The sequence below is a fragment of the Phacochoerus africanus genome, chromosome 4 (assembly GCF_016906955.1).
Source record: "Phacochoerus africanus isolate WHEZ1 chromosome 4, ROS_Pafr_v1, whole genome shotgun sequence".
In the NCBI taxonomy this organism is placed as follows: Eukaryota; Metazoa; Chordata; class Mammalia; order Artiodactyla; family Suidae; genus Phacochoerus; species Phacochoerus africanus.
Window position 1 is genome coordinate 36,200,062 of NC_062547.1, and position 144,179 is coordinate 36,344,240.

Genomic DNA, 144,179 nt, shown 5'->3' on the forward strand with positions numbered 1-144,179 from the left:
TGGGATGCAATTCTGTAGAACATTATTTTTTGAAAGAATTGTGCTTCCATCACTGAATGTATATTAACCCCTTCTATGTTCCAAGCATCAGGACCCCAGAGTAAGGTGAAAATTCCTCCTATAAGAGGAACGATCTAGTAGAAGAGGCTGACAGAAAAAGCCCCAGCTCCAAAAGAGATAGGCATAGAATAGGATTCCACATCAAACCAACATATGTTTAGCTGAAAATTTGGGTGTGTGGAGATATCTGTTAGATAAGGAGAAATGGAGAAAAAAAATTAGAATGTGCAAAAGCCCCATAATAAGGTCATTGTGGATATATGTGTGAAGGGAACTTTGTCTGGAATGACTGAGACATGACCTGAGGACCTCCATCTTCACTACTGAACTTGTGCTAAACACTCTAAAATTAAATCACTGAATAATTGAAATGTGCTCCATAGCCCAGTCTGATGTGTAGAACAAATTTATCCTCCAATCCAAATTCTTGGTAAACAACTCACATAAGCCTGTATGAACTTCTCCCTGTTTTCCTCATGTCTGGTGAGAGACTATTTTGAGGTTCTCCAGAATCTCCAATCCCCAAATTGTATTTCAAAGACCCCTAATAAACTGCCTTTTTGCCTCTGTATAGTCCATGGCCCTTTCATTTGACATATTGGAGGGGGTGGTGAGAGAGATGAGTGGTAAACTGAAGAGGTAGCCTGGTGGGTGAGCTCTGTACCAGATGAAGGCAAATCTGTGAAATTATGTAAAGGAAATTGTGCCATCCTGTTTATTTAGAAAGATAAGTACTCTGGATCTAAATTAATTTATATATCCAATATTTCCCTTTCTATGGGTTCTGTCAATCAATCTATGCATAGTATTTACAGATAGGGAATAAAATTTGTTTGTTTATTTATTTATTCTTTCCTTCCTTCCTTTGGGACAGGTTGTGGTAGATTAAATACAAATATGCTCCCAATTCTTCCCATGTGTATTGATAGGCTTTACAAACCCTTTTAAGAAGAAGAGTCAGTTTCTCCACACCTCAAATCTGAGTTGCTTCCACTTGATTTGACCAGGAATAGCTGTATGCTAGTTCCAAGCCTAGGGCTCAAGAATCTTGCACATTTCCTCTCTTAATCATGGACTCCATATCTCCTTCCAGCTCCATCATCAATTTATATGCTAATATATACCAGTTAGCATACTGAAATGCTGGACAATGAGATCATATGGAATAAAGATAGTTTACCCCAGCTAATAGCCTTTAAAAACAGATAGTCCCTCCCCAACTCACCAACTGACCACGTGCTCCTCAGGAAACCCAGCTGAGGTCAACTGAGTGTAGCAGAGATGAAAAGACCCTTCAGCAGACAAATAAACTTATAAGCATATGAAAATATTTCTTGTTACAAGCCATTGAAATTTGGTATATATAGATGTACATCATTAAGGCAATGGGTAACTTGATATGTAGACACTCCACAGTGTTTTACTGTTTGTTTTTTTATTTAATGCTATCTATCTTTCAAGGCAAATATTAGTATTTAGACTAAAACTCTGAGGCTCATAAAGTTAATTTTCTTTCCTCATTGTCACTCTGGATAACTGCTTCTAAAACTCAGGATCTTCTCAAGTTGACTACATGGTCTTTTTAAATTATCTCTTGAGAGAAAAGAAGGAAGTTAAGTATTTTAGATTTACATTGTGACTCATGGAGAAATGAGCTGAAATCACAATGAACAAATGAAATCACATTGATTTCAGCATTAATGGGTTTTTGTTTTTTCATTTGCTTTGTTTTTTGGGGAGTTGTACCTGTGGCATATGGAAGTTCCCAAGCTAGGGGTCAAATCAGAGCTGCGACTGCCAGCCCACACCACAGCCACAGCAACACAGGATCCAAGCTGCATCTTCAACCTACACCACAACTCAATGCCGGATCCCTAACCCACTGAGCGAGGTCAGGGATTGAACCTGCGTCCTCATGGATACTAGTCAGGTTTGTTATTGCTGAGCCACAGCAGGTACTCCCAAAATTAATGGGTTTTTATTCCAAGACAACTATAGGTTTCACTCGATAATCCAGCCCCTTGGAGAAACATTTATTTAAGCTTAAAAAAGGATCAATCCTTGCCCCTAGAATAGAAATTATGACAAATAAATATGATTGATGTCACTAAAATGGATAAGTTCATCAGAATCACTTTTGTGAGTATTCTCACCCCAACCTACCTAATTAAACAGCATAATGAGTGACCACTGTGAAGAAAAAAAAAATTTCTCTCCTCTTGATTTATGAGAAAAGCATTATTTTTAAAAATGTTATTGATATTATCATTTTATTTTTCTCAGGATTAGAACATGAAAGTATGCTACATATTTCCACATCCACAGGAAAAATCTGTTAGCTGCCTAAGCCACTTTAATGCCATCTATTTAAATATTGTTACAGTCAACCACTGCTAGCCAATAAACATGATATATCAACATCATCAGAGTTAAATAAGAGTTAACTTATATTCACACCTGGTTTACTATTTTTGCATTAATTGAAACTTGCCAATATTTCTGCTATGAATACATACTTATTTTTTGCTAGTATAATATTTTTCTTGATTTATTAAAAATGTCATCCCTGCTTTTCTGTACTACACAGAGAGGATTCTGTGCAGAGTTGTTCTGAGATCATCTCGTAAGTTAAAGGAAAATTTTCACAATGTCCAAATCCCTTGATGTCCTGCAAATGAAAGAGAAGGATGTCTTCAACTTTCTTGCAGCAAGAACCCTAGATAGCATCAGTCTTGACTACCAAACAGTACATCTACAAAAGGAAAAGTGATGGCATTAAACTTACACACCTAAAGAGGACTGGGAGAAGCCTCTGCTGACAGCTCTTGCCATTGTTGCCTCTGAAAACAGGCCAACATCAGTGTCGTATCCCCCAAGATTACTGGCCAGTGCACTGTGCTGAGATTTGCTGCTGCCACTGGAGCCACTCCTATCGCTGGCTGCTTCACTCCTGGAACCCTCCCTAACGAGTTCCAAGCAACCTTCTGGGAGCCGAGACTTCTCTTGTTCCTGATCCAGGACTGACCACAGAGGCATCTTCTGTTAACCTGCCTACCATCACTGTGTCATACAGACTGGCTGCTGTACTGTGTGGACCTCACTATCCCCCAGCAACAGTAAGGGAGTTCACGTGATAGGTCTGCTGTGGTGGATGCCGGAGGCCAGGAAGTTCTGTGCCTGTGTGGCCTCATCTCTGTGAATACTGGGGGAGGAGGAAAAGGTCAGCCTGATCTATACTTCTGCAGAGATGCTCTGCTGGAAAGACTGTGACCCAGGAGGAATTACTTTATGGGTGAATGGACTGCTCCAGCTCTCAGATTTATTGCTACTGTATCTGAGGTTGCAAACAGGTCTGCAGCTACCCTCTGGGCCCATCCAGCAATTCATTACTGAAGACTACGGCCGCTCAGCCCACCACTGGGGACTGAGCTGCAGCTCCCACTGCTCAGGCCACTGAACAGGTAGGAAATGACCACTGAGTGGTCTTAAGTTGTTCTTAAACAGACTCTTAAATGGAAATTGAAAGTAAAATTAACAGAAAGTAAAGTTTCTTAGAAATAACATCACTGAATTAGATTTGGTAGGATATTTTGTATGTATGTATATATGCACTTTTATGTTAAGGGATCTGTCTATCTCCAAATACTTATGAATATGTTCTAATAATAGAGAGACATCTGTGGTTATATTACCTTTTATTCACTCACACACTTAAAACCAAAGGTATGTATCCTATTAAATGACTAGATATGATCAAATGAATAACCACAATCACACATTTTCACCATGCTAAAGCTTTCTTTTTAAAAAATGCTTTTGACTAAGTTTCTTTTTAACATATGTTTTATTTCTAATTAAAATATAATATTATAGTTCAAATTAGCTGATAAAACCTGTTAAAAGTTCCATAAGTAAAATGCTGTCATACTTGTGATTTATTTTTTATTTCCCCAGGATTGTTTGAATGCAGATTCTGGGAGAATATGAAAATTCTTCAATACATTCTTTATTGTTTTATTCCAAAATATTAGACCTGATAATGCTTTTGCATATGGCATTGTTTAGGGAGCTTTTAAGATAAACGTGTTTTTTTGCCTGATACCGTAAATATGACATTAATAGAGAAGTTCTTTGAAGATGGTTATCAAGAGACTATATGCACATGTTTGTTTTTCTGTAGGTTGTTCTTAATGAATTCTTTGTTATTTTTCTCCATGATGTGATTTATCTTTTTAATCACATAGCCATACAAAAATTCATCTCATTTATAATTTTATTTTATATTATTTTAATAACCATACTTTCTTCAAGTTTTGGAGCTGTTTTTATAGGACCTACTTTTAATGCTTTTTTCACTCTGAAAATATTTCATGTTTATCAACCTTTTATTTTAAATGTTATTATTTCATTGGCATCTTTGAGTTTCCTAAATATCATCTTGAAATCTTGTTACCCTGTTTCATAAGCTTGATTTTTCTTGCAGTGTCTCTGTGGTCTGATTTGGATTTTATTTTCTTTCTTAGAAATCAATTTCTTACATGTCTTAGAATATGGGTTTGAAGATTTATTTGGGGGGGGGGAATTTTAGTTTTCTGTTTGATCCTTTAACTTTGCTTCTCTTTTCTCCTCTGCTCAATTATACCTGTTGATTACCTATACCTGATTTCGGTTTCTCCAGTCAGGAATCAGATCCTACATGGGTTTTAGGGACCTTTCTACAGGGAAATAATGTGGACATTAAAGGTCCATTCACCAACTAGCTAGTAGCTCATTTCAACCACAAGCTACATGCTGCATCTTTATCACAAGTATGAGGTGTTCCTCGGTACACTTGGAACTCCTTTTATAACTAAGGAAATCCTAACCCGGTCCTAACTTCCGCCTGATTTTGGCTCTAGTACCATCCTGTTTTGGTAAATTGTTATCCCTATAGTTAAACAAAGCAAGAATGCAGGCTAATCCTTCATTTTATAAAATTCAGAGAACAAACTTCTGCTCTTACTCTCTCCTTCTTCTGACCCAAGACCATGCTAATCTTTTCTTTTTTTGTATTTTTTTTAAACAAGAGAAATTTACTTTGCCACTATTCTGAAGGCAAGAAGTTAGAGATCAGAGTGTCAGCAGAATTGGTTTCTTCTTTTTTTGTCATTGAAGTATAGTTTAAAGTTTTTCATGTGTATAGCACAATGATTCAGTTATACATATATACACATGTATTATTTTTCAGATTCTTTTTCCATTATAGGATATTATAAGATATATAATATAGTCCCTATGCTATACTGTAGGTCCTAGTTATTTATTTATGTATAACATAGAGCACACTGTGGAAAATAGAGTGAGCTTTATAGTTAAATTCACTTCATCTGAAACCTGGCTCCATAGTTTACTAGCTATTTAATGTGACCACTGTGGCCTAAGGCCCTGATAATAGAAATGGAAATAATAGTAGTAACTATCTCATAGAGTTGATGAAGATGTTGAGATAAGAAGTAATGCACCTAACCAAGCATTTTGGAAGAAAAATATGTTGTCAATAAATATTAGCTGCCCTTATTTATAATTATCAATATAATTCTCAGTAGGTTACTCTTTTCTCTCTGCATTTATTCGCATATTTCACTATGGACCAACCTAGAGTATCTATTTTCTATCCCATAACTTTTCCAAGTTGAATGTGACTTTTGAGCTCCAGACACAAATTCACCTCCTCTCGAAACTTTTTTACTGAATAGCTTCCCATCATTGAATTCTCTCCTCAATTCTATATTCTTATATTTGTTTTCTTCTTGGTGTTGCACTTTGCCCATTTGGTTTTAGAATCTAGAATATTTAAAGACATTAAAAGTCTTAAGAAAAATTATAGATATCATTAAATAAAAAATATATTTTTTCTCAATACCAGATGTAATGTTCTTCACAAAGAATGTACTTAATAAAATTGTAATTTAATACCTACTATAATCATACCAGAAAGTATGCACTAGTGGAATATATAAACTATGCATTTATCCATTTTTAAATAGATAATTCTCAATTTATTTTTACCTCTGTGCTGTCATATTCTGTAGTGCAGTACAGAATCTTAGGCTAGTAAAAAATATGTATTCGAACTTCTTAATGGAGATTTTGTTTGGCAGGAACTCTGGAGTGAAATACTGCTCTCAGAAAATAAGGATGAAATTTCATTTAAGCGACCTGAAAATAAATTACCAGCCCAATAATTTCTTGAGGTTTAACCTACTATGGAGTGAAAGCTAAATTAATTGTTTTTACACATATGTGATTTTAATGCTATTGGAATGGGAAGAAAATTTATAGTAGCAAGGAACTCCCATGATTAATGTTAGCCCAAGGGATGAATAAATTTAGTAAAGGAAGTTTTACTTTTTGTTCCTTCTCAGAGAGATAGGCCTATTTCATAGGCTGGTTCCATGGGCAGGCCATGTTTATATAGATCGAAAGTCTGGTTCTTCATCAGAAAACAGATTGTTATGATTAATATCACTCCCTTTCCTGGGACAATTATATGTCATTTATTGCAGAGCCATTTGGATCTAGTTAAGATGAAGAATAGAACAAATCGAGTTGTGTTGTCTTTACCACTGGTTGGACTTCAGCTTGAGGTCTGTTCAAATCATTCTGGAGCCTGAAGAGGGCTGACAGGTTTAAGATAAATTCCTTAGCATTTTCCAGTACACAAAATTAGTCCAAGAATTTGGATAAGAAATGTTGAAGGCAGTTTGACGCTAAAATCAAGATACCCTGACCTAGCTTCACACTTTTCTGCTACAGCCATCATCCAAAGTATGCTTGCTTATTTTTGTTTGCATGCTATTTTTCCCAACTTTAAATCATGAATATATCACCAGTATGTCATTCCTTTTCTTGATCTTTATTAGAAGAACTGAATAATAATATAACACTAATTGCATGAAGAATGATCCAATATGTTGCAAGGGGAATAGAGGCTGCTTGTAGGAAACGTTGTGTTATAGGGATTTTCTCATTTGAAAGTCAGTTATATCAATGTGAGCTTTATGCATGGGAATTAATATTTCAATTTTTCAGGCAATATTGTGTGTCTACACAATGTGTCTGCCTACAGCATGATAGAAGTTGAATCCATTTATGATGATATTTGAAGCTCAAGAGTACCTCTGTTTGTATCTACTCTGGCCTCTAATAGCACATAAAATATCTTCAGTAGAGTCATAAATAAAAAAGCCTTTATAAGTGCTTCACCCTATAGTTGTGCATCTTTCAAGCATTCATTGAATATTTGAAGCAGATATAAAGTCATATAGTAAGATACTTGACACAAAAGTCCTCTCTGTTTATTGGAAAATAGATGTACATGGGACGATAAACTGTAATAAAAGGCAAAATATCACTATTTAAAATAAAGCTCATTGGACCTTCACACAAAATGCATATTTCCTAGGAAATATCAAAAAATATTTGGGAGATAATAGTAGTAATTAATGGTTAATATAATGTCATTAAATGTATATCACCATCATTTTTATAAAGCACACTTTTATAAGTTTTTTTGGAGCAGCTATCTTGAGATTAGTTTACATAGCATTCCACACAATTCAATGTTATTAGTATATCCACAGAGTCGTACAGCTATCAGAACAATCTTCCTTAAAATATTTTCATAATCTTTAAAAGAAATCTCATATTCCTGGGGCACAAGTTAGTAGTCCAGTTACTTAAAAAATATCACTGCTGTTGCATGTGCTAGGTTATAAGAAACAAGTAGCCTAGCTAGTGTGCTGTATCAGTATTCAAGACGTGAAAGATTTGAAGCTCTAAGATCAATGAGATTCAATGGCTATTGCAAAGTACCATTTACATACACAAAAAGATAATAAACAGATCAGGGCGCATACCAGACAATTAAAATCAAAGTTTTAAATCTGGAAGCCCTCTTTGGTGAGTTCTTATCATCCATTGCAGGAAGATGGGGGAAGTCAAAGACTCAGCACAGGCTTCGATGGTTAGAGAGACTGAACATTAAGGACAGGTAAAGAATAAACTGAGATAGGTCTGTTTTAACAAGACCAAGGCTCAGGTTGGGAAAACCCTAACCAGTATGATGGAGGCATCTGAGTGGATGCCTGTGAAGATTTTTACCGTCTTGAATACTCTGAACCTTGGCTCAGAGTACATGGCTCACCCCTCTCTCTTAAATGGTATTATTATTCTCTTCCAGGAAGGGGGAAAACATAGAGGCCTCTATTCCGCAAAACAAGACCTGCTTCCCTAGGACCTGACCCTCTTCCCCTCCTGTTTTACTAGGTCTATAACCCAAGTGAGTTAAGTCACAAGATAACACAGCATGACATATGCTGAACCTGATAGTGGAGGAAAATGTCTAATATTCCAAAGGGCTGCAAGACATAACCAGCATTTATAACTTTGGATTCTCCACCAGGACCCAACCATATGGAACACCTTGTCTGTAGATTCAAATCTATATTACAGCCAGTTCAGGGTACATCATACTGTGCTAATAACAAATGAGTCTATGACCTCAGATCCATTCGATTTACCACAATCACACTGATTTATTTGTTACTCATCTAAGAAGGGAGAGCTGTCATTCAGCTCCGTAAGCTGTCCCCGTGGGACTCAGTCTGATAGAGCTGTCCCTCTTTGGGAAATCATTCCCTTTTTTGACAACACGAAAGAAGGATGCCCCGGCTCTTAAATCTTCACCTTGGAAGCTACCCTCTTCACCGCTGCTCATGTTTCAGCGGTAAGACAAGACTTACAACCAAGTCTTCCCTCAGCTGGGCAAGTATTTTAGAACAGGCAGGTAAGATTACAAACATTAATACAATCTGTCACATCTAGCTATTTATTTTGATGGCCAAATAGTATTCCATAGTGTGAATGCATTCTGATTCACCATTTTCCTATGGACTGCTTTGTCTCACACGTGTCACCATCACAAACCATGATAAACAGAACATGTATCAAAACATACACACTTGCTCCCATATTATTTTTTAGATTAGGTTGAGAAAATACAAAGAATATAGAATTATTTTCAGATCTGAAAACCGTCAGATCAGCCTTTCTATACCTTTATATACCTCTGCATTTCTCTCACTTTATTTTTTCCTTTTCTCATTTTTGTAAGAAGCTTTATTCTTCCAAAAGTATCTGATATAATTTTTTCTAAAAAATGCACAATTACAGTGATAAAGCAGAGTATAGAACCATCTTTACCTTTGGTCATTAAAAAGTAAACATTTTTGTTTCAAGCAAGGGCTCTCCTGCCATGGAGGGGGAGGACAGACAGTCTACCCTGCTCTGACACTGATTTGCTCACCTCTATTTTATGTCTTTCCTCCTCACAGACACAGGTTACATAAGAAGTCAATTATTTATAAGTTTGGGGACTATACTGGGCCTCATACTGACTTCTGATCAACTCTGGGGTGACTTCTATTCCTGCTTGTCCATCCCAAGCCCTAACACAGAACTGACATTTCCCGCCTAAATTTGATAGTGTCAGCCCTTTCCAATTTTCAAACCCATAGGCTTATTTGTGGTTGTAACAGTCTTTGCAACATGAATTAATCACACCCAGCACAAAGTGTGAAATCACAGTTTAGATGTTCAAAATTAAATGTTTCATGTTGCTCCAGAAAGAATGTTTGACAATTGTTGATTAGAGGCATATAAGTCTTCAGTTGTTATTCCTCTATTAGTCATGAAAATGATGTTAAAAACTATTTAAGACCTTAAGTTATAGACAATATTTGGTTGAGGGTTTCTGAAAATGGGAAAGAATGAGATGGATATGGGCCCTTAAGCACAAGTGGAAGAATTGTTCTCATGGCAAAGTTGGAAAACTTCTCTGCTGTAGCAAGACAAAGACAAGAAAATATGTGTGTGAATGCTGCTAGATTTTTAAGCTTTGATAAAAGTTTTCAGAACTGATAGGTTGAAAGTGACAGATCCTAATGGTTATGAATTAAGCTGTAAAAGGGGGATAACAATAGCATCTATGTGCTTTAAGATAGACTTGAATCCCAGAACCACAATTTACTTGCAACATTACTTTGTGGATTTGACACATATACTTTCCTCCTAGATTCCTAATGTTAAAGTGGGCTTAATAATTTCAGTTAATTCTTTGGCTTGTTATGAGAACAAAATAAATACTGCAAGTAAATTATCATTGACATTCGATACATGTGCTTTCTTCTTTGTTTTATCTTAGATATTAAACTACTTTAGAATTTTCTATTATGTTATTACTTAGTAACAACTTTTGTTTCTTTTGCATCATAAAAGCAATTATCAGAACTGAGAGGAGATTGAGAATACCAACGTAATATGGTATTGGAAAGATACAAATATTCCCTGTACATCTAATATTAGTGAACGGTCTAGAAATGTCTCCTCTGAAAATAAGTCTCTGGTCTTTATGGTTTACATATTTAGAAAGTCATTAAATCTACTTCACTGAAAAATTTAAACCTGAGACTTAAAATGTAATTCAGGCAGATGCTCTAAAATATTATCTGAATGTTAAACAATGACGTGACAAAATACATTGTTCATGGTTCAGTTCTTCTCTCCTGATTTCATGAATTAGTTTTTTGTTTGTTTCTTTGTTTTTGTTTTTGCTTTCATTTTTAGGGCTGTACCCACTGCACATGGAAGTTCCCAGACTAGGTAGGGGTCGAATTGGAACTGTAGCTGCCAGCCTATGCCACAGTCACAGCAATGCCACATCCAAGCTCCATCTGCAACCTACACCACAGCTCACGGCAACACTGGACCCTTAACCCGCTAACCGAGGCCAGGGATTGAACCTGCATCTTCATGGATACTAGTCGGGTTCTTTACTGCCGAGTCACACTGAGAACTCTGTGAATTAGTTCTTAACCTAAAATCAGCTACTGGTGTTCATCAGACTTCCCAGTGGGCCTCTTTAGACCTGGACAAGAAGTAGGGTTCTGTAATCATCTCAAACTATGACGCCTTCTTTCCCATGGTGGAGTGTATAGAATGGCCTTTCATTTCATAAAAATCTGATATTAAGTCACCAGGAAATAGTGATTACTGTCTTCTGATTCATGGGAAATACCTCAGGCATTTCCCTGGGAAGCCTGGTCACAAAATGGACATATCAATTTCTTGGTATTTTGGCCTGTAGAATTATTTTTTCCTTAAATGGATTGCAAATAACAAAAGACACTGATGCAAGTAAATAATGGTACAAGTGGAAACTAAGATACAGAACATTTCATAAAACAGGATGAACAAGGGAAGAGACTTTAAGTCAGAAAATCCAATGGTCTGCCTCTACTCCCTATCTGCTACAAGGTAGAATAGAAGCAGAAACATTTGCGTTAGAGTTATGCTTTTTTATTATTTAATTTTTTTTAATTTTTAAATTTATTTTTATTTATTTATTTATTTATTTATTTTGCTTTTTAGGGCCACACTTGCAGTATATGGAAGTTCCCAGGCTAGGAGTCAAATTGGATCTGTAGTCGCCAACCTATAAAGCCACATCTGTGACCTACACCACAGCTCACGGCAGTGGCAGATCCTTAACCCACAGAGCGATGCCAGGTATCGAACCTGTGTCCGCATGGATACTAGTCAGGTTCATTATCATTGAGCCACGACAGGAACTCCAGAGATATGCTTTTCGAATTAAAATCACTGGAAGTCTCTAGCAAATGTCTTAAATCTTTAAGATCATAGAGTACAAATCCTTATTGTCTCTATGAGGAAACTAAGCCTCTGCGGGAAATAAACAGAAAGGTACTCCTCCTAGTGGTTGAATGAATTGGTACACCATTGACTAGGAGTGATCCCTCCTCCTAATTATTGCTTATCTCTTTGACCTTCTCTCTCTGAGATCCTCTCTGTTCCTATTTCTGTCCTTTTTTGTGATCTCATTTATTTCCGATGTGTGGCAAAACATGGGCTTTTTGGTCAGAGAGACATAGGTTCTGTTAACAGAAAAATAACAATCATGCTAAGATGAAAGAAAAGAGAAATTTATGCAAGCCAAACTGAGAATTATAACCCAGGAAACAGACTTTCAGAAGCTCTGAGAACTGTTCCACTGGTCAGGGGTTAGAGATACAGTTTTATACATTCTTGAGATAAAGAATTTATGTATCACACTGACTGATTAGCATTGTACATAGCATTCATCAGTGATGTTTTGTCAGTCATGTATGTACAGAGTGAGCCTTTGTCAATGCCACCCCCTGTAAAGGATTAAAAAAAAAAAAAAAGAAAGATTAATCTTAAAATCACAATGTTGACATTGAAGAAAGGGACTGTTTTTGTCAAAGTTTGGTAATATCCTCCTGCTTTCCGGAAGTCTGGTTAATGTATAATACAGATGCACATTGCACTTTGGGAAAGGCTCATGCAAAAATAGCCATGTTATATGGTTTTAAAAAAAATTCTGACTTGTTTGTTTTGCCATAAATATATGTATATATATATATATTTTTTTCCCCTTACTAGTTCATTTTCTTTTTCAGCATTGGTCCCATCTAAGACTTTGAATAATTCACCTGATCCTATAAACCTTTTTTTCTTTTTTTTTTCCAAATGAAGATAGTGATAACTGCCTCACGAGAATGAGTGTCTTACAGGATAATGCATGTAATCCTATCTATCATAATTTCTGTGCAATTTTTCTATTGTGTACAGTAGAAACACAATACTAATTTTCCATCTCTGTTCCCTTTTTTCTGCTTTTGCAGTCTACTGTGATTTACAACAGGTATGTGACATCACTTGACCACTTTTACATTAATTTTTGATGATTATTGAATAGATGCATATTATTTTTAAACGGACACTAAAACTGAGTGAAATACATTATCACTATGCATATTTCCATCATCACCATCATTATCTACAGCCTTTATTAAACAATATGTCACATCATTTTTTAGGGGTATTATCTCATTTTTTCTTTAAAATGTTTATTTCACTGAGTGTTCTTATCCTGAAGGTAGAAGATGTATAAAAATATAGAGCAATTTAATTCAAGGCATAAGACTAGTAACTGATGGAGGCAGAAGTTGAATCCATGTTGATCACACTCTGAAGCTATGTTTTTAACCACTAACCAGTAGTAATTCTCAACAATTAAAGCTGGTTCTGCCACTGAATGGACTTTATCTTTGAGTAAGAATTTAATTTTCTGAGCTTTAGGTTCCCATCTGTAAACTATAGATGCTTAACATTCTCATAATATGTTATGGGACCATTGTGAAGATCAAAGTTATATAAGTGAAAGCTCTTTGAACGTTTTGATAAATATATAGGGCAAGCTCATTTATTCCTTATTAATGACTGCATTATCACTGAATACACAAAGGGGATTTTTTTCTTTATAATGCTGAACCACCATTCTGTTGGTAGTTGGCTACTGGAAGAGTGTTAAAAGAAAATAAAAAGTCTGTTCCACTGAGACCTAACCTCTATTTTGACTGATGACATTGCTGCCAGATCATGAAGTTCAACAGGGAAGAAATTTCATCTAAAAACACAATGCTTCCCACAAAGACACACGAGTTACATTTACAGAGTAGATTAGGAAATAAATTGAAATAGTAGCTATCCTAAACCCTGCATCTTGGAAACTTGGGTGGTCTGTCCCCAGTGCTTTCTGTCTTATTTTTCTTGTGAGTGTTAGATTCATGAATGGATAGAGCTCAGGGATGTGAAATAAAATTCATGTTTGTGTCAACTGTAATCTTATCTTTGGGGATCATTTATCATACATACATGTTCAAGTATCTGCTTTTTCATTGCTGATGACTATGGATTCTCATTGCTTTTCATGCTAACATATTAGTTTAATAATAGCATAAAAGAGTATTCTTTAGTTTCTTTCCCCCAAGAATATATTAGTGCCTGATGGGCACGTTTTACAAAATGTAACTTAAAACCTCTTTTTCTTTTTAAGACTCCTTTGTTTTAAAGACCAGTTTCTTAAGGCCTGGTCACAAAACTCACAGTCTTACTTCCTCAGCATTTTTTTGGCCAAAGCAGCTAGAGAATTTGCTCAACCAAAAGGAAGGAAGTAGATCAGAACTGTGAATATTAGATGTGTCAAAGACTATATAAAACCTTTAACTCAGTAAAACTTTACATAGATCTGAGAGTAACACCAGCAGTACATAGTTAGGAAGCTGACCATTAGAGCCTGTAACAAGGTGGCCATTGGCACTAGTTCTTTGGGGAGGTGTAACACTAAATAAAGTTTTCAAGGGTTAAGGGTCGTTGCCGTTGTCCACAAGACATGCTCTGCAGAGCCATGGAGTGAGTCTAAATGAGAAAGTTAGCTGCTTATAGCAGGGCTTGACTGAGGCAAATCATTAATGCAGTTCAGCCCAGGGCTCTGCTGACCACTCTAGCATGACCCAGCGCTACAAGGATGCTTTTTTGTCTTAGTCATTTCAACTTCCCTAAAATCTTACAAACCTACAGTCAAAATGTATTTTCCTAAGCCTCTATGGCTATGCAGACCTCTCAGCATTCATTTTTAAACAGCTCCATCCAGTTGACATTTTAAAGTCAAAATAAGAGTAACTTATTTTTGTGATTCTCGTACTGGTTTAATCCTTGTTTTTCTGAGCTTCAGTAGTGCACAAAGCATATCTCTCTTAATTTTTAATGTGTATTGAAATTGATGTTGTAATTCCAGTCTCTTCTATTTGCCTCTAAGAAATAGTGGCCCACAGAGATTAGATTCTATTTTTTTTTTCTTTTTTTTTTTCTTTCTTAGCACATTACTCATACTGATAGAAGTTCTCAATGAATGTTTGTTGATTGGTGTGTAATTAAACAAATGAGGTGTGTTTACTCTCTGCTTTTATCCTTAACTACAAAATATCTATTACTATTTAGTCATTTATCCTCTTCTGCCCAAGAGCAAGTAGCTTTCTTTCAGCCCGTTTTTTTTTAATTTGTTTGTTTGTTTGTTTTGTTTTGTTTACCCACTGCTTTATCACTGTTCTCTTTCTATCTTTTGTTCCCACTCTCACCACACCATCATGCAGAAATAATAAAGAGCCCCATCAGAGACCCAGGTTCAAACCGGAAACCACAGCCCTGGCTCCAGTATCATTACCTCCTCCTTCAGGGATGAGAGGGGCTTCTTACTGTTAACAATCACTAGCTTGTCTCTCCATCCCTTGTTTGCCTTGTCAGCTCTTCCATAACTAATTTCCTAAACTAAATTCCCTCTGACTTTAAAAACTTGGAGATGTTTTTATTTCCTATCTGTACCTTGGAAAATATAGTCTCTATGAAAATAGAATTTAGAGACATGAATTGAGGGAGGATCAAAATATTTAAGGTCAGAATATGATTTTCCTGATACATTTTCAAGTAAAAGTTACATATTTTCTTAAAGACTGTCTAGATTTCACATAATTCATTTCAATCATATGACAGCAATTATTATAAGTAATCCATGTATAAATTTAAATAAGAACAAATGGACAGGGACATAATGGATGGACAAGGTGGTTATAATTGGACACACATAATCACTAGTGTAGCTGCTCACTATGTCAATTTGCCACCAGCTTTTGACTTCAGAGCTGATATTATTAGTTCATAAATCTAGAAGCCTAGTTTCAGGTGTTAAATGGGACTTGATGGCCATTATTTAAATGTTATTTTCCATATTTATAAATATATTTTACATACCTGACCGTGTTTAATAGTGAATGCATTTTTAAAAGCCCATGGAATTTCCTGGTTTCTCAGTGAGTTAAGGATCCAGTGTTGTCACTGCTATGGTTCTGGTCACTGCTGTGGCATGTGTTTGATCCCTGGCCCCATAACTTGTGAAGCTATGGGCACAGCAGGGAAAAAAAAAATCTGGAAACTGAAAAAAAAAGCCCACGCTATTAAAAACAAAAAAAAAAAGACAGTTACTAAAGTGTTATCTTGTTACAAACTCTGTAACTTTGAATTATTCTCAAGTCTTAAGAACTAAAGACACAAATGACAGCTTCATCAGAATTTCAACTACCAATGATATCAGTAATAATTAGCCAAGAAAACATATATTTTTATATTAGGTGACATCAACAATTAAATTTATTTTTCTTTCAATGTTGGTCCTTTGACATATTGTGGCTGAGAATGTCTGTATAAAATATATACTTCTCATTAAGTCTGTAGTCTACAGTGAATATGACATGATCAGTATTACTAATTTCTTAGTAATAACTAGCAATGTATTGTTTTTGACTCCACATAGCGTTTCTAAAAGCATATCATACATCCACATACATTTATTTAAATATGTCTATATGTACAGTTTTGCTTTTGGTTTCTTAACATGTTGTGACAGACTTTTAGTTATTACAGAAAATATGTTTAAAAAATTGAAATTTACCAGCAAAAGGAATATAATTATTTTTTCATGTCTACACATTAATCATCAATATGAATTTACATAAATATTAATATATACATATACTTGTACATTATTCTTTGAATAATCATTTATTGAGACACTACCATATATAAAGAACTGAGTGTGTAGATGAAAAGAGACACAGCTCTGCAGTGATTCATAGATAAAAATAGAGAAACTTTGCTGGATTTTTGTTTAAGTGTGTTTTATATTTGACATTGCCATATAATCTTCAAAAGAATCCTTTGAAATTCTGTATATTACCTATGCTATTAAATCATTTTATTAATCTAGACTTCTATTGTTGATGGTTTCATAAATATTTCCATTTGTTCTATTATATATAGATATGTTAAGTATAAAATTATAATTCATATTCTGTAATATAAAATATGGAAGTTATCAAATGCTTATTTCATGACACATGCTATATAGAAAATATTATGTATATATGCATGTGTATATATAAATATATGTATATCATATATATAGGATTTTACATTTATTAATTTTTCATGCAATAATTTCATGAATATTGTTTTTTGTCAAAAAGAAAAATCTATGAGCATGTTAGCTGGGCCAAAAGATGATCATTCAAGGACTCAATGACCTTTGAAGAGGGACCTAAAGAATTTGAGGAGGTAAACCATATGGGTGATGAAAGAAAAGCATTCCAGGTGGAGGGGATCTCAAGTGCAAAGGTCCTGAGTCAGAGGTGGCCTCACATGTCACAAAAATCATAGGAAAGCAATGTGTAGGGGCTGAGCAGTGAGGAGGACTAATAGAAAGATGAGGCTGAGATGTAACTAGGAAGCAAATCATGTCAGGAGTCTTTTAAGCCACTCTAAGCACTTTGTTCTTAACTTTGAGAAGAGAAGCCACTTGAGGGTTTGGAGCAGAGGAGTGGTATGATCTCGATTACATTTGAACAAAATCCCTTGGGATCTTTTGTTAAGTGTATATTGAGTGTGTGCGTAGAGAGAATGAATTAGTCAGAAAGCTAGCACAGTAATCCAGGTTGAAGGTGAAGACTTGACATGGGCTGAAGTAGTAAAGATGGCAAAAGTATCCAATAATTTTGGACTCTGATTATATTTATATTGTTGATATAAAAAAAATAGGCTGCCGGGTATTTCTCAGGAAAGATGGGTTTATTTGGAATTACAGTTGGGGGTCTGAAAATAGGGATCAAAAAAACAGGTAAAAAGAAAATTTAATAAGAAAGGTTTTAGGAAATAGATGGGCACAAACGAAAAATGGAAATGCACGAACTAATATATTGGTCTTATCCCCCCATACCAAGAAAAATCACGTGTGCGCCCACACACACACCCATATGTGAGAAATCTTAACAAATGTGACAAACCATTATTCATTATCATTAAAATAACTAAATTTAATATTATTCTTTGAAATATTGGGAGATCTACAATATTTTTAAAAATATTGTGCACTTAAATAATGCATAAATGAAATCAATAAAGTAGGTTTTAGTACTATTTCCAAGATATAAAACTAGAAGAATTAACCCTGCACTGAACAGGAATGCGACTTAAGTATCACTCTTACTTGAATGAGTGAAATGATCATAAAGTTTGTTAGTGAATCATTGTAAGAAAAATCTTGCTCACATTTTCAAACCAATGCCCTCAGCTGAAAGTTTAGCACCATACTGCCTTAGCAAAAAGAGCATTTCCAGATAAAGGCTCCCCTGCTGAAAGATGAAACAATAATGACCAGCAAGAAGATGTTAGTATACCAGATATGATATGAAGGATTTCTATTTTCATACAGTCTAGGAATCTGACTTTTATACCATTTGGAAGAATACTTGTGATTATTGTTCTTATAATAATGACATTTTTCTTTCTTTGGAGAAAGTATGTATCTGTGGTAGCACTGGCACTGCTGGTGAACAAAGAGGGAAAAAAGAGAAAGAGTGAGGGAAAGAAAAAAAAAGAAAATTGACAGGGGAGTTTCTTCTCTCTCTTGAACTTGGTTATGTACCAATTGGGACATTCATTTTCATGCTGGTTTGTATTTCTCTTCCTAGAATATCTATTTCTTCCTTTCGAATTGGCCAAATCTTAGGTTTATTTTTGCAGTTTACTCTAGTGCACCCTCTAGGACACCTTTCTTGATCTTGTCCAACTACATGAATCTGAATTAAGTAGCCTTAATTTATTAAGGGACTGGGGTGTTTGGCAGCATTGATAGTTTTTACCAACCTATGTAGTAATCACACACACGCACGCACACACACACACACACACACACACCTACTTCATTAAACTGAGAGCTTCCTGACCACAGAGGCAGTCTTACCCTTTTCTTATCATGGACACCTAGCCTGGCCCATTGTATTATTAACATTAACTTTATGCATTAAATCAACAAGAAAACTGACCACCTATTACAGTTGACCTTTGAACAATAACAGAGGGGTTGGTGGTTAGGGGGTCCAATATAAAAATACAGTTAGGAGTTCCTGCTGTGGCTCGGTGTGTTCAGAACCTGACAGAATGTCTGTGAGGATTCAGGTTCAATCCCCGGCCTCATTCAGTGGGTTAAGGATCCAGTGTTGCTGCAAGCTGCAGCGTAGGTCACAGAGGAGGCTCACATCTCATTTGGCTGTGGCTGTGGCGTAGGCTGGGAGCTACAGCTCTGATTCAGCCCCTAGCTGGGAACTTCCATGTGCTGCAGGTGCAGTGTGGGAAGCAGTAGAAAACCCACATATCACCTATACCAGCAACACCACCAATCACAACCATGAAAGCCATCTTTTGTTGGCTGCCTTAGCCATGCAGGAAGGACAGCACTAAAAAGTCCGATGTTCTGTTATTGGGGCAAAAGTTTCCTTTCATCTTAGGGGTTCTTAATACGACCAATGATAGCGACCCCAAACTGGAGCATTGTAGTGAATCCACCATCCTGAATTATAAAGCTCTCTCTCAGGGCACAAGTGAAGAGAATGCATTCACATAGGGTGAATTTTCTCCCATAGTCACACACGCTAACTTATAAGAAAGAAAAAGATGAAGATTTACATTTCAGAAGTGGCCAGTGATAAAGGAAGCAAATGCCAACAAAACGTTAAAACAATTATAACAAAGTAGTATATTTTGACAGCTTCACAAGGAAGGGAGAAGTCACCTGTTACTATGAGCTCCTCTTTACCAGAATCTGCCAAGGGCATGAGAGAGATGTTTCAAAGATATTTCCTTCTTCTCATCTCCTGGATGATATTCTTGACCTCATGCAGTCTTAGAACCACATGTTTACTCTGGGACGTGCAAAACCCCTCTATGAATTTTCTGGGAAGGTCTCCCAAGTCTAACGTTGTCATGTCCCTCAATTTTAGAAACAAAATATTTTCAAAGTTGCTTAGACTAAGGTGTCATCCCTTTTGAATGTTCTCCCTTTCTCTCTCTCCTTCCCCAGAACTCTATTTCCAATATTTCCTTCCCCAGAACTCTGTTTCAAATATTTGGGTATTTATTACTTTCAAAGCACTTATTGATATATTTACACATTATCTATTTACTTAATTTAGGCCACACCTGTGGCATATGGAAGTTCCCACGTGGGGTCAAATCAGAACTTCAGCTGCTAGCCTACACCACAGCCACAGCAATGCCAGGATGGAGCCATATCTGTGACCTACACCACAGCTCACGGCAACACCAGATCCTTAACCCCTGGGTGAGGCCAGGGATCGAACCTGCAACCTGATGGATACTAGTCGGGTTTTCACCATTGAGCCACAACAGGAACTCCATACACAGTATTTACTGACCACCTACTCTACACTATTTTCTTCTGGACACAGACTACACTGAACAAAACAGATTATATTCCTTCTCAAATGGAGCTTGTATTATGACAGTGAAACATTTATCTTGATATCAAATGTGATTTTTTTAAGGACTAAATCACTGCTTACTATTATGGTATGTTTTAAAAAGTTGACTTTGGAGTTCCTGTCATGGCACAGTGGAGATGAGTCTGACTGGGAACCATGAGATTGTGGGTTCAAGCCCTGGCCTCGCTCAGTGGGTTAAGGATCCGGCATTGCGTGAACCATGGTGTAGGTCGCAGACATGGCTTGGATCTGGCATGGCTGTGGCTGTGGCTATGGTGTAGGCCAGGAGCTATAGCTTTGATTAGACTCCTAGCCTGGGAACCTCCATATGCCGTGGGTGCGGCCCTAAAAAGCAAAAATAATTTGACTTTCACATCCATAAAAGTTAAGATGAAGACAGATAGAGAAATAAACAAGAAACAATGTGCAATGTGACAAACCCATGATATATTACCAATAACTCAAAAATCTTTCTGTTTTATAGTACTAATGAGCAAGGGCAGAGGTAACATACTAAAAATACTTATGTTGCCCCAAACCTCACATCATAATGTTACCATTAGTAATTAGGTCATGTAGAGTTCCTGCTGTGGATCAGTGGTAACAAACCCAACCAGTATCCATGAGGATGCAAATTTGATCCCTGGACACGCTCAGTGGGTTAAGGATCTGGCATTGCCGTGAGCTGCAGTGTAGGTCACAGATGTGGCTTGGATCTGGTGTTGCTGTGGCTGTGTTGTAAGCTGAAGGCTACAGCTCTGATTCAACCCCTAGCCTGGGAATCAACATATGCAGTGGGTGGGGCCCTAGAAAGAAAAAAAAAAAAAAGAAATTGTGTGTTTACTGTTACAACTAGATCTTATATTTATGGAAAGTTTATGTTAAGAAATCCTTATATTTCAGCATGAATATTGTGAAAACTATAACCTTAAAAGGTTATTTATCTGTTTTCTCAATATTCTTTATTCTGCCTTTAGTATATCAGGTAATTTTACAAGCAAACTTTTTTTTTCCGCATGTGTTTTCTAACCATTTTAAAAGTATTGCAGTCAGGTGAGAGGGTATGAAAGATTTATTGGGTATAGTCATTATAACTCTCCATAATGTTATCGTATTCCTTTAAAAATAAAGAGCAGAAATCTAATTTCAACAGTAAGCAGTAGTTGGGTCAGATCTTTTGTTTAGGTAGACACTGGATGAATGTAGGCATTTTCTCACTTTTCCTTCTGCTACCTCAAACAGTCCTTTAGTGTATCTTTACACACGTTTGTCCAAACATTCTACCAGGGAAAATATCTTGAGAGCTCAAGTTCCCACTTACCCCAGTTGTCTCACCTGGATTGTGTGTGTGTGTGTGTTTTATTTGACTCTTTTATTTATAATTTATCTTTGAGTACTTGATGCCTAATCGATAACATGGTAAAATGGAAAATAGAATAGAAACTATTTTGAGACTCAAAAAAAAGCATTTGTGAGGGACTAAGAGCTCAGTAAACCAATGCAGTTCAAATATGATGGAGAGGATTCACTGATGGATGAAGAAAAGATCCAGAATCTTAGGAAAACATCTTAAATTTTGGGAAAGGACTAACATTACAGAGTACCTATTCTGTGTCCATCACTGCCTTATGCAGGAAAATATTTAATTGAATTGTACTCATTCCTTGCAAAAAAAAAAAAAGAAGGGAAGGGAGGAAGGAAGGAAGGGAAGGAAGGAAGGAAGAAAAAAATGAAAGAAAGACGAAAGAAAGGAAAGGAAGGAAGGAAGGAAGGAAGGAAGGAAGGAAGGAAGGAAGGAAGGAAGGAAGGAAGAAGAAGAAGAAAGAAAGAAAGAAAGAAAGAAAGAAAGAAAGAAAGAAAGAAAGAAAGAAAGAAAAGGAAAGGAAAGGAAAGGAATGAAAAGCCATAACACCTCTGTAAAGGTTATTTGACTTTTATTTTTTAAAGGGAAGAAACTGAAATCAAGATTACATAACAATTCATCTTGAGGCAGAAGATAGATGGACCCCAGGCTGAGCAGCTAGAATCTTTCCCCCATGGACTGATACCTTAGGATAATGGCAGGAACAAGGAGAGGCCAAGTCCTGCTCAGGTAAAAAATAAAGAAACCACTTATTTCTAATTCTTGAGGTCAAGGGGACCTCCCCAAACTACACATGCACAAGAAGTTTCCTCAGAGGTCAGAGAAGGGAAGGCCAGACCTTAATAGGTGATGTCAGCTTGCCGGCAACCCTTCGCCTAGAATCCATCATGGCTAGAAGATGTCCACACACATAGGGGAGGACCCTGAGTTAGACCAAATGTGGACTCAAGACCAGACAAAGCAAGATAATTCCAAGAGGAATCTCAGAAGAACTGTCCCATATAAGTGATTTAATCTCCCTCCCCAGAACCAAGCCATGTCTCTCTCTGAGCCTGCTATGTTTCTGTCCACAGGTACTTTTTTCTCCTAACAAATACTTTATCTGTTTCAGTGCTTTCTGATTCTTTGCTGAATTCATTCTTCAAAGCAGACAAAGATTCAGGGCCCTACTCCTGGCTTGCCCTCGCTGTCTGGTAGCTAGGATTCTGTGCTCTCACCATTACGACCACTTCACGGCCACCAGTGATCAATCCAAAGTTACCCAGCAAGGGGTTACACACAGAGCTGGAATTTGAAAAAGCTATCTCTGACTCTAAAAGGAGCTTATTTGCTTTCCTTTTCTACTTATTGAAAGATGTAGTGGCAGTGCTTCATCTCTTAAAATTCGAACTGAGAAAGATTCCTATGGAAAGTTGGCCTTAGAAAGCGTTAATTATCCTTAGGTCAATTTATATTTGAAAACAGTAAACAACAAACACAATATCTCATGCAAGATATTTTTGGTGTTGATTTGTTGTTTCTGCTATTTTTAAAAGTAATAGCTAAGTTTTATTGAATAGTATTATAAAGGTTCCTAGAATGTGACAGTATAATGGTTCCTGGAATACATAATAGTATGTATTCAGTATGCTCTTATAACAGTATAATTGTTCCTAGGAACACATGTGTGTGCATGTGTGTGTCTACACACGCATATATATGCCATTAGTCCAAAAATATACAGTCCTGCAAGACAGCAAGTTATATATTATCTCTCTTTGATATATGAGCAAACCAAAGCTCAAAGTATGAAATGTTTTATCCAAGGTCACACAGCTGATGACTAGAAAAGCCAGGCGCTTTGCATTTTATCCTGCTGACTTTTTTTTTTTTACATTAAAGAAAATTTTATTATTCAAATATAATACCAAAAATACAACTGCAAAATTATTCTTAGTTTAGATTTTAGGGCAAATTCACTAAAAGAGAATAGACAGGAGTGCATGACCTTACATAAGCTAAATTTAACCTGCTGTTTTTATAACAAAAACACAATTCTGTAAGATCTGGCAGCCCTAAAGTTGTACACATCTTTAGATGTACAACAGACAACATTTTGCCATTTGTTCAATCCTTGATAAAGTTTTGTGCTTTTTTTTTGTAATTCTAATCATACTAATTTTTTTTATATAATTTTTTTTATTTTCCCACTGTACAGCAAGGGGGTCAGGTTATCCTTACATGTATACATTACAATTACATTTTTTCCCCCACCCTTTCTTCTGTTGCAACATGAGTATCTAGACAAAGTTCTCAATGCTATCCAGCAGGATCTCCTTGTAAATCTATTCTAAGTTGTGTCTGATAAGCCCAAGCTCCTGATCCCTCCCACTCCCTCCCCTCCCATCAGGCAGCCACAAGTCTCTTCTCCAAGTCCATGATTTTCTTTTCTAAGGAGGTGTTCATTTGTGCTGGATATTAGATTCCAGTTATAAGTGATATCCTATGGTATTTGTCTTTGTCTTTCTGGCTCATTTCACTCAGGATGAGAGTCTCTAGCTCCATCCATGTTGCTGCAAATGGCATTATGTCATTCTTTTTATGGCTGAGTAGTATTCCATTGTGTATATGTACCACCTCTTCCGAATCCAATCATCTGTCGATGGACATTTGGGTTGTTTCCATGTCCTGGCTGTTGTGAATAGTGCTGCAATGAACATGCGGGTGCACGTGTCTCTTTTAAGTAGAGTTTTGTCCGGATAGATGCCCAAGAGTGGGATTGCGGGGTCATATGGAAGTTCTATGTATAGATTTCTAAGGTATCTCCAAACTGTTCTCCATAGTGGCTGTACCAGTTTACATTCCCACCAACAGTGCAGGAGGGTGGCCTTTTCTCCACAGCCCCTCCAGCACTTGTGATTTGTGGATTTATTAATGATGGCCATTCTGACTGGTGTGAGGTGGTATCTCATGGTAGTTTTGATTTGCATTTCTCTTATAACCAGCGATGTTGAGCATTTTTTCATGTGTTTGTTGGCCATCTGCATATCTTCTTTGGAGAAATGTCTATTCAGGTCTTTTGCCCATTTTTCCATTGATTGATTGGCTTTTTTGCTGCTGGGTTGTATAAGTTGTTTATATATTCTAGAGATTAAGCCCTTGTCGGTTGCATCATTTGAAACTGTTTTCTCCCACTGTGTAAGTTGTCTTTTTGTTTTCTTCTGGGTTTCCTTTGCTGTGCAAAAGCTTTTCAGTTTGATGAGGTCCCATGGGTTTAGTTTTGCTCTAATTTCTATTGCTTTGGGAAACTGACCTGAGAAAATATTCATGATGTTGATGACCGAGAGTGTTTTGCCTATGTTTTCTTCTAGGAGTTTGATGGTGTCCTGTCGTATATTTAAGTCTTTCAGCCATTTGGAGTGTATTTTGGTGCATGGTGTGAGGGTGTGTTCTAGTTTCATTGCTTTGCATGCAGCTGTCCAGGTTTCCCAGCAATGCTTGCTGAAGAGACTTTCTTTTTCCCACTTTAGGTTCTTGCCTCCCTTGTCAAAGATTAATTGACCATAGGTGTCCGGGTTTATTTCCGGGTTCTCTCTTCTGTTCCATGGGTCTGTCTGTCTGTTTTGATACCAGTACCACACTGTGTTGATGACTGTGGCTTTGTAGTATTTCTTGAAGCCTGGGAGAGTGATGCCTCCTGCTTGGTTTGTGTTTCTCAGGATTGCTTTGGCGATTCTGGGTCTTTTGTGGTTCCATATAAATGTTTGGATTGTTTGTTCTAGTTCTGTGAAAAATGTCCTGGGTAATCTGATAGGGATTGCATTGAATCTGTAGATTGCTTTGGGTAGTATGGCCATTTTTACAATATTGATTTTCCCAATCCAGGAACATGGAATATCTTTCCATTTCTTTACATCTCTTCTTTGATTTCTTTGATTAAAGTTTTATAGTTCTCGGCATATAGGTCCTTTACCTCCTTGGTCAGGTGTATTCCGAGGTATTTGATTTTGGGAGGTGCAATTTTAAAAGGTATCGTGTTTTTGTATTCCTTTTCTAATATTTCCTTGCTGGTATACAGAAATGCAACTGACTTCCAAATGTTAATCTTATATCCTGCTACTTTGCTGAATTTATTAATCAGTTCAAGCAGTTTTGGGGTTGAGTCCTTCAGGTTTTCTATGTATAGCATCATGTCATCTGCATACAGTGACACTTTTACCTCTTCTCTTCCTATATGAATGCCTTTTATTTCTTTGGTTTGTCTAATAGCTGTGGCTAGGACTTCCAAAACGATGTTGAAGAGCAGTGGTGAGAGTGGGCATCCCTGTCTTCTTCCAGATTGGAGTGAGAAGGCTTTCAGTTTTTCCCCATTGAGGATTATATGTGCTGTGGGTTTGTCATAAATGGCTTTGACTTTATTCAGGAATGTTCCCTCTATACCCACTTTGGCGAGGGTCGTGATCATGAATGGATGTTGGACTTTGTCAAATGCTTTTTCTGCATCTATTGAGATGATCATATGATTTTTGACTTTTTTTTTTGTTAATGTGGTGTATGATGCTGATTGATTTGCGTATGTTGAACCATCCTTGTGAACCTGGGATGAACCCAACCTGGTCATGGTGTATAATTTTTTTGGTATGTTGTTGGATTCGGTTGGCTAAGATTTTGTTGAGAATTTTTGCATCTGTATTCATCAATGATATTGGGCGATAGTTTTCTTTTTTGGTGTTATCTCTCTGTCTGGTTTTGGAATGAGGGTGATGGTGGCATCATAGAATGTCTTTGGGAGTATTCCTTCTTCTTCAACCTTTTGAAAGAGTTTCAGGAGGATGGGCACCAATGCCTCTTGATATGTTTGATAGAATTCACCTGTGAGGCCATCTGGTCCTGGACTTTTATTTGTAGGGAGTGATTTTATGACCTCTTCAACTTCATTTCTAGTGATAGGTCTGTTCAGTTGGTCTCTTTCTACTTGATTCAGTTTTGGCAGGCTGTAAGATTCTAGAAAATTGTCCATTTATTCCAGATTGTCAAACTTGTTGCTGTATAGTTGTTCATAGTATTCTCTTATGGTTTTTTGTATTTCTGCTGTGTCCGTTGTGATTTCTCCTTTTTCATTTCTAATTTTGGTTATTTGGGTTCTTCCTCTCCTCTTCTTAGTGAGTCTGGCCAGGGGTTTGTCAATTTTGTTCACCTTGTCAAAGAACCAGCTCTTGGTTTCATTAATTTTCTCTATTGTTTTTTGAGTCTCTATTTGATGGATTTCTTCTTTGATCTTTATAATGTCCTTCCTTCTGCTGACTTGAGGCCTTTTTTGTTCTTCTTTTTCTAATTCATTTAGGTGGAGGGTTAAGTTGTCCATTTGGGATCTTTCTTCTTTTTTGAGAAAGGCCTGTATTGCTACAAATTTCCCTCTGAGCACTGCTTTCGCAGCCTCCCATAGATTTTGCGTGGTTGTGTCTTCATTATCATTTGTTTCAAGGTAGTTTTTAATTTCCTTCTTGATTTCCTCATTGACCCATTGGTTTTTTTAGTAGCATGTTGTTTCGTCTCCAGGCAGTAGGTTTTTTCTCTTTCCTTTTCCCATGGTTGGTTTCTAATTTCATGGCATTGTGGGCAGAGAAGATACTTGAGATAATTTCTATGCTCCTAAATTTATTGAGATTCGCTTTGTGTCCCAAGATGTGGTCGATTCTTGAGAATGTTCCATGAGCATTTGAGAAGAAGGTGTATTCTGCTCTTTTTGGATGTAGGGTCCTGAAGATATCCATGAAGTCTAACTTTTCTATTGTTTCCTTTAGGATCTCTGTTGCTTTATTGGTTTTCTGTCTAGAGGATCTGTCCATTGATGTGAGGGGGGTATTAAGGTCTCCGACTATGATTGTATTCTCATCAATATCTCCCTTTCTGTCTGTTAATATTTGTTGTATGTATCTGGGTGCTCCTGTATTTGGGGCCTATATGTTGACGATAGTAACATCCTCTCCTTGGATGGATCCCTTAATCATTAAGTAGTGTCCTTCTTTGTCTTTCTTTATGTCTTTTGTGTTAAAGTCTATTTTGTCTGATATGAGTGTTGCGACTCCTGCTTTTCTGTCATGTCTATTGGCGTGAAATATTTTTCCCCACCCTTTCCCTTTCCATCTCTATGTATCTTTTGTCCTAAGGTGAGTTTCTTGTAGGCAGCATATTGAAGGTTTTTGCCTTTTTATCCACTCAGCCACTCTGTGTCTTTTGATGGGGGCATTCAGTCCATTGACATTGAAGGTGGTAATTGATAGATGATTATTTATTGCCATTTGAACCTCGTGTTCCAGTTGATTCTATGGTTCTCCATTCTTCCTTTCTGTTTTTTTTTTTTTTTTTTTGGTTGGATGGTCTCCTGTTATTATGTGCTTGAGTGTATTTTTTTTTTCATTTTTTGCAAATGCAATATTTGGGTTTGGCTTGTGGTTGCCCTGTTTTTTAAGTATGCTAACCCCTTCCCATAATTGTGTGTTTTAGCCTGATGGTCCTGTAAGTTCAAACCCTTCATTACTATATTAAAATTAAGAAGAGAAACATACAAACAAACAAACAAAAAGGGTTATTTACTTCCTGACATCCCTTGCCCACATTTGATGGTTTTGATGACTCTTTTTTCTTTTTTTCTCTTTAATTTTATTTTGTTTGAGGCCTGTTCATGATTAAATCTGTATGCTGGCTTATTTGAGGGACTGCTCTCTGATTGTGCTTTCCTCAGTCCTAGTTCTTCCTCTTCTTCTTTTTTTTTTTCTTTTCTTTTTTCTTCCCTTTCCTTCCTTTCTTTTTGGTCTAGAGAAGCCCTTTCAATATTTCCTTTAACCTGGGTTTTGTGTTGCTGTATTCTTTAAGTTTTTGTTCGTTGGAAAACATTTTTATTTCCCCTTCTATTTTAAATGATATTCTTGCTGCATAGAGTATTCTAGGTTGCATATTATTTCCTTTGAGCACTTTAAATATCTCTTGCCATTCCTTCCTGGCCTGTAGTGTTTCTGTAGACAAGTCAGCTGATATTCTTATGGGGGTTCCCTTGTAGGTAACATTCTGTTTTTCTCTTGCTGCCTTTAGGATCCTCTCTTTATCACTAACTTTGGCCATTTTTATGATGATGTGTCTTGCTGTGGGTCTGTTTGGGGCCCTCTGTGCTTCTTGTATCTTGAACCCAGTATCCTTTAGGTTTGGGAAGTTTCCAGCGATAATTTCTTCAAATATATTTTCCATCCCTTTACCTTTTTCTACTCCTTCTGGTATTCCTATTATGCGTAGATTGGCCCGCTTTATATTATCCCATAGGTCTCTTATATTGCTTTCCAGTTTTTGGATTCGGTTTTCTGTCTGTTGACCGGATTGAGTGATTTCCATTATTCTATCTTCCATATCACTGATTCATTCTTCTGCATTCTTCATTCTGGTTTTTACTGCCCTTAGTTCCGTTTGCATCTCTGCAAGTGAATGTTCTAGTTTTTCTTGGCTCCTCCTTATATTTTCTAGTTCCTTTCTGAGGGTATCTGCATTACTGTTCATATCTTCTCTTCATTCCTTCAGTATTTTCACTATGTCTCTTTTGAACTCCAGGTCTGTCAGACTGCAGAGATCTGTTTCATTGTTGACTGTTTTAGGTGAGTTCTCCTGTTGGTTTGACTGGGGGTGGTTTCTCAGCTTCTTCATCTTGCTTGTTGTTTTCTTTCTCCTGAGGGAGTTGTACTCTCCGTTATGGGGCAGTGTTTGCCTTGTCACTGCCGTGGAATATTTCCTGAGGGCTGGCATTGTTGGTCAATCTATTTTGAGGCAGTGTGGCTTTTCTGGAGTGTTGATGGGGCTAACAGGGTTTCTTTGAAGCAAAGGAGGACTTCCTGAGGGCAGACAGGACTGGGAGGTCCACACCACGATGGTAGCAGATTTCCCTTGGTCATGCAGAGCTTGCTCTGGTATTTTTAGGTTGTGAGGTTCTTGCAGGGGTTTGGCGGTATTGGGCAGGTGTTCCTCAGGAGTGCAGCACCCCCGGGGGCTGGAGCAGCTATCTGGGTTACTGAGAACCTAAAAGGCTCTTCTCTAGGGCAGCCCAACTCAGAAGGACGGCCTGAGAATGTAGGCAGATCTTTTCACAATCTGGCCAAACTTGTTGCAGCTTTTCTGGGCTGCAGGGGGCCCTCCAGGGGGCTGGTGGTGCTGAGCAGCTATTCCACGGGAGTGGGGCACCCCCTGGGGGCTTGGGCGGGTCCTGCTGACTTTTTAAAGATGGTTTGCAAGTTGAATCAGCCCTCCACATCATCAGGTTCTATATCTGCAGGTTCAATCAATAATCAAAAGTATTTTTAAATATTTTGAAAACATCAGGGAAAAAATTCATAAAATTCTCAAAAGCACACATTGACTTTGCTGCACACTGGCAGCTACTTAATGGCATTTACAGCTATTTGTATACACCTTTACATTGTATTAGGTATTGTAATTTAGAGAATATTTAAAATATATGGGAGGATGTGCCTAAGTTATATGTAAATACTATGCCGTTTTCTATAAGGGGCTTGAGCATCCAAGTCCCTTAATATCTGCAGGCTTCACAGTTCAGAGCTAAGTGTCATTATGACCCCTTATAAGATCAGGAAGGAATGTTACCTTTTAAGGAGTTGTTTTCTGATGCTTGCTCATTGAGGTTGTATCTCTTTATGCTTGAGCAGATATTTCCAGCCATGGGGAAGTTTTGGTGTATGCACAATGCAGATATGCAGTGCAGAGTAGGGGAGAACGGGGAGGCCAAAGAGCAGAGAAAATTTTTGCGTTCACATTTTTTCTTGCCTTTCTGTTAGTTATGAATTTTATTTCACAGTGGCAAAGTATATTTTGTAGGTTGTATGGGGTGTTCTTTCTGTTTTTCCATAAGTTGTAAAGTTTTTATAATAAATATTAGGGGATTGACAGAGTGGTAAAAATATTTGAATAAAATACATATTTCAAGGCACCCAGTAACCTGTATATTTGGTTAACATGAAGTCCTAGAGTAACTCTTTTTATAATGAATATTTTATCCTCTAGTATTACTTCGAATCAGAATCTCAAAGACAAGTACACTTGACCCTTGAACAACTCAGGGACTGTACAGTCTAAAATTCTTGCATACGTTAATAGTAAGCACTCCATGTTCATGGTTCCACATCCATGGATTCAACAACTGCAATCACATAGTACTGTAACACATATTTATTGAAAAAATGCTGCATCTACGAGTGGATCCTCAAAGTTCAAATCTCTGCTGTTCTAGAATCAACTGGAACATCTGAGTTATCAAAGGAGATATCAGAGGTTAGGACTATAGTGTAACCCCCAACAGTTGTTGTTTTCTGCTTTATGATGCAAATGTTTGAGTTTAAACTTTGATTGCTGAGACATCCATTTCAAAAAAGCTTTCACTTCTAGAGGACTATCTCAAATAAAGTCATAGAACTAGATAAATAGCCAGGCTTCCTCCCCACCCTGAATCTCCATCATTTTAGAGATCTGGGTGGTTGATTTTGATCAACTGCTCCTTTAGGCCATTGATTTAAATACCACTCTTTTGTTTTGAATTCACCAATAAAGAGAGCCCATGAGTCCCTAGATACCCACCCCTGACCCCAATAAAAGCAGAACTCCAGGTATTCTCTCTCTCTCTTTTTCTCTGCATCTTTTTGATTTCCCTATGTGGCCCTAAGTGTGCCATGTAATTTTTAGTTCTTGTAAATAATAAACCTTTATTTTTTCCAAAGTATCCTGATGGTTATCACTGAAGGGAGTCTTACAATCTTAATATAAACCACAAGGGTTGGTCTACCCACAACATTGGTTACTGTAGTGTAAAATATTAATAAACAGAAATGTCAATACAGTTGGGATACCACAAGGGGGAGCTCTCACACCCTGAGACATAGCGGAGCCCAAAGAAAGACTGTTCTTTCCCGTCAAGGACTCAGCCAATGAAAAAACCATGACCCTTTGTTTACTATAGTCCTTGCAACTGCATTTTCCCATCTATAAAAGTGTTCTTCTTCCCTTGTTGTGCAGAGACTTGCATGTGGCTCCCCATTACTGGGGATTCAGAAATGCAATTCTCTTCTGATCCCAGAAAAACCCATCTTTGCTGGATTAGTATCTGGCAGTCTGTTTCTTTCAGGCCAACAATAGACTGAAGCTGGAACAAAACAAGGATGAATCTGGTTTTATGAACACAGAACCTCTTCATACACTGTGCAAATAACAAGGCTCCTCATTTTGCATCTTTAAATAGATATGTCAGAAATATTCAAGGACACATACTGTTTCCTAGGGAGAAGAAAAGCTATACAGTGTAACTCAAGAATATTTTAGGAATTTTCTTTGCATGGCACTTATTTAAAATAAGATTTATTTAAAATAAGATTTCTCTTGCTATCTTTTAGTTTAAACATTATAGAATGTCCAGGACACAATTTTCTCATTGAAAGGGAATTCATTTTAGACATTTAGTCTATGCTTCCAGGGGATTATTAATTCTGACCTATGAAGACAAGACAAAACTCTCTTTAGAATTTTATAAATACAAAATATAAGACTTAGAAAAAATTTTTAAGATCATCTAGATCATTGGTCTTTAAATTGTTTTCCTTGGACCTCTAAACAGGGATTAAGGGGCCCCAAGTTTGCCCTAGGAAATTCAGGCCCCATTTCAATTAGAGAAAATTCTCTTTTATCTGTTCTACTTGAAAAACAGATATTGCTGCAGGAAAAAATGCCTGTCTGGAAAGCTCTTCATATAATAACTTCCTCCAAAGATTAGGTTAAACGACCAGAGGCAAAACAGCCAGTTAGTAACAGAACTGAAAGCAGAATGTCCTTGTGCCCTTTAATTCAGTGCTCTGCCTCTGATACTTCCCATCATAACATTGAACTTTTTTTGTTGTCTGTATTTACTGGATAGTATCATCTCCTCTGAGCACTGAGATAAATTAAGCTTCTCCATAAAAGCACACGTGCATATACACAGATATAACACCAAAAATATTGAACTAATTGTTAAATAACACAATTTCTACTATAAGCAGTGCTGAAATTCTCAAACTTGGCATTCATTAGAATCACCAGAAAAATTTATTTAAATCTGTAGTCCTGGGCTTCCATATCTTGAGATCTTACTAGGGTAGTGTCAGGAAAGAACTTAAGAATCTGTGTTTTTTATATACATTTTAGTACATGGGGTCATTAGTTATATTTTGAGGTTATTGGTTTAAGAAACACTTTCAATGGTGGCCATTTCCCAAAACTGACTGATTATAGACTCATCTTAAAAGGTTTTAAAAATTGTAGATTTCTCTGATAAGATTTCTCACTTAGACTATTCAAGACTCGACATTAGTGTTTTAAAAATTTTAAGGAAGCAGAATAAGTAAGCAAATAAAACTGATCTCTGTGGAATTTTGATTTGGGAATGTGTTAGTTGACAATATTGTGTACCTCATGGACATTCCTGGTAGTTTTCTATTAGACAGTGTATCTAAGTTCTCTAAGAGTTAAACATCTCGAGTCACTTTAAATTGAGTTTTCAAGACAAAGCCAGTTTTTGTCTTTAAAAATTAGAGTTTACATTTGTTTGGATCACTAACTTAAACTTTGCTTTCACAATTACTGTGTGGATTTATTATTACCCTGCTATTTTTGTAATATTCTTGTAATTTTTGATAGATCAAACAAATAACCATGAGTAACTTTGCATTGGCAAGATACATATAAACTAGGCAGATATTGTTAAGAAAAATCAAAAAGTTTTTTTTGCTTTCTAAAGTTAGATTGGAGATGAAAGAAAACTTTTAAAATTTATATATATATATATATATATATATATATATATGTACGCAATATATGGCTGGATAAATATGCCACTTTTCTAGTTGAGCGTTTCATTAGTTAATGTAAACCGTATACTAGCTCATAATTTATTCCTCAAAATATGGTCGGTGCTTCCTTTGCACTAGAATCAACTGGATGCATTTTAGAAGTGAAGATTGCTGTATGGCAGTGGGGTGTGCTGGGGATAGTGTGAATATGTGATGGAGGTTGTATGGCACAGAGCTGGCAAGAGGAACAGCAAGTAATTTAGGGTATAAAGGGTTAGAGTAGCATAAAATAGGATTAGACACTTAGATTGGGGGTCAACCAGTTGTGTCTGAAATGCCGGTATAATTAATTGTTACTTTATTCATGGAGCAGGAGGTACGGTATAGATTTAAGGCTTTGAATCTAGTTATTTCCTACTATACTCTGGGGAAAAGCAGTACATCCAGAGGTTACCATGTGCTGTCTTAGCCTCTCTATTCTCAAAGGCAAGTGTAACTCTGGTACCTCTGCTGATGATTTTGTTTGATGCCTTCCCTTTGAATGAAATGTTCCTCTAATTATCCTTCTGGAAACCCCTATGCATCTTAAAATCCAGTTCAAATGCCACATACATTTTGTTGTTGTTTTCCTTGAAACCTCTCTACTTTCTTTTGAATGAGTAATTCAGCCTTTCATTTTTCTGTTATACGATTGTATTGTCAAGGAGGGGGAAATTTCCCCCTCTACCTCCCTTGAGCTCATGTGTCTGGACCAGTAATACAATTGATAAATAGGATTAGTAGATTCATATGAAATAAATAAATGTTAATTTGTATATATGAAGGTCTTGTAGAGATGGGACCAGGCAGTGGTCAAAGCAGGCAGCTTTTGTTAGACAAAGCAATGATAAATTTGTGAGGTAGTGATCAGACAATGAAACTTTTTTGGTACTTAGAACAGCATTAAAACAACGTTTGCATTCTACCTGTAAATTAGTGTAGAAGTAACAAGATTTGTTTATATAGGCTTCTCAACACTGAATTCCCTGACCCTAGTGATCAGTGTCCTACTCTGCAGAGCAAGTATGGCAAGAGCACATTTTCACACAGGAGAGACTTATTTAGCTTTCAGGAAGAGAATGATCATGGTCAAAATGTCCTGCTTGCATTGGATCTTTCTTATGTCACTTTAATTCAAAATAATTAATATGGTATTGAGACATATTTTGGGGTAGCTTGCCCAGGGCCCCAACAATATTAACTCTTGATTTTAGCATGTTAATTAAGTCAATGGGTATGAAATTCCTCATTTGTAATATGAGATTTTTTTAACCATATCCATGTCATGCAAGTCTTGGGAGAATTAATTGAAATAACCTCTGCAAAGTGTTAGAAGTGTGTCTGGCAAGTGTTCTGCAAATACTAGCCATTAACTGCTACTCTATGGCACTTGTTACCTTGAATACATCAAGTATTGGCCTACATCTATTTTGCTAGTTAAACAACAAATTTTTAAAAAAAGGAAATGTGGAGTTCCCGTCGTGGTGCAGTGGTTAATGAATCCGACTAGGAACCATGAGGTTGCGGGTTCGGTCCCTGCCCTTGCTCAGTGGGTTAACGATCCAGCGTTGCTGTGAGCTGTGATGTAGGTTGCAGACGCGGCTTGGATCCTGCGTTGCTGTGGCTCTGGCGTAGGCCAGTGGCTACAGCTCCAATTCAACCCCTAGCCTGGGAGCCTCCATATGCCGTGGGAGCGGCCCAAGAAATAGCTAAAAAGACAAAAAAAAAAAAAAAGAAATGTGCTTATGTACAAATGGAGAATGCATCCAGAACAGGAATGTATGTAGTTGTTAGTGAATGTCAACGAGATTTGATAGAAATAGAAAAGTAAAAATTCTAGGGCAGTGCTTTATAGTCCAGAATTAATTAGTGGTATGAGAAATCAGGCATGATAAGGACAAAGTGTTCTGTGAGGGGGTCTTTCTAGGACCTATGCTACATAGACTGCTTTTCTGTCTAAGATGAGAAGGGTTTGCCAAGTCTATATTTTGTATGTATTTTATTAGGATACTGTATTTATTTGTTAGGGTTGCTGTAACAGAGAAACTTTTTGTCTCACAGTTCTGGAAGCAAGACATAAAAAATCAAGGTGTCAGCAGAGCTGGTTTCTTCTGAGGCTGTGAGAAATGGTGTGTTCTTCCCCCTCCCCTAGCTTCTGACAGTTGTTGGCAGTCTGATACTCCTTGGCTTGTAGAAGCATTACCTGAATCTGTCTTCATTTTTACATGGTGTTTTCCCTATAGTGTCTGTGTGTCCATGTCCAAATTTCCCCTTTTCATAAGGACACCAGTCATATTAGATTAGGGCCTATTCTAACAGCCTCATATTAATTGATTGTATCTGCAACAATACAATTTCAAATAAGGTTACGTTTTGGATGCTGGGCATTCATCTATGAATTTTGGTGGGGGGAGGGACACAAATGAACCTGCAACAAGGCAGATTGAAAATCTCAACACAGGTTTTCCTATGTAAATAATTCTCTGCTCATAAAATGTTACATTTAAAAAATTCGTCTACTCCCAAGGCCATTTTACCCAAGGGACATTGAAATTTCTCAGACCTAAGAAGGATATACCCAATTTATCTGATGCTTTTCTTCTTTTATTTATTTATTTATTTATTTATTTATTTATTTATTTATTTATTTATTTATTTTGCTTTTTAGGGCCACACCCGTGGCATATGGAAGCTCCCAGGCTAGGGTCCAGCCACAGCCATAGCAATGCAGGATCCGAGCTGAGTCTGCACCTACACCACAGCTCATGGCAACACCAGATCCTTAACCCATTGAGTGAGACCAGGGATTGAACCCACAACCTCATGGTTCCTAGTAGGATTTGTTTCCTCTGCACCAGGATGGGAACTCCCTGCCTGATGCATTTTCTTCTGAATCTTTCATATTTTTCATAATAGCTTTGACTCCAATGCCTGCTTTTATAAGAAGATTTAGTGGACACATTTTAGTTCCAAGGAATTCTGCACAAGTATAATGAAAATAGATATTCAGGTATAATGAAAATATTTATTTTCATAAAGTTTATTTAGCCTTATAAAGAACTTTTATTTTGGGAGTTCCCTTTGTGGCTCAGCGGTTGACAAAACCGACTAGGATCATGAGGATGCAGGTCCGATCCCTGGCCTCGCTCAGAGAATTAAGGATCTGGCATTGCCGTGAGCTGTGGTGTAGGTCATAGAGGTGGCTCTGATTCTGCGTTGCTGTGGCTGTGGCTCCAGTTTGACCCCCGGCTTGGAAACTTCCATATGCTGCGGGTGCAACCCTAAAAAATAAAAAGCAAACAAAAAAGCAAAAAGAAGAACTACTTATGTTTTAATATAACTTCTGCTGAATGACTAGGCCAAGGGAATCATTAAGCTACTATCACATAACATGTATAGGTAAAATATAACTCATATAATTTATCCAGGCAGTAAAAAAATATTTTTCTTAAAGTTAGATTAAATAATGGAAAGTACATTGAAAGTTTATGTTGTAGTAAACCTTGATTTTGACATTGGGTGTCTAGGGACATAGGGTAGAACTCAGGAATATTAGATCAAAGTGCCCTGCGGAACTCTAGTTAATTTCCAGCGAACACATGGATCCATAGCCATATAATTTGTAGCTTTGGTATGACCTATCTGTATGCTTTCTTCCCTTTTTTTTTTTTTTTTCCCCCTGTAAGCACCCACCTTAATGAGTCTGTGGAAACAGTTCTATCATACAAGACAAGAAGACAAGGGTGATTTGGTTGAAGATTTGAGCAATTGTGTTGTATTTGTCTTGTGTCCTTTTTATACTATTCAGAGGTGCAGTCACAAAGATGCACTTTAAGGTAGATAAAATTTAAGGTGAATGTTAAAAAACATTCCTATTTTACAAATAAAGAAATGGAGGCAGAAAGAACTTATGCAAGTTCCTCAAACATGTATGTTTAACTAGTGACAAAGCCAGAACTTGGACTTCTGAATCCATTTTCATAACAACTAAAGTATACCATTTTTCGCTTGTACCAAGAGTTAATTTATTTAATTCCATTTACTCTTGAATTGAATTCAACTAACATTTAAAAGCTGTTAACATAGGAGTTCCCACTGTGGCTCAGTGGGTTAAGAACCTGACATAGTGAAGATGTGGGTTAGATCCCCGGCCTTTCTCAGAGGGCTAAGAACCTGGCCTTGTTGCAAACTGTGGTGTAGGTCACAGATGTAGCTCTGATCCAGTGTTGCTGTGGCCAGAGTGTAGGCCTGCATCCGCAGTTTCAATTGGACCCCTAGCCTGGGAACTTCCATATGCTATAAGTGTGATCATAAAAGGAAAAATAAGTTTATCCTGAAATTTTAACCATGAACAATTAGAGGAGTTCAGCAATTACTCAACAAATGTTTATTGAGCATTTACTTTCTGCCAGGCCCTCTGCTACACCTGGGGTTATAGCTGCGAATGAGACAGATTCAGCACTAAAAAGGGAAGTAAAGGAGATAATATGAGCCAAAGTGCCTTGGCAGGAAGATTGTTTTAAATACAGTGGGTGAAATTTCTCTTTGAGAAGGTGATATTTGGGATGTAACTTCAGTTATAAAACTTTGGTTTTATACATACCTAGTGTAAGAGTGCTGTGGGCAGTGAGAAAAGCAAATGAATAAGTAACTTGCCTGGTGTTTGAAATATTAGAGAACTGTACATTGCACTCAAGTCTCAGGGTCAATTTCAGGAGACTTTATGGTTGAGGACAGAGGTTATTTCTACTTGTTCTTCTGATGCCATGACACAACTCCTAACAAGCATAATGGGAAGTCACCAGCTTGTGGTTCCATATTAATTAAATTTGGGGCTCTTAAGCCTCCAAGCCAGGAGAGGTCAAACTCTCCTTGAAAACCAATTAAGATGATTTCTATAAGTAATCAATAGAGGGTGATTTTTCTTATGGAAAAATGTTTCAGAGTTTTTTTTTCCCACCTGTAGCAATTTATCATCATGTATAGTTACAGTCTCTTTATGCATATATGAATATCTAAAATAATTTTACGTTACATAAATTGACATCCGCACTTTTAATCTTCCACTCTCTGCCCTACTTATTCTTTTCCTTATAACTTTCCAACACTCAATATAATGTGCATATTTGACCACTATTGTTTAGGGAGTTCCACCATCTACAGAATATGAATTCTTGAAGTACAGAAATTATTATCGTGTTTTGCTCAGTAATGTAGGGTCCAGAAAAATGCTTAATATATGACAAGCATTTTATAGATATTGTTTACGTTCACAAGTTAATGAATAAATGAATTAAAATGGCATTTAGAGACTGGCTACAGATTCAAAGATTTACATATACATATTAAATATAAATATATTTTTTCAGGACCATGGAAGGTGTGAATATTTTAGAAAGATCCCTATGATTGAACCAGGTCATCTCTTAAACTCTCTTGAGCCTTAACAATCTATGATTCTACGTCACAACCATTTAGTTTAGCATCTACCTCTAAACACACTAAATATATACATCCATAAACATGTGTAATATACTAAGTAAATATTCTGTTAAGTATTTTTTAGTTTTACATTAAAATTTTATCTTTTTCTCTTCATGAATCTCTAAAAGGTATACAGGCAAAATGAATGTGCTTCCCATTTTTGGTAGCAACCTCTTTGATATTTAGAAAGTCCTCTAGGAATTTAAACTTCAAAAAAATAGTTTAATTAGGTTGAATCTATTTGCTTTGTGAATGTGCAAATATATACTAAGACATCAAACACTTAACTTTATGAGAGGCTTGTCCTATGGAGGAAGAAGCAAGCCTGTTAGTGTGCTTAAACTTGAAAACGTTAGTTTATAAGGTTTATGCCCAGTCTGTGTATCTGTCCACATAAAACAGGACAGATCTGATCTTGTCCTCCCATACAATTCACAAAATAAATTTTATTTTAGAATTAAAACTACTTCTACTAATACCCCTACTAATAATTCACACTTTTGTTTAAACTGGGCAGATTTTTGTTAAGTAAAGATAAATCATCTACAGTCAGTGTGCTAAAGCATTAACTATTCAGTGCAGCATAGAAATAGGAACTGAAATCTAAATCTCCATTTATACTGTTGGCATTTTTTTTCCTTTCTTAATTTTTCTGTTTACAGTGATAACAAATGTATCTTAAAAAAAATCTTTCATACTATGCTTTACCCTCAGAATAAGCATTACCCCTAGAAACACACATTACCATAAATGTAGATATGACTCATGCTACTTTGAAAGGAAAACCTGTTTATAATTGAGGATATACTTTAGAAAACTCCTTTCTAAAATAAGAATTTGGTTAAGATTTATTTATTATGATTGTGGCCATCCTTGTTTATAGAGAGAAATTTTGACAAAAAACTATTTAAATGAAATCCTATTAATATTAGCAAGTAAAAAATATAACTGTGACTGAATTGATGAAAGTATAAATGAATATCATTGATAACATAAAAACATGCATGTTTATCTCAAACTGCAGTCATATCTGTATCATCCAAATGATATGAAGAACGAATTAGCGTATATTAACCTTTATGCAAGTTCAATCCTATATTCAGATTTTATGGGGGATATTAACTTTACTTGAGTCAGTCCACTCAATCCTTAAAATAGCCAGTAAAGTACAAAAAATTCAATCTTTTTAGTGACAAAATTGAGACTCAGAGAGAATGAACAAATTGCCTGTAGCTACAAAGTGATGAACATGAGGTGCAAATTGAGTTTTGACTGGCTTAAAATTATTAATCCTGCAGGCATTCTCCATTTGTGTTATAAGGGCTGAGAGGATGGCCAGGAGAGAAGGAAGAGAAATCTGGTTAAATATAATTTTTGATTAAGAGCATCTTTGACCAAAAATGTCCTTTTTTCTACAAACTTGTAAGTCTTTTGGAAACATCTATATCCTTGTTGCTGACTCAATCAAGTTCAGAAAGTAAATTTATGTGATACATATCATATTTATTTGATGGCTGGGGAGAGCCTTAAGTGATAGTTTGAGACTATCAAATTTCATGTGTCAACATGAGAAACTACCACAGTATTTCTGTGTAAAATGTCTTTATTCTGTTTATATGTTTAGAGTACTTAAAGGCAAACAAGCAAACATATTCTGCCAGAAATGACCATGGGCAATCTTACTCATTTTAACACAGATAGATTTTTATATTGGTTTCTTGGTTCCAAGACCCAAAACCTAAATGGTAATGAGTAAAATCACAGTAGTACAACATAGTGGCTAAAACATGGGTTCTGGGGCCTGATTCTCTCAATTTTAATATTGGAGCACCAAGTTAGTAGCTACATAATTTTAGGGAACTTAGTATTCATCTCAGTTTCCCCATCTATAAAATGGGGTTAACAATAGTACCCACTTTATGGTGTTTTGTTGAAGATTAAACAAATGAAAGAACGCTTTATCTGGAAACATATCTGGGTTTTTATTATCACTATGCAGATGTAGAGAAAGGTGGTTAGTACATTTCTGCAACTCCAGACAAGGCCTCAGTTCTCTGCCTCTGATGTTCTTTGTCTGCAAAAAAGAGAAGAGTAGGCTGGAATCCTCTCTTGGAAGAATGAACAGATTCTCTATCAATCAAAGCTTTCAGAGTTCAAGTTCTTATGCATTCAAAGAGATTTGGGCCAAAATTGGAATTGATGAAACAAACAAACAAAAAAATATATATAGGAGCTCCATCAAGGATCAGGGGGTTAAGGACATGAGGTAATCTGCATGAGGATGCAGTTTCAATCCCTGGCCTCACTCAGTGGGTTAAGGATCCAGAGCTGCTGCAAGCTGCAGTATAGGTCACAGATGTGACTTGGATCCAGAGTTGCAGAGGCTATGCTGTTGGTCTCACGACTCAACCCCTAGCTCAGGAACTTCTGTATACCATAGGTGCACGTGTAAAAAAAAAAGGAAAAAAAATGTGTGTGAATATGTATATATATATAAATCATATATAATACAAAATATTTATTAAAACTATAGATACTACTGTGATATTTTAGAAACTTCAGAAAGACAACATTAAAAAAACCAAAAACAAACAAAAAAAGTGTCTTGATGTCAAAGATAGGTATTCCTATCTTAAAGAAACTCACCAAGGCTGTGAACACTGTCACAATTACCAATTTAACTTACCTAAAAAGTAGAAAACATGGTTTATAGAATGGAGGGATTGGTAAGGCATGTGCTTCAAGCTGTTTTATTTTATACCAGCCAGAATATAAGACACAGCTAAGCATGTTTTGACCTATTCAGAAAAGTGGATTCTCAAATAAGAATGACTCAGCATTTTTTGAGATCTCATTTTTCTCCTTCTCTATTAATCTGAATGCTTATTACTCAGGAAGGCTGGCCGCAATGACTCTTTTGTGAAATACCTGTGCCAGAATAGAAAATTCCTTTCCCTAAAGATGCAGTGGAGATGTATATAGTTAGTGATGGAAGTACAACAAATACTCTGCAGAAAGAAACAATGCCCACACCCAAGTGAATGTGGGGAGAGTACATCAGGCAAAATTAAGCAGGTTTTCTTACTGAAAGTTTATCAGGATCTTCAATACATGCATGGCAGCTATGATACGCAGTGCACTCTGTATTTATGGAATATGTCTCATAGAAGTGATCACATTATGGAAAAAGACTATAGTCAAAAGCTATTTGGCGTTTTTAGAATCTGCCCAATGTGGACTGAAGTTCTGCTTCTCTCTCTTAGAACCTTGGAAAACTGACTTAACACTCTGAACCTCCATTCTCTCATCTATAAATAAGAGATATGGGTATATAGCTTGCAGTCCTGGGTCATCATTTTCTTTTATATCTTACATGCAAGTGATTCATAAAAATATTATTACTCTTCAAAACAGACTTATAGAAGATATTTTATGAAATTTACTAACACTGCACCTGAATATACAGTCTCAGATGAGGTTTTTAAATTTTAATCTAAGTTCTCTCCTTTCTGTGTTTCTTGACTTTACTCACAGTTTCTGCCAGAAATCAATTCACTCCATTTTGACTATTATTATGCCTCTGCAGATGACTTAGAAATCTATGTCTAGAACGTTATTCAGATCTAACCTCATATTTCTAGCAGCCTATTCAACATCTCTTCCTGGATGTTTAGCTAAATCACAACATCATGTCAACATTTTATTTGGTTTTTTTTTGTCTTTTTGTCTTTTGAGGGCCACACCTGTGGCATATGGAGGTTCTCAGGCTAGGGGTCGAATCAGAGCTGCAACTGCCAGTTTACACCACAGCCACAACAATGCCAGATCCGAGCCACACCTGCAACCTACAGAACAGCTCAAGGCAACACCGGATCATTAACCCATTGAGCGAGGCCAGGGATGGAACCCACAACCTCATGGTTCCTAGTCGGATTCATTAACCACTGAGCCATGATGGGAACTCCCTATTTGTTGATATTTTATAGCCTTCTATATATTGTAGTTACCTTGAATATATAATAACTACCCAGATATTTATTCATTTATTTATTTAAAACATATTTGCTGAAAACCATGTTCAACCACTCAAAAAAAATTAAAAACCTATCATAAATAAGGTAATTTTAGTTAAATTGGCTAAAAAGATATAAAACAAAAATACATGCCCATGTAAAAGGCATAGCAGGGTTGTGAAGATACAAAAATCAATAAACTGATATAAATCAATTAACATCAGTAATAAATATATAAAGGCAATTAAAATTATTAGTGATTATTAGTTATTAGTATAGAATATAAGTATTAATTGTAGTTATACTTGTGATTTATTAATATAAATTCTGTAGAACTTTCAATAGAGAAATTTAACATGGTCTCACCATCTAGTTGAACTGTTTCTACTCTTTTCTATCTCTAGTATCTTAAACATGCACAAACATAGAAAAATCATCATTTAAAGAATCTATATCTAGGAGTTCTCTTGTTGTTCAGTGGGTTAAGGATCTGGTGTTGTCACTGCAGCAACTTGGGTTACTGCTGTGGCACATGTTCATTCCCTGGCCAGGGAATATCAGCATGCCATGGGTACAGCCAAAAAAAATAAAAAAATAAAATTGTTCTGTTCTATCCTCACTAATTAAAACTTTTTATTTCAAATGCATAGTCTATTACAAGAATATTTATAGGTTTATAGCCTGAATTATGCATATCTCTTGAATCCATGTTATGTGTATCTTTAATGGATTTTTAAACTCCAGCCACACTAGAATTTTTTTTTCTTTTTTTTTTGTAATTTTTTTATTTTCCCAATGTACAGCAAGGCGGTCAGGTTATCCTTACATGTATACATTACAATTACATTTTTCCCCCACCCTTTCTTCTGTTGCAACATGAGTATCTAGACAAAGTTCTCAATGCTATCCAGCAGGATCTCCTTGTAAATCTATTCTAAGTTGTGTCTGATAAGCCCAAGTGCTGATCGCTCCCACTCTCTCCCTCTCCCATCAGGCAGCCACAAGTCTATTTTCCAAGTCCATGATTTTCTTTTCTGAGGAGATGTTCATTTGTGCTGGATATTAGATTCCAGTTATAAGTGATATCATATGGTATTTGTCTTTGTCTTTCTGGCTCATTTCACTCAGGATGAGATTCTCTAGCTCCATCCATGTTGCTGCAAATGGCATTATGTCATTCTTTTTTATGGCTGAGTAGTATTCCATTGTGTATATATACCACTTCTTCCGAATCCAATCCTCTGTCGGTGGACATTTGGGTTGTTTCCATGTCCTGGCTATTGTGAATAGTGTTGCAATGAACATGCGGGTGCACGTGTCTATTTTAAGTAGAGTTTTGTCCGGATAGATGCCCAAGAGTGGGATTGCAGGGTCATATGGAAGTTCTATGTATAGATTTCTAAGGTATCTCCAAACTGTTCTCCATCGTGGCTGTACCAGTTTACATTCCCACCAACAGTGCAGGAGGGTGGCCTTTTCTCCACAGCCCCTCCAGCACTTGTGATTTGTGGATTTATTAATGATGGCCATTCTGACTGGTGTGAGGTGATATCTCATGGTAGTTTTGATTTGCATTTCTCTTATAATCAGCGATGTTGAGCATTTTTTCATGTGTTTGTTAGCCATCTGTATATCTTCTTTGGAGAAATGTCTATTCAGGTTTTTTGCCCATTTTTCCATTGATTGATTGGCTTTTTTGCTGCTGGGTTGTATAAGTTGTTTATATATTCTAGAGATTAAGCCCTTGTCGGTTGCATCATTTGAAACTGTTTTCTCCCACTGTGTAAGTTGTCTTTTTGGTTTCTTCTGGGTTTCCTTTGCTGTGCAAAAGCTTTCCAGTTTGATGAGGTCCCATGGGTTTAGTTTTGCTCTAATTTCTATTGCTTTGGGAGACTGACCTGAGAAAATAGTCATGATGTTGATGTCCGAGAGTGTTTTGCCTATGTTTTCTTCTAGGAGTTGGATGGTGTCCTGTCGTATATTGAAGTCTTTCAGCCATTTGGAGTTGATTTTGGTGCATGGTGTGAGGGTGTGTTCTAGTTTCATTGCTTTGCATGCAGCTGTCCAGGTTTCCCAGCAATGCTTGCTGAAGAGACTTTCTTTTTCCCACTTTAGGTTCTTGCCTCCCTTGTCAAAGATTAATTGACCATAGGTGTCCGGGTTTATTTCCGTGTTCTCTCTTCTGTTCCATGGGTCTGTCTGTCTGTTTTGATACCAGTACCACACTGTGTTGATGACTGTGGCTTTGTAGTATTTCTTGAAGCCTGGGAGAGTGATGCCTCCTGCTTGGTTTTTGTTTCTCAGGATTGCTTTGGCGATTCTGGGTCTTTTGTGGTTCCATATAAATGTTTGGATTGTTTGTTCTAGTTCTGTGAAGAATGTCCTGGCTAATCTGATAGGGATTGCATTGAATCTGTAGATTGCTTTGGGTAGTATGGCCATTTTTACAATATTGATTTTCCCAATCCAGGAACATGGAATATCTTTCCATTTCTTTCCATCTTCTTTGATTTCTTTGATTAAAGTTTTATAGTTCTCGGCATATAGGTCCTTTACCTCCTTGGTCAGGTGTATTCCGAGGTATTTGATTTTGGGAGGTGCAATTTTAAAAGGTATCGTGTTTTTGTATTCCTTTTCTAATATTTCCTTGCTGGTATACAGAAATGCAACTGACTTCCAAATGTTAATCTTATATCCTGCTACTTTGCTGAATTTATTAATCAGTTCAAGCAGTTTTGGGGTTGAGTCCTTCAGGTTTTCTATGTATAGCATCATGTCATCTGCATACAGTGACACTTTTACCTCTTCTCTTCCTATATGAATGCCTTTTATTTCTTTGGTTTGTCTAATAGCTGTGGCTAGGACTTCCAAAACGATGTTGAAGAGCAGTGGTGAGAGTGGGCATCCCTGTCTTCTTCCAGATTGGAGTGAGAAGGCTTTCAGTTTTTCCCTATTGAGGATTATATGTGCTGTGGGTTTGTCATAAATGGCTTTGACTTTATTCAGGAATGTTCCCTCTATACCCACTTTGGCGAGGGTCGTGATCATGAATGGATGTTGGACCTTGTCAAATGCTTTTTCTGTGTCTATTGAGATGATCATATGATTTTTGACTTTTTTTTTTTGTTAATGTGGTGTATGATGCTGATTGATTTGCGTATGTTGAACCATCCTTGTGAACCTGGGATGAACCCAACCTGGTCATGGTGTATAATTTTTTTGGTATGTTGTTGGATTCGGTTGGCTAAGATTTTGTTGAGAATTTTTGCATCTGTATTCATCAATGATATTGGGCGATAGTTTTCTTTTTTGGTGTTATCTCTCTGTCTGGTTTTGGAATGAGGGTGATGGTGGCATCATAGAATGTCTTTGGGAGTATTCCTTCTTCTTCAACCTTTTGAAAGAGTTTCAGGAGGATGGACACCAATGCCTCTTTATATGTTTGATAGAATTCACCTGTGAGGCCATCTGGTCCTGGACTTTTATTTGTAGGGAGTGATTTTATGACCTCTTCAACTTCATTTCTAGTGATAGGTCTGTTCAGTTGGTCTGTTTCTACTTGATTCAGTTTTGGCAGGCTGTAAGATTCTAGAAAATTGTCCATTTATTCCAGATTGTCAACCTTGTTGCCGTATAGTTGTTCATAGTATTCTCTTATGGTTTTTTGTATTTCTGCTGTATCCGTTGTGATTTCTCCTTTTTCATTTCTAATTTTGGTTATTTGGGTTCTTCCTCTCCTCTTCTTAGTGAGTCTGGCCAGGGGTTTGTCAATTTTGTTCACCTTTTCAAAGAACCAGCTCTTGGTTTCATTAATTTTCTCTATTGTTTTTTGAGTGTCTATTTGATGGATTTCTTCTTTGATCTTTATAATGTCCTTCCTTCTGCTGACTTGAGGCCTTTTTTGTTCTTCTTTTTCTAATTCATTTAGGTGGAGGGTTAAGTTGTCCATTTGGGATCTTTCTTCTTTTTTGAGAAAGGCCTGTATTGCTACAAATTTCCCTCTGAGCACTGCTTTCGCAGCCTCCCATAGATTTTGCGTGGTTGTGTCTTCATTATCATTTGTTTCAAGGTATTTTTTTTTTGGCCTTTTTTCTTTTTGTTGTTGTTGTTGTTGTTGTGGTTGTTGTTGTTGTTGCTATTTCTTGGGCCGCTCCCGCGGCATATGGAGGTTCCCAGGCTAGGGGTTGAATCAGAGCTGTAGCCACCGGCCTACGCCAGAGCCACAGCAACGCGGGATCTGAGCCGCATCTGCAACCTACACCACAGCGCACGGCAATGCCGGATCGTTAACCCACTGAGCAAGGGCAGGGACCAAACCTGCAACCTCATGGTTCCTAGTCGGATTCGTTAACCACTGCGCCACGATAGGAACTCCCCAAGGTAGTTTTTAATTTCCTTCTTGATTTTCTCATTGACCCATTGGTTTTTTAGTAGCATGTTGTTTCGTCTCCAGGCAGTAGGTTTTTTCTCTTTCCTTTTCCCATGGTTGGTTTCTAATTTCATGGCATTGTGGTCAGAGAAGATACTTGAGATAATTTCTATGCTCCTAAATTTATTGAGACTCGCTTTGTGTCCCAATATGTGGTCGATTCTTGAGAATGTTCCATGAGCATTTGAAAAGAATGTGTATTCTGCTCTTTTTGGATGTAGGGTCCTGAAGATATCCATGAAGTCTAACTTTTCTATTGTTTCCTTTAGGATCTCTGTTGCTTTATTGGTTTTCTGTCTAGAGGATCTGTCCATTGATGTGAGGGGGGTATTAAGGTCTCCTACTATGATTGTATTCTCATCAATATCTCCCTTTCTGTCTGTTAATATTTGTTGTATGTATCTGGGTGCTCCTGTATTTGGGGCATATATGTTGATGATAGTAACATCCTCTCCTTGGATGGATCCCTTAATCATTAAGTAGTGTCCTTCTTTGTCTTTCTTTATGTCTTTTGTGTTAAAGTCTATTTTGTCTGATATGAGCGTTGCGACTCCTGCTTTTCTGTCATGTCTATTGGCGTGAAATATTTTTCCCCACCCTTTCACTTTCCATCTCTATGTATCCTTTGTCCTAAGGTGAGTTTCTTGTAGGCAGCATATTGAAGGTTTTTGCCTTTTTATCCACTCAGCCACTCTGTGTCTTTTGATGGGGGCATTCAGTCCATTGACATTGAAGGTGGTAATTGATAGATGATTATTTATTGCCATTTGAACCTTGTGTTCCAGTTGATTCTATGGTTTTCCATTCTTCCTTTCTTTTTTTTTTTTTTTTTGGTTGGATGGTCTCCTGTTATTATGTGCTTGAGTGTATTTTTTTTTTCATTTTTTGCAAATGCAATATTTGGGTTTGGCTTGTGGTTGCCCTGTTTTTTAAGTATGCTAACCCCTTCCCATAATTGTGTGTTTTAGCCTGATGGTCCTGTAAGTTCAAACCCTTCATTACTATATTAAAATTAAGAAGAGAAACATACAAACAAACAAACAAAAAGGGTTATTTACTTCCTGACATCCCTTGCCCACATTTGATGGTTTTGATGACTCTTTTTTCTTTTTTTCTCTTTAATTTTATTTTGTTTGAGTCCTGCTCATGATTAAATCTGTATGCTGGCTTATTTGAGGGACTGCTCTCTGATTGCGGTTTCCTCAGTCCTAGTTCTTCCTCCTCTTCTTTTTTTTTCTTTTCTTTTTTCTTCCCTTTCCTTCCTTTCTTTTTGGTCTAGAGAAGCCCTTTCAATATTTCCTTTAACCTGGGTTTTGTGTTGCTGTATTCTTTAAGTTTTTGTTCGTTGGAAAACATTTTTATTTCCCCTTCTATTTTAAATGATATTCTTGCTGCATAGAGTATTCTAGGTTGCATATTATTTCCTTTGTGCACTTTAAATATCTCTTGCCATTCCCTCCTGGCCTGTAGTGTTTCTGTAGACAAGTCAGCTGATATTCTTATGGGGGTTCCCTTGTAGGTAACATTCTGTTTTTCTCTTGCTGCCTTTAGGATCCTCTCTTTATCACTAACTTTGGCCATTTTTATGATGATGTGTCTTGCTGTGGGTCTATTTGGGTTCAGTTTGTTTGGGGCCCTCTGTGCTTCTTGTATCTTGAACCCAGTATCCTTTAGGTTTGGGAAGTTTCCAGTGATAATTTCTTCAAATATATTTTCCATCCCCTTATCTTTTTCTACTCCTTCTGGTATTCCTATTATGCGTAGATTGGCCCGCTTTATATTATCCCATAGGTCTCTTATATTGCTTTCCAGTTTTTGGATTCGGTTTTCTGTCTGTTGACCGGATTGAGTGATTTCCATTATTCTATCTTCCATATCACTGATTTGTTCTTCTGCATTATTCATTCTGGTTTTTACTGCCCTTAGTTCCGTTTGCATCTCTGAAAATGAGTGTTCTAGTTTTTCTTGGCTCCTCCTTATATTTTCTAGTTCCTTTCTGAGGGTATCTGCATTACTGTTCATATCTTCTCTTCATTCCTTCAGTATTTTCACTATGTCTCTTTTGAACTCCAGGTCTGTCAGACTGCAGAGATCTGTTTCATTGTTGACTGTTTTAGGTGAGTTCTCCTGTTGGTTTGACTGGGGGTGGTTTCTCAGCTTCTTCATCTTGCTTGTTGTTTTCTTTCTCCTGAGGGAGTTGTACTCTCCGTTATGGGGCAGTGTTTGCCTTGTCACTGCCGTGGAATATTTCCTGAGGGCTGGCGTAGTTGGTCAATCTTTTTTGAGGCAGTGTGGCTTTTCTGGAGTGTTGATGGGGCTAACAGGGTTTCTTTGAAGCAAAGGAGGACTTCCTGAGGGCATACAGGACTGGGAGGTCCACACCACGATGGTAGCAGATTTCCCTTGGTCATGCAGAGCTTGCTCTGGTGTTTTTAGGTTGTGGGGTTCTTGCAGGGGGTTGGTGGTGTTGGGCAGCTGTTCCTCAGGAGTGCAGCACCCCCGGGGGCTGGAGCCGCTATCTGGGTCACTGAGAACCTAAAAGGCTCTTCCCTAGGGCAGCGCAACTCAGAAGGATGGCCTGAGAATGTAGGCAGATCTTTTCACAGTCTGGCCAAGCTTGTTGCAGCTTTTCTGGGCTGCAGGGGGTCCTGCCTGGAGCTGGCAGTCCTATGCAACTGATCCACTAGGGCTCGGCACCCCCTGGGGGCTTGGGCAGGTAGCAGGACTGCTGAAAACCCAGGAGGCTCCTCCCCGGGGCAGCCCAACTCAGAAAAACCGTCCAAGAGTTAGCAGATCTATTCACTGCCTGGCTAGGCTTGTTATAGCTTTTCTGGGCTGCAGGCCTTTTCTCGGGGGCTGGTGGTGTTTGGTGCTGCTCTGCAGAAGTGTAGCCCCTCCAAAGGGCAAGCAGGCCTGTGCAGGGACAGCCCCCATGGTGGTAGGCTTCAGGCAATTGTTGAGGCCATCCCTCCTGGATGGCAGGCAGCCCCAGGTTAGGGGAGAGCGTAGGGGGTGGCGGGGGTGGGGGGAGGGGATGCACTGGGAAGCACAGCTTTCAGCTAGCTAGCAGGCCTGTAAGCTTGCTGTGGCGTGGGTGGTATTCTATGGGGACCCACCCCTTCTTCTCTCCCCTCCTCAGCATGGGCGCAGACCAGGCTCTTTTCCTAGGTTCCCTCTGATGCGGCTTTCCACATCCTCGCCCCTAGAGTATTGCTCCCTTCCTCTGTGACAGTTTTGTTTTCTAGTCTCCCAGTCAGTCTCTGCCCTGTCAAACTTGACAGACCTGTTTCTAGATCTCCCAAGCAGTCTCTATTCCGCCCCGCCCCCCCAGCCTGTTCTTGGGGACTAACCTCTGGAGCCTAGGACTCGGTGCCCAGCCCCCATCTAGGCGTCCCAATTTTTGGTGACTGTCCCCCGTAGTTCAGATGGTCCGTTCAGTTCTTGATCGGCTTTTCCGTACTCCAACTTACTGCTACACTCTTCTCTGCATCTGGAGATTCCTCCGGTTCGTTTGATCTTTCCCCCGTGTAGGTGACTTTCCAGGGTGCGGGATCCCTTTCTCCTCCGCAGTTTCCTTTGGGGAGCGCCCGTCCAGCTCGGATTCACCTTCTCTCTCTCTCCTCTTTTCTCCCGTTCTGCCCAGTAATGTCACGAACTTCTTGCCATTATCGGAGTTTAGGTTCCTCTGCCAGCGATTGGTTGCTGTTCTGTGCGAGTCATTTATTCTGTAGATGTGCTTTTTTTGTTGTGTTTGTGGGAGAGGACGAGCGTGTCCCCCTACTCCTCCACCATCTTGTCCTCTCTCCATACTAGATTTTGAGGTCATTCTCCCCTTTTCATTAGTTGATTTTGCTTCCCAAGATGAATATAAGATTAATAATGCCATCATAGTATAGTGATTTCAGTCTTCTAAATTGACATCCTCTTTTTAATCCAGGTATAGCTGCATCACTTGCAAATCCCAGGGCAAAATGAAATGTAAAGTCTCTTTACTTAAAACAAAAGTTCTTTTAACAGAAATGTACTAAAACATAAAGTTTTCCTTTTCTTTTTTTTTTCCTATAGTCTTGCATTCAAAGGGCCTCACAGAAGCTATATGTGAATGGGGTGGCAAGGAACAGCAGGCATGTACATTGTGAATCTCTCATCTGCTCATGTTCCTGGTCCATTGTCCTGTCAGACTTCAACTGTAAAACAGAGTTAAAAATAAAATCATCAAGAATTTCAAGACAAAAAAACAGTGCACTAAACTAAGTGTGGACCCTTTTGAATGTGAAGCTTTGTGTAATTGAGTGGGTTCCACACCCAAGAAGTCAGTTCTCCAAACTTCAGATAGTCTGTTTTTCTAAATGCAGTGTGAGTGCCCCTTTAAATGTAGTTCAGGTCATATTCAATGACCTTCCTTTATTCTAAAACTGTATTATTCACCTTTTTAACTATAACACCTATTAGAATGTCTGGCATAGTGAAGGTTTCATAAATATTTGATGAGTAATTTTTAAGAGGATTATAAATCCAGCTTAATTTAACAGATGAGTTTAAATGCAACACTACATTGGGTTTATTAAGCCTCTGTTAATCAGAACTCTTGGTTGCAAATTACTGAATCCAAATTTAAACTGACTTAAAGACAGAAGAATATTATCTATCCATGTAACTCTGAAGTCATAAGCTACTTTGTTTGCAAGAATATCTGGCTTAATGGACACAAATAACATAGTCAGAATATAATCTCTTTCTCTTCAGTCTGTTCTCTCTCTTTTTTTTTTTTTTTTGGCTTTATTTTCAAGAGTGAAATGTCCACAGAATAGCCTTGTTTGTTCCTGCGAGTTCTAGATTTTCATCCTTCCATCTTTTCCTACCACCTTCATCCTATTATCTTTTTATGATTAAATGAGAACTTTTGCATTTCAATACTTTCAACAGAACTGTTAAACCTAATTCTAGCTGGCCCAAATTAAATCACATATCCATAACTGAACAAACAACTTTGATTCTGTTAGACCAGGCCTAGACCACTGTAATTGCTGAAATATTCCTTAAAAAGAAGTCTGGAATTTTTACCAAAATGGTGATGGTTATTGAACATGGAGTATGTGTGCCTTCATCTTTCTAGATAAACCAAATCATTCTGTGTGATATGGTTGTACCAATATATTCCATTAGTAACTTAATTTGGCAAATTGTTAAACAACTTTTAATGGTACATTTGTGTAAATAACCTTAGAAAGGAATGTACTTTGTTTATAGAATTAGTAGTGTCCCTCTTAGGAAAAAAAAAAGCTCCTTGATTTGAGAGTATCTAGAAAGTCAAGGATGTATGACAGTCATATCTGTAGACTACAAATTCTGTCACCATAAATGGGGCTGATAAAATAAGTAGATATTGCCTACTCAGTAAGCAGGGACATTTGATCTATTTCTTCAGATTTTCCCACTGGAGAAATATGGGTTTATGAGAGAGTTGAAAACTAATATGTTTCAGAACAGGGATTTGAAGCACAATTACTCCAAAGGATTTGATCAGCCTGTGAAGAGCTCCTTTTACATGCAGAAAAGATTTTTGTCCCTAAAAATCTACAATATAAGGGTTTGGGTTTAGTAAGTAACATTCATTAAATATTTAGTAGTCACCAATTCTTATGTTCATGCATGTAATCTTTTACAACTCTATGAAATAACAGTAGTAATCAGCTCCAAGTAACAACTGAGAAACTTATCTCTAAGAGAGAAGTTCAAGAAGGCAAACTAGATCAAATAAAGACAATGGTCAAGATAAAAACGTTGCTTCCAGTGTTATGAAGAGGGTCTCCCTCATCCTTGTGCTTCTCTGTGCCCTTGAATCAGTTTCCTGATGTGCAGCAGCCTCTGTGGTATAAATATCATCAGTATAACCCTCTACTAAAGGGCATTTATCACAGGTTATCTTATTTCCACCTTTAGAACTTACCTAGGACAATACTTCACATTGGGAGAAACATTTACTTGAAGCCTAATATCCTTTCTTTAGTGCTGATTCTAAAATTCTCTTTATCCTATCCACTCCAAAGTCCTAGTGCATTCACGATGCCAGGCACACTCTCCTTGTATGCACTGAGGAGAAGAAGACAGCATGAGGATAGCATCCTCTGGAATGTCTGTGTTTAAAAATGCAGGGTACCAGAATTCAAAGGAAGAATTGCTAGTGGTAGAATTGGGACTTCAATACGTTAGTAGGAGAGATATTTGAATGGTATTAGGCAATATCACACAAGCTTCTTTTAAAAATGGGCTCACATGGTTGACTTCTACCCATAAATGCTGTTCAATAACTAAAATTCTGATGAGACTCTAGAGTAAAATAATTCTCATCATAGTTTACTATCTGTGAGCCTAACCTAAGCAATGATTTTGAGTTGTAAACATTGACATACCTGATATTTAAACTCAAAACGAATGTTGTAGAGTTGGGCTTTATAGTTATAGATTCTGATTTCAAGTAAAGAATTTACTACTTCCTAACTTAGGAACTTTCGTAAATCAGTTAGCCTTCTTGAATCTCAGCTGCTTCTTCTGCAGTTAGGATTGCCATCAGAGCTATCTCAGGATTGTTATGAAAATAAAATGTAAAGAGAGCATTTAAAGTGTGAACACTTTAAAGAGCCTGGGAAATATTAGACATGTTTTGTGAAATAGGGACTATGTATTCTCAGTTGTTGTATGCAGAATTTGTTGTTATGATTAAAAGGTCCCTAGGTTTTGGATGCTAACTGCCTGATTTCAGAAACATCATTTACATCCTATGATGGTGTGCAAACAAGTTTCATCTGTAAAGGAGATTAAAAATAACCCAGCACATAAGCTTATGATGTGGATCAACTGAAATATAGTGTAGAACACTTATCAAAACACCTGGTATATAGTAGATAGTAAATGAATGCTAGATGATGGTTACACTACTGAGAGATGTTTCCAAGTTCTGTAATCATCAAGGATTACTTTGTTACTTATGGGACACTATTTCTAATAGTTATGTTCACTAGCCATGCACAAAAATGCTTAGAATATGAAAAATATTTCAAGATTCTACCAACTTTCCTCTTTGAATCATACATAACTTCATCGAAATACAAAAGTATCCCTCCTCTGCTAAGCAAAATGCGAACCCCTAAGTTTCAGATTTACAGTCAGTATCTGGGAGCTCAATTATTTAGAATGCATTATTGCTGACTTTTTAAATTATTGATGACTTTTTAAGTCATCAAGAAAGACTTTGTCTGTGTTTAACCCATACAGTTAGACTTTTATGGGATTTTGTTTTAAAACCATTAGGTCAGTTTTCCTCCCTCCTGGATGCACTTGCCAGCAAAGCTAACCTAAATTCCATTTCCTAAGCAGTGGGGTAAGGAATTTAAAATCATGTTAAAAGGTTCATCACTTTTTTGCCCAGATGTCAAACAGGTTTCAACTCATTAGGCAGACACAATAGGAACTGCCTGCCTGGATTGTGGTACTAACAAGAAATCGGAGATCTTGGAGAAACTGAGTGTCATAATGGCAGGTGTCTGCTATGGGAAAGTGGGTATCACAAGTGGAACCATGTAATCAAAGACTTGTCATCTCTTATTTGTATAGCATAGAATGAATAAATGGAGATTTAGAACTCCTCATAGCACACAAAAGAAATAACTTCATGTCATCCACAGAGAGAGTCTTTACAAATGGGTTTTATTTCATATTAGTCAATATGAAACTTATTTCCCAAGGAAATAATTGAAAGTTATAGAGATTTACATTTTAAACTGTTTGGCAAATGACACTGTTCTGGAAAAATCTGAGCAATAGCTTTTACCCTAGGAAAGTTTTGGTCGTTATTACTTTAGGCTTATTTTGGGGGGAATTATTTCTGTTTTAAATAGACTGCATTTTTTAAAAGCAGATTTAGGTTCACAGCAAAACTGAGCAGAATGTACAGCAATTGCTTATTTTTCCATATATTTTCTGTTCCCACCACAAACCTCTGCACCAGAGTGGTACCTATGTTACAACTGATGAACCTACATTGACTCATCATTATCACCTAAAATCAATACTTTACTCTTTAGGGTTTACTCTTGGTGAATTACAAAATTATATCACTCATATTTTGCTGTGTTTACATGTATATGCATTTTATTTATACCACAATACTAGAAACTCTACACAAAACTCTCTCAACTTTTTAAAACTTTATGTGTTGATTCACACACATTCTACTAACACCTTCTAATTTCTTTTTTTATTAGAAAATCCAGTCAAGTTTAATCATATCTTCTTTTTTCTATAATTTTTTCCCACTGTAGAGCAAGGGGATCAAGTTATTCTTGCATGTATACATTTTTCCCCCCACCCTTTGTTCTGTTGCAATATGAGTATCTAGACATAGTTCTCAATGCTATTCAGCAGGATCTCCTTGTAAATCTATTCTAAGTTGTGTCTGATAAGCCCAAACTCCCTATCCCTCCCACTCCCTCCCCTCTCATCAGGCAGCCACAAGTCTCTTCTCCAAGTCCATGATTTTCTTTTCTGTGGAGATGTTCATTTGTGCTGGATATTAGATTCCAGTTATAAGTGATATCATATGGTATTTGTCTTTGTCTTTCTGGCTCATTTCACTCAGTATGAGATTCTCCAGTTCCATCCATGTTGCTGCAAATGGCATTATGTCATTCTTTTTTTATGGCTGAGTAGTATTCCATTGTGTATATATACCACATCTTTCAGATCCAATCATCTGTCGATGGACATTTGGGTTGTTTCCATGTCCTGGCTATTGTGAATAGTGCTGCAATAAACATGTGCGTGCACGTGTCTCTTTTAAGTAGAGTTTTGTCTGGATATATGCCCAAGAGTGTTCTGTTTACAGGTGAAAGAAGGACTGAAAAGAAAATGACTTTGAGTTGTCTAACATCCTCTTTCCTTTTATGGCATCATTTTCATCATAAGTGGTGTATCTTAGTTTGTTGCACTGCTAAAATAAAAATACCAAGGACTAGGTACATAGGCTAAGTACCTGGCAGAGGGATTATTTACTTTCTCTGCCCTGTAAACACAATCCTCATTTCTGTTTCTATGTCTTATATATCACATGCTGCTTCCTCTACTGAAAATGCCTTCCTGTTTTCTCTGAAGGAGAGAGAAATCAAGATACAAATATTGAAAATAGAACCTCAGGGACCTGTGAGAAAACATCAAAAGTTCTCAGATATCTATAGTTAGAGTGTCAGAAGGAGAGACATGAGAGTATGGAAAATATAATACATCATTGATGACAATAAAACTTTGTACTTAAGAGATTTAACTGATTGGATAATCCAGACATGCTAATTATAGTAACTCCTTTATTTAAAGCCTAGTGATTACTGATTTTACTTTTATTTTTTAATTCAATGAATTTTATTACATTTGTAGTTGTGCAACAATCATCACAGCCCAATTTTACAGCATTTCGTGCCAAAACCCCCAGCCCATTCCCTCCCCCACAATCTGTCTCCTTTGGAAACCATATGTTTGTCAAAGTCTGTGAGTCAGTATCTGTTCTGCAAAGAAGTTCATTGTGTACTATTTTTAGCTTCCACGTATAAGTGATAACATGATATTTGTGTCTCACTATCAGACTACACTTTGCATGATAATTTCTACGTCCATCTGTATTGCTACAAATGTCATTATTTCATTTATTTTTATGACTGAGTAATATTCCATTGTGTGTAGGTACCACATCTTCTTTATCCACTCCTCTGTCCATGGACATTTAGGTTGTTTCCATGTCTTGGCTATTGCACATAGTGCTCTAAAGAACATTGGAGTACATGTATCTTTTCAAGTCATGGTTTTCTCTGGATAGATGTCCAGGAGTGCGATTGCTGGATCAAATGGTAATTCTATTTTTAGTTTTCTGAGGCATCTCCATATTGTTTTCCACAGTGGCAGCACCAATTTACATTCCTACCAACAGTGTAATAGGGTTCCCTATTCTTCTCACCCTCTCCAGCATTTATTGTTTGTAGACATTTTCTTGATGGCCATTCTGGCCAGTGTAAGGGTGGTACCTCATAGTAATTTCTTTAATCCACTGTGCTGGGCTGGGAATAAAACCCATGCCTCTGCAGTGACCCCCAAGCTGCTGCAGTTGGATTCTTAACTCACTGTGGCACAGTGAGAACTCTAGAATTCAGTATTTTATAAAGAGTAGAACAAACAAAAAAAATGTAAGTAGAAGGAAGAAAAAAGATAAAAACAGAAATCAACAAAGTAGAAAACAATAAAGATAATTAACAAAGCCCAAAACTTGGTACTGTGGAAAAAATCGACAATGTTCATAAATACCTCTTTAGATTCAAAAAGAAAAAAAATATGAAAAGGAACACAAATGATCAAAATCAAGAAGTGTTATCACTACAGATAGTACAGATTAGAAGGGAATTTTATTTACAACGTAAAGTCAATATGCTTGACAATCTTAACTAAATGGAAATACAAACCCTTAAGAAGTACAGCTTACCAAAACAAACACAATATGCCATTGAAGGATTCCCCAAAACCACAGTCTGACTGATTTGTCTCACTGATGGTTCGTATCATGTTTATTATATAAGACCTAAGTCTCTCCAAAATTTTCACTACGCAATGGCTTTAATTATGCCCTATGTCTAGATATCCTGTTCATATCTTTCATTAACTATATGCTTGCTTTCTTTTTTTTTGTCTTTTTTTTTGCCTTTTCTAGGGCCGCTCCCGCAGCATATGGATGTTCCCAGGCTAGGGGTTTAATCGGAACTGTAGCCACCGACCTACACCAGAGCCACAGCAATGCAGGATCTGAGCCAAGTCTGCAACCCACACCACAGCTCACGGCAATGCCGGGTCCTTAACCCACTGAGAAAGGGCAGGGATCGAACCCGCAACCTCATGGTTCCTAGTCGGATTCTTTAACCACTGCACTACAATGGGGTACTCCTATGCTTTCATTTTTATTCAACGTCTTTTTGAAAGATAATTAAGCATGTGTGTTGAACATTATATCTATCGAGTTCTTGCTGTGTGCCAGACATGTCCAAATGCTTTCCGAGGCACATAATCATTATGACAACCAGTGGTGTACTGATAGACTGCTCCTCCCATGGCAGTAGTGGCTGTCATTTTGTATGGTTAAAATGCTTCCATCATGGCCAATTTCAAGCTACCAGAGGCTTAATGACCAGCTTGCAAATTTCCCGAATGTATAAGAAAAGACTTTCATGAATACATACAAGTAAGTTCCATCATAGCAGCAATGAAACCCTGTAGAACAAACAAAATGATGACCTTATTTTGTCCTAAGAAAAATGAAGCACAGAGAGGTTCAATAAATTACCCAAATTTCCTCTGCTGGTATACCATAGAATTGAATTCAAATTTGAGTTCCTCTGATTATTTCCAACTAGCCACTAGTCTACTCTGATTATTTACTCTGATTATTTATAGCCGAGCCACTAGTCCACTCTGGGAACAGTACCACCCCTAGTCCTCTGTATAGTTGACCTCCTGGAAAACTGATCGATTGATCTATTAAGTTTTGTAGTCTTCACAGTGCTTTTATTATTCTATATCTTATTCAAAGTTATTTTAAATACATATATGGACTCATTGATGAAAAAAAAATTTGATTAAAGGGTGAACTTTGCCCCCATGTTTGCTTGTGAGACAGTAAACCTCAGTGAACTCCCATTTGTAGCTATGATAACATGGGTCAAATACCTTTAACTTAGGAATTTACTAACACAAGAAAAGTAATGACATTTCCAGTTTTATATCAAACCCCAAAATAAATGCTGATAATTTTTTTTTCTGACTCTCAAATGGTCTCAGAGAATTTAATCAGGGAATGTTTGGTTTATGACAGAGACTGACTTGAGAGTTTGAACATTTATGTTACTGATGTCAGCATATTTACATTTTGTGTGGCCACACAGCAGATGGCAGGCTCAAATCCCCACCCAGAGTTGGTTCAGATGATGAGAGTATTGATGCCACACACCTGAACAGGATATGAAAAGGTTTACTCCTCACAGGATGGAATTTCTTAGGAGAGCAAGACAGCCATTCACATTGATCCTAAATGTGCTAAATAACATAGTACTGATGGCTTCAGTGTGTATTATTATTAGGGCGTGGGGCTGGGTAAGGATTCCTCTGGCTTACCTAGTTTAGGTTTACATGGTTTGAATTTCAGGCTGGTGCCTAAGAGAGAGTGTTTCAGCTTTTTTCTTGGTTGCTTTACATGGGGCACAGAAGGAAAATGGGGAAGGATGGGACTTGAAACATCAAAAATGGAGTCAGAATTTTTATTACATTACATATGGAGGCATTAATCTGAATCAATAAGGAAATTTCCAGTGTAAACAAAACAGTGCAAAAGGAGTCTTTCACTTGTGTTTATGAAAAGTCTTCTAAAAAGACAAAGGAAAACCAAGGGGAAAATTAGGAATAAGATAAATATTTGTATATATATGCTGTTTAAAAATCCCTAGAATTAATTCTGAATAAGAACCTACAGTATTTCTGTGTTGCAATCTGTTGATAATATTTGAGTATTTAAGAGTTATTGGCTTTTCTTCTCCTTTTTAATTTTTTTCCAGAGCCTCCACTTTTTAAGGTAATGGTGATTACATTGTGAACACCTGGATTAATCAGACTATTCGCCTTACATAAAGTTAGCTGATGAGAAAAGAGCTTAATTCCACTTGAAACCTTGATTTTTCTTTACTATGGAACATGAAATGTCCATAGGTTCAGGAAATTGGAATGCGAGAATAGTTGGGGGTATTTATTCTGCGTGCCACAATGCGGTGGAGGGATGGTAAGCTCTGGCCATTGCTCCCCAAAGTAAGACTTCTCTGGACAAAGTTTATGCTAGAGCTTCCCACTGAGGTGGCTCAAATAGCTTTCTCAGTGCTTTCTGAGCTGCATAGCACTATAATTGTCCCAATGGGCCCTCTTTCCACTCTGATTTCCCTTCACTGTTGTCAGATCTGCACTGTTTTCTGAGATCTTTCTTTGCCCACTCCTGCTTCCTCCTCTGTCTTTCATAGGTGTTACCTCTAATAACTCTCCTGTACATCTAAGTCTGCCTTGGTATTTTCTTCATGGAAGATTGAAACAGGCATAATGAGTGTTGCAAGGATATCAAACCAACATGAAAGAATGGATACTTTCTAGTCTAAAGGAGGGTATTAGTTCTTAACTTAGATATCACAGTTGCCTCTTGAATAACATGGGTTTGAATTGTACAGATCCACTCATATGTGGGCTTTTTCCAGTACTAAAGACTACAGTATGACATGACTGGAGTTGTTTGAATTTGCAGATGCTCAATTGCAGATACGGAACAACTGCCTATACAAAGGGCCGGCCACAAGTTATAAGTGGTTTTTTGACTGTGTGAAGGGTTGGCACCTCTAATACCCCATGTTGTTCAAGGAGCAATTGTATTTTATAAATTCACTTAAATGTGCTGACTTCTACACATCCAAAGTTTCACTGTCACCTTAGAAATATGATGAGTTACTATCATTCACAATATAATATTTGTAAAAGTTGATCAGCCTTGATCAAATTAAGGATTAAGTAGTAATAGGTACATCATATTGAGTAACAAACAGAATCATCTTTTTTTCTTTTTTTTTTTGCCATTTCTTGGGCCACTCCCACAGCATATGGAGGTTCACAGGCTAGGGGTTTAATCGGAGCTGTAGTCACCAGCCTACGCCAGAACCACAGCAACGCGGGATCCGAGCCGCGTCTGCAACCTACACCACAGCTCACAGCAATGCCGGGTCCTTAACCTACTGAGCAAGGCCAGGGATTGAACCGTCAACCTCATGGTTCCTAGTCGGATTCGTTAACCACTGCGCCACCACAGGAACTCCAGAATCATCTTTTCTTAATGACACACAATGGTATAAAAAATAAGTCTACTTTCTCTAAAATAAATCACCCTAATTACTATTGGTTATACAATAGCTATGTTACATATCTTTATAAACAGTCAGACTTAAAAAATCTTAGGTATAGTAGGCTCGAGAATTAGTAATTCAAGCTAAGCAAATTTCTTTCCAAGAACCAGAAAGAAACTTCTTAAAGAATGACAGATTTTGAAAAAAAGGATACATTTGTCCTTTACACACCACTTAAAATTGGCTACTGGCACACCTGCTTTTCTCAAGGCATCCTCTCGGTATCTGATTGTGATTGCAGTGGTTTTTGTGAACACAGCCATGTTTCTTTGATTAAATAGCAAGCGATTTACAGTAAAGTGGCACCCTGGATGAGACCCTATTAAAACAGAATGTACATGCACCTGTGAGTTCTGTGATTGAGAAGTATGAGCATTATGGCTACACTTAAAGAACATTTATTCCCTGGAGACATTGTGCTTTTCAAGTGCGTAGAAGAATGTCATTAATGGGCAAGGTCAGGCAAGTTATAGGAGCGTTTACAAACAGCAGCTATTTGAGGATAATAAACCCCTTAACTGGGCAGTTCAATTGATGAGGTCTTTTTATTTTGGACCCCAAAGAAGGCTTTGGCTTAAATTCATCTATCTTGAGGAACACTGCAATGTTATTTTCTTGTCATAGACATTTCACACCTGAACTTCAAAGTCAGCTTCTGACCTTGTCAAGACCATAACAACGACACTATAAAACAGGAAAAGACTTGACTATGGATGGTAAAATAAAGGTATCCTTTGGTTAAAATAAAGCACTACAAATAGTCTGTGTAGAAAATGAGATGATTTTCTGTTAATTGTTTAGAAGCTACTGATACAGCTAGTTTATTAATACTTTTACTACTGCTAGCAATGAATCACTTATGTGTGGCTAATACTTTACAGTGTATCAAGCAAATTTTAATTAACTATCTTAATGTTCACAACAATCTTCTGGAAACAATTGTATTCCCACTGTACATTTAAAACTTTATTACGATGAGGTACCACCTTACACCAACCAGAATGGCCATCATCCAAAAGTCTACAAACAATAAGTGCTGGAGAGGGTGCGGAGAAAAAGGTACCCTAGTACACTGTTGGTGGGAATGTAAATTGGTGCAACCTCTGTGGAAAACAGTATGGAGATGCCTCAGAAAACTAAACATAGAACTACCATTGGATCCAGCAATCCCACTCCTGGGCATCTATCCAGAGAAAACCACAACTCGCAAAGACACATGTACTCCAATGTTCATTGCAGCACTATTTACAATAGCCAAGACATGGAAACAACCTAAATGTCCATCGACAGAGGAGTGGATCAAGAAGGCGTGGTACATATACACAATGGAATATTACTCAGCCATTAAAAAGAACGAAATACCGGCATTTCTAGCAACATGGATGGACCTAGAAATTACCATGCTAAGTGAAGTCAGCCATACAAGGAGACACCAACATCCAATGCTTTCACTGACATGGGGAATCTGAAAAAAGGACAGACGGAACTTCTTTGCAGAACAGATGCTGACTCATAGACATTGAAAAACTTATGGTCTCCGGAGGAGACAGTTTGGGGGGTGGTGGGATGTGCTTGGGCTTTGGGATGGAAATCCTATGAAATCAGATTGTTATGATCATTACACAACTACAGATGTGATAAATTCATTTGAGTAATAAAAAAATGGAAAAAAAGTTAAATGTGTTAACTAATCTCATTATCTTTTATTATTCTTAAAATTATTCCTGTTATTTTTATAGGGTTAAGAAAATGAGCTTTGTGTAATTAAAATTCCTTGAAGTGAATGCAGAATTTCTTTATTTTAATAAATTGCCAATTCATATAACTGTTCAACAGATGCTTTAATTACATATATGAATTCTGCTATATTGGATGTGTTGCTCTACAAAATTAATTCAGTTTACTAATAAGTTTATCTCTCAAATATCCCATAACCTTATCCATTTTTTGATCTGCTCTTTATCACTTGGTAAGTTGGGGACATTAAAATTACTTTTTTGTTGGATTTTTTTAATTGCTTAATAATGTCCATATTTGCTTTCTATATTTTGATACTATATTATGAGGTCCATACATGTTTAGAATTCTACATCTTCCATTAAATTGAAATACATTCATTATACATATGTTCTTTTGTATTGAATCATGCTAAAATCCCTTTACTTGAAGATGACATTAACACTAACCACAACAATAACAGGCAAAAATTCAAGCACCTACTATGTGACAAATACTGTTTTAGTTACATTATATTTATCATCTTATTTATTTATTTTATTATTATTACTATTTTTTTTGTTTTGCCATACCTGCAGCATATGGAAGTTCCTATGTTAGGGGTCAAATTGGAGCTACAGCTGCCAGCCTACACCATAGCCACAGCAATGCCAGATCCAAGCTAAGTCTGTGACATACACCACAGCTCACGGCAATGCCAGATCCTTAACCCATTGAGTGGGGCAAGGGATTGAACCCACATCTTTAGGGTTACTAACTAGTCAGGTTTGTAACCCACTGAGCTGCAGCAGGAACTCCCTGTATCTTCTTATTTAAATGCTCATAATAAACTGATGAATAGATATTACTATCAAATTTCTTCAATTCAGATGATATAGATTAGTAAATACAATTTCAACAAAATTTGCAAGAGCAAATATTCTAATTCAGATGGTCTGGCTCCAGAGTTCATGCTCTTAACCAGTACTCCAGTTTCCTTTTGATTAGTGTTGCAAGAAATGGCTCTTTTTGGTCTTACATATTAATAATCTCTTACAAATAATATAGCTGGATTTATTATTACCTGATGCAAATTTTATATCTTTTAGTTTGGAATTTATTAAATTTAAATTTATTGTCATAATTGGAATTGTAATTATCTAACTTTGTTTTACATATGTTGTGCTTTTTTAATATTTTTTCTGTTTTCTTTTTAACTGACGTGCATAATATGTAAAGTGCACCAGTATTAAATATACAACTTAATGATTTCTGATGCATATATACAATTGTGTAATTACCACCTCAATTTAAGACACAGAATCTTTACTTTATGTGATAGTTAATTTTTTTGTATTAACTTGACTGTATCACAGAGTAGCCAGATATTTTGTTAAATATTATTCTGGGTGTGTTTGTAAAGGTGTTTCTAGATGAGATTAACATTTAAATGTGCAGACTGAATAAATGAGACTTCCTCCCCAAAATAGGTACCCTTCATCCAATCTGCTAAAGGCCTGAATAGAACAAAAAGGCAGCTCCCTCTCCATTTGTTTGATTTTTGAACTAGACATTTGTCTTCTGCCTGTGGATTCAGACTAGAACTCTACCATTGGCTCTTCTGTGTCTAGAGCTTGCTGGCTGAAGATCTTGGGAATCTCAGCTGCCTTAAACCTGTGAACCAAATCTTTGTAGTAAGTCTCTCTCTCTCTCTTTCTCTCTGTGCGTGCATGTGTGTGTGTGTATCTCATTGGTTTTGTTTCTCTAGAAGATGCTGACTGATACACTTTGCCTCTTTGAGTTATTTTGTATTTTCTCTTTAATTCCTTGAACTTTATAGATTCTTTTTTGTTTTATTAATGATATTTAAATTTTAATGTAATACTTAATTTGAAACATCAAACTTTCCTATATCTCCATCTTTCATCAAAACATTGTAAAGAATTTTAAACATTTTAAATTCAATCACCTCCTTCCTACTCACATAAGTTAATCTCACAACATTTAAATTCTACTTCAATGAGGTTTTTGGTACTTATATTTGTCATCATCATCATCATCATCATCATCAACATCATCATTGTCATAACAACTTTCTGAAATCCAAACCCATATCTTTCTGCTACCAGAAAAGGAACTCTTAACCCATATGCTCCATTTTCTCTCCACGTGCATACAGGCAGGGTAGAGAATACAAATTACTATAAAGAGAATCCCACTTTAAAGTGAATTTTATATCTGAAAGTCTTATGGGTTCAAGAGAAGAAATAAAGTTGTGGATAACTGTGGATGAAAGAATGTGTTGCAATGAAAGGGATTCATGATGGATGAAGACCCCACATGTAACATGGGGGTGGGGTTGCATACATAAAAAATGGGACTAAAGCCACTGGGATGGTCTTAGTCTTTGTCTTTTTTTAGTAATATAGCAACACTTAGAATACTTTAATATCTAACTTGGCGTATGCCCCAACACTTTAATGCACGTTTTTATTTTCAGTTTTGCTACATAAATCATTCAAATTAATCCTTTTGTTTGGCAGCAAGAGGAATACTCATTCATGTTAACATGGAAAATTATCCCTAAGGAGAAAACATGGACATGCTTACAAAGGCCGTAAGTATAGTTTCTGACCAGTTAACACAGTTTTATATTTTTGCTATAAAATTCCTTCATGGAGTGTGAAAAGATATGTGTAGAAAGACAAATTCGAGATCAGAATACTCTCAATCAAAATCGTGTGACATAAGGTTAGCAAACAATTTACTTTCCTTTAAGAAATAACTGCACTATGAGTTTAGCTTTAATGGGCATGTTATATAATGAAATCTTTAGCTAGGAGTTGAGTAATTGGAAAAAGATAAAGAAAAGGAGTATTTTATGTGACTGTGGAAACATATGCAAAGTTTATTTTTAAAAGCATAAATGACTATAAATTAAATCACTCCTTAGCTAATGATTTGAGGGCTTTCTCTATAACATTTTAACAGTTTAATTATTTAAAAACCCTCTTAATTACAACTTTTGAAAAAATAAAGAAAGGGTCTAGAAAAAATGTATCTATAGCTTAATGTATTTGATTTAGAAATATTAAACTTACTTTTAAATTCTTTTTTTTTTCCTGCTATACAGCATGGGGATCAAGTTGCTCTTACATGCATACATTTCCCCCCCCCACCCTTCGTTCTGTTACAATATGAGTATCTACACATAGTTCTCAATGCTACTCAGCAGGATCTCCTTGTAAATCTATTCCAAGTTGTATCTGATAACCCCAAGCTCCCAATCCCTCCCATTCCCTCCCTCTCCCATTGGGCAGCCACAAGTCTGTTCTCCAAGTCCATGATTTTCTTTTCTGTGGAGATGTTCATTTGTGCTGGATATTAGATTCCAGTTATAAGTGATATCATATGGTATTTATCTTTGTCTTTCTGACTCAAAGCAATCCTGAGAAACAAAAACCAAGCAGGAGGCATAACTTTCCCAGACTTCAAGAAATATTAATTTTAAATTCTTAACTAAGCATGAAAATTTTGTTTGAATTCCTATGCCTCTACTCAGCACCTTGAACAAAAAAAACAATCCCATACAATTATTTTCATTTGTTTATCTTTAAAAATACTAGTAAAATAATAAATGATAGTAAATATTTATAAAGCAATTAATTTTTGCCAGCCATAGTTCTAACTTATTTAACTCTCATGATGATCCAATTTGGATGCACTCTATAGAGAAAAAAACTGAAGCACAGTTAATAAAATTAATAAACTGATAAGCCATGAATAAAGTTACAGTTTTTTTGTGTGTGTCTGCGTTTATTTTTTAAATTTATTTTTGGCCACGTTCACAGCATACAGAAGTTCCTGGGCCAGGGATCAAAGCCACATCAAAGTAGTAACCCAGGCTGCTACAGTGACAACAACCAATACTTAACCTGTTGCACCACAAGGGAACTACCCATAGAATTTAAAAATAACTCTGTGATGAAATATATGAAAGTAATAGCAGTTTAGAAGGAGTTGTGAAGGTTAAAATACCCATTATGCTGTGATCTTAGGCTCATGTCAAATAAGATGTCATCTAATAGTTTCCTATTATTGACCCAAGTGCCTTTCATTTATTTTTTTTCCATTTTTTTATTACTCAAATGAATTTATCACATCTGTAGTTGTGTAATGATCATAACAATCTGATTTCATAGGATTTCCATCCCAAAGCCCAAGCACATCCCACCACCCCCCAAACTGTCTCCTCCGGAGACCATAAGTTTTTCAATGTCTATGAGTCAGCATCTGTTCTGCAAAGAAGTTCCGTCTGTCCTTTTTTCAGATTCCCCATGTCAGTGAAAGCATTGGATGTTGGTGTCTCCTTGTATGGCTGACTTCACTTAGCATGGTAATTTCTAGGTCCATCCATGTTGCTAGAAATGCCGGTATTTCGTTCTTTTTAATGGCTGAGTAATATTCCATTGTGTATATGTACCACGCCTTCTTGATCCACTCCTCTGTCGATGGACATTTAGGTTGTTTCCATGTCTTGGCTATTGTAAATAGTGCTGCAATGAACATTGGAGTACATGTGTCTTTGCGAGTTGTGGTTTTCTCTGGATAGATGCCCAGGAGTGGGATTGCTGGATCCAATGGTAGTTCTATGTTTAGTTTTCTGAGGCATCTCCATACTGTTTTCCACAGAGGTTGCACCAATTTACATTCCCACCAACAGTGTACTAGGGTACCTTTTTCTCCACACCCTCTCCAGCACTTATTGTTTGTAGACTTTTGGATGATGGCCATTCTGGTTGGTGTAAGGTGGTACCTCAGAGTAGTTTTGATTTGCACCTCTCTAATAATGAGTGATGTTGACCATATTCTCATGTGTTTTTTGGCTATCTGTATGTCTTCTTTGGAGAACTGTCTGTTTAGATCTTCTGCCCATTTTTTGATGGGGTTGTTTGTTGTTTTGGTATGGAACTGCAGAAGTTGTTTATAAATTTTGGAGGTGAATCCCTTGTCAGTTGATTCACTTGCAAAGATGTTGTCCCATTCTGTGGGTTGTCTTTTTGTGTTGTTTAGGGTTTCCTTTGCTGTGCAGAAACTTTGAAGTTTGAGTAGGTCCCATTTGTTTATTTTTCTTTTTGTTGTCAATACTCTGATAGGTGGATCTGAGAAGATGTTGCTGTCTTTTACGTCAGAGAGTGTTTGGCCTATGTTTTCTTCTAAGAATTTTACAGGGTATGGTCTTCTATCTAGGTCTTTAATCCATTTGGAGTTTATTTTTGGGGATGGTGTTAGGGAGTGTTCTAATTTCATTCTTTTCCTTGCGGCTGTCCAGTTTTCCCAGTACCACTTATTGAACAAGCTGCCCTTTCTCCATTGTATAATCTTGCTTCCTTTGTCATAGATTAGTTGGCTGTAGGTGCGTGAGTCTAATTCTGGGCTTTCTATCCTGTTCCACTGATCTATATTTCTGTCTTTGTGCCAGTACCATATGCTTTTGATGATTGTTGCTTGGGAGTATAGTCTGAAGTCCGGGAGCCTGATTCCTCCCAGCTCCATTTTTCTTTTTCAGGATGTCTTTGGCTATTCTGGGTCTTTCGTGCTTCCAAACAAACTGTAAAATATTTGCTCGAGTTCTGTGAAAAATGTCCTTGGAAATTTGATAGGGATTGCATTGAATCTGTAGATTGCCTTGGGTAGTATAGTCATTTTGATAATATTAACTCTTCCAATCCACGAGCATGGTATATCTTTCCATCTATTTGTGTCATCTTTGATTTCTTTCATCAGTGTCTTATAGTTTTCAGAGTACAGGTCTTTTGTCTCTTTAGGTAGGTTTACTCCTAGGTATTTTATTCTTTTGGACGCGATGGTAAATGGGATTGCTTCCCTAATTTCCTTTTCTGCTCTTTCATTATTAGTGCATAGAAATGCCGTCAATTTCTGTGTATTGATTTTGTATCCTCTGACTTTGCCAAATTTGTGGATAAGCTCTAACAGTTTTCTGGTAGAGTCTTTAGGATTCTCTAGGTGATGCAGATGATGTCATGTCATCTGCAAATAGGGATAGTTTTACCTCTTCCTTTCCAATTTGGATTTGTTTTATTTCTTTTCCTTATCTGATTGCTGTGGCTAGGACTTCCCAAACTATGTTGAAGCATAGTGGTGAGAGTGGATATCCCTGTCTTGTTCCTGATCTCAGCAGGAATTCTTTCAGCTTTTCACCATTGAGAATGATGTTCGCTGTGGGTTTGTTGTATATGGCCTTTATCATGTTGAGGTAGCTTTCCGTTATGCCCACTTTCTGAAGGGTTTTTATCAGATATGGGTGTTGGATTTTGTCAAAGGCTTTTTCCGTGTTTCTTGAGAGGATCATATGGTTTTTATTCTTCAGTTTGTTAATGTGGTGTATCACACTGATGGATTTGCGGATATTGATGAACCCTTGCATCCCTGGGATAAATGCCACTTGATCATGATGTACAATCCTTTGAATGTATTGTTGGATGTGATTTGCTAGTATTTTGTTGAGGATATTTGCATTGATGTTCATCAGTGAAATTGGCCTGTAGTTTTCTTTTTTTGTGGTATCTTTGTCTGGTTTTGGTACCAGGGTGATAGTGACCTCATAGAATGAGTTTTGGAGTATCTTTCCTCTGCAATTTTTTAAAATAGTTTCAAAAGGAGAGGTGTTAGCTCTTCTCTAAATGATTGATAGAAAATCGCCTGTGAAGCCATCTGGTCCTGGACTTTTCTTGGCTGGAAATTTTTTAATCACAGTTTCAATTTCAGTTCTTTTGATTGGTCCATTCATCTTTTCTATTTCATCTTGGTTTAGTCTTGGAAGATTGTACTTTTCTAAGAATTTGTCCATTTCTTCTAGGTTTTCCATTTTATTGGCACATAGTTGCATATAGTAGTCTCTTATGATCCTTTGTATTTGTGATGTCTGTTGTTACTTCTCCTTTTTCATTTCTAATTTGATTGATTTGAGTCCTCTCTTTTTTGCTTGATAAGTCTGGCTGGGGGTTTATCAATTTTGTTGATCTTTTCCAAGAATGAGCTTTTTGTTTCATTGATCTTTTCTATGGTTTTCCTTGTTTCCTTTTCATTGATTTCTGGTCTGATCTTTATGATTTCTTTCCTTCCACTAACTTTAGGTCTTCTCTGTTCTCTCCTGAGCTGCTTTAGATGTAAAGTTAGCTTGTTTAATTGAGCTTTTTCTTGTTTACTGCGGTGGGCTTGTATTGCTATAAACTTTCCTCTTAGAATGGCTTTTGCTGCATCCCATAGGTTTTGGAGTGTCGTATCTTCGTTGTCATTTGCTGCCAGGTATTTTTTAATTTTCTCTTTGATTTCTTCAGTGATCCATTGGTTGCTGAGTAGCATGTTGTTTAGTCTCCACATGTTTGTGTTTTTTTGCAGTTATTTTCTTGTTGTTGATTTCCAGTCATATAGCATTGTGGTCGCAAAAGATGCATGATGTGATTTCAATTTTCTTACATTTACCGTGGTTGGGTTTGTAGCCCAGGATATGATCAATCTTAGAGAATGTTCCATGTGCACTTGAGAAGAATGTATATCCTGTTGCTTTTGGATGAAATGTCCTATAAATATCTACTAAGTCCTTCTGGATTAATGCATCATTCAGGGCCTGTGTTTCCTTATTTATTTTCTGTCTGGTTGATCTGTCCACTGCTGTAAGTGGGGTGTTTAAGTCTCTCACTATTATTGTGTTACTGTTGATTTCTCCTTTTAAGGTTGTTAGCAGTTGCCTTATATATTGTGGTGAACTTGTGTTGGGTGCGTAGATATTTAAAATTGTTATATCATCTTCTTGGATTGATCCTTTGATCATTATGTAATGTCCTTCTCTGTCCCTTAAAATATTCTTCATTTTAAAGTCTATTTTGTCTGATATGAGTATTGCTACTCTAGCTTTCTTTTGATCCCATTTGCATGAAATATGTTTTTCCATCCTCTCACTTTCAATATGTATGTGTCCCTAGAAGTGAAATGGGTCTCGTGAAGACAGCATATATATGGGTCTTGTTTTTGTATCCATTCAGCCAGTCTATGTCTTTTGGTTGGAGCCTTTAGTCCATTCACGTTGAAGGTAATTATTGATATGTATGTTTTTATTGCCATTTTATTTATTACTTTGGATTTGTTTTTGCTGCTCTTTTTCCTTTCCTTCTTCTCTTGTTCTTTTCTGCCTATAGAAATTCCTTTAGTATTTGTTGTAAGGCTGGTTTAGTGTTGCTGAATTCTCTCAGCTTTTGCTTATCTGAGAAGGTTTCGATTTCTCCTTCAAATCTGAATGAGAGCCTTGCTGGGTAGAGTCATCTTGGTTGGAGGTTTTTTCCTTTCATCATGTTAAGTATATCATGCCACTCCCTTCTGGCCTGCAGAGTTTCTGTTGAAAAATCTGCCGGTAGCCTTATCGGGGTTCCCTTGTTTGTTGTTTCTTTTCCCTAGCTGCTTTCAAGATTTTCTCCTTGTCTTTAATTTTGGTCAGTTTGATTAATATGTGTCTCGGGGTGTTCCTCCTTGGATTTATCTTATATGGTACTCGTTGTGCTTCCTGGATTTGAGTGAGTGAGTCCTTCCCCATGTGAGGGAAGTTTTCAGCTATTATCTCTTGGAATATTTTTTCTGTCTCCTTCTCTCTCTCTTCTCTTTCTGGCACCCCTATAATATGGGTATGGGTATGTTTAATGTTGTCACAGATTTCTCTTAGACTGTCTTCATTTGTTTTCATCTTTTTTCTCTTTTCTGTTCCACATCAGTGATTTCCACTAATCTGTCCTCCACCCTGCTTATTCATTCTTCTGCCTCCTGTATTCTGCTGTTAGCTGCCTCTAGTGAATTTTTTATTTCAGTTATTGTATTTTGCATCTCTTCTTGTTTAAGTTTTATATCTTGTATCTCTTTGGTCAGTGTTTCCTGTAAGTTATCCATCTTTGCCTCCATTTATTTCCAATGTCTTGCATCATCTTTATCATCAACAGTTGAAAGTCTTTTTCCTGGAGGCTAAGAATCTCCTCCTCACTTAGCTGTTTCTCAGGGGTTTTTCCTTTCTCCCTCATCTGAGTTATAGTTCTCTGTCTTTTCATTTTTATAGGTTTTTGGTGTGGTGACCTTCTTACAGATAATAGAGTTGTAGCCTCTCTTACTTCTGGTGTCTTCCCCCCTTGTGGCTGAAGTTGGTATGGGGGGCTTGCTGGAGGCTTCCTGATGGGAGGGGCTGATGCCTGCCCCCTGGTAGCAGGAGCCGATTCTAATCCTTCTGGTGGTTGGGGCTTAATCTCTGGATGGGATTAGAGGCAGCTGTGTGCCTGAGAGGTCTTTGGCTGCCTGTTTACTGAGAGGTGGGGCTGTGATCCCACCTGGGTTGTTGTTTGCCCTGGGGCTTCTCAGCAGCTGGCTGACGGGTGGGGCCAGATTTTCACAAAATGGCCACCTCCAGAGAAAGGCAGGGCTCCTGAATATTCCTGAGAGCTTTGCTTTCAATGTCCTTCCTTCACAACAAGCCACATTCACCCCTGTTTTCCCAGGATGTCCTCCAAGAACTGCGGTCAGTTTCGACCCACACTTCCATGGAGACTTTGCTTTGCCCTGGGACCCAGTGCACGTGAAAATCTGTGTGTGCCTTTTAAGAATGGGGTCTCCATTTCCCCCAGTCCCATGGAGCTCCTGCACACAAGCCCCACTGGCCTTCAATGCCAGATGCTCCGGGGCTCTTTCTCCCCATGCCAGATCCCCACAAGTGAGATTTTGATGTCTGGCTCAGAACTCTCACTCGTGTAGGTGAGTCTCTGAGAACCAGTTAGTTTCCAGACTGTGGATCTTCCCACCCAGGAGGTATGGGGTTGTTTATATGATGAAATCTCCTCTCCTACCTCTTGATGTGTCCTCCTCTTTTTCTTCTGGAGTAGGATATCTTTTTAGGTTTCCATTCCATTTTGGTGAAGAGTGCTCAGTCTTTAGTTGTGAAGTTTGTTGTGTTTTAGGAGAGAAGCTGAGCTCCAGTCCTTCTATTCTGCCATCTTAATCTCATCCTTTGAAATCATTATCTAATATGCTTTACACCTCAGCACTCAAGTTTCCACATTAACTTTTAAAATTCCTCTAATAAATTGAATTGGAAGTAAGATAAAAACTAGATGATACCTAAAATGCTAAATGCTATTTATTAGTCTATGTTAATTTTTTTTTCTCTGAAATATAGGGAAGACTTTTTTCTGAATTCAGTTTTCATTTATTCAGGGAATTTATTTTATCTTTAAACTCTTCCATTTTATATATTTTTTTTCTATTTCATATGTTCACTACCAGATGACACCAGTTATGGTACTGTGATATTACTGTCATCTATATTTCATATATATTATTTGAGAAATATTTAATTTAAATTCTATTTTCAATTTTTCATTCCATTTTGTAAGATCACTACCTAGGCGTCTTAATAAATCTTTATAATGATGTGTTCTCCATTTCTTCTGCTTCTAATGTGACTTTCATTTCCTTTATGGCTTTATTTTTTTCTTCTACTCATTTTCTGTCTTCTACCTCACTTTTCCTCCATCTCATGAACATGTATATTTGTATACATTTTCCTCTTTTATGGAAGCCTTATTTATCCACACTCACTGGGAACTAGAAGCCCATTATTTTCAACAACTGTTGCTGCAAAATTACTCTCATGTGATTAGTGCATATTCTTTATTTGCCACTTGACTCTCTATATGATTCTATTTTTGCTTTATTTCCTCATTGGGGTTGATACAGAGCACATTATTACTTCTGTCTGGTTATTACTTGTACTTAAGAAGCTTTATTTTACTTGGTCTGTTATTTTGTTGAAGAAGGTTGTTAGTCATCGAGATGATCTGTCTCATCATTAGTCTTGAAGTTTCATCATCTCTGGACCCATTTTAAGCAACGTTTTGATTTATGTATATATGATAAACACAGACTAGCAACAATTTGTTCTGTTCATCAAAGAAACTTTAGTGTTCACTCAGCTTTGCCTCTGGGCTGCTTGTCTTAACAGAAGACAATTTCCCCATCACCAGGTCAGCTCCTCTTTCTAGATTATGGTTTTGGATTGTGCCTTTTTTCCAGTTTCATCTAAATTATTGTTTTTTCAATTTATATTATAAAGAAGTTCATGTCTGAAATCATATGCACATTACCTTAATAAAATCCAATCCTCTTACATTTGACTCTGCAAAGTAAAATGTTGGCATATATTTTTCCATGAAATTTTCATTGCGGATCAATAAAATGCACACATTTTAAGAGACTGCTCACGCCATGTGAGTGTGCTGGAATTTTCCACAACATATAGCTGCTGAAATGAATATACTTCCAGATGTTAGCATTTACTAGAAACCCCTTTGTGACACAGTGAAGCATTGCCATGTGGTGAGGTTGTGTGTGTAAGCTGTGGTGTAGGTCCAGATGTGCCTCAGATCCTGTGTTGCTGTGGCTATGGCATAGGCCAGTGGCTACAGCTCTGATTAGACTCCTAGCCTGGGAACCTCCACATGCCGAAGGCATGGCCCTAGACAAGACAAAAAAAAAAAAATTTTTTCACGAAGTGAATTTTTACCTCTACTATGTAGTCAGTGGAAGACATTAGTGACCTGAACCCAGCACTTGGGAGGAAACAGACCTTAAAAACACAAAACTATCTCTAAAATTCATGATGTCTCACCTACTTTCTGCATTTATATTAACATAATACCTATTATTCAGAATGTCATTTACTTTGTTTAAGAATACATGTCCTGGAAGTTTTAGATGTGGCTCAGCAGGTTAAGAACTCTATATAGGATACATGAGGATGTGGGTTTGAACCCTGGCCTTTCTTAGTGGGTTAAGGATTCATTGTTGCCATGAACTGCCATGTCGGTTGCAGTTGCAGCTTGGATTTGGCATTATTCTGGTTGTGGCATAGGGCAATATCTGAAGCTTTGATTTGACACCAAGCTAAGGAAGTTCCATGTGCTCCAGATGTGACTGTAAAAAGAGAAAAAAAATAACACAGACTTAATTTAAGATGTGTTAAATATTCTTCAATTCCCAGTGCCTACTTCCACATCACACACCTCACCTGTCAAGGTCAGTTCTCTGCATCCTTGCCTCTTAACAAGATCACATAATTTTGAAATCAGGAGCTACATTCATTTTGGACACTTGCCTCAAAACCCTTTGTATTCATGGACTGTCTTCTGGCATGCCAGTTGAAATCACTAATAACTCACATTTGTATACCACTTTTCAGTTCATGTATATAATATTTACAATCTTGCATATATTTTACTTGATTTTCAGACTGAAATCTGAAATTATCAGATTTTATCAGATATTATCTGACATTATCATCATTCATATCTAACGGAAAAATTAAAAGAATTTCAGAGATATTGTTATTAAAAAAGCCCTACATCATAAGGAAGTAGCTTTAGACAAAAAAAGCATCTAGTCTTCTGGCAACAAATTTTATTTTTGCTTATAAATACCAGTTACACTACACTATATTTCCATGGCAACTTTTACATATGGCATAGCAATTAGGATGCTCTGTTTTGTTGTATTGTTGAATCATTCTTACATTAAATGGACATGCATATCTTTAACTGGTAAATAGTATGAGGAAGAACATATGTTGTTTCCATCACAGTTGGTTGAATCAAACTGTTGACTTCTTTCAGAAAGAGCATTTTCATGTTCAACACCATTTACTGTGTGACTAATATGTTAAGTTTTTTGAAATTAGATCAAATGTAATGTACAAGACACAGTCTGCTTTACAATCAAACTGAAAAAAAAAAACATAAATACACTTAGATAACCACTTAAGGCATTTATGGTTAACTACACAAAATATTGTAGTGGGAGGTTAGAAAAGAGAGATTATGGAGTTCCTGTCCTGGCACAGTGGAAACAAATCCAACTAGGAACCATTAGGTTGCAGGTTCTATCCCTGGCCTTGCTCAGTGAGTCAGGGATCTGGCGTTGCCGTGAGCTGTGGTGTAGGTCGAAGACGTGGCTCAGATTTGTCACTGCTGTGATTGTGACAGAGGCCAGCGGCTATAGCTCCGATTTGACCCCTAGCCTGGGAGCCTCCATATGCCACAAGTGTGGCCCTAATAAGACAAAAAGATGAAAAAAAAGAGATCAAGATTATAATCTCCTGAAATATTTGAAACTATAGAGGTTGAGCTGGATGCAAAGTTGATTAGAAAAGAATGGGGAGGGATTTCTGTTTTATTTTAGGAAAGATGAAAGAATTGATATGTGTTTTGCACAGAAAAAAAAATTATTTTCCCTGATGAGTAATGTTCAAAGAAGATACGTAATGTCAGAATTTCCCTGAAATATTAATTATGAAAGAATCTTCCGGAGGTCTCTCAACACCTGTTTGAGAAGTATCAAGTTGTAAGAGAGTTTTGTTAACACATTTTCATTTCCACTGTATCAAGGACCAAATTTCTTCCTGTTCATGGACTACATCTCTTCTGTTTCTTAAAAAAAAAAAGAAAGAAAAAGAAAAAAAATCAGGGAAAGATTCATCTCCATCTGGAATCTGAAATATTCCAGTCTCTTCTATGTTAAAAAAATAATAATAAAGAAAAACTATGAACAAATCCTTGGAATCTCCTCTTGGGTATTATGAGGCATTTCAGATTCAGAAGACTTTGTTTTGTGTGTGTGGTCTTTTTAGGGTCTCACACAGCATATGGAGTTTCCCAGGCTAGGAGTGTGATTGGAGGTGTAGCTGCCACCCTATGCCACAACAACAGCATCACCAGATCCAAGCCATGTCTGCAACCTACACCAAAGCTCATGGCAACTCCAGTCCTTAACCCACTGAGCAAGGCCAGGGATTGAACCTGAGTCCTGATGGATGCTAATCAGAATGGTTTCTGCTGAGCCATGATGGAAACTCCCAGACTCAACTTTAGAATGTACTTTTCTATACCATCTTAAATCTTTTTTGGTGCAATGTTCAACTTTTTTTCAGTCAGTTTTACTAAAGGAATCGGTTGATCATGGCAAAAATTTGAGTATTATCTGTGGACACTCTCTCTTCCTCAACAAAATTTCTGCTCCATTCTACCAGTAACCCCCTCTTTTATCTACCAAATATTGATCAAATCTGTCCATTTTCACCATGTCCACTGCTAATGCATTTGCACTAGTTCCATCATTTCTTATCTAAACAATGATATAATTTCTTGATATATTGCATACAATATATGAAATATATTTCTCCCTCCAGTCTATTTGACACATGGCCAGCAGAATTATATTTTAAAATATCAACCTTTTTTTGATTTTACCCAACTCTAGTGTCCATGATTTACTCATTTATTCTTTCTTTAGCACTAACTTGTACTTATGCATCCCATTGCCAAGAAAACTCCTATTTATAATTCAGGACTCATTTTATACTTTATATGTGACTTCTTCAGAAGAACAAATTCTAGTTTCTTAACCCCATTATCAATACCCATCCCTTGTTCAATAACTGTTGTTTTGTTAGGATTAGCTATATAATATAAAGATAATTAATGTCATTAAAGCCCATTGTCTGTAAAACGAAGGTTTATTTTCTCACTCACATTGCATATTCACTGTGGTTTGAGTACATTAAAAATAGAGATCTATTTCAGAAGACTAGTTATAGACCCCTAGTGGTACAGACTCTACCATCTTATGGCTGCAAATTCTGTAACAAAAATTCCTTTAGGTTATGTCGGCTGGAAAAGTGAGAGCCTGTAGAATGCTTTAGAGCTTATTTCTGCCTAAGAATACTTGGGAGACATGTCTCTTTTGCTCCTACTTCATTGGGCAGAACTCCCGGGGTCCTGCCCCGGAGGTCAGTGGATTTCATGTAAAGGAGGGGTGGTAGGCACAGGAATAACGGAGACACACACACTCTCTAGTACTGCTCAAACAGTCTCGAATTTATTGGTGAACAGCAGCAGCTTATATAGGGAAAAAAAGTTAAAACTTACATAAGCAAAAAAGGTCAATATCTCATAACTGTTCCAGGGTTACAGATTAAGTGTAAAGATAGAAAAAGGCAACCTGGATCAGGGAAAGTACACCATAAACCCATTAAAGAGTAAACAAGCAGAAAGCTAGAGGCACATACAGGTCAAAAACAACCTTGTAAATGTCATGTACACCTCATTGTCCTTTAACACAAATGTCTATTTACTACCTAGAAACAATCTTACTTTAACTTCTAACACTGATAGATTTTTATACTTATACAATAAAGTAGTAATAATTGTCAATTCCTAATGCCTACATACTATATTGTAAAAACTAAATAATTGTGCTGCCTAAATAAAGCATGCCAATATTATCTAAAATCATCATATGAAAAAACAGAAACCTCCCCAGAAGCTATTATTTTGAAAGTAGACAGCACGGAGCCATAGCTCCAAAGATAAACTAAAGGCTAACAAACAAAAATAGGTTGACGCTTAAATAGCGAATAATAAATTCCTTTCTTAAGGCAAAAAGAACACAGAGTTAAGGCACAGTAAGAAAGGCATGGATCAATTATTAAAACCAAAAAAAAACAGAAACCAGGGTATGTATCTCCAGGCACTGGTCTCTAATGCCTGGTGGGGGTTTCAAGCCCTGGTGAATATGCTGTTCTGCAGAGCCTTCTTCAGAATCTCCTGGACTTTGTCATCAGGCAGATTCCTTTCTTCAGAGTCCCCTGGACTTTGTCGTCAGGTGGATTCCATTCTTGAAACTCGGCTCCTAGCACAGAACCAGTCAAATATTTGGCCTAACTTCAAAATCAACTGGGCAGTACAGCCTTCCACAAACCAGGAAGGGAGAAGACCTGGATTTATTGCACACTATTAGTATCTACATGTCCGTTCTTCTTTGTTAGATTGCAAGCTGAGCAAGAGAAGTGACCTGGCTTATTTTTCTCACTTCTATACCTGGAATAGTGCAATGTATCATAATAAGTTAAGAGTCAAACATTATCAGAGAAATAAACAACATAGCGTTTCAGTTAACAGAATTAACTCTTGATTCCAAACACCAAGCCTATAATTTACCAGCTCAGTGACTTTGACCAAAATACACTTTCTTTGTTTCAGCTCTTATCCATAAAATGGAGAACTAGTGCCTTCCCAACAAACTTCTTACAATAACGTTGTGTTTTAAAGTGTCCGCATTATTCATTACTAATGTGTGTTAGTCATTGTAACTATTATTATTGTTTTTAGTTGAAACACAAATCCTTGGTGTACGAATAAATATATATGAAAATGTAAACATAGCTGGATAACCAGTGCCCAGATTATTATTGCTATTTACTACTTTTAAAGAATAATTTATGGAGTATTATAACTGGTACAAGCCTAACGTCTTTGTGTTGCATATTAGAACAATAAAAACAAAAGAAGTGAATTGATATTTCAACATTCACTCTGAAAGTTTGTGGCCATGCCGAAACAAATATCTAAATATTTGTTATTTTTCCTCAGTCTTCCTTTTTGGCAAGTCAGAAATTCAAGGAATTCTTCATCTCTTACTTTTTAATTCACTAGAGTCTTACTTGATATATTTTACCTGGAAATCCACAAACTTAAATAGTTTTAATGCAAATTATTAAAATGATGAATAAAAGTACTAAGGAAAATAATATAATTCTGCTGTACAATTATACGTATGTCAATCTAATCACTGATACGGTGATATTGAAGCTTATGTTCCTTTTTTTCTTTTTTTGGGGGGGGCACCCTTGTGGCATATGGGATTTCCCAGGCTAGGGGTCGAATCAGAGCTACAGCTGTTGGCCTATGCCACAGCTATGCAGGATCCAATCCACGTCTGTGACCTATACCACGGCTCATGGCAACCCCAGATCCTTAACCCAGGGAGCAAGGCCAGGGATCAAACCTACATTCTCATGGATCCTAGTTGGTTTCATTAACCACTAAGCCATGAAGGGAACTCCCTACGTTCACTTTTAACTTATGTTCATCATACTTTTATCTTTACTCAAAAGCATTAAGATACCTCAGTTATCTTGGAAATAGATTTTGTCAACAATGGTTTAAAGAACTTTGAACATTCCAACTCTCTGAAAAGTAGTTTTCAGAGTAGTTTTCATCGTGTTTGTTTTCTTTATAAAATAGTTTTGTTTTAGTTGATTCTGCAAAGTAGTTACCTAGTATCTTATACTGTGCCTGCCCTAGCTCTAAACAAAAATTAAAGATGGTATCATCAAATATTGGCCTTCATTAATAGCTTTTTATATTGTACACATAAAGTGACACTCAATAATGTTCAAGATTTAAAACAGACAAAGCATACTAATGGATAAACAGCTTGGTGAAAATCGTTTTGATTATTCTCTTGATGAGGTAATTTATATTCTCCATCTAATGTACTAATCAACGCCCTTCATGAAACCCAGAACCCATATTGTTTTATTAAGAATGATTATGTGAAAAAGAATAGGCATCATTTTTAATCATCATTTTCATTCTACTTTTATGTTATACCCCATGGACAACCAGAAAACAAACACAAGTCAGTTAATATTATCCAGAAGATCCAATTGTTGCTTCAGAAAGTTTTAAAATATTAGAATCATAGGACTGCATTTAAACAGAAAAAAAAAAAACCTGGCAAAACCTACTTTTTAGGTATGTCATCATATTTGATTTGTTAACTTCGTCACTTCAATCAGAAATGGCCTTAGATACATTTTCATGGTGAGAGTCAAGCTGATCACATAATTTAAAAATTTAAAAAAAGCAAAATGGAAATGTATTAAAGAACTACAGTTTCTCTTATAATATTTTAATTTAACAAACATACAAAGGAATCAAGATTAAAAGCAGAGGACACAAATGGAAATTAATAGTTTACTTTTGGTCTTTGATCATGTTTCTTGGGTACCTGGTTTGGTAAATTTGATCCAAAGTCATATTACCTTAATTTGTAACCATACAAAAACCTGGTGATGTAATTTTATAGTTTCTATTAAGGTGTTTGAGGTTTTTTAATAACTGAAATAAATGCAGGATGTGCTAATGAAAAAAACATGCCTAAGGTAATGTTTGCTTAATGATGCTATATATAGAAGCCAGAGAGGTCCACTGAATAATCCCTGAAAGATAAAAATCCTTGTAAAGTTTCAGGGGAAGGGATTTTCATGCTGTGGAAGTATTGAGTGCCAGAGCTTAAGGAAGGGCTAACTTTGATATACCTTAGAAAGGAAAAGAAGGCCAATGGGGCTGAACAAGTGGAGGAGATGTCAGGAGATGAGAGTTGACAGATAGGCAGGTGCCATATCATTTAGCATCTTTAAGCCAAAGTAAGGAATGAAATTACATTTTAAGTGCAATTGGAAGTCATTGTAAAGTTTTTAAAATGCACATGACATGAACAATTCAGATCACTTAGAGGAAGATAGTCAATTATAAAAACCTGAGTTGTGTCCTCATAAACAGTACAAATTATAAGTAAGTTAAATAACAGTATATTGCCCTAAATAAATATAACTACATGCCAAAAATGTTTAGGATAAAATGTTAAAAAGGCTTCATTCTAATCTACTTGAATTACATTTGTTGGTTCTATTATGGGGCTAGTAGATGGCCTATTTCAGAATAGTGTCAAATATCAGCTACACACTTGGTGGTTTTATTGTTTATAGGGAGAACACTGATCAGCAGGTAGTGTCTCTGAGGAAGAAAGGAGATATCTGAATTTATAGAAAGTTTAGTTCAAGGTGAACCTTTCAATATAGGGGTTTGTGAGCTGGAGGGTGGAATGTGAGGGGTAGAGGTGGAGTGGAACTCGATTAAGGTTGGATAAGAATGGTGACAGAAAAAAGTTATAGACAAAGAAGAGCAGAAACAAACTTGCAATTCCATAAGTTGGTTTAAATACTTATTTCAGAGAGACAGAACCCATGCCATAGGGAGGCAAGGAGCTTCTCAGTAAGAGGATTTAGAAATGATTTATTATAGGATCTGGATTTGTGTTATGGATTTTAGGAGTGGATCCAAGAAAGAGTGGCTTTGCACTAGATAGCATGCTTTCTTCCTGTGGGATTTATAGTATGATTATCTCAATAATCTTATCTAAGTAGAGGGAAAACTTAATTGATATTAAAACTATATGAGTTCCCACCATGGCACAATGGGTTAAGAATTCAACTGCAGTGGCTTGGGTTGCTGCAGAGGTGTGGATTTGATCCCTGGCCCAGAGCAGTGGATTAAAGGATCCAGGGTTGCCACAGCTGTGGGATAGGTTTCAGATGTGGCTTGGATTCAGTCCCTGGCCCAGGAACTTCCATATGCTGCAGGTGCAGCCATAAAATTAAAAATAATTTTTTAAAAATAAAATTGTTGTTGGCAAAGGAACAGTAATTATTCATTTTAGATGAAAGTGGTAAATATGTGGTATTTCTGTCTTGGAAAATGCCCATGTTTTGTCTCTTTACAGACGCATTATACTTCTATCGTATTCTGATCCATCATGGTCAGAGATGGGCTTGTCTGAAATTGATACTCTCTGTAAAGTTGCTTATGTTTAGTAGAACACTAATATCTAGGTGGTAGTACCAAGACAGATCATGGATCCGTCAGGGAAATCTTTTCTGCTTCTCAACAGATTAGGTTTGGTGGAAACATCAAAATGATGGTTTTGAGGGTTGGTTTCAGAAGAGCTTTAGGTTAAATCCTATTTTATAAGGCCCTTTTTTGAAAAGTCAATGGATCTCTTTAAAGACCCATTTCAATTTGGGGAAGATTTCTGTAATGAGTCATAGAGACATTTACCTGAGCAAAAATCTTCCGGAATTGTAAAGGTATGGTAATGAAGACAATGGAATACTAAAACCATTCTGGTTTATACATCACACTTATGAGGAGAGGTGGGGGGAAGGATACCTACTTTTTATCTTTAGTGTTCAGTGACTAATACACATTAAATAGAGAAACTCTTGTTGAAAACATCTTGAAGGAAAAAAAAATGTTTCGAAATGAAGAAACCAAGTCTAGAATAGATTATAAAATTGGTAGTGTGGGAGATCTCATCATGGCTCTGTTGTTAGCAAACCTGATAGCATCCATGAGGACACAGGTTGGATGCCTGGCCTCACTCAGTGGGTTAAGGATCCCGAATTGCTGTAAGATGTGGTATAGGTCACAGACACAGCTTGGATCCCCTGTTGCTGTGGCTCTGACATAGGCCGGTGGCTATAGTTCCAACTGGACCCCTAGCCTGGGAACCTCCATATGCTGTGGGTGCGGCCCAAAAAGACAAAATAAAATGAAATAAAATCAGTAATGTGGAAGATTTGGATGGAGTGGCAGATACTGGCCAGAGCATTTCTCTAAAGCTCTCTTTGCCCCCTAGACCTTGGAATTGCCATGTTGCCTGGAAGCCTTTATTATTTTAGTTTATTTTTTTTAAACATTTGGTGGTGATAAATGTCAATCTTTAGTTATTTCTTTTGAGAAGAGAAGTAACTAGTGGAAGACTCAATAAAATTAGCTCTTGGCTTTTTTTTTTCAGTAACTAGATTTTTTTTTCATTTTTTTATTAAGTATAGTTGATTTACAGTTCCTGTCAATTTCTGCTATACGGCATAGTGAACAACTCATACATATGTATACATTCTTTTTCTTGTACTATCCTCCATCATATTATTACATTTAGAATGAATAATCAGTGAACTCAATGGAGGATAGCCCTTAACTTTTTTCCCAAGTACAGTTACCCAGAAGCAAGCTGCTAAGAATTGGTATGTGGGGATTATAATCTAAAATTCTCACTTAACCAAAAGCAATACAAATCTTCACAGGGTTTAAACAAAACAAAACAAAAATCATAAACATATTTTTATTATCTATCTCCAGCCAAGTCAAGTTTTGGGTAAAATTACAGACATTAGAAATTATTAGTTCCTTTGCTTAACAACCATTTGCAAATTTAATATGTTGGGAGAGCAATTAAATCCTCTTGAGTTTTCTAAGGAATTTCTGAAGTAAGTGTCCTTCTTTTGAGAAAGACTGAAAGAGAATAAAGTATAAGTAAGTTGATTAAAAAGTGAAATGGAAATTAAACAGTTTCATTCTCAGTGTCATAGGTAATGTAAATTTGGAGCTCTGATCATTGGTGTTTTTTTAGTATAAGAAAGTAGAAAAACTCAGGAGTTCCTGTCATGGCTCAGTGGTAAACGAATCCGACTAGGAACCATGAGGTTTCGGGTTCGATCCCTGGCCTTGCTCAGTGGGTTAAGGATCCAGCGTTGCCGTGAGCTGTGGTGTAGGTCGCAGACATGGCTCAGATCCCACGTTGCTGTGGCTCTGGCATAGGCCAGTGGCTGCAGCTCCAATTCGACCCCTAGCCTGGGAACCTCCATGTGCCATGGGAGCGGCCCAAGAAAAATGGCAAAGACACACAAAAGAAAAAAAAAGTAGAAAAAGTCAAAAACAGTATATGGTTGGTGTTATGAACTAAATTGTGTCCCCCCCCCAAAAAAAAATTAATATCCTAGGTCCTAATCCATAATGTGTCTGTATTTGGAGACAGAACTTTTAGGAGATAACTAAGATTAAATGAGCTCATAAGGGTAGGGTCCTCATCCAATATGATTTGGAACCTTATAAAAAGAGCCAAGAGGTGAGGGCACCAGGAAATCTCTCTCTCCACACTCACCAAGGAAGGGCCATGTGAGCCCACAGCAAGAAAGTATCTATTTGTAAGCCAGGAAGAGAGCCTTCACCAGAAACCAACTGTACTGGATCTTGATCGATCTGGAACTTTTCAGTCTCCAGAACGGTGAGAAAATACTTCTCTGTTGTTTAAGCCACCCTGTCTTGGTGTTTTATTATGGCAGCCTGGGCTAACTAATGTAGAAGGCTTAGGATTTAAATTCCTGGTCCTGCTCTCTTCAACATGTGCTTGATTTTGGGCAAGTCACTAAATTGCTTTGAGCTTAGTTTTCAACAGTAAAATACAAATGATAAAGTAGACTTTATTGTGTTTTTGTGAGATTCAAATAAGATTACATAGTTCATGGGACATGATGAATGCAATGGCTATTGACTTTCTATCATCAATTTTACAAACAGCGAATCATGTTCTAGACACACAATACATAGACATGAAACAAACAAAAAATGGCCCATGCTGTGATGAAGCTTATTGGATTCAGTAAAAAGACCTAGTGTTGATTATAGACATTTTTTAAAATTTTCATGCCTAGCCCAGTGTGCCTAGTATTCAACTGATGCCTCCTCAATGAAAACAGTTTGCTTTTCCATTGTTAACAGAGATGTTTCCTACACATTACTCATGCAGTTTCATTAAGTGCAGTGTAAGGGATAAATACCACAAGGCTAAGCAAACGTCTTCGTTTTAAAGAGTAACATAAAATCCTCATTAATAATTTAACCTGCTTTTGTATATTAGATTTTCCTCAGCATTATTAAAGGATTCACATTTCCTGTCCTGAATTCTACTGAATAGTATAATGCTATTTTTTTGAATGGCTAACATTTTCTTGTGCTAATAAGGGACACCTCATTTTATGTGGTTATCATTACCTTAATTCAAAAGCTGAACAGAGGCATTAGAAGAAAAGAATACTAAAAATATAAGCCAAATATTTCTTTAAAAATTTTAGTAAATTAAGTCTAGATATATATATAAAAATGATACAATAGAAAGATGTGAAATGCAATTATTTTATTATTCCATGAGCAATTAATGGGATTTACCACAGTAGCAGACTAAAGGAAAAACGTAAGACCTTCTTGATTGGTATGAAAACAGCATTTGATAAAATTTAACACCAATTCATGGGGAAAAAAAATAGATCAGCAAATTTTGGATGAAAGTAAATTTCCTTGACTTGAGAATGGATATATCAATAAATAACCATGTCTAATAAGTTAAATAACAAAACTAGAGTTGTATCTCATGATATATGTTAAAATAATTAAATTTGGCTTTTTACCCAGTTCACTATAGGAAGAAAAATAAATAAAACACATTAAGATTGAACTAAAGTAAGAGGGAAGAAGAGGGAGTGGGAGGGACTGGGAGCTTGGGATAAATAGATGCAGAATGTTGCCTTCGGGATGTATTAGCAATGGGATCCTGCTGTGTAGCACTGGGAACTCTATCTAGTCAATTGTGATGGAACATGTATTGCGAGAAAAAAGAATGTATACATGTATATGTAACTGGGTCACCATGCTGTGCAGTAGAAAAAAAATATATATATATAAAGAAATTAAAAAAACTAAATAATAAATATGAGCTGTAATTTTAAATCCTAGAAATTATCAAACAGCAAATAAAAACATTATTTAAAATAGTATCAAATAGCTAAGTAAATGGAAAAATATATCATGTACTTGGATTTAAAACACAAAAAATTATATGCTATCAATTCACTCCAAAATAAACTGTAGATTTAATGATTTCTCAACCAAAACCTACACATAGGACCCAGATTTACTTGCAAGGGTGTAGAGAATAGTCTGAGAAGTTGACAACTGGCAAACTGACTTAAAATTTTAAACAGGGAAGCAAAAAAATCTAGAATAGCCGAAGCAATATTGAGCAAGAAGAATTATGTTAGAAGGTTGTACGATCTGATTTTAAGAACTATTATAAAGCAATAATATTCATAACAGTGATATTGGAATAATGATAGAAACATAGAGCAGTGGAACAGAACAAAAGCCATTAATAATCCTGAACATTTTGATTGTTCAGGCAAATTGATTTTAAACAACAAATCGTGATAATTCAATGAGAATATATTTTTTTCTCTCAAAAGATGCTGAAACCATTAGATAACCATATGGGGAAAGAAAAAAAAAAAAAAAACACCTTGATTCTTAACACACACCACATGTAAACTATCAACTTGGATTTGGCCATAGACCTAATTTTCAAAGCTAAAATTATTAAACATCCAGAAGAAATAGGTCAATATTTTTAGCTAGGACACAAGAAATAACTACAGGGAAAAAAAATTGAAAATGTAATTTAAAAAAATCTTCTGTTCTTTGATAGATACAATGTACATAGATGATGCATATCCCTGTAATATTGGATTTCTGCTTCCTGAGTTTCTCAAAACAGTTTTCAGAAATAATTCATGAAAAGCAATTCTACACACAGTAGGTATTTAAAATTATAGTCCCAATGAAAATATTTGAAGTCAGCCAGCTTATCGTATATTTCAATGGGACATAATGAGAAAATTTTTTATTTGGATCTACTAGTTCTGTGAAGCATTTACATTAGCTTCCCAACTCCTCTCGTGGGAAAAATATACTCTGTTTATCTACATGTGCAATTCTTAAATTTCATAAATGTCTTCTTCAACCAAAGGTGCTTATTCAGTAAAGGAGAAAGGAGGGTTTGGATGTTTCTAAAATTGAATTTTATTACCAATTAATCAGCTATCATTATCAATGTCATAGGACTATGTCATGATTTTGAGAACAGTTGAAAAGTTACATGAAATATAATTACAAAGGCTAAAGTAGAGAAAACTGTAGCTTTATACTAAGTGTGTCAAGATTCGAAGTTTCCAAGAGGATGTACTAGAGCCGACTCTCAATTCCGTCTTAGGAAAAGCCCTGGGGTACTGAATCAGATACAAGGTTCATAAGGTTACAGAGAAATATGAAGTTCTCAGACTCAAATTGCACATAACTTTTTTTTTTACCTTAAGTCCTAATTTAATTTTTTTATTAAAGTATAGTTGATTTACAATGTTGTGCCAATTTCTGCTGTAGAGCAAAATGACCCAGTCTCATGTGTATATATATATATATATAAAATTTCCCTTTCTTGTCTTCCATCATGGTCTATCCCAAGAGACTGGATATAGTTCCCTGTGCTTATCCATTCTAAATGTAATAGTTGGCAACTACTAATCCCAAACTCCCTGTCCATCCCACTCCCTCCCTCCACCCTGCCTTTTTAAATAAAGTATTCACATTGCATATTTTGGTAGAGCTAATAAGATAGATGAAAGCGTATTATCAAAAACAAACAGTATCTTGATTTGATTTTAATGGCCTGAAGATGAGATCCTTACAAAATTACAGACTGTTTAATAGGGATCTTACACTGACCTACGATGTCATGGTAATGGCTTGCTGCAGAGATAAAACCGTAATTTGCCCGACTTCTGATTCAAAAAGTTGAAATAAAGAGCACAGCAAGGTGGAAATAGTGGGCACTCTGAAATCATTAAGATTTCATTGGATTTATATATCCTGACTTATACTGAGGTGTACTTTGCCTCCAGGAAAGGAATTTGACCTTCTTTCTTTTTTTTTTTTTGGATTTTTTAGGGCCACACCCATGGCATATGGAGGTTCCCATGGCTAGGGGTCTAATCGGAGCTATAGCTGCCAGCCTATGCCACAGCCACAGCAACAGCAATGCCAAGTCCAAGCTGTGTCTGCGACCTATACCACAGCTCACAGCAACACCGGATCATTAACCCATTGAGCGAAGCCAGGGATCGAACCCACAACCTCATAGTTCCTAGTCGGATTTGTTTCCACTGTGCCACAGTCACAACTCCATAATTCAGTTTTTTAATGTGAAAAAAATAGGAAGACTGTTACCTCTTTGGGGGAATGGTTTGAAGAGTAAATGAAATAATGTTTTCAAAGACCTGGAATAGTGCCCGTTCATTTATTCCATACGTATAAACAGTCCATTATTTTCCAGGTATATCTCTAGGCAGAAGTAAGGCATGGGTTACTAAAGCAAATATTGACTTGCTTGACTGTATATTCTGGTAAAGAGGAGGGACAAGAGGTAAATACAGTTGACCCATGAGCAATGTGAAACTTATTGCTTTGACAAGTCAAAAATCTGAGTATAACTTTATAATTGGTCCTCAGTATCCCCAGTTTTGCACCTATGTACTTCAACAAGTACTTCAGTAAGAAGTCCTGTGGTACAACTTATTGGAAAAGATCCACCTGTAAGTGTATCTGTGCAGTTCAAACTTGCATTATTCAGAGGTCTCCGGGATACTGATACTCCGGGATACAACAGTAGTGACTACTTTTTTTAAAGGTTAATTCTGATCATTAATTTATTTTTAATTTAAATATATTTGATTTACAGTGCTTCTTCAATTTCTGTTGTACAGCAAAGTGATCCAGTCACACATATATGTACATTATTTTTTTTCATACTATCTTCTATCACGTCCCAACCCAAGAGATTGGACCTAGTTCCCTGTGCTGTCCAGTAGGACCCCATTGCTTATCCATTCCATTCCATTCCAGATTTCACAGTTTGCATCTACTAACCCAAAATTCCCAGTCCATCCCACTCCCTGCCCCCTGGTAACCACAAGTCTGTTCTCCATGGCCGTGATCTGTTTCAGAATCTAAAATATGGCACAAATGATCCAATCTTAAAAAAAAAAAAGAAGAAGAACAGGTAAGAATATAGCATGTTCAAGGGAGACAAAGAAGGACCCAGGAGGTATTTCCTGAAGAGAAACTAAAGGGAAGTGAGAGGAAGAAGCCTCCAGTCAAAGCTTGTTGGAAATAAGTGAAGGAAGTGGACAAGATGGAGCAAGGGGAAGCTTACATGCAGTCACTACATGTGAATTTTTTGTTTTTTGTATAAATTTGGGAGAGGAATTAGTTTGAATAGGAATGTCACATAATCTGATTTACCTATTAAACTATCATTACCATTTCTGTGTGGAAATCAGCTTTACCGCTAAGAGCAACAGCGGGGAGACTAATTAACAGGTTAATGCTGCAGTGGAGGTGAAAAATAATGGTGGATTAGACATAATGCTTTAGCAGTGGCTGTGGAGAGATGCATTCAGCAATGTGATATATTTTGAGGCTGTAGCTGACAAGATGTGCTAATGGAATCACTCTGGAGTGTGACGAAAATGAAAAGCATCAAGGATGATTTCAGGTTTATAGCAACTATCATTTTGGAATGCTTACTATATGCCAGAATTCAAAGAGATGGGTGCAATTATGCTTACAGTTCCCATTATAAAGGTAAGTTTCCAGAGCCAATGCACTTACCCTCCATAAGAGACTGCCTTTGAACAAAACTAACATTACTAGCTAGTAAATAGCACTCTCTAAAATGTGGTAAAAATGGTAATAATGCACTCTGATACTTGCATTGTGGCAGCTTTATAAAATTTAAAGTAAGTTCACGGAAGGCACTATGAGTATTCTTATCTATTTAATATGTTTTGTACTTTTTTTAATTTTTAAAATTTTTATTTATTTATTTATGTATTTTTCAGGACCACACCTGTGGCATATGGAAGTTCCCAGGCTAGGGGTGGAATTGGAGCTGCAGCTGTCAGCTTATACCACAGCCACAGAAACATGGGATCTGAGCTGCATCTGTGACCTACACCACAGCTCAGGAAAATGCAGTATCCATAACCCACTGAGAGAGGGCAGGGACCCAACTCACATCCTCATGGATACTAGTCGGTTTCATTACCACTGAGCCACGATGGGAACTCCTGTTCTCTACTTTTAAAAAAGTTTTGGGAGTTCCCGTTGTGGCGCAGTGGTTAACAAATCCAACTAGGAGCCATGAGATTGCAGGTTCGGTCCCTGGCCTTGTTCAGTGGGTTATGGATCCGGCGTTGCCGTGAACTGTGGTGTAGGTCGCAGATGTGGCTTGGATCCTCCGTTGCTGTGGCTCTGGCGTAGGCTGGTGGCTACAGCTCCAATTCAACCCCTAGCCTGGGAACCTCCATATGCCACAGGAGCAGCCCTAGAAAACAACCCCCTCCCCCCAAAAAAGTCACAATTTTTACCTGGACTAAAAGGATTAATTGATATTTTATTTATGTATATTTTTCTAATGAACCAAGACTAAAATAAAGACTAGTTAGTAACTATTTCTAAATATTTCAATAAATTGCAGAGCAGACAGAATTTATTATTATTTCCTCAATGACTGACTAATAAGTTATTTTTACCTATTCATTAGCACATGACTCAGCACTGGATTAAAAAAAAAATCCTCTTCCATCATGTATTCCTCAGTTTTCCTTTCATTAATTCAAGTTAGTTCAAATCAGTTACTGCAACTCTATAGTTGTTTTACTTTTTCAAATACTTATGAATTTAAAAGAATACCTAGGAGTTCCCTTCATGGCTCAGTGGAAACAAATCTGACTAGCATCCACGGAGACTCAGGTTCCATCCTTGGCCTCACTCATTGACTTAAGGACCTAGAGTTGCCGTGAGCTGTGGTATAGGTCACAGATGTGGCTCGGATCTGGTGTTGCTATGGCTGTGGCGTAGGCCAGCAGCTATAGCTCTGATTTGACTCCTTGTCTGGGCACCTCCATATGCCGTGGGCATGGCCCTAAAAAGACCAAAAAACAATTAAAATAAGATAAAAGTGTACTTAAATACTTCAATTAATAAAATACACTATTGTGCACTCACCTCTCAATGTACTAAATTAAGTGATTGACATATGTTCAGTCATTTATAGAACATATTGAATCAATTTATTTTCACACCAACCCTACAAAGTAGACATTATTTATTGTTGTTTCCAAGTGGAAAGTGTAAAGATTAGAAGATGAAGAAATTCACTTAAGTTCCAAGAATTAATAAAAAACAATGCTTCAGAATTCAAAATCTTCACTGATTCCCATGTTATTCCCAAAGAGTTTGCAAAGAAATATATGAATAAATACAGAACCTGTTGAGTATTTTTAATATTTTCATATAACTTGAGCACTGATGATATTGCTTATCAATATACTTATATATCTTATATATGCATATATGTTAAGATATATACTTATTGAATTTTAATATACTAAGAAATTATCTTCTGAAGCTCAGGCTGTTGTAGAATTCCCAGAAATCACCTCAGAGGACACTCGAGGAAGATGGAGAACAGCTTTGTTATGCCAGCAGGTCCACGGGGAATCGCTTCCCAATCATGGACCCCAAACAGAAAGGGGGAGATACATTTTTAGTGCTTGCTTATGTGTCTAACATGCTACATTAACTTTTAGTTACATGCAGGATACAGAAAGATGTATAGCTGTACAGAATGTCTTATATTGTTACTTTAATGATTAACCTCAAGAACAATCTAGCTATTTTTGGAACATCTTGAGAACAACTGGGGCCCAGGGTTTCTCAAGTCCTAATGACTTCGTTTTTCTCAGAGCCCTCGTATGAGTCACCTTAAGTTCACCAAGATGGACAGTGGCAGCAAGATGGCTTCACTCTTGCCAAGCTTCCTATTCCCTTTTCCACACCCCTACAAGGCTATTGATGGTATTAGCTCAAGTTAGCATGTCCATTGCATAGTGCCAAACAAACTAAAACATCAAAGTTTGGAGCGGAGAAAGGTTTATTGCAGCAAGGAGACAGTTGGCTCAAGCCCCCAAATATCCCAAACTCCCTTAAGAGTTTTCAGCAAAGCATTTTTAAAAGCCAGGTTGTGGGAGGAGGGCAGGTGTTGCAGGGCTTGTGATCAGCTTGTGCACAATTCTCTGACTGGTTGATGGTGAGGTCAGTGTCACAGTATCACTTAACATTATCAGTCTTTAGGCTCCAGGAGGCCTGGGTCTCTGTGCTCAGAGTCATCAAGTAGTTATCACCTTCCTTTGGGGGTGGGCAGTTCACATTAGTAAAACAACTCAGGAAATGCATGCCATATCTTTCAGAGAGGAACTAAAGCACAGTCCATCTGAGAAGAGCCTACCCAGGAAGGCCCCATAAGGCCCTGCTCAGTTACAATGCCTCAGTCAGGATGTTCCTGCAAAGTGTCCATATTCTGTGTTACCTTGAGTTAGTGCTATACCTCCCCAGATCCTAGTTGTCTCTCAATAAAATATTTCTTCAAAATTAAAATGTAGCTTTCAAAGTACAAAGATAACGTGAAATGTAGAAGAATGTACATTTTCCAGTGGTTTAATTTCTCAGCATGGCAGAGAAATTAAACAGCATGGCTGGTCCTCAACTTGCTTGCTAGCAAATCCAGACAAAGGCCATTAGTGTCCATAGCAATGTTCTATACAAAACAGTCTCACCATTACAAGGTCTTGCTCTGAACTGTTGACAATAAGAAATCAATTCTGGCTTTAATTCAAGAAATGAGCAGTTACAGGTGATAAGCTAGATTGTGACTTCCTTTGTAGAGCATTTACCCTCCAAAATGCCTCAGGCCACACTGTATGCTAAGACACGGTAGGGTCTAAATCCATGAGCTAATCATCATCATAATCTTATATGTATAGCCTCTTACCCTCATTTAAAAGATGAGAGAAATGAGTTCACAGGCCAAGGTGAGAAACAGCATATCTGAGTAGCTAAAAACTGAGTTCCTGGAACAAGGTTAAAATCTTGACCCCACATTTCCCTAGGATGACCTAGGGAAGTTCACATGTGCTCTGCTTCTCAGTTTTCCCAATGGCAAAATGAAGATTACAGTACTACCTCTTATGTGGGGAATAAGACATGACTTGCTAGGTGTCACCAAAACTCTAATCAGATCTATAATCTGGAAGGCTGATCCCTACAATGAACTACCTTGGAGAACAATTAAATTTTTTTATTTGTTTGTTTATTTTATTTAAGTATTATTATTATTTTGATTTTAACTCAATGAATTTTATTTTATTTTTATAGCTGTACAACAATCATCACAACCCTAATTTTAGAGCATTTCCATCCTGAACCCCCAGCCCATCCCTCCCCCACCAACCTGTATCCTTTGGAAACCATGTGTTTCAAAGTTTGTGAGTCAGTATCTGTTCTGCAAAGTTCATTTTATCCTTTTATTAGATTCCACATATAAGTGATAGCATATAATGTTTGTGTCTCACAGTCTAACTTTACTTAGCATGATAATTTCTAGGTCCATCCATGTTGCTACAAATGCCATTATTTCATTCCTTTTTATGGCTAATATTCCATTGTGTACATGTACCACATCTTCTTTATCTACTTTTCTGTCGAGGCACATTTAGGTTGCTTCCATGTCTTGGGTATTGTATACAGTGCTGCAATGAACTTTGGAGTACATGTATCTTTTCGAGTCACAGTTTTTTTCTGGATAGATGCCCAGGAATGGGATTGCTAGATCAAATGGTAATTCTATTTTTAGTTTTCGGAGGGATCTCCATACTGTTTTCCATAGTGGTTGTACCAATTTACATTTGGAAAAACAGTGTAAGAAGGTTCCCTTTTCTGCATACCTCCAGAATTAATTGTTTGCAGAGGTTTTAATGATGGCCATTCTGGCTGGTGTAAGGTGGTACCTCATAGCAGTTTTGATTTGAATTTATATAATATTTAGGATGTTAAACATCTTTTCACATGTTTGTTTGTTTGTTTGTTTTGTCATCTGTATGTCTTCCTTGGAGAATTATCTCTTTAGATCTTTAGATCTTCTACCCATTTTTTGATGGGGTTTGTTTTTTTGGTATTGAGCTACAGGAGATATATAGTTTGGAGATTAATCCCTTGCCAGTTTTTTTTTTTTTTTTGGTTTTAAGCTACAGGAGTTATATATTTTGGAGATTAATCCCTTGCCAGTCATTTCATTTACAAATATTTTCTCCCATTCTGTGGGTTGTCTTTTTGTTTTGTTTAGGGTTTCCTTTGCTGTACAGAAACTTTTAAGTTTAAGTAGGTCCCATTTGTTTATTTTTGTTTTTATTGTCATTGCTCTAGGAGGTAGATCTGAGATGATATTGCTGTGTTTTATGTCAGAGAGTGTTCAGCCTATGTTTTCCTCTAAGAGTTTTATAGTGTCTGGAGGCCAGTTAAACTTTAACAGTCATTTGTCATGGGATGTTTCTTTACAACTTCCTGGAGATTGCCTCCCCCTAGCCCTTGAATGCTGACTTAGCCCAAGAACAAACCTACACTAAAGATAGAAACTACCCCTTTTCCTATATAACTAACTGCTCCCTAAGTGAGGTAAGCCTGAATTCTCTCTCAGTGCTCCTGGCCAATCTGTTGGTCAATAAAACTTGCTTGAAATCGGAGCACACAGGGCTCCTGCCTCTTCTTTGATTTTCTGCTCTAACACTACCAACTTCAAAACAAAATTTTATGAGGACTACATGATATGACAGATGTAAAGCTTCTTATGAAATTTTGCAAATGGCAAATTTTCATTAAATGATAGTTTTTGTTGTATAAGAAAATTATCCTAATATCACAAAGTCAATAAGTGGTAACACTAGTGAAACTGACAGAATTTATGACACGAAGCTAGCCAGAATCCAAATTGGAACTTGAATCCATGTGCCAGGATGCAAACCCAGCCTAAACCCAGATTTGGATTTGAACTCACATGCTGGGACTCGAACCCAGTCAAAACCAGATTGGGACTTGAATGCAGCCTAAACCCAGATGGGGACTTGACCCCACAGTTTTTAAATTAGAATCACTCACAGAGTGTCTGGACTTCCTGAGGTTCAGATTCTTTGTGTCTCCAAGGAAAGGAATTCAGTGACAGACAAGAAATCGAGTTATTAACATAGGATGCTTGTGAGAGATGTAAGCGGGCAGCCAAGGAGGCTCTGCCCAGAGAATTAGGTAGACTACAGCTTTATAATCCAAGGGGAGTGGGAGTGGGAAAAGAACACCAGTTCCTCTTTCTTTGAGTAGTGGCTCCTCCTTGATATCTGGTAAGAGAGCATTTGACCCTATGAGGTCAAACTAGGACTGTTATGGTGGTTATTCAAGTCCTCAGAAGGGTGGTCCTTAAAATCCTGTCCTTGGTCTGAACCTGAATGTGGGCCTCACACTATACCCCACCTAATGACCTGAGGCGTATCTCCTGCCTCCACTAGTCAAGCAAGTCTCTCTCATTCTGATGGCCCTCTTGAGCAATTATTAACTTAGAGTGATCTCCCAAAGTTCCCTAGGTTTCCCTCTCTACCTACGGTCCCTTACTGGGACTACTACAACTACTTGTGTAACTATCCAATCCATCCCTATCACAAGATCCTAAACTTAGGCCACCTTACTTTATGAAAGTTTTATTTACTATATACCACAGTGGCCACACAAATCATATACTTCGTTTTCAGTCATGATCATTATTTTGTATAAGAAGAAAGCTATACTATTACATGAATTGAGACCTTCAACTATACCTTTACTAAATGGGACTATACTAGTTGACTGTTAAACCCTGGCTAGAGTAAAGTTATGAAGATTACATCCTTCTACAGTAGGTAAATAACAACATTTTAACTTTTGTATGCCTAGGTTTTCTCATTCAGAAAATACTGACAAATGTCTAAAAGACTTCTTTTGAAGAGTAAATGAATGTTTGTGTATATATACCTCTGAATATATATATTGATATGTATGTATGTTTGCATATGGATATATGTATGTGTGTGTGTTCCATATGTGAATCATGATATGAATTTCACATTGGAATATGTTACATAAATATTAAATTCATACCATGACAGTGTTCGATATGTGAATATAAAATGCAGGAGTTCCTGCTGTGGCACAGTGGATTAAAGATCCAATCGCAATGGCTTGGGTCACTGTGGAGGTACAGGTTTGATCCCTGGCCTGGTGCAGTGGGTTAAGGATCCTGCATGGCCATAGCTGTGGCATTGTTTGCAGCTGTAGCTAGGATTCAGTCCCTGGCCAGGGAACTTCTATATGCTGCAGGTACAGCCATAAAAAAAAAAAAAAAAAAAAGGTCACGTATAAAACACAATCTCACTTCCTGAATAATATATTCTAGTCAAATTTTCAGGTTTTTGATGTTCGTTGTACCTGCTTGAATTCTCAGGTACTTCCTACTTTGGAATGTGCCTACCCTTCTCCTTTGTTCTGGTTTTGAATAATTTTGGGGCAGTGTGTGGATGTTGATTTCTTTCAAGATCTTATTTAAGAACTAGGCTTTTCTTGAACATCAGTGAGCTATATAAGCAAATATCCCAATGATTGATGAATCATAAAGTTTCAAAAAAGAATTTTAAAATTTAAGAGCATACAGCTTTGGTATTTTCTTTTCTTTTTATAAAACATTTGACAGTCTTAGATTAAGTATTTAATTACTCTGAGTGTAGCTGGAATTTCACATTCTAAAAATGTGCACCTTCTGGTGACTTCTTTGAATTTTAACATAACAGTTCACTGCTTGCTTCCCCATACATTTTCCTAAGTAATCCTGACAACAACACTGTGAAAGATTATTTCCATGTCGCAGATGTAGAAACTAAGGCATACAGTAAATAACATAACAGTGCTTAAATGATTACACGGGAAATCAATCTTATGATTTTCCAGGTTGGTATCATACCATTTTTCCTATGCTAGAATTGATCTCATATTCATATTATTACTTTTGAAAACTCCTAGTTCCTTTCTTCTTTGCAAATCTATCATAAATCCCTAAAGAATATAAGCTCATTTGAATAAATCTCCAAATTATGTGGGACTCAAATAAGTTTGTATTTCATAATCACGTATTATTGTTCCTGATGGTGTTTTCTGATTAGATTATAAACTCTTGACAAAAGGGTTGAGACTCTCTCTGTGTTTTCACCCCTCATAGTGTATAGATTGATGTTGGTTATGTGATAGGTACCTGGCCAGTCTTTTATGACTAAATGAAAATATCTAGGATTGGAAGGATATAGGTTTCAGAGCTATGCTGACCTGGGTTTAAATCTGATTTTTGCCACTGTTATCTGAGTGACTTCTCATTTTCTAGCTGTGTGTGTGACTCTAGGCAATGTTTCTGAGCCTTAATTACTTCATCTATAAAATGTAGCTAATAATCATTTTCTACCATGGTCATTACAGAAATCAAATAAAATAACAAATTTAAGTCACCTGCCAGCATTCCTGACTTACAAAAGAAATGAAAATGATGTTAGTCTTTCCAATCTTGTCAACATTCTACATTTTAGAAGAAATTTAACTAACTTTGTATGTTATCTCTTTCCATGGGAATAAATGTATATCTAAACCAATATTCTATAGAAACATTAGTGCTCTTGGTTTTGGAATCAGGTTATTCAATTAAAAAAAAATAAACATGACTTTTACCCTTGTAAGTGAATTTTGCTCCTTTGCTCTATTGTATTTCCCATCACTTTCAGAGTTTTAACTCTGCCATTCTCATTTTAATAATCTTCAAAAGATTTTGTCATGGAATTCATTGAGCATATAAAATACATAAGAAAAGCATGAATGGATTGGCATATATATATATGTATATATATATCATATAATAATTACAGACTTTTAATATAAAAGATGGATAGCCCCTGACAGCTTTCCAAGTAATTATGTAAAACTCTTGAATCCAGGTCATTAGCAGACTGGATAGTGAATAACAAAGAGCAATGTGCTATACAAACAGTTGGGATGTATAATAAAAGAACTGAGATTGAGCAGGAGAAATAGTATTTCACTCTTTTTTTTTCTACCTATAAACTATGCCAACAAGCTCCTTTTAAAAACCAAATTTAATCATGCTAAACTCTGTTTTCAAAAGGTTTTATCATTTCTCAGGATTTATATGTATTGTCATCATTTATGACTATGGAAGTCAGAAAAAAACTTAAGTTTGAATAAAAGCCATGATTCTTACAGAGATGAGCACCTGGAATGAAATAGGATACCACAGCCCTTTGAGTCTTGGTTTCATTGTTTATAAAAACAGGATAACATTAGTTTCTTATGTACCCATTGCCCAGTTAAAAACAAATGAATAACAGCAGACCTCCACTTTTGTGCTTTATTTTTAATATAACCTTTGTAATGAATCTAGTCACCTTATCTTACTTTGAGCTTTTATTTATTGATTACCTTAGCTCCTGAGCCCTTATCATCTGTCTTTACCTCATCAAATCTTTACTTGGACTTGATGGTTAAAAATGCTTTTCTGATACTATTTGGTTATTACCGGAAACCATGGTTTGAACTTACTCCATCTCTTTCCTTTTGATCTTGGTAAAACACTAGCAGACTCTTGTTAACTAGTCTTGGCCTGTGAGATTTCCCCAGCTCCCATGAAATGGACAAGTTAAGAAGAGTTAAGGAGTTCCCACTTTGGCACAGTGGGTTAAGAACCTGACTGTGGTGGCTCTGGTCACCATGGAGGCACAGGTTCAATCCTCAGCCCTTCACAGTAGTTTAAAGGGTCCAGCATTGCTGCAGCTGTGGCATACTTTGCAGCTGAAGCTCAGATTCAGTCCCTGTCCTGGAAACTTCCATATGTCTCAGGTGTTGCCATTAAAAAAGAGAGAGTGAGAGAGAGAGAGAGAGTCATAGCTGTCTTCAAATTATTTGAAATTAAGTGAAGTACCAAAGGACTTAAGTCCTATAAAGTTTCACAGTGCTAATCTCAGACAACAAAGATGTAAATTGTAATGCTCAAGCCTGAATAAACAGGAGCCACAAACATAACTTTAAAATCTTTCGCTCTTTTCTTTACTGGGCAATGAAGACAACAACATCCTTATTCTTATATGACTTAAAAGAGTGGATTGATTCCTCTTAACACTTAGCTGTAATCTTTCTTCATATCAATGTTCCTTTGCCAACTTAAAAGGCTCTTTGTAAAAAATTAGAAAATAATTTGTAGTTATCATATTTGACTCATTGGAGTTTTGTAATATTTTTCTAATTCTGACTGTAACAAACAACTAAAAACTATAAATTTCAAGGCAAACATCTATATTTATATGAAGAGAAACCTGCAACTCACTGTAACAGAAAAGATTCATTTATAAATGAAAGCTTTTCCTCCCCCCATCATTCTCTCTGTATAATATGAAAGTGAGTTTTAAATTTGGTCTTCTCAAGGTGTACTACCTCATTCAAAATCTCATCCCTTCTTACTTGAATTTTTTTTTTTTGGTCATTTTTAGTGCCACACCCATAGCATATAGAGGTGTCCAGGGGTTCCTAGGAGTTGAATCAGAGCTCTAGCCCCTGGCCTACACCACAGCCACAGTAATGCTAGATCTGAACCATGTCTGTGACCTACACCACAGCAATGCCGCATCCTTAACCCAATGAGAGACCTGGGATCGAACCTGCATCCTCATGGATACTAGTCAGATTTGTTTCCATTAAGCCACGATGGGAACTCCTGAATTATTACTCTTTATATTGCTGTTTCTACCTTCATTAACCCATTATCTAAGGGTTCAGTTTTATGATATATCTTCTGTTTTGGTTTTTATTTTTAAGATTCAGAAATTTAAAAAAATATATATGTTTAAATGGTTCAAAGAAGACCATAAAATGGCTCACATTCATAATTTCAGCATCAATTTTCTTAAACATTTGGATATATTTACTTCCACCTTTGTTTATTTTTATCATCATTTTAAAATATTATTGGAGTGATATATTAATATAGTTTTTTAAGAAGTAGATTATTACAAATAAAGCTGACTTTGACTTTAACTAAAATCATTCTTAGCTTAGCACTTCTCAGAGGCAAAGTAGGCTATCTAAAACCTTTAGCTGGCATAAAGCTCTCATCAACTTGCAATCTTTATATCCAGATTCAAAGATTGGGTTTGAATCTGGATACAAAGTTTTATGCACTGTACTGTGATCCCATAGATGTAAATCCCTCTCATATTCTAAAAACTTGTCCAGCACTAAACATACTTCCATCTGGAAAACTGAACTTTCCTTCTTTCTTCATAAGATTTTCCTCAATTTAGGTCCCTGTGCCTCAAGAAGTCCTGTTGGACTCTTTCATGGAAAGATGATTCTTTTTCAAGATCACCTTTCTCTGTTTAAGAAGTCTTCCCAGTGTTCTGGGGTTGTGAGTTTTGGTGTGACCTCTGCTGGAGAAAGAGCAGAGGCTTTTTCATGTTCATGTTTGTTACTTCTGAATCTGACATGATACTGGATCTTAGCTGGATCTCAGCACATTTAATTGCATAAAAAGTAGGCAAAATGGAGGCTATGTGTGCCAAAGCATAAGGCAAGAGGTAAGCAAGAGTTTTAATTTGGTATTTATTAACTTATAAGACAATTTGGATAAAATAAATAGCAAGTAGAAGTTTAAAAGTGACAGTGTTTTCACAGGTTTCCTTCAATGTTTGCCTAATTCAGTGGGTTTCCTGAAAAGAAAAAATGTTCAAAGGATAAAATTATGTTTTTAGCACTAGGAAAATGTTTTATTGGGAAAAATTAGTTTTTGGAATTTAAAAAAAATATCTTCTCAAGTCTTAAACTCATTATTTATCTTCACAAGAAGGAAAATAATATGGGAATTGTCTATTTCTATAAACAATTTATCCATTGATATATCTAAAATAATTCATTGAAACCCCGATCAACTCATTTAGAAAATATTTTAGTTTGTTTTTAGTTTTATATAGCACCAACTGAATCTTTTAATTTCCTTAAAGTGCAGGTAAATACAAATTATTGATCAGTAATCAATGTGTGTTTAATATATACCAAGAATTAATCTGGAAACTTTGTAAGTAATCATGTTTCTGGATTTGCATTGATTTGGCATTGGGAAATCATTTCAATGATTAATAATACTGTAGTAATGCAGTTGCATCTTTATCTTTATCTTTATCTCCAATAAAAGGAGATTCTCTTAATTGTTTTGTGTTCCTAGGTCTTTGAGTTAATGTAACTATTCTCAAAGCTCAATTGGAGGAGTTCTCTCTGCGGCATAGTGGGTTAAGAATCTAACTGCAGCAATGGCTTGAGTTTCTGTGGAGGGCTGGATTTGATCCCTAGCACAGAGCAGTGGGTTAAAGGAACTGGCACGTCACAGCTGCCATGTAGATCAAAGCTATGGCTTATATTCAGTCTCCAGCCTGAGAACTCTCATATGTGGTGGGTGTGCCCAATTTAAAAAAAATCAAGTCAATAAAAATTGAAGTAAGGGAATTGGTTAATAAAAAAACAAAGCTGAGTATGAGGAATTTGTTTTGCCTGAACGTATATGGTTGTGTGGAAACACCTATTGATGACTTTGTGGATAGATAGAAATCACCTCATTAATATCAAAGCCACCCTATGGGATACAAGCTGACCAGCAATCTGAGACTTAACCTCAATCAAACCAGGAGTTTCTTTGAAGAGTTACATGGCAATATTGCCTCTCAGATCTTCATACATTAATGACAAATGTAATGTCATTGAAGTTGCCTGTGGTCTCACATTAATTAAAAGGCCTTTTTAAGCATTTCATTGTGTTACAAAGCCTTGCCACTTAAAATCTCACTGAATATGAACTAATCTTGAAGATAAGGCACCCACCAAAATGTCATATCCAGATTAAAGAGTCCTGATGAAATGAGGATTGCTTGGTGTCTCTAAAATGGTAGAACTAATCAAAAAGGAAATCTATTAAATTGGAGGAGATAACACTAACAGTGTGTATCTGTCAGCTTTTCTATGCAACAAACAAAAAATTCTGGGTTAGCAGAAGTGTGATTGAGACTTTGGTTCTGTTTCAGGCTAGTGGTCAAATTTGGATCTTTTCAATATGTCTTATGCTGGAGACCTGGTGGAAAGCAACTAAAGCAGGATTTTTTCCCTGACAGATTGGAACATAAATGCTAAGCACACTTTTGAGTCCCTGTTTCAATCAGTTCCACTAACATTTCCAGGGTGAAAGCAAGTCATGTGACTAAGACCAGCATCAGTGAAGTAAGGAAGTAAATTCTGTCCATAATGGGAGGAGAGAAAATAATCTTTGTTGATCAATGACGAAAATCATCACTTGTATTTAGTAAATGAATTCAAAATAGTAAACTGGCTTTTTCAATGCCAATTTATAAAATTAAAAAAAGTTAAACATAAACACTAGCTTACTTGCCCTGAGTCCATTTGCCTGGGAAAAATGTTAAGAATAGAGTAACTAAGGCAAGAGAGATTTGCTACAGCGTCACTAAAAGTAAAACTGCTTCTGAGACATCACAAAAAAAGCATTTGTGAGAGGACAAGATGGCAGAGGAGTAGCGGGACACACTCGCCCTCTCCCACAAACACAACAAAAAAAAGCACATCTACAGAATAAATGACTCGCACAGAACAGCAACCAAACGCTGGCAGAAGAACCTAAACTCCAATAATGGCAAGAAGTTCGTGACATTACTGGGCAGAACGGGAGAAAAGAGGAGAGAGAGAGAAGGTGTATCAGAGCGGGACAGGCGCTCCCGAAAGGGAACTGTGGAGGAGAAAGGGATCCCGCACCCTGGAAAGTCACCTACACGGGGGAAAGATCAAACGAACCGGAGGAATCTCCAGATGCAGAGAAGAGTGTAGCAGTAAGTTGGAGTACAGAAAAGCCGATCAAGACCGGAACGGACCATCTGAGCTACGGGCACAGTCACCAAAAATTGAGATGCCTGGGTGAGGACTGGGCACTGAGTCCTCGGCTCCAGAGGTTAGTCCCTGGGAAAGGGCCGGGGGACACCTGGGTGGAGGCTGGGCACTGAGACCTCCCCTCTGAAGGTTGGTCCCGAGAAAGGGCTGGGGGATGCCTGGGTGGGGGCTGGGCACCGAGACCTAGGCTCCAGAGGTTAGGCCCCGGACTGGGGGGGCAGGGCTGAGCGGAAACTGCTTGGGAGGTCTAGAAACCATTTGACGGGGCAGAGACTGCCTGGGAGACTAGAAAACAAAACTGTCACAGAGGAAGGGAGCAATACTCTAGGGGCAGGGAAGTGGAAAGCCGCATCAGAGGGAACCTAGGTAAAGAGCCTGGTCTGCGCCCATGCTGGGGAGGGGAGAGAAGAAGGGGTGGGTCCCCATAGAATACCCCCCATGCCACAGCAAGCTTACAGACCCGCTAGCTAGCAGAAAGCTGTGATTCCCAGTGCATCCCCTCCCCCCACCCCCGCCACCCCCTATGCTCTCGCCGGACCTGGGGCTGCCTGCCATCCAGGAGGGCTGGCCTCAACAATTGCCTGAAGCCTACCACCGCGGGGGCTGTCCCTGCACAGGCCTGCTTGCCCTTTGGAGGAGCTACACTTCCGCAGAGTAGCACCAAACACCACCAGCCCCCGAGAAAAGGCCTGCAGCCCATAAAAGCTAGAACAAGCCTAGCCAGGCAGTGAATAGATCTGCCTAATTCCCGGACGGTTTTTCTGAGTCGGGCTGCCCCAGGGAGGAGCCTCTTCGGGTTCCACTGGCCCTGCTACCCGCCCAAGCCCCCAGGGGGTGCCCCAATCCCGTGGCATAGCTGCACAGCACCACCAGCCCCCTAGAAGAGCCCCTGCAGCCCAGAAAAGCTGCAACAAGCTTGGCCAGACTATGAAAAGATCTGCCTACATTCTCAGGCCAGCCTTCTGAGTTGGGCTGCCCTAGGGAAGAGCCTCTTAGGTTCTCAGTGACCCAGATAGCTGCTCCAGCCCCCAGGGGGTGCTGCACTCCTGAGGAACAGCTGCCCAACACCACCAACCCCCTGCAAGAACCCCACAGCCTAAAAACACCAGAGCAAGCTCTGCATGACCAAGGGAAATCTGATACCATCGTGGTGTGGACCTCCCAGTCCTGTATGCCCTCAGGAAGTCCTCCTTTGCTTCAAAGAAACCCTGTTAGCCCCATCAACACTCCAGAAATGCCACACTGCCTCAAAAAAGATTGACCAACAATGCCAGCCCTCAGGAAATATTCCATGGCAGTGACAAGGCAAACACTGCCCCATAACAGAGAGTACAACTCCCTCAGGAGAAAGAAAACAACAAGCAAGATGAAGAAGCTGAGAAACCACCCCCAGTCAAACCAACAGGAGAACTCACCTAAAACAGTCAACAATGAAACAGATCTCTGCAGTCTGACAGACCTGGAGTTCAAAAGAGACATAGTGAAAATACTGAAGGAATGAAGAGAAGATATGAACAGTAATGCAGATACCCTCAGAAAGGAACTAGAAAATATAAGGAGGAGCCAAGAAAAAGTAGAACATTCACTTGCAGAGATGCAAACGGAACTAAGGGCAGTAAAAACCAGAATGAATAATGCAGAAGAACGAATCAGTGATATGGAAGATAGAATAATGGAAATCACTCAATCCGGTCAACAGACAGAAAACTGAATCCAAAAACTGGAAAGCAATATAAGAGACCTATGCGATACTATAAAGCGGGCCAGTCTACGCATAATAGGAATTCCAGAAGGAGTACAAAAAGGTAAGGGGATGGAAAATATATATGAAGAAATTATCGCTGGAAACTTCCCAAACCTAAAGGATACTGGGTTCAAGATACAAGAAGCACAGAGGGCCCCAAACAAACTGAACCCAAATAGACCCACAGCAAGACACATCATCATAAAAATGGCCAAAGTTAGTGATAAAGAGAGGATCCTAAAGGCAGCAAGAGAAAAACAGAATGTTACCTACAAGGGAACCCCCATAAGAATATCAGCTGACTTCTCTACAGAAACACTACAGGCCAGGAGGGAATGGCAAGAGATATTTAAAGTGCTCAAAGGAAAAAACATGCAACCTAGAATACTCTATGCAGCAAGAATATCATTTAAAATAGAAGGGGAAATAAAAATGTTTTCCAACGAACAAAAACTTAAAGAATACAGCAACACAAAACCCAGGTTAAAGGAAATATTGAAAGGTCTTCTCTAAATGAAAAAGAAAGGAAGGAAAGGGAAGAAAAAAAAAAAGAAGAAGAAGAGGAAGAACTAGGACTGAGGAAACCGCAATCAGAGAGCAGTCACTCAAATAAGCCAGCATACAGATTTAATCATGAACACGCCTGAACCGAAATAAAATTAAAAAGAAAAAAAGAAAAAAGAGTCATCAAAACCATAAAATGTGGGCAAGGGATGTTAGGAAGTAAATAACCCTTTTTGTTTGTTTGTTTGTATGTTTCTCTTCTTAATTTTAATATAGTAATGAAGGGTTTGAACTTACAGGCTAAAACACATAATTATGGGAAGGGGTTACCATACTTAAAAAACAGGGCAACCACAAGCCAAACCCAAATATTGCATTTGCAAAAAATGAAAAAAAAATACACTCAAGCAGATAATAACAGGATATCATCCAACCACAAAAAAAAAAAAAAAAGAAAGGAAGAATGGAGAACCATAGAATCAACTGGAACATGAGGTTCAAATGGCAATAAATAATCATCTATCAATTATCACCTTCAATGTCAATGGACTGAACGCCCCAATCAAAAGACAAAGAGTGGCTGAGTGGATAAAAAGGCAAAAACCTTCAATATGCTGCCTACAAGAAACTCACCTTAGGACAAAAGATACATAGAGATGGAAAGGGAAAGGGTGGGGAAAAATATTTCACGCCAATAGACATGACAGAAAAGCAGGAGTCGCAACGCTCATATCAGACAAAATAGACTTTAACACAAAAGACATAAAGAAAGACAAAGAAGGACACTACTTAATGATTAAGGGATCCATCCAAGGAGAGGATGTTACTATCGTCAACATATAGGCCCCAAATACAGGAGCACCCAGATACATACAACAAATATTAACAGACATAAAGGGAGATATTGATGAGAATACAATCATAGTAGGAGACTTTAATACCCCCCTCACATCAATGGACAGATCCTCTAGACAGAAAACCAATAAAGCAACAGAGATCCTAAAGGAAACAATAGAAAAGTTAGACTTCATGGATATCTGCAGGACCCTACATCCAAAAAGAGCAGAATACACATTCTCCTCAAATGCTCATGGAACATTCTCAAGAATCGACCACATCTTGGGACACGAAGCCAATCTCAATAAATTTAGGAGCATAGAAAGTATCTCAAGTATCTTCTCTGACCACAATGCCATGAAATTAGAAATAAACCATGGGAAAAGGATAGAGAAAAAACCTGCTACATGGAGACTAAACAACATGCCACTAAAAAACCAATGGGTCAATGAGGAAATCAGGAAGGAAATTAAAAACTACCTTGAAACAAATGATAATGAAGACACAACCGCTCAAAATCTATGGGAGGCTGCAAAAGCAGTGCTCAGAGGGAAATTTATAGCAATACAGGCCTTTCTCAAAAAAGAAGAAAGATCCCAAATGGACAACTTAACCCTCCACCTAAATGAATTAGAAAAAGAAGAACAAAAAAGGCCTCAAGTCAGCAGAAGGAAGGACATTATAAAGATCAAAGAAGAAATCCATCAAATAGAGACTCAAAAAACAATAGAGAAAATTAATAAAACCAAGAGCTTGTTCTTTGACAAGGTGAACAAAATTGACAAACCCCTGGCCAGACTCACGAAAAAGAGGAGAGGAAGAACCCAAATAACCAAAATTGGAAATGAAAAAGGAGAAATCACAACGGATACAGCAGAAATACAAAAAACCATAAGAGAATACTATGAACAACTATACGGCAACAAGGTTGACAATCTGGAAGAAATGGACAAGTTTCTAGAATCTTACAGCCTGCCAAAACTGAATCAAGTAGAAACAAACCAACTGACCAGACCCATCACTAGAAATGAAGTTGAAGAGGTCATAAAATCACTCCCTACAAATAAAAGTCCAGGACCAGATGCCTTCACAGGTGAATTCTATCAAACATATAAAGAGGCATTGGTGCCCATCCTCCTGAAACTCTTTCAAAAGGTTGAAGAAGAAGGAATACTCCCAAAGACATTCTATGATGCCACCATCACCCTCATTCCAAAACCAGACAGAGAGATACCACCAAAAAAGTAAACTATCGCCCAATATCATTGATGAATACAGATGCAAAAATTCTCAACAAAATCTTAGCCAACCGAATCCAACAACATACCAAAAAAAAATTATACACCATGACAAGGTTGGGTTCATCCCAGGTTCACAAGGATGGTTCAACATATGCAAATCAATCAGCATCATACACCACATTAACAAAAAAAAGTCAAAAATCATATGATCATCTCAATAGACACAGAAAAAGCATTTGACAAAGTCCAACATCCATTCATGATCAAGACCCTCGCCAAAGTGGGTATAGAGGGAACATTCCTGAATAGAATCAAAGCCATTTATGATAAACCCACAGCACATATAATACTCAATGGGGGAAAACTGAAAGCCTTCTCCCTCAAATGTGGAACAAGACAGGGATGCCCACTCTCACCACTGCTCTTCAACATCGTTTTGGAAGTCCTAGCCACAGCTATTAGACAAACCAAAGAAGTAAAAGGCATCCATATAGGAAGAGAAGAGATCAAACTGTCACTGTATGCAGATGACATGATACTCTTCATAGAAAACCCTAAGGACTCAACCCCAAAACTCCTTGAACTGATGAAGAAATTCAGCAAAGTAGCAGGATATAAGATGAACATTCAGAAGTCAGTTGCATTTCTGTATACCAGCAAAGAAATATTAGAAAAGGAATACAAAACCACGATACCTTTTAAAATTGCACCTCCCAAAATCAAATACCTCGGAATACACCTGACCAAGGAGGTAAAGGACCTATACGCCCGCCGAGAACTATAAAACTTTAATCAAAGAAATCAAAGAAGAGATGTAAAGAAATGGAAAGATATTCCATGTTCCTGGATTGGGAAAATCAATATTGTAAAAATGGCCATACTACCCAAAGCAATCTACAGATTCAATGCAATCCCTATCAGATTACCCAGGACATTCTTCACAGAACTAGAACAAACAATCCAAACATTTCTATGGAACCACAAAAGACCCAGAATCGCCAAAGCAATCCTGAGAAACAAAAACCAAGCAGGAGGCATCACTCTCCCAGACTTCAAGAAATACTACAAAGCCACAGTCATCAAAACAGTGTGGTACTGGTATCAAAACAGACAGACAGACCCATGGAACAGAACAGAGAATCTGGAAATCAACCCTGACACCTATGGTCAATTAATCTTTGACAAGGGAGGCAAGAACATAAAGTGGGAAAAAGAAAGTCTCTTCAGCAAGCATTGCTGGGAAACCTGGACAGCTGCATGCAAAGCAATGAAACTAGAACACACCCTCACACCATGCACCAAAATACACTCCAAATGGCTGAAAGACTTCAATATACGACAGGACACCATCCGACTCCTAGAAGAAAACATAGGCAAAACACTCTCGGACATCAACATCATGACTATTTTCTCAGGTCAGTCTCCCAAAGCAATAGAAATTAGAGCAAAACTAAACCCATGGGACCTCATCAAACTGGAAAGCTTTTGCACAGCAAAGGGAACCCAAAAGAAAAACCAAAAAGACAACTTACAGAGTGGGAGAAAACAGTTTCAAATGATGCAACCGACAAGGGCTTAATCTCTAGAATATATAAACAACTTATACAACCCAGCAGCAAAAAAGCCAATCAATCAATGGAAAAATGGGCAAAAGACCTGAATAGACATTTCTCCAAAGAAGATATACAGATGGCCAACAAACACATGAAAAAATGCTCAACATTGCTAGTTATAAGAGAAATGCAAATCAAAACTACCATGAGATACCACCTCACACCAGTCAGAATGGCCATCATTAATAAATCCACAAATCACAAGTGCTGGAGGGGCTGTGGAGAAAAGGGAACCCTCCTACACTGTTGGTGGGAATGTAAACTGGTACAGCCACTATGGAGAACAGCTTGGAGATACTTTAGAAATCTATACATAGAACTTCCATATGACCCCACAATCCCACTCTTGGGCATCTATCCGGACAAAACTCTACTCAAAAGAGACACGTGCACCCGCATGTTCATTGCAACACTATTCACAATAGCCAGGACATGGAAACAACCCAAATGTCCATCGACAGATGATGGGATTCGGAAGAGGTGGTATATATACACAATGGAATACTACTCAGCCATAAAAAAGAATGACATCATGCCATTTGCAGCAACATGGATGGAACTAGAGAATCTCATCCTGAGTGAAATGAGCCAGAAAGACAAAGACAAATCCCATATGATATCACTTATAACTGGAATCTAATATCCAGCACAAATGAACATCTCCTTAGAAAAAATAATCATGGACTTGGAAAATAGACTTGTGGCTGCCTGATGGGAGGGGAGGGAGTGGGAGGGATCGGGAGCTTGGGCTTATCAGACACAACTTAGAATAGATTTACAAGGAGATCCTGCTGAGTAGCATTGAGAACTTTGTCTAGATACTCATGTTGCAACAGAAGAAATGCTGAGGGAAAAATAATTGTAATGTATACATGTAAGGATAACCTGACCCCCTTGCTGTACAGTGAGAAAATAAAAAAAAATGCATTTGGCCACTCTGAATGTTTTATAAGTATAATTGTGTTTATTATTAATATTATTTCTATTCTACTATTATAATATTATTATTAATGCTTCTGTGGAGAAAACCACTAGATGTAGCCAAACATTCATGTTTACTTTCAGAAAAATAGAAACCTAAGTTATTATGTGGGGGCACAACATACCAGAATAACTATTGCATCTCCTGTTGTAGAAAGACAAGTGCCAGATTCTTACAGAAAGTCTCCATTGCAGAAAGACAAGTGCCAAATTCTTGTCAATGAGATGTAAACAGTAAATTTCTGGAATTTCACAGAAATTTCAAAATTCAGCAGATATTGCAAGGCAGAACAATTATATGAAAAAGCTGGTGCCCCTAAGGACTTTGTAGAGGGAAGCCCTGAACGACATCTGCATTTTACCTGAGGAGGAATCAAAGATAATGTCACTAACCTAGATGCCAAATGTCAGAACCAGAACTCAGGTGTCCTGACTCCCACATTTTTATTCTCTTCCCCCTACTATTTAAAATCATAGCCTAGAGAAAATGTGAACAGTTATTCTAGAACTTGTGAAAGTTATTTTTTTACAACAGCTGTAACCAGAGCCACAGCAGTGACAATGCCTAATCCTTAACCCACTGAGCCACGAAGGAACTCCAAAACTCTTAAAATGTTCTTGCCAACTCATTGCCTTTAGCATGCAAAAAAACCTCACTTTGATCTTTTTTTTTTTTTCTCTTTTTGGGACTCCCTGCTGCATATGGAGTTTCTGGCCTGGGATCAGATCTGAGTCTCAGTTGTGACCTAAGCCACTGGTCTGGAAACAACAGATCCCTAAGCCATTGTGCTGGGCTGGGGATCAAGCCTGCATCCCAGCTCTCCCAAGACACCACAGATCCCAGTTGTGCCATGGCAGGAACTCCTGACTGATAAATTTTAACATGTGAATATCCATTTCTATTGCTGATTACTTTTTAACTGTGACTTCATTAGAATACTAATTTCCAGGTACTAACTTGAAAGTAAGTATAAACAATACAATCATCTAAAATTCCATGTTCAGGAAGTATTCTTTTTCAAAGATGTTTATCTTTTATTAAACAATTGTGTGATATATGTATTAAAGATAAGGGTAAGAGGATCATGTTAGCCTTTCAATGTGTTCTATTGAGATTTTTTTTAAAAGGGGAAAAAAACCTCTCTTTTTCCATATTCTGTTTTCATGGGTTATAATCATGGGGATTTATTAGTATTTATTTTAACAAATTATTCATTACTCCATTCTGCGTGGTCAATGACCAAAAGATTTGTATGCTGTGACTCCATAAACTCATATACCACAATTTCCTACAAATATTATAGCATCTTTTGCTGACTTCCTTTTCACCTGTTTACCCTGACTCACCTTTCAATCTTCGTTTTACTATCACTTCCTCTGGATTTCTTGAATCTAGTGTAGATAGTTCTTCTATTTGCTCCTCATGGTCCATTGTACTTCTCTAAGTAAGACAAGTATTTTTTTTCTACTGTAATAGTCTATTCCACCTTCTCAGTTTCAAGAGAGTAAGGGCTGCTTTTTATTGATTTAAAATGCTATTACTGGGGATGGCATATAATAGGTATTTAATAGTATTACTTTGTAGAATACATAAATAAAACATTATACCAAAAAAAGCTAACTGAAAAAAAGGTTAAAACTTTACATACACAATACCACTAAGTTCTCAAAAGAAACTACTGGGGAGATAGTTTCCATATCACACATGAGGTATTGAAGCTTAAAGAGATTCAGTAACCTACCCAAGTTATTGTATTATGGAGCCAAAGACATAACTTCTATTTTATATCAAAAAACATAGCTTTTCTTCAGGACCATCTATGACTTCCTTTAATGTCTGTGTCTACTTTTCTGTATCTGACAAACCTTTAGAATTCAGAAATTTGTAGATCTTTTTCTCCCTCCACATTCTCCACCACATCTATGCCCCAGCTTCAACTACTGTGTTCCTTTCATGCCAATTCTGCCCATCTTCTTGACTGTTAGTCCGTCACTTTCAACTTCCTGCTGGAAATTTCAAATTAGTTGTCTTACATCATCTTAGGCAGCATTTAAATAAATAAAACCTATAAAGTCAATTTTTATATGATATAAAAGACAAAAATGATAAGGAGATGGGTTATCTTTATTCATTAAACTTAGAGACCGATAATCAAAAGTGAAACATTTTTCTTCAAGTTAGTGGATCCTCTTTCACTGCCAAGTTAGCTAGATCAACAGGTAACACCTATAAAATTTGGAGAGAATACACAGAGCAAATAGCAGCAAGCACTGGTGAGTGAAAGGCAGAGAGATTCTGGTGGCTAGTGTACCCAGGAAGGGGAGTTACCTGGAGTGAGATTCCATTTTTGCAGCCTATGGCATCAGGATGGGGCTTCTGGAGGAAAAATAATAGTTTTTCTGGCCTGTTACTAGGATACCAAGTCACAGAAATCATGGTTGCTGGAAAGGCATTGGCAGGAGGGCAATCTCAGAAGGAGAAAAAGAAGTAGAAGAAGGATCCTTCCAATTCTATCTACAGTTATGGGATAAGTCATGGGATTCTCCAAAAGAACAACATTCCAGTAAAATATAGTTGACTTGAGAAAAGACTAGACTTTATTTCTTTTCAGTTTCAGAAAGGTCAGCAAGGCTATTACACAGTGAAAGAGGAAAAGAGTTGCACAGAGAAGGCGAGAGGTCAATAGTCAAATCTTTCAGTGTAAAGAGAAACTGTTGGATGATTTTGAGTAGGACTAGAATAATTTGATATTTCACAAATCTGGCTAAAGTTTAAAATGTTGAGTACAGAAGGTCAAACATAAACAGAAAGACTTTTAGGACTCAGTTTTGGTAATCCAGGCTACAGGCTAAAGAGACTCTTGAGAGCAATGATAACTTGTTGAATTCAGGATATGCTATTGAACTTCTAGTATAAACATAATTTCAGAATATGATGCAGTAAATAACTTCAATGGAGAAATTACCCCTGTAGTGCTATGATATTTCGCCTATTTAAATTGCCTCCAAATCTAAAATCAGCTTTCTCTTTGACACTGATTAACTCTAAAATGCCATCTTGGGAGATATTCAGGAAATGATCATTTCTGAATGCTCTTTGTATTGTACAAGCATCCAGGCTACCTGATCAGACTGACAGAAATTCAAATCCCTGCCTATGTTACTGCTCCGTGATTGTGGGTAAATTCAATAACCCTCCTTTCCCAGTCCTCTCATGTGTAAAGTGGGGAAAACAGTGTATGCCTTAGTCATTGTCTTAAGCATTAATTGGGACCATGTATGTGAAACGCTGGACATAATCCCTGGCACTTAGTAGAAATTCAACAAATAAATGGCTGATTATATTCAGTCATTCGATACTAAGAGAGTTATCATTGAATATTCATGACATGAATCACTTCCAAGGCTTTGAAATGAAACATTTTATGAAAGCAAATGGTCTTGATGCACCCAGTGGTCAAATTACTTTCCAACCAATTGACAGAATGACTGCAACAAGAAAATAGCATGCCATGGATATAAAAGAAAAACTTTTATTTCTTTCATTTTGTATTAGTTTTCTTAAAGAGGGCCTCTAAAATGCATTAAAATCTAGACTACACAAAAATCAGGAAACCATAATAAACAATTTTAACAAGACCTCTAAAAAGGATATATCCCTATTTTGAGTCTTTCAAGAAAGTTTTATGGAATTACGACTCAGATGCACTTGAGGCATTACTGGATGTATATGTAATAGGGCTCAAGGCATATTAGAGTCTCAAACTAGAAGCTGGTAAAGTGAAGATGATATGGTTAGAAGTGGCAAGGGAAATGTTCAGAGCAGCAACTTATAGTGACAGCTTGGGAAAGCCAATGACCACAGGCCCTCATCACTATGTCCTTCAGTCTTTGCTTCTTAGAAATTGAATTACAAACCTTTTCTCCATGTCCATAATTTTCTTTTCTGTGGAAAGATTCATTTGTGCCTTATATTAGATTCCAGATATAAGTGTTATTATATTGTATTTGTCCTTCTCTTTCTGACTTATTTCACTTGAGATGATAGTCCCTAATTCCATCCATATTGCTGCAAGTGGCATTATTTTGTTCTTTTTTATGGCTGAGTAGTATTCCATTGTGTATATATACCACATCTTCCTAATCCAATTATCTGTCAACAGACATTTAGGTTATTTCCATGTCTTGGCTATTGTGAATAGAGCTGCAATGAACATGAAGGTGCATATGTCTTTTTCAAGGAAAGTTTTGTTTGGATATACGCCCAAGAGTGGAGTTGTTGGGTCATATGGTAGTTCCATATTTAGTTTTCTGAGGTATCTCCATACTGTTTTCCATAGTGGCTGTACTGATTTACATTCCCACCAACAGTACAAGAGGATTCCCTTTTCTCCACACCCCCTCCAGCATTTGTTATTTGTGGACTTATTAAGGATGGCCATTCTGACTGGTGTGAGGTGGCACCTCATGGTAGTTTTGAATTGCATTTCTTTAATAATCAGTGATGTTGAGCATTTTTTCTTGTGTTTGTTGACCATCTGTACATCTTCTTTGGAGAAATGTCTATTCAGGTCTTTTGCCAATTTTTCCATTGTGTTGTTGGCTTTTTTTGCTGTTGAGTTGTATAAGTTGTTTGTATATTTTAGAGATTAAGCCCTTGTTATTTGCATCTTTTGAAACTATTTTCTCCCATTCTTTAAGTCTTCTTTTTGTTTTGGAACTATGTGTGGTCACTTGTGATGGAGCATGATAATGTGAGAAAAAAGAATATATACATGTACATGTGACTGGTTCACCTTGCTGTGGAGTAGAAAATTGACAGAACACTATAAATCATCCCTAATGGAGAAAATAAAAATCATTACACAAATAAATAAATAAGTACATACATACATACATAGAAATTGGATTAAACAAGTTCCTATCTTTGCTTAGTGGGTTAAGAACCTGACTACTATCCATGAGGATGCAGGTTTGATCCCTGGCCGCACTCAGTGGTCATTGCCATGAGCTGTGGTGTAGGTCACAGATGCAGCTCAGATCTGGCATTGCTGTGGCTGTGGCGTAGACTGGCAGTTGAAGCTCTGACTTTACCCCTGGCCTGGGCACTTCCATATGCCATGGGTGTGGCCCTAAAAAAATTTCTTATTGAACTGAGTAGACTGTAATAGTGTAACAGCAATTCACCACATACTTTTAGTTTTATTCCCCACCCCCCACCCTGGCCCCACTTGCCCAACAGGTTGGAGAGTCAATAAAAATTACACCTGAAGCCCGTGAAATTTGAGAGTCTACATTAGGATTACAATTGAAAATCTTGAGAAGGAAAAAAAAATCTTAGTGATTCTAGCCAATTAATTACTACTTTTTTCAACAAGCTGAAAGAGAAATTGTAGGGGGCTTTACATTTCGATTACTGTCTATGTAAAGAGCACTATAGCAGGTTAAGGAGATAAGACCTGTTGTATTCAAATAAAACCATAAATGCTCTTTTTCTTTTTTATTTTCTTTTTTTATTGAAGTATACTCAATTTACAATGTTGTATTAGTTTAAGGTGTACAGCAAAGCAATTCAGTTATACATACATACACATATATATACACATATACATTATTTTTTCTATTATTTGTATTACAGATGTTGAATATATATGTGCTATACAGTACATCATTGTTCTTTATTTTATATATGGTAGTGTGCTGATGTTAATCCAAAATTCTTAGTTTACCCCTCCCCCCTCCTTCCCATTTGGTAACCATAAATTTGTTTTCTACGTCTATGGGTTGGTTTCTGTTTTATGTTAGTTCATTTGTATCATTTTCTTAAGAGTCCATATGTAAGTGATATCATATGATATTTGTCTTTCTCTGACTTACTTCACATAGTATGATAATTTCTAGCTCTCTGCATGTTGCTGCAAATGGCATTATTCATTCTTTTCTACGACTGAGGATGCGTGTGTGTGTGTGTGTGTGTGTGTGTAATATCTTCTTTATTCATTCATCTGTCATTGGACACATAAATGCTCTTTTACTTGTCATGATAGTCAATCTTAACTACAAAGTTTCATCTAATTCTTAAAGAATATAAGTAAATATATGCAGCCTTGAGTTTAACACAGACCATGAAGCTTATGAAGCTTATTTATTACCGGAAATATATCTTGATTTTCCTAGATCATGACTGCCTCAGGAAGTTAAATTTGTACTCTCAGGATGAAATAGAAAATTTTCCAAGAAAATTTCTGCTCAAACTTAATATGAAATTTCCATGTTGGACAGCAGTATAAATCATATAGAACATTATAAACCTTATGAGGCAAAACTTTAGGTAGACTAGGGGGAAGAATTTGGTAAAGAGATGAAATTTTAATTTAAAAAAAAATCTTTTTGTCTTTTTAGGGCCGCACCTGTAGCATGTGAAGGTTCCCAGGCTAGGAGTCAAATCAGAGCTGCAGCTACAACCTACACCACAGTCATAGCAACACCAGGTCCTTAACCCACTGAGTGAGGCCAGGTATCGAACCTGCCTCCTCATGGATACTAGTCAGATTTGTTTCCACTGAGGCATGGTGGGAACTCCAAAAGATGCATTTTTAAGAATTGCAACATTCTATGTGCATTTTATGAACAGAAGTTCTAATGATTTTCTTCAGACCTGTAATGATCTTTGGGTAGTTCCTCTAATCAAGAACTATTATATTATTGAGGTTATTCTACTGTCTTAAAGCAGTAACTATGATAGTCCTGGTAGTGGTGGTGAGGGTGCTGTAAGCTAATCATTCTCAAACTTGTCTGCAAAGCAGAAACATCCGAGGTAACTGTTTAGCACCTAAATTAATGACCTGGCAATAAATTCTGATTCACTATGTTTGAACTGGGAATTAGTATTCTGTATACTCTCATCTTAACAAATGAGTGATTTTCTTGAAGCCAATATTTAAGAATAACAGGTGTAGATAATTTTCATGGACTCAAACTTCGATGTCAAACATGTTTTAATATATTTATTGAATATTCTTTTCAAGCATTATGCAATCTGCTCATAAAAATATTCAGTTGGAGTTCCCATCATGGCTCAGTGGTTAACAAATCCAACTAGGAACCATGAGGTTGCAGGTTTGGTCCCTGGCCTTGCTCAGTGGGTTAAGGATCCTGCGTTGCCATGAGCTGTGGTGAAGGTTGCAGACGCACCTTGGATCCTGCATTGCAGTGGCTCTGGCATACGCTGGTGGCTACAGCTCCGATTCAACCCCTAGCCTGGGAACCTCCATATGCCACAGTAGTGGCCCAAGAAACGGCAAAAAGACAAAAAAAAATTTGGTTACAGTCTCCACTATGAACTATTTTCTTGGTAGTCCTAAATTTGAAAGAGAAATAATTTAAAAATGAATTCATTATTGCCATTTTTATTTCATTTTACTAAAACCACTTCACTCACTCTCTTTCAAGAGGAAACGATAAAATCAGAATATCTAAATATTAATATGACAGTAACAAAGAGTAAGAAAACTCATTTTTTTTTACAAATTCTGTGAGGTAAGATATTTCTAGAAAAGGAGGGGGTTTTTTTGTTTGTTTGTTTTGTTTTTTTGCCTTTTCTAGGGCTGCTCTTGTGGCATATGGAGGTTCCCAGGCTAGGGGTCGAATCAGAGCTGTAGCCACTGGCCGACACCAGAGCCACAGCAACGCAGGATCCAAGCCACGTCTGCAACCTACACCACAGCTCACGGCAACACAGGATCCATAACCCACTGAGCAAGGGCAGGGACCAAACCCGCCACTTCATGGTTCCTAGTCGGATTCATTAACCACTAAGCCACGACGGGAACTCCTAGAAAAGGAGATTTTATTAAAAAATAAATTAGAACACTTTTGTATTGTTATCCCACAGTATGTTGCATTGATAAACCTTTGATTCCCTATGAGAATTAAAATAATTTTAACAATGTTTATTTCTATAATGTACAGTATGTACATTTCTTTTTGTCTTTTCTAGGGCCGCACCTTGGCACATGGAGGTTCTCAGGCTAGGGGTCTAATCAGAGCTGTAGCCACTGGCCGACACCAGAGCCACAGCAACGCAGGATCTGAGCCACGTCTGCAACCTACGCCACAGCTCAGGGCAACACCGGATCCCTAACCAACCGAGCAAGGCCAGGGATCGAACCCGCCACCTCATGGTTCCTAGTCGGATTCACTAACCACTGCGCCACGACAGGAACTCCCAGTATGTACTTATCTTAAAGACAAAGAAGGAATTTAAGCAACCTAGTTCTTATTCCTTATGATTTTGATTCACTATTTGCAAGCTGTGTAATTATCCTGTTACAATAACCTTCACATTTTTCCAAATCTGTAAATGAATATAATAATAACAATGTCATGAAGTTGTTATAAGGATCAGATAAGAAAATAAATGTAAAACTTTCAAAACATTGCATCACATGTGATAAGCATTTAATTAATGTTTTAATTATCTTAGTTATTTCATATTTCTGTGAAATGACTTTTGTCACTCTGACAAAAAGATGCTACCAATTTTCAATCATGTACACAAAGGGCAGTATGATTAAATGGGAAGAATTTTGACATGATGTAACAGTCAAAACACAAATGAGTCTGAGAAGTGGAACTTCTTTTACTAGCAGTGTGGCTTGCTCTTCGGTATCAGAAAAACTGAACTGCTACCCTATCTCATTAAAGTGCTCTGAGGTTTATATCAGGGATCCCATAGTAAAGTACTGATACATTAAAGTGGATAAGCTGTCCGTTATACTTTCATGTGTTTTCAGTTATCCCATATAACTGATATGCTTGTTTATTAGAATAGGAATCTATCAATACTGGAAATTCACCAATCAAGACAGGAGAATCAAAGTAAAGTGGTCTGTTTTCATTGAAAAAACACCATATGGTAAAGTTGACATAGGATTTGGAGTTAAGATTAACCTAAGACAATGTGTAGTTTGTGTGGGTTGAACTGATGAGGAACCATACAGTGGGAAGAGACAGAAGGAAATCTTTGCTTGGTTTCTAGCTTCCAAATAATTCTGGAATTCATTTATGAATTCTAAAATTCCACAAATCTAAAATGAATTTTTGAAAATATACACTAAAATAAAATATTATGTCCCTCTGTTTATTCAAAACAAACATCATTTTCAGCAGCAATATACAATATAAGTAAGCTCCTTAAAAATTGCTAATGCTATGGACCTCTATAGTCCCTTGTTTTTGCAACTTCTGTTCCAGTCAATTGCAGTTAATAATACAGAGTAATTTATGGCACTTACTATAACCTAGAGTCAAGAAAACAACAAAATTCTTTAGTAGTCCATCAAATTTATGTTCACAGAAACGATTTCTAATATTTGTGCCCATTATTATCTTGTGAAATTGTGCTTTCATAGCAAAGACTCTCTAGACTCATGCATTCTAACAAATGATCACTTTGTATTCTCACAGCATCGTAAGTCACGGAGATGCTCAGGGCATGGGGTAACTGACAAGATCTGAATACAATTTTTACACAGTTTTTGGTGTTTATAGCAAGCAAAATACAGTATTTGTGATTTCTCTGACTATTACCACCTATCTAATTTGATACTATTTCTTTGTCATTTTATGTTTCATATTACTTAAAAATTTAGCACTACCTCAATAATGAGGGCTGTTTACCTAAGTCACAGGAAATAGCATGTTCATGTAAAATCAGGCACCTTGTAATTTGGAACAGATGAAGTGAGCCTAGTAATTGTTCTCTGGTATAGAATGACTTGACCTGTAAGTTGGGCTCATGAAACATTGCATGATTTTCAGTTAGTTGGCTTAACTATGATGACAACTGAATAAAACACATTCACATGCATGATTTTTATGGCTTATAAATAGATATGCATAAATATCTCTACCGTTTTACAAATTTGTAGTTAATAAATTTTCAGAGGAAAGCATCTTATTGGCATGTGCCTTCATTGTAAACAGTAAATCCTAAAACTGGTAGTTGAGCCCTGGACTGGATGTCCTCCACTTGCCTCCTCAAATGAACCTTCTATCTTTTTCTGCTCTGTGTATTGCCCAGGGTGGAAGCCATTGATCATTCCTCGGCTTCTGGCTTCCTTTTGTTTTAAACATTGGAAATGAACAATAGCAGGTGGGACAGAGAGAAAATAATCAGGGCAGGGTTTCGTTGTTATTGTTGTTGTTTTAGGTTTTTGTTTTATTTTGTTTTTTTTTTTTCTTCTCCTACAGTTTTCCAGCCTATAGAGTTGTCCCAGGAAGCTGCATTTCTATGGTCAAAGACCATAGTTCCTCTCCACTCATCTTTGAATCCCCATGCAGGTTAATTGCTCCCTTTCTACCCCATAGAGCTGGTCATGGTGCCCTTGTGGTTTACCTCATCCTTAATACACCTTTGAAAACAGTCTACTTAGTATAACTCCTGAAAATTACCTAATTTTGATCTGTATTTTTTGGTCATGTCTGTGATGGATACAATGCCTTTTTATTTGCTTGTTGTTGTTTGTTTAAGCCCAGAGTGTTAATCTTTTTGCCCTTTTCCTGACGCTGCTCTATTTTCCAAATAACACTATGCAGGTGAAAATGTGAATTCTGAGAATTGTCCTAGATTCCTTTCTCTCTCTAGTATGCTACAATCAGCATATAACTGTTAGTGGTTTATTGAATATGCCCTTGAGCTCCTCTCCTTTTCTCTTTGTCTTCTTAGAAAACCTATTTTGCTCCAAATCTCAGATTAAAGTTATTTCATTGAGCTGTTTTGAAAGTATTCTCCCAACCCAAGTTCAAGTAATTATCCTTCTTTATTTAGATCTATGTTCTTGCTTCTTATTTTACTCTGATCACATTGTGTGATATTTCATCTGCATATTTGTTTATCCAAACCAGTAAGATCCCTCCTTGAAAACAGAAATATATCTTCCACGTTTTTCTATCCCAGAAGATTTGCCCAGAACTTCATACAGAGTACCTTCTCAACAAATGTTTTATATATCAGATTATTGTAAATTAATATTGAGATTGTTATTTTCTTGCCACATCTGGAGTTGTCAGAATACACAGGCTAATTTCGAGGGTGATCAATCATCTTGACCTGTACTTTACCCATGGCTGGTGGTGGAAGGGCAAGGGCAGTTATTAGGAAGTCAAGTGGAGTAGAAATATTAAGATTTCATATTCTGCCATACTCTCCAGACTGACAAAACCCAAGACTTTTAAATGGTATACTGCATCTCCTGCAAATGGTGTCCCTTCATGATTCTGAGTCAATGTGGCCTTACTATAAAACTGTGACACTTAAATGAATAGGCACTTTCTAAGGAGGAGGACCACAATTGCATGGTCAATGACTTGATGGAGACTTTACTAGGCTCTGCCTTTCATATCACTTTTCCAAAATATTGCATGTTAGAAAAATGTGTATTTTGACACTAACATCATTTATTTTGGCAAGAACTCTTTTTGTTCCATTTCTGACAGGCTTTATTTAACATGATATGCTCATAGTGAATGTGGGATAGTTTATAGACAGATTTTTCTGCTCTTATGAGCACCTAAGATCATAAATATTTTAATTTTAATTATTATCTGATTTGTTCTAGTGCAACTCAATATATTGACTATGATTCTCTTGCATTCCACAGTCAGGCTCACTAATGTCCCCAAGTATCTCTTAGGCAATCAAAGGGCCTTGTTGACCTGTGCCCCTTTTTCTCACAGTTTACACTCAGAAGTGGACATTTTAGGACTGGATTTTAAAACATTTACTCTTTCATTTTCCATTCAAGTAACTTAAATTGAAATTGACAAAGGGGAAACTTCCTGTAAACTCCTTACCCTAGTTAGGGTCTTGTCCTGGATGTAGGTGCTTTGGAATCAAGAAGCAATCACCTCCAACATATGAGCATATTTTTAAATAAAATATTGTAGTATCCAAAACAAGCACATTTCCACAGAATATACTTCATTGTGCTATATGTTTGAAAATAAATGTTATTTTCTTACCTCTAAAAGACAGTAGTCATAGACAAGTTTAAAAGTATATTTGCCCTGCTTTTTTGTTTGTTTTATTTTTTTCACTTAAAAGTAAATATAACTAAACACTGCCTCACCTCTTATTCTTTAAATCACTGCAAATTGAGGCTGCTGATTGAACACTTAGTCTGGCATGGAGGATAACAGTTAATTTCTAGATCCTGCTTTCCAATACACAACTGTATTTTCTAAGTGGAAATAAACTGTGATGGGTTTTAATTTTTTTTTCTGACTCTGTATTCTCTTTTTGGAAAACTACATACATGTCATTTGCCATAAATACCTATATTTATGGTCTCTTCCTCCATGCTGTCTCTTACCCATCACCTTAATTTTATATAGGAATGAGCTTGGAAAAAATTACAAATTAATATTCGGAACTTTTTTAGTTATGACCTTGATCTTTTAAACACAGCTATCTCTTCTATTTTCCAGAAAACTAACTAAAAAAATCCATCTACAGACTATCTTAGACCCATCATATGCAGCATGTATTAAAAGTTATAAAGAAATATACTTTGCTTGAGTTTGTGAGAAATGCTACAGATTAAAGACTAAAACAGGAGCAAAGGATACAGACTTTTCCAATGTTTATTTCTGACAGTCAAGTAAAATAGTTGTGCAAAATTATGGAGAGATTCCAACATTGTAAGTGCTTGATGGATGTCAAAATTGGAGCAACTGATATACTGGAATTATTATTATTATTATTATTACCACTAGTGTTATATTATTTTAGATTTTTAGGGCTGCACCCATGGTATATGGAAGTTCCCAGGCTAGGGGTTGAATCCAAGCTGTAGTTGCCAGCCTACACCACGGCCACATCAGATCCTTAACCCACTGAGAGAGGCTAAGGATCGAACCCATGTCCTCATGGATACAAGTTGGATTCATTATCACTGAGCCATGACGGGTACTCCCTTATCATTATTATTTTCAAATTCAGTAGCTCTTTGACACTGGCCATCAAGTTCACCATGTTTGAACCTGTACTGGGAGGTATTTCAGATTAAATAATTAAGGTTGTTCAGTATTATGTTATTAGAAACAAAAAAAATTAGCAAATTCAAAACATTGTTTCATTGGTGAGAATTTATTTAAATCTATCCAGGTTTTGGCCTTCATCATCAGGGTTCACAATATCCAGATTCTCCTTTACGTAATATTCCTTCAGGACGAACCTTTACAAAAGTGATTATATAAAAAGGTTTTCGATTATAGGTATAAAAATGTGCTCATGGTTAAAATAGAGTGCTAATATTCTCCTTGGCTTATCGGCACTTTTGATACCATAATTTTCCTCTAAGGATAGAGTAGACATTATGAAAACAGTTTGGATCACAATGATATCCTGATTGTCACCATAAAATTACACTCATCCTCACCTCCATGCTTTGCCTCTCCTGAATTTTTCATCTAAAACATTCTCCCTACCTCATCCACTTATTTAGAACAAGTTTGTATAACATAATTTGGTACTCTGTTGGTAGAGATTTACATTGTTTATATGGTAATGAAGGGTTATACAACTCAATTTAGTACTTGATTTATCTTGTCTGTCTTTATCATCACTTCAGGAGTCAATTTATAATATCCAATGGAATTGTCAAATTCAATTTATGGAGACCAGCAATACTGTCCATTTCCTTCCATGTCCACAGCTCTCAGCACTACTCGGGCCCATTCATTAAGTGCTGTAAACAAAAACACTAATGGAAAAAAATATGCTCTAAATCAGAGGATACCTGGAAGGTACTTATCAGGGTGGCTACTATATAGTAGATATAACAATTCAATGCATATAGGTGTGCTAAATGCTTTGTGGTGCTTCAAATTTAATTATATACCAGGTCTCCAGAGCCTTTTTAAAGTATTGGAGCCCCAGATAGTCTGCCCCCAAATGTGCCTCAATGGGGTATTGCTTATTTTAAATTAAAATTACTTGAGAAATGGCAAATGCAAGAGGAATCCACTGACCCTCCTTTCTGCTTCCCTGAAAGCAAGAAATAAATCTCTCATGTAAAAAGTGTACTCTCTACATCTCCTCTTAAAGCCAGAGACAGGGACTTTGGCTGAGAAGCCTATGTATATTTAAACAACTTTTGTTAATTTTTTTTTTCTTCTTTTTAGGGCCGCAGGTACAGTATATGGAAGTTCACAGGCAAGGGGTCAAATCGGCCTACACACAACTACAGCAACACAAGATCCAAGCCACGTCGGCAACCTACGACCACAGCTCACGGCAACGCTGGATCCTTAACCCACTGAACCACAATGGGAACTCCCCACTCTTATTAATTTAATTTACTACCTCAAGCCCAAATTCTGTTTAGATTCTTCACCGAGTACCCAAAACCTAAGTTTCTTTGTCTAGTCAGTTCCTCACAAATGTATTGTTTCTTTTTCTAACAAGTATAAAAGCTGCCTGCTTTGGCCATTTCTTAGATCCCATTTATATGTGACCTCCATATGCATGGATTAAAATGTGTCTTTATCTCCTGTTAAATCTGTTTTTTGTTTATTTTATTATTAGTCCAGCCACAGAACTCCAGAGGAGTAGAAGGCAAAAATTTCCCCTCTGACAATAGTAATATCTCTAATTTTACTTATAGCTATAATTGAGGGGCACAAATGGTGCTTGAGGAGTGGGAAGATATTTGTAATCCAACAATACAGAATCATTTGTGATTAAAGGATGGCAATTAATGCCTGTCTCAAAATTTCTTCTGAGAAAATATTAAGGTCCTGACTTAATTCCTGGGATTATCAATCCAGAAGTGAAAATATAACACAATGAAGAGTCAACCCAAACATGGAGCGCCTGACAAAAGTTAATCTGGATTGCAGAATTGGGGTATTAGAGAAAAAAAGCCCATTACATGGAGCAGCCATTTTGGACCAGTGTATATACAAAAGTAAAACAAAAACATCTGATATGCTGAGAAAGCAATAAGAAGGAGAATACAGTGAGAAGCAGAGAGGAAAGAACACCTTGCTTTCATTAGTATATGGCCCATGTGGTACAATATATCCTTATAGCTTATTTTATACCTAATAGTTTGTACCTATTAATTCTCTGCCCCTCTGCTATCCCTCCCCACTCCCCTCTCTCCACTGGTGGTCACTGGTTCATTGTCTATATCTGTGAGTCTTCTCTTTTTGGCTATATTAACTAGTCTGTTGTATTTTTCATATTGGAGCAGCCTGCTCTCATTGTGTACAGCCATGTTCCACCCTATCCTCAACTTAAGTTCCCACATTCACTCCCTTGTATTTCACTCTAAACTCTTATTTTTCTTTTTCACTTTTTTGATAACCTTTTCTATCTCCATTGCCTAAAGCAGTTCCACATTTATGGTAGTGGCACAATGACTATGGAGTGAGTGAGGGAGATGAGTAGTTCTTTTTTGACTCTGGTATAGTTATTCCCAGGTGTTTGGTGAGGGTGCTGTGGGCTGGAGGAACAAGCAGAATTACTTTGGCCTGTGCACCTCTTTCAAGCAGCATAGGTCCAAATCTGCCAGCATAATCCTCAACTCTCAGGTGTTTGGCTTGGATGCCTCTCCCAACATAATCTGCTGTACAAAGACTCTAGAGGACATCAACAAAAAATGTAGACTACCATTCCTTGATCCCCTTGCAATTCTTGTTTGGAAATTCTGCCTTGTAGGGAATTCTGTTTCAGGTTGTTGCAGGTCTAAAGTTAGAGAAACGGTGCCTCCAAGAATTTAAGATGACATTTTAAACTGTTTTTTTAATGCCAGTGTTGCAAATATTTATTGATAGTTACCATCCTTCCAGCATCCAAAAGGCAATGAGAGGTCGGCATTATCGCCCTTACTTTGTTTGTTTTAGTTTTCTTTTCAAAAATACACCCCTGCACTGAGAATTTAGAATCTTGCCAAAATTTGGGATAAAGGATAAATTTCTTAACTAATTACCAAAGAAAATAAATAATTCATCATTAAAGTGAATGCTTCCAAATAATGAAATTTGCTACTATCTCTAGCCACAGTAAAAGCATCTGTCCCTCAATTTTAATTAACATTAAATACATCTACAATATTACACATCCCATACTTCATAACTCATCACCCAGACCAGACTAATCTGGGGGAAAAAAAAAAAACGTAATAGATTCTTCAAAAAGCTAGAGTGAGGAAAAGTATAGAAGAGCAGGAAGTCAGTTTCCATTTGATACTCAGGCATACTGTGGTGATGTCAAATTGAGAACGTGCCTGACAAAAGGTTGATTACATCTTACCTAAGGATTAATAAAAATGAAAACTTTTACATTATTATAAAAAACCAAATTCCACTCATTTGCATATTCAGTGAGTCATTGTTGAGATAGCAGATGTCATAGGAAATTGGACTGAGCAGCATGACTGTGCCTGGAAGATGGAGTGAATCTGCATAGGGGGTAGTGAAGGAGAAGAAATCACTGGAAGAAAGTACTACTACTTCAGTGTAAGAAAGCCAGACTCCACTCCTTCACTCATGCTTTTTTTATAGGCTGCACTCATGCTTTTTTTATAGGCTGTTTAAAATCCTTCCCTTGTGTATCCCACACTTTCCTTCAATTTTCTCCTTATTCCTCTCATTCTATTCATAGACACACATACATACAAACAAGTGCTATTCTGTTCCCTGGAGGAGTGGCCATATGAATATGAATATAAGAAGCCTGCCAAACTTTAGCTAGATCTTTCAGCTTTAAAAAAATAATTAGGATCTATTGCACTTAGCATAATGTCCTTCGGGTTCATCAATGTTGTCACAAATGACAGGACTTCCTTTCTTTAGTGCTACATTTTCTTCAATCTTCCTGCATCAGTGGGCATCTGAGCTGATGCCGGTTTTAAATTTCTGCCAACAGTGCTAAGGATTCTAATTTCTCTACATCCTCACCATTTGTTATCATTATGCTAAGTGAAATAAGCCAGATACAGGGAAAGAAAACAAATACTGCATGATATCACTTACATGTGTAATCTAAAATAGTCAAACTCATGGTCAAAGAAGATAGAATAGTATTTGCTAGGCTCATGGGAGCAACAGGAAGTAGAAAAATGTTGGTTAAATGGTACAAAGTTCCAGTTATGCAGGGTGAATGAGTCTGGAAATCAAATTACTGTATGGTGAGTATAATTTACAATAGTCTGACGTATACTTGAAATTTCATAAGTGGGTATATCTTAATTGTTCCCAGAAACCACACAAATTTAAAAAAAAAAGACTATGGTAATTATGTGATGTGATAGATATGTTAATTAGCGTAATTGTGGTGATAATTTTACAGTGTGCATGTAACAAGACATTAAGTTGCTCACTTTAAATATATACACTTTTGGTTTGTCAATAAAGCTAAAAAATGAATAAATGAGTGAAAAAATAAGTAAATTAGAAAGATTAGACTAAGGTCCCTCCATCACTATGGGAAACCAAAATCCTATGGCAAGGTCAGATTCAGTGGAAAAATTCATTTCTTAGGTGTTTTAGATACCAGTGCACAGGTGACTGCGGTTTCCACAATCCTTAGCACCAGAATGAGGAGGGAAAGGTAATGGTCTCTGGTCTTGGGTTGAGGCCACCACCACCAGGACCCTTGCTGTAACCAGCTATGGGCGAGTCCCCTTTGGGACCCAGCCAACCTCCATTTTTATGACTCCCATTCCTGAATAGTCCTTCCCATTATTGCTGTACATGTATTTTCTATGTGCCTCCTCCTAATCTTTGACCCCTATCCTGATGGCAATGGATATAACTATGGCCATCTTAGTGAGGCATGTGGAAAACCATGAAACTACCTGACCACCTGCCTCTAGTATCATTGCCTTCCCCAAACAATTTAATCTGAGAACAGCCCATCCCTTACAGTAAAGGATGCTCAGCACAATGGGCAGAGCTTTATATTGTAAGGATGATTATTCAGGCCACACCAGCAAATGAACTATGCTCTATTTTCATTGATCCGTGAGCTGTGATTAATCATCTGATTGTTTTGTTGGGCCACTGTCTTGCCTCAAACTGGCATATAAGCCAAGCCACCCTATGGGAATGAGACATTTTGGATAAATACCAGCTCTTCTACTAATAAGATTATTAGCTTACCCATGTGGATAATAATAATTTCCCATGTGGATATTTATCAGAAAAATATCTATATTGATAAAGAAAAACATAGCCAATGAATAGAACACTTTTTTCAACTAATTGCAGGCACTGAATTGTTTTTAGCTCCAGATCAAGAGCATGTGAAATTCATCATTCCAATAAATTCCTGGATTGACCAGAGAAATCTCACAAAAATACAGACATGATCCTAGACAGGGCCTACATGCGTAGATTGCCACTGCCGTTAGAAAACTTCAGAGAGGTTTGAAAAGCTGTCCAACCTGCCAGGCCCTGGCCAGCACTAAAAACACTGCCCATGGCCAGATCCATGGAGACAACAGTCCAGCATATTCTTAGTTTGTAGTTTGTATTGAGTTTCCCATTTTGTCCAGAGGACACTGGATTCTAACTGAAATTCTAACATGCAATTTTTCTTGCTTTGGCCTAGCCATCTACTTAAGTTCCATTTACTCTGTCCACCCTCCAGACCCTACAAACTATATATTTTTTTTCCTGTTTGGCTTCCCAGAGCACCTTGCATTGATAATGACCCCAAAATTGCAGCTCAGATTATACAACAATGGGCCCTCATGAAGTAGTAGACAATGGATTTTCCATGCTCCAGAGAACCCCAAAACTACAAAGGTGATTGAGTGTTTTGTGGACAAAAAAGACACAAGCTTAAGTGGATGACAGGAGGAGATTAACCCAGTTCTGAATTGCATAGCTCAGGGAAGCAATCCTGAAGCCCCTGAACATGTGTACTTCTCATTTGCCACATGTTTAATCAGGCAATCTGCCCCCTTCCTTCAATTGTACATCCTTATTTTACAATCATTGATGCCTCAGTCTCCATGGAGACACTACCACAGCCTTTTATCCCTTTGGAACCCTTCTGAAAGACTGGCAAGTTAGGACAACTATTTAAGTTGTTGAGGGATGTAGCTTCTTTTCTAATTTACTTCTTAAATGCAGAGCCTGGGTTTTTACCTCTAAGAACATCAAAAATAATGACCATCAAGTTGAAGTCTCCAGTTCTACATTTTTGTAAGGGGCCCCTGTTGCTTTCCTTGGCTTGCCCCATGATGTAGATATTCATATATAAATTGGAGAATTTAATTGATCCACAGAATAATCCAAACCAGAATATTTAGGTTTGCCACCCTGAGGCTTGGTCTCCTTGTCCATATACAGAATGGACCTCCTGTAACACACTTGATGGGAAGCAGCCCCATGACTTATAGGACATGAAAACCTTCAGGCTCTAAGGGTTCAGTTATGAGCAGAGAATGAGGAGAAAACCCAGTCTCTCCTCTGTCAGCTATGCAGATTAACCCTGTGACTTCTACCCCCAAGTTCTACCCCTGTTATGAGCAATTGCCACTACCTTGAACTGGATGAGCTGTTGACTATATCACCACTGTCCAGAACACACAATAACATCTATGTGCAGCTGAATAGCGCAAATGATCATTTCTCTCACCGAAGTCCTCTCTGGTATCTCAAGTACCACACATTTACTAATCCGGACCTGATATTCTTTGCCACAACTGGATTTTGACACTGTAGGAGTAAAATGCCTCCCTAAATGGCAACTTGTTCCTGACAAAGTTAGAATCAACTGGAACATCTGAAGAGGTTCTGTGGGATCTGTTGTTGCAGTCATGGCAACTTTCTTATCTTTTACTCTGTCTCTCATCCTAGCATGTGATTGCCAAATCTCAAATTGTACCTAAACTGCTGAAACTGACAGTAGAATAATCCCTTTATGGGCCATTCTCCCCCCACCAGCAGATCTGATCTTCCTACTTAGAGTGATCTTGACCATGACCATGGTCTTGTTCTTCTGCGGGCCTCTTGCAAACTCACCCACAGACCTCCACCCCCACAATTCCTGGCTCATGTGAGTCCATGATGGGGTAGCCTATGTTTCTCAGTTGGATCCTGAGGAATCAAGGCATATATTTGAAGAGGCCAGCTCCATGATTAAACCCTACCTGTGATCCTTCAAATCTAATGATGGACAATGACAAGACTTTGCCTGGAAGGCTTCATGGAGGCAACACTTTCCACACCAGAATTGATGCACAGTTGGTGCATTGCAGGTTTTTTTTTTTGAGGGAGTTCCAATCAAAGACTCCGGACCCTGCTAAGCTTGGCTTGCTCCTACACATTATTGCGTTCCTAGTTCAGGTGCCTCCATTAGATAGCTCCTTATTTAGGACTTTGGCCGAGTCAGTTTTCTTCACTCTACCTCTGTATTTTCCCACTTCTATTCATTTTCCCTTTCTCTCTCCTGTATCTCCTGGGTTCAGAAAAAAATAAGGAGCCTTTTGAGTACTCAGCAGTGGCAAAATTCCCCGAATTGCACTAATTTTTATCTGACCCTTGTCTGAGAGGTGCATTTCCGTTAGGAAAATGCAAAACTGCTAAGCCAGTACTTATTTTTGCCTCTTGCTTTTACTCTTGCATCTCTACAATTCCCTGTAAAGTTAATAATATTTTTTTAAATCAGAAAAACTAGTCCCTGCTAGAGTGTAATGTTACTTCTAGAAATTATTGCTTTGGGGCACCTTGAATCTTCATAATCTCAAGATAAACCATTTAGAAAAAGTTCTAGTCAACGATTATAAAATTGTAAACTAAGGAAAAATTGGGGGGATTTTCAGTCATACCCTGATTTTCCACTTTAGTCCTTCATTAGCCCATTCTTTGAAGAGTGAAAACGGAATTTCATTTGAAGGAATATCACTTCAACAAATGATGCAAAACACTAGCTATATGCTGGGTATTAGCTGCTTCCTATAGTATGTAATGCTTTCTTTAATTTATGAGAAAGTTGGTCTCGAGACACAGAGCAGATATTATTGTAGCAGAGGAACAAAGCACTTTAGGTGAACAGAGACAGGGCAAGTTAATTTTGCTTTGGGTAGAATAAGATGGCTACAGTGAAGAATGTGTCATTTGAAGGAAGAAGTTGGTATTTTTAGAAGTGGGCAATATAGTGAGAATACCATCCTAAATGGTGATGACAGTAGGATTCTGAGTATTTAAAAACAGTTTATATCAATGAAGGGGTTTAGTGTTGCTTATACTTAAAGTATCTATACAGAAACAAGAGCTAGTAAGTCTAGAAAGGTTGAGGGGGTCAAGTTTGTTAAATCTTCTAACTGCTACTTCAATGAGTTAGGGCTTTTTAGTATAGATAATATAGAACTACTTGTCGTTTGTGAGAAGTGGGGCATGAGTCAAGATATCTATGTTAAGAACATTAAATTGATACCTCTATGTAGAGATAGTTTCAGTGGAAGTAAAGTGAGGAAATTAGGTGATTAGCTCCATCGTTCAGGACAGTGAGCTACACATACCATAAATTTCAGTGAATATGGAAAAGAGTGAGGATGGAAAAGCCAAAGGAAATAATGTGAAGGGTGAAATGACAGACCTTGTTTATCCACTTAATATAGGAAGCAGGTAGCAGTATTGATATTCCAGGTTTCTGGACATGGCTCTAAGGTGTCTGGACTTTCTTTGCGAGACCCTCGAAGAGATACTAGAATGCCAGCCTACCTGAAGACGACACTGAATTTAGGTTCTAAATGTTAGAGTTTGACTAAATGGGCTCTCTCTGAGTCCATCTGGGCAAAGAAAGAATGAACAAGCAAATAAAACACAAGGGTGAAAAAGAGAAGGACAAGGGTGAAAACTAGACAGGCCAAATCTGGCAAGGAATCTGTGGAATAAGTAAAAATTTTTTAAAAAAGAAAGAAAAACTAAAGCAACTGGGGTCTAGATAGAGACTGCATGATAGATGAACAACTAAGACAAGTACAAGGTCCACAGGCCCCCAGTTTTTCTAGAAATCTGGGATATCAAACACAAGAAGAATTTAATCCTCATTATGTAGTTTGGTTGACATGCGGTAAAGGCATATGCTGAGAGAGTATAAGTATAAGCCTCTAGATAGAGGAGGTGATATTTTATAGTTGGTGCGTTGTAAGATACTTCCTAAGTCAGGTTTACCATTGGGAAGGTTTTTGTAGGTTAAAAATATCACACAGAAATAGGGACTTCCTTGTTTCCTCCTTCCCTGTGTTTGAATTGATTACCAGGTTGATTGACTTTTTTATACAGGCAATTTCCTCTACATTGCAGGAACGATGGTCATCTTGTCTGGCTTTATCTTTTCTTTATCTGAACCCTTTGAAGTTGCATTAGTAAACTTGCCCTTAGAAGTTTCCAGTAGGAGAGAAAATGCTGCCATTTTTCTAGCTTCCTGGCACTCTCATTTCACTGGCTGTGGAATGAGTGAAATGGTAAATAGACCTCAGTGCTACTCTCTGAGTAGGTCTGGCTAAAGAGAGCCTCCCTCTCTCTCTCTCCTCCTATTACCACTTAGTTGAAAACTTAACTTTTCAAGGCTCCTATAAAGTGTGGCTAGCAATATTTTAACATCGGAGTTTATTTCTAGAGTTGTGAAGTTGGCCTGGAGAACGATGGGAAACTTGAAGTTATAGTACTGAAGAATTCTACATTTAAGAGTTTTGAATCATGTCTAAGTAATTTGAAACAGGAACAATCTGTACTGTGGATGGGCAACCATAGCATATTTTTCTAGTCATTGTCTCTTTCATTCTTCTACATAAGTATTCCGACAGTGTTCTCTATGCTGAAGCCTGTTGTAGAACCCTTGCTTGTGTGCCTGATGCAGTGACATCAGAGTTTGGAGCAGAGAAAGATTCATTCCAAGGCCAAGCAAGGAGAACAGGTGGCTCATGCTCAGAAGACCTGAACTCTGCAGTGGTTTTTATGGAAGAGTATTTAAAAGCAACACAACACAGGGTGAGGGCTGTAGGGTGCATGGTTTTATTCTGATTGGTTGGTGGTGAGGTAATGGGGTGGTGTTCCAGGAACCTTGAATCATCAGCTCTCTGGTTCTAGCGAGTCTGTGTTCTTTGCATGTAGTTGCCATCCTCCATCTGGGTAGGTGGGGGTGGGGGACTTAGCTCTTATAGAAGATCTCAGAGATAGGTATCAGATTGTTATGTACATCCTGGGACCAGGCCCAGGCCCATGCTGCACTATCGTTTCCGCATTCCCTCACTCTCCTAATTAGTAATGGTTTGCATCTGCCCTTTGGAACTCAGGGAAAGTCTAGGAGGCTGAAAGCCTTTTTCTTACAAATAAGAAACAAGGGACATGAAAAGGTTTTTTTCCCTGGGAGACCCCTATGGGATCCTGCTTGGTTTCAATCCCCCATTTTCTTGGATACTCCTCAATCTTGAGGGGAATGGGTATTGGACAGGGAAGGGATACTATCTTGGATAGAGAGGTCAATCCTAAAATAGGGGAACTTGGTTTTAGGGGGAGTTGGTTTCAGATCTACAACACATCCTTGTTTATCCTTTTTCTAGATCTTCACTTTGTTTTATCACTAATAAAAATGCAGTCAAAAGAGAATACCATGGTCTTGCCGCATTTTAACATTTGACTTGCATCAGTTTCCACAAACTCTGCCTGCTGTCCTCCTCTGACAGTGAATGATGGATGCTGACAGCAAGGTCAGTCCGTCCACTCGAGCTCTAGTCCCATTCCCTCTCTCCTGCATTTCCTCTCTCTCCTGTCTCTTTTCTCTTTTGTCTCTCTCAATAGCATTAAAAAAAAAAAAGCTGTTACACTTTCTATCCAAAACAAAACAAATAAGCCAACCCTCACCCAAGCCCTATTTCACCAATTTTCTTTCCTTTTTAACATTTCTCCCCAAAATGGTCTATAATTTATACTATTGATGGATAGATAGATATGGATTCCAGTTTCATTTCTTTTGTACCCACCTTTATCAGGCTATTATTCTCCTACACTGACAGTTGTCAGGGAATGAGTGCCCTTCCCATTGTTAACTACAATTGTGATTTCTCAGCCTAGGCTGTACTTAAACCATCACTAGAAAAAATCATTAGGTTAAACAGTCCTTTCCTCCTTGAAATGTCCTTTTTTTGGCCCTCCCAGGAGGATACTTCCATGTTTTGTGTGATTTTGGTTTTTCTCCTCACTCCAGCAAACACTTTTCATTCTGTTTTGCTGATTGGTTTTCATACCTTGGGTTTCCACAAATGGAGTTCTCTGGGACTTATTTTTAAGAATTCTTCTCTTTTTAACCTATGCTAGCTCCATTAGTATATTATATAACCTCATATTTGTTAAAGGCAGCTGTACTTAATATCTATTCATCTACATATCATCTAGTGAGTAAACTTTAGACACATATATCCAGTCACTCATGACCTTAATTTACTGCCTGATGGTCCTTTCAAACATAACACATTTTACACTGACTTCATCTTCCCTTTAAACCTGCTTCACAGTTAGCCTCATCATTTCTGTAGCAATTCCTTTCTTCCAATTAATACTTGGAATTATTTTTCACTTCTCTCTTTTTCTTTTCTTTTCTTTTTTTAATTTTGGTCATGCTCCTGGCATACAGAAGTTCCCAGGCCAGGGATTGAACCCATGGCATAGGAGTGACAACATCTGCTCCCTGAACCCACTGCACCATCAGGGAAATCCACTTCTCTCATTCTCTTAATTGCTATATCTAATCCATCAAATTTTCTTATCTTCTCTTTTATCAAAATGAAACTGAGCAGGACCCTCTGGGGCTCCCAGGTGCAAACCCTTTCTGGGTCCCCCATGTTTTTATTTATAGGAAATAGGCTTCATTCAGCCTCTTTGACCTTTCCTGAGCTCCAAAGGGCAAGTTCAAGCAGTTGCTTATCAGAGGAGGGGGAGAATGCAGAAACAAAGGAGGAACAGACAAGAAACAATAGTGCAAACTTGGGGCAGGGTTCTGGTTCCTCCTCAAGGGAAATGCATAAAAATATATTTGAGCTCTTCTGCAGAACTAAGGCCCCCACCCAGATGGAGGATAGCAACTTCAGGCTGAGAACAAGATTCCTGGAATATGCCCTATTTCCTTACCACCAACCAATCAAAGTCCTACACCCTGTAGTCCTCACCCCAAATTTCACCTATAAAAACTTCCCCAACAAAGCATCTGGGAGTTGGGGATTTTGAGCACAAGCCACCTGTTCTCCTTGCATGGCCCTGCAGTAAGCCTTTCTCTGCTCCAAACTCCAATGTTTTGGCTTATTTGGCCTTGCTGTGCATTGGGCATATGAACTTTACTCACAAATAAATCAATAATATGACTAGTGAGTATTTTTCTTCCCTTCACTAGATCATCCTGTTCAAGCTTTCATCCTGTTCATCTTTCTCTGATTACCGTTGAGTGGCCACCTAACTGGTCTCAATGCTCCTCTGTTGTCCCCTTTGGTTTGCTCTTGACAGAGTAGCCCAAGTGAGCCCCTTGATTTATAGATCAGAAGTACATGTTTCCATTTTATTCAAAATAAAATCTAAAGTCCAAAGCATCTACAAAATTTCTCAAACTAGGAGTCCCCATTGTGGCTCAGTGGATTAAGAACCCGACATAGGGGAGTTTCTGTCGTGGCTCAGAGAAAAGGAATCTGACTAGCATCCATGAGGACATAGGTTCAATCCCTGGCCTCACTCAGTGGGTTAAGGATCTGGTGTTGCCATGAGCTGTGGTATAGGTTGCAGTCACGGTTCAGATCTGGTGTGCCTGTGGCTGTGGTGTAGGCCAGCAGTTGGCTACAGCTCCAATTTGACCCCTAGCCTGGGAGCCCAGGAACCTCCATATGTCCTGAGTGCAGCCCTAAAAGGACAAAAAAAAAAAAAAAAAAAGAAGGAAAGAAAGAACCCGTCATAGTGTCCATGAGGATGTAGGTTTGACCCCTGGCCTTACTTAGTAGGTTAAGGATCCAGCATTGCCATATGCTTTGGTGTGACTGTGACATAGGTCAGCAGCTGCAGCTCAGATTCAACCCCTAGCCCAGTAACTTCCATAGGCCACAGGCATAGTCATTAAAAAAATAATCTCTCCAATTAACACCCAGACCACTTCTACTGTTTTTCTTTACACTCCCTGTGAGTGACAGACTTCCTCGTTATTGCTCAAGTCAAGTGCCTTACACTTTTTTCCACCTAAGTCTCTCTTCCTTTAAATAGCTACTTGCATTGCTCTCATATATCCTTCAGGCTTTACTCAAATGTCACCTCATTATTTAAGCCACTCCTGAGTACTCTATTTAAAATTCCATCTACTCTCTCCAGAACTCTCTTTTAAAATTTCGTGATTTATATTCTCTGTAACACATATCTCTACCGAACAATCTACAGTTTATATTTAATTTGTTTATTTTTTTTTATTTTTTATTTATTATTTTTTTATAATTTTTTTTATTTTCCCACTGTACAGCAAGGGGGTCAGGTTATCCTTACATGTATACATTACAATTACATTTTTTCCCCCACCCTTTCTTCTGTTGCAACATGAGTATCTAGACAAAGTTCTCAATGCTATTCAGCAGGATCTCCTTGTAAATCTATTCTAAGTTGTGTCTGATAAGCCCAAGCTCCCTATCCCTCCCACTCCCTCCCCCTCCCATCAGGCAGCCACAAGTCTCTTCTCCAAGTCCATGATTCTCTTTTCTAAGGAGATGTTCATTTGTGCTGGATATTAGATTCCAGTGGTATTTGTCTTTGTCTTTCTGGCTCATTTCACTCAGGATGAGATTCTCTAGTTCCATCCATGTTGCTGCAAATGGCATTATGTCATTCTTTTTTATGCCTAAGTAGTATTCCATTGTGTATATATACCACCTCTTCCAAATCCAATCATCTGTCGATGGACATTTGGGTTGTTTCCATGTCTTGGCTATTGTGAATAGTGCTGCAATGAACATGCGGGTGCACGTGTCTCTTTTAAGTAGAGCTTTGTCCGGATAGATGCCCAAGAGTGGGATTGTGGGGTCATATGGAAGTGCTATGTGTAGATTTCTAAGGTATCTCCAAGCTGTTCTCCATAGTGGCTGTACCAGTTTACATTCCCACCAACACTGTAGGAGGGTTCCCTTTTCTCCACAGCCCCTCCAGCACTTGTGATTTGTGGATTTATTAATGATGGCCATTCTGACTGGTGTGAGGTGGTATCTCATGGTAGTTTTGATTTGCATTTCTCTTATAACCAGCGATGTTGAGCATTTTTTCATGTGTTTGTTGGCCATCTGCATATCTTCTTTGGAGAAATGTCTATTCAGGTCTTTTGCCCATTTTTCCATTGATTGATTGGCTTTTTTGTTGCTGGGTTGTATAAGTTGTTTATATATTCTAGAGATTAAGCCCTTGTCGGTTGCATCATTTGAAACTGTTTTCTCCCACTGTTTAAGTTGTCTTTTTGGTTTCTTTTGGGTTTCCTTTGCTGTGCAAAAGCTTTTCAGTTTGATGAGGTCCCATGGGTTTATTTTTGCTCTAATTTCGATTGCTTTGGGAGACTGACCTGAGAAAATAGTCATGATGTTGATGTCCGAGAGTGTTTTGCCTATGTTTTCTTCTAGGAGTCGGATGGTGTCCTGTTGTATATTGAAGTCTTTCAGCCATTTGGAGTTGATTTAGGTGCATGGTGTGAGGGTGTGTTCTAGTTTCATTGCTTTGCATGCAGCTGTCCAGGTTTCCCAGCAATGCTTGCTGAAGAGACTTTCTTTTTCCCACTTTAGGTTCTTGCCTCCCTTGTCAAAGATTAATTGACCCTAGGTGTCCGGGTTTATTTCCCGGTTCTCTCTTCTGTTCCATGGGTCTGTCTGTCTGTTTTGATACCAGTACCACACTGTGTGGATGACTGTGGCTTTGTAGTATTTCTTGAAGTCTGGGAGAGTGATGCCTCCTGCTTGGTTTTTGTTCCTCAGGATTGCTTTGGCGATTCTGGGTCTTTTGTGGTTCCATAGAAATGTTTGGATTGTTTGTTCTAGTTCTGTGAAGAATGTCCTGGGTAATCTGATAGGGATTGCATGGAATCTGTAGATTGCTTTGGGTAGGATGTCCATTTTTACAATATTGATTTTCCCAATCCAGGAACATGGAATATCTTTCCATTTCTTTCCATCTTCTTTGATTTCTTTGATTAAAGTTTTATAGTTCTCGGCGGGCGTATAGGTCCTTTACCTCCTTGGTCAGGTGTATTCCGAGGTATTTGATTTTGGGAGGTGCAATTTTAAAAGGTATCGTGGTTTTGTATTCCTTTTCTACTATTTCTTTGCTGGTATACAGAAATGCAACTGACTTCTGAATGTTCATCTTATATCCTGCTACTTTGCTGAATTTCTTCATCAGTTCAAGGAGTTTTGGGGTTTTCTACGTATAGTATCATGTCATCTGCATACAGTGACAGTTTTATCTCTTCTCTTCCTATATGGATGCTTTTTATTTCTTTTGTTTGTCTAATTGCTGTGGCTAGGACTTCCAAAACGATGTTGAAGAGCAGTGGTGAGAGTGGGCATCCCTGTCTTGTTCCAGATTTGAGGGAGAAGGCTTTCAGTTTTTCCCCTTTGAGTATTATATGTGCTGTGGGTTTGTCATAAATGGCTTTGATTCTATTCAGGAATGTTCCCTCTATACCCACTTTGGCGAGGGTCTTGATCATGAATGGATGTTGGACTTTGTCAAATGCTTTTTCTGTGTCTATTGAGATGATCATATGATTTTTGACTTTTTTTTGTTAATGTGGTGTATGATGCTGATTGATTTGCGTATGTTGAACCATCCTTGTGAACCTGGGATGAACCCAACCTGGTCATGGTGTATAATTTTTTGGTATGTTGTTGGATTCGGTTGGCTAAGATTTTGTTGAGAATTTTTGCCTCTATATTCATCAATGATATTGGGCGATAGTTTACTTTTTTGGTGGTATCTCTCTGTCTGGTTTTGGAATGAGGGTGATGGTGGCATCATAGAATGTCTTTGGGAGTATTCCTTCTTCTTCAACCTTTTGAAAGAGTTTCAGGAGGATGGGCACCAATGCCTCTTTATATGTTTGATAGAATTCACCTGTGAAGCCATCTGGTCCTGGACTTTTATTTGTAGGGAGTGATTTTATGAACTCTTCAACTTCATTTCTAGTGATGGGTCTGGTCAGTTGGTCTGTTTCTACTTGATTCAGTTTTGGCAGGCTGTAAGATTCTAGAAAATTGTCCATTTCTTCCTGATTGTCAACCTTGTTGCCGTATAGTTGTTCATAGTCTTCTCTTATGGTTTTTTGTATTTCTGCTGTATCCATTGTGATTTCTCCTTTTTCATGTATAATTTTGGTTATTTGGGTTCTTTCTCTCCTCTTTTTCGTGAGTCTGGCCAGGGGTTTGTCAATTTTGTTCACCTTTTCAAAGAACCAGCTCTTGGTTTCATTAATTTTCTCTATTGTTTTTTGAGTCTCTATTTGATGGATTTCTTCTTTGATCTTTATAATGTCCTTCCTTCTGCTGACTTGAGGCCTTTTTGTTCTTCTTTTTCTAATTCATTTAGGTGGAGGGTTAAGTTGTCCATTTGGGATCTTTCTTCTTTTTTGAGAAAGGCCTGTATTGCTATAAATTTCCCTCTGAGCACTGCTTTTGCAGCCTCCCATAGATTTTGAGCGGTTGTGTCTTCATTATCATTTGTTTCAAGGTAGTTTTTAATTTCCTTCTTGATTTCCTCATTGACCCATTGGTTTTTAGTAGCATGTTGTTTAGTCTCCATGCAGTAGGTTTTTTCTCTTTCCTTTTCCCATGGTTGGTTTCTAATTTCATGGCATTGTGGTCAGAGAAGATACTTGAGATACTTTCTATGCTCCTAAATTTATTGAGATTCGCTTTGTGTCCCAAGATGTGGTCGATTCTTGAGAATGTTCCATGAGCATTTGAGAAGAATGTGTATTCTGCTCTTTTTGGATGTAGGGTCCTGAAGATATCCATGAAGTCTAACTTTTCTATTGTTTCCTTTAAGATCTCTGTTGCTTTATTGGTTTTCTGTCTAGAGGATCTGTCCATTGATGTGAGGGGGGTATTAAAGTCTCCTACGATGATTGTATTCTCATCAATATCTCCCTTTCTGTCTGTTAATATTTGTTGTATGTATCTTCGTGCTCCTGTATTTGGGGCATATATGTTGACAATAGTAACATCCTCTCCTCGGATGGATCCCTTAATCATTAAGTAGTGTCCTTCTTTGTCTTTCTTTATGTCTTTTGTGTTAAAGTCTATTTTGTCTGATATGAGCGTTGCGACTCCTGCTTTTCTTTCATGTCTATTGGCGTGAAATATTTTTCCCCACCCTTTCCCTTTCAATCTCTATGTATCTTTTGTCCTAAGGTGAGTTTCTTGTTGGCAGCATATTGAAGGTTTTTGCCTTTGTATCCACTCAGCCACTCTCTGTCTTTTGATTGGGGCATTCAGTCCATTGACATTGAAGGTGATAATTGATAGATGATTATTTATTGCCATTTGAACCTCGTGTTCCACTTGATTCTATGGTTCTCCATTCTTCCTCTCTTTTTTCTTTTTTTTTTTTTTGGTTGGATGGTTCCTGTTATTATCTGCTTGAGTGTTTTTTTTTTTTTTTTTTTTTTGCAAATGCAATATTTGGGTTTGGCTTGTGGTTGCCCTGTTTTTTAAGTATGCTAACCCTTCCCATAATTGTGTGTTTTAGCCTGATGGTCCTGTAAGTTCAAACCCTTCATTACTATATTAAAATTAAGAAGAGAAACATACAAAAAAATAAACAAACAAAAAGGGTTATTTACTTCCTGACATCCCTTGCCCACATTTGATGGTTTTGATGACTCTTTTTTCTTTTTTTCTTTTTAATTTTATTTCGGTTCAGGCCTGTTCATGATTAAATCTGTATGCTGGCTTATTTGAGGGACTGCTCTCTGATTGTGGTTTTCTCAGTCCTAGTTCTTCCTCTTCTTCTTCTTTTTTTTTTTCTTCCCTTTCCTTCCTTTCTTTTTGATTTAGAGAAGCCCTTTCAATATTTCCTTTAACCTGGGTTTTGTGTTGCAGTATTCTTTAAGTTTTTGTTTGTTGGAAAACATTTTTATTTCCCCTTCTATTTTAAATGATATTCTTGCTGCATAGAGTATTCTAGGTTGCATATTTTTTCCTTTTAGCACTTTAAATATCTCTTGCCATTCCCTCCTGGCCTGTAGTGTTTCTGTAGAGAAGTCAGCTGATATTCTTTTGGGGGTCCCTTGTAGAAAAACATTCTGTTTTTCTCTTGCTGCCTTTAGGATGCTCTCTTTATCACTAACTTTGGCCATTTTTATGATGATGTGTCTTGCTGTGGGTCTATTTGGGTTCAGTTTGTTTGGGGCCCTCTGTGCTTCTTGTATCTTGAACCCAGTATCCTTTAGATTTGGGAAGTTTCCAGCAATAATTTCTTCAAATATGTTTTCCATCCCCTTACCTTTTTCTACTCCTTCTGGAATTCCTATTATGCATAGATTGGCCCGCTTTATAGTATCCCATAGGTCTCTTATATTGCTTTCCATTTTTTGGATTCAGTTTTCTGTCTGTTGACCGGATTGAGTGATTTCCATTATTCTATCTTCCATATCACTGATTCATTCTTCTGCATTATTCATTCTGGTTTTTACTGCTCTTAGTTCCGTTTGCATCTCTGAAAATGAGTGTTCTAGTTTTTCTTGGCTCCTCCTTGTATTTTCTAGTTCCTTTCTGAGGGTATCTGCATTACTGTTCATATCTTCTCTTCATTCCTTCAGTATTTTCCCTATGTCTCTTTTGAACTCCAGGTCTGTCAGACTGCAGAGATCCGTTTCATTGTTGACTGTTTTAGGTGAGTTCTCCTGTTGGTTTGACTTGGGGTGGTTTCTCAGCTTCTTCATCTTGCTTGTTGTTTTCTTTCTCCTGAGGGAGTTGTACTCTCCGTGACCGGGCAGTGTTTGCCTTGTCACTTCTGTGGAATATTTCCTGAGGGCTGGCGTTGTTGGTCAATCTTTTCTGAGGCAGTATGGCTTTTCTGGAGTGTTGATGGGGCTAACAGTGTTTCTTTGAAGCAAAGGAGGACTTCCTGAGGGCATACAGGACTGGGAGGTCCACACCACGATGGTAGCAGATTTCCCTTGGTCATGCAGAGCTTGCTCTGGTGTTTTTAGGCTGTGGGGTTCTTGCAGGGGGTTGGTGGTGTTGGGCAGCTGTTCCTCAGGAGTGCAGCACCCCCTGGGGGCTGGAGCTGGTATCTGGGTCACTGAGAACCTAAGAGGCTCTTCCCTAGGGCAGCGCAACTCAGTAGGCTTGCCTGAGAATGTAGGCAGATCTTTTCACAGTCTGGCCAAGCTTGTTGCAGCTTTTCTGGGCTGCAGGGGCTCTTCTAGGGGGCTGGTGGTGCTGAGTAACTATTCCGTGGGAGTGGGGCACCCCCTAGGGGCTTGGGCGGGTAACAGGGCCACTGGAAATCCAAGAGGCTCCTCCCCGGGGTAGCCCGACTCAGAAAAACCGTCCTAGAATTAGGCAGATCTATTCACTGCCTGTCTAGGCTTGTTCTAGCTTTTCTGGGCTGCAGGCCTTTTCTCGGGGGTTGGTGGTGTTTGGTGCTGCTCTGCGGAAGTGTAGCCCCTCCAAAGGGGAAGCAGGCCTGTGCAGGGACATCTAATCACAAAACAAAAACAAAAGCTTCAACTAATAGAAATAGTGGAATGGTGGGTCTCAGGGACAGAAGGTAGGGAAATGAGGAAAGCTTGATTAAAGAGTGCAAACTTGCAGTTGTAAGATGAATAAGTTCTGAGGATCTGCTGTATAGCATAATGACTATAGGCTTCAGGCAATTGTTGAGGCCAGCCCTCCTGGATGGCAGGCAGCTCCAGGTTCGGAAGAGCGTAGGGGGTGGCGGGGGTGGGGGGAGGGGATGCACTGGGAAGCACAGCTTTCAGCTAGCCAGCAGGCATGTAAGCTTGCTGTGGAGTGGGGAGTATTCTATGAGGACCCACCCCTTCTTCTCTCCCCTCCCCAGCATGGGCGCAGACCAGGCTCTTTTCCTAGGTTCCCTCTGATGCGGCTTTCCACTTCCTCGCCCCTAGAGTATTGCTCCCTTCCTCTGTGACAGTTTTGTTTTCTAGTCTCCCAGGCAGTCTCTGCCCCGTCAAATGGTTTCTAGACCTCCCTAGCAGTTTCCGCTCTGCCCCGCCCCCCCAGCCCATTCTTGGGGACTAACCTCTGGAGCGGAGCGGAGGTCTCAGTGCCCAGCCCCCATCCAGGCGTCCTCCGTCCCTTTCCCAGTGACTAACCTCTGGAGCTGAGGTCTCGGTGTCCAGCCCCTACCCAGGCGTCCCTGGGCCCTTTTTCAGGGACTAACCTTCGGAGGCGAGGTCTCGGTGCCCAGCCCCTACCCAGGCATCCCCCACCCTTTCCCGGGGACTAACCTCTGGAGCCGAGGATTCGGTGCCCAGCCCCCACCCGGGCATCTCAATTTTTGGTGACTGTGCCCGTAGTTCCG